This window comes from Choloepus didactylus, chromosome 5, assembly GCF_015220235.1.
Source record: "Choloepus didactylus isolate mChoDid1 chromosome 5, mChoDid1.pri, whole genome shotgun sequence".
NCBI classification, from domain to species: domain Eukaryota; kingdom Metazoa; phylum Chordata; class Mammalia; order Pilosa; family Megalonychidae; genus Choloepus; species Choloepus didactylus.
Window position 1 is genome coordinate 13561910 of NC_051311.1, and position 144179 is coordinate 13706088.

At 41.3% G+C, this 144179-nt stretch overlaps 2 long non-coding RNA genes across 2 annotated transcripts; one reads left to right on the forward strand and one right to left on the reverse strand.

Moving 5' to 3' along the window:
* Positions 1-49452: 49452 nt before the first annotated feature.
* On the reverse strand, positions 49453-101276 carry LOC119534913. Its single transcript, XR_005217130.1, has 5 exons — positions 101185-101276; positions 55466-55919; positions 52138-52206; positions 51148-51226; positions 49453-49769 (listed from the first exon to the last, which is right to left on the reverse strand). It is a non-coding gene; the product is annotated as an uncharacterized LOC119534913 (long non-coding RNA).
* On the forward strand, positions 55440-60374 carry LOC119534914. The gene is made up of 3 exons (XR_005217131.1): positions 55440-55582; positions 55745-55817; positions 59831-60374. It is a non-coding gene; the product is annotated as an uncharacterized LOC119534914 (long non-coding RNA).
* Positions 101277-144179: the final 42903 nt, after the last annotated feature.

Sequence of the window (144179 nt, forward strand, 5' to 3'; positions counted from 1 at the left end):
GCTTAAACAACACACATTTATTGGCTCACAGTTTTGAAGGCAGAAGTAGTCCAAATCAAAGTGCTTGCAAGGCCATGTTTTCTCCCCCAAGACTAGCACTCTGGGGCTGGCTTGGCAGAGTCCTTGGAGTCCCTGGCCTTGTGTCTCTGCCTCCATTCCATGGCAATATCCTCTCCTTTCTGTGTCTGCCCTTCCAGTTTGCCCTGACCTCTGGCTTCTCCTTGTGGCCTTCTCCTTACAAGCACTCCAGTAATCCAGACTAAGGCCCATCCTTATTCAGTAAGGCTATGCCTTAACCAAAAATACCATCTTCAAAAGGTCCACAGGGATACGGATTAGAATTAAGAACATGAGTTTGTTGGGACACAAATTCAATCAACCACAACCTCTTAGACAACTCTCCATCAGAGAGGCAAATCCTGTGCTGGTTTGGATATAATTATGTCCCCCCAAAAGCCATATTCTTTAATGCAATCTTGTGGGGGCAGACATTTTAGTGTTGATTAGGTTGGAATCCTTTGATTGTGTTTTCATGGAGATGTGACTCAAATGTTTGATTAAATTATTTCCATGGAGATATGGACCCCACCCATTCAGGGTGGCTCTTAATTTAATCACTGGAGTCCTATAAAAGAGCTCACAAACAGAAGGAGCTTAGAGCAGCTGAGAGGGACATTTTGGAGAGGAGCTAAGAGCTGACAGTTTTGCTGACACTTGAAGATGCTTGGAGACATTTGGAGATGCTAGCCCAGAAATTGCTCCAGAGAAGCTTAGAGAGGACCCCAGTGCTTATGTACACAGGAGCTGAAGAAGCGAAGAGAGACCCACAGATATTCTGGAGAAAGCCATTTTGAAATGCAACCCAGGATCAAAGAAACAGCAGACACCAGCCATGTGCCTTCCCAGCTGACAGAGGTGGTCCAGACACCATCAGCCATTCTTCAGAGAACGTATCATCTTGTTTTTAACTTAGTTTGAGCACTTTTATGGCCTTAAGACTGTAAATTTGTAACCAAATAAACCCCCTTTATAAAACCAATCCATTTCTGGCATTTTGTATAACAGCAGCATTAGCAAACTGGAACAGCTTTAGCTGTATTAGTTAGGGTTCTCTAGGGAAACAGAACGAGCAGGAGATATCTGTAAACATGAGATTTTATAAAAGTGTCTCACACACCTCTGGGGATGCACAAGTCCAAATTCCATAGGGCAGGCAGTGAACTGGCAACTCCAATGAAGGTCTCTGATGAACTCCCCCAAGGGAGGCTGGCTGGCTGAAGAAGTGAGGGTTCTCTCTCTTCTCCCTTAAAAGTTTTCAATTGCTTGATTTAAATCCAGCTTATTGAATTCTCTCATTGCGGAAGACATGCCCTTCATTGATGTCATCAGTCACAGCTTCAGTCAATTGACTGGTGATTTAATAAACCAGCTTTCTGGTTTATTAACCAGCCACAAATGTCCTTACAGAAATGGTTAGGCCAGTGCTTGCTTGACCAGACACCTGGGCACCATCACCTGGCCAATTTGACACATGAACCTGACCATCACAGGCCCTATGATCCAAGATACCTTTTTCTAATTCCCATAAAACAGCAACAATATCCCCTCAAGGAGCTAACTTCAGCTAGTTCCTGCAGTCGACTTGAATAAATTCATACTCAAGGCTTGCCTAACTTATGGGTTAACAATGTCGATCCCTTCAGGGTGGGGCTGGGGTTGCAGTTGTTTGAAATTTGTACAGCAGAATCACTCTACAGTTTGATACCACCACCGTTTATTCACCCAAGAAATATTTCTTGAATGCTTCTTATGTCCTAGACGCTGTTTCAGATGATGGTGATAAGCAAGACGGAAGAAGTCAACCTTCCTGGAATTTACATTCCGTACGTGAAACAGACAATAAGCAAATACACAAATAAATATATTTTTAGCAAGTCATTTATTGTCTTACATTCTGGTCTTCATCCAGTTTTGCTCTCTTTCCGGTAACTTCTCAGCCAGAGGGGTTGGTCCTAAGTTGCTGTGGATAATTCATTTGGGAACATTTGAAGGTGGAAGGTTGGTGTTTAAAGGAGTGGCCAGGGAGAGGGAGAAAAAGATGCTTTCTGATGGAGCATGAACAGGTTGTTCTACTTCTGATTTCCTTGAGCTTGCCCTTGCCCCTGCCCTGCCGTTGATCCAGAGCGAAGCCCCAAGTGTGCCAGATTCTGCACTTGCCAATTGTACTGCTGCCTATAAAATATTTACACTGACATTTCAAATATATGCATTATTTACTTTAGATTCTATAAAATATTTACATGTCACTCTAAATATACACAGTATTTATATTGTACCAAGTTTTTCCTGCTGCAAGTCAGGGAGACTTTGGAATTTTCCCCAAATCATGCAGAAGTGCTCAAGCCAGGAGAGCCCAGGGTGAGCAGAGACAGAAGCAATATCTAGTTCCAATCCAGTGCAGGTGCACCTTGGGGAGAATATATAAATGCATTTGTACGTGCGCTCACTTGTTTATTGTCTGCTTCACTTACAAGATGTAAATGCCAGCAGGTTGACTTTGTCTGTCTTGTTTATCATTATTGTCTAAAACAGCATCGAAGACACAGCCAAGAGAAAATAAGTTGTGCACTTGGTGCCCTCCTTTCATTTGTTTCCCTGCATCTAGTTCTTGGTCCAGTATTAGCACCTGGACTGAGGCCACTCTGAGTTTAAACTGCTTGCTCACTCTTGCTCTCATGTGAAGTTGCAGGTGCCATTCAGAGGGGTTCATGCCATCCAAGGCCAGTGCAAGATCCTCAGGAGCACCTCACAAAGTGCATTCATGGTTCGCGCAATGTTCTAGAATGTCTTGGCAGCCGTGACCAGGTGCCCAGGCACGTCACCAAGCTGCTTACTCTTGGGTGTCTCCCGATACCCGTTGTCCATCTCACACATGAGACAAAGTCCACAGTAGTTATGAAGCTCGATCTGCTGAAATCTACCTTCTTCTTGAGTTTCCTTATCACACTGGCATGTGCATCTCTATGCAAATGTCCTCGGCCTGCTCTTGGATCTCCTTGTTGCTTCCCGCCAGCCCTGGGACCTTGTGGGCCTCACTGTCCCCTGGCTTTGGTTCATCCCATTGCTGCCTTTAAAAGGTTCCCATGTAGTCAGACTATCAAGTGCTTGCTGTATTTTTATTAAGAAGCGTGGATTTTATTCTTTGGATAATGGGAAACCATTAAAAGTTGTCAAGCAAGGAAGTGACACAGTCCCATCTAAATTTTATAATGATGCTTCCATAAGTGGATAGACTGGGTAGAGGGCAGCAGAAAGTTATTCAATAGAGAGATGACCTGAGTTGGAGTTTCAATTATGGCAGTGACAACAAGAGGAAAATGCAGTAAAGACTTAGAAAATGTCATAGGATTTTTTCCTTAAAATTACAGGTGTTTTAAACTACATTTTTCTGTGACCAAGAATTCAAATAAAATGACAATTACTGAAAAACAATAGCATCCTACAGAAAGTGTTACCCTGCTGATGACTAGTGTATTAATTCAAACTTCATCTCTCAAGATTTCTCTTTGTAAATTTAATTCTCTATCAGGGTAAATCTGAGGTGTACACATGCAGTTTGGGTACAAATCGTCTTGAAGGTACCTGCCAACATTTGGAACAACTGTTTATCTGTTTAATGCATTGTGCACTACTGGATAAAAGTATATGGTTTAGTTATATGTAACACAACTGGTACAGTACCAGGGAAATTCAAATAGCGTGTATAAAAGGAGACAGGAAACCAGAAGCAAAATATCCATCTCTCGGAACCCTTTGTCAACAAATTAAATTCATGTGAAATAATAGATCGGGTAATAGATTACAGGCTTACAGACCCATCAGATGTGTGCAGCATCTCTGGAAGGACATTTAAAAGTTCCTCAGCACGTAATAATGGTCTGCTTAATCTCCTTCTGCTAATCTGTTTACTACTTGCTTTTTACTTTGACTCTTCAGACTTAAGTTCCAATTCAGACATTAACACTCCTTACATCTTGGGGTCTGAGCCTTTGCCATGACTTAGTTTTCCAATTCACAAATTGAAACCAGTAATCACGTTATGTAGAAATGACAGTTTTAAAACTGTCTCTATTCATATGAAATTTTAATAAAGAGAAAATTAAGACAATTTCAGTCCATTAAGCCAACTGTCACAAAAATAGAAAATGATTTTATACAAATATGAAGGAATAGTCACTTGGCTTTAATAAGTTATTTTTGCCATTGTTAACTGCTATAAATTAAGGACTTGATTTCAAAGTAGCAAAAGGGAAAAGCAGTTCTGAGACTCAGTAATTATAAATTAAAGAGAAAAAGCTAATTATTTTATGATTTCACTGATATGAAGTAATTATAATTGTCAAATACTTGGAGTTAGAGTCTAGAATATAGATTACCAGGGGAGAGGCTTAGGAAATAGGGACTTAATGGTTAACTTGTACAGATTTTTTATATAGGCTGATGGTAAGGGTTTGTAAATGAATGGTGGTGATAGTAGCACATTATTGTGAGTGTAATTAACAGCACCGAACTGTTTAGGTGAATGTGGTTAAAAGAGGAAACTTTAGGATGTATATGTAATTAGAATAAAAATTGAAGGATAAAACATAGGAATGTTTAACACAATGGACCCTGTTATAGATGAAGGACAATAGTATAGTACAAGAATGTTCTTTCATGAATTATAATAAATGTGTGACACTAATACAAGGTACTAACAATAGGGAGGTATATGGGGGGAAGCTAACAAACCTAATTTAAACTATGGAAGATAGTTAATAATACTATTTTAATAATCTTTCATCAATTATAACAAATGGAACTCCTGTTTTTAAAGAAATAGTACAATTATAAAAAACCGATATCAAAATACACCAATGCAGAGTGTTGGTGGTGGGGAGGGACACGGGAATCCTGTACTTTGTGTAGAATTATTCTAAAAACCCACAACTTCCAGAAAGAAAGAAAGAAAAGAAGGAAGGTAGGAAGAAAGGAAGAAAGGAGGAAGGGAGGGAGGGGAAAAGGAAAGAGAGAAGGAAAGAAAGAAAATCCTTCAATGATTTCCCAGTGCCCTCAGGAAAAAAAATAAAATCATGGCCATATAAACAAACAAACAAACAAATTCCCATGTAGACTGTTGATGGTTGCTTCCCAGCTGTATATCATTTGTACATCCCCTGTGCATCATGTCGCCTCTTTGAGTGCAAAGTCTGCCCCTACTCCAAGCCTGTTGCCTTCTCCAGGGTCCAGAAACATAGCCATAGCTTAATAAGTACTTTACGATGAATATAACAGCGATTGCAAAAAGTGGCCACTGCTCATGCTGACGTGTACCACTGTGTCGGTATCAGTAACCCTCCCAGCTTCAGAACCGCTTCTCACAGATGTGTAGATGAGAGAAGTCAAAGAAGAAAGGCCCTTACACCGTAGACATTATTGTTTTAATTTTCATTGACTGCATTCCATCAGGGTATTATGTCATTAGGAGAAATGTTGATGGAAGTCCCATGTCAGTGAACATAAGTCAGGATCTCTATGATTTGAATAACTTAGTCATTCTGTAGCTAACTTGCGCTGTAAAGATATGTGTTGACAATCTTGGGACCTCAATCAGCTTCCATGCCCTCTGGATTGACTTCATAGTTCAAGCCCACTTGTGCATTCAACACACATGAGCTGATTGCCCACCACGTCCCTGGCCCTCTGCTGGCTGGGGTTGTGGCAGGAGCTACAGAGATGCACAGGCCTCATGTCGTAGAGTTTCCGGTCCAATAAAGGGTCCTGACAAGGATGGTCCTGGGCAAGGCCTACCAAAGTCAAGGATAGCGACTCTCCCTTTTCTTCCTTCTCCTGCTCAGGCTAGACCTGATAACCTGCCCCACCAGCATTTGGGAGACCTGAAACATGGATTCCCACAGCTGAAAACTCTAGACTCAAGACCAGAAGCTACACCTTGCCAACATCCTAGGGAATCTCTCACCCTGGCAGTATCTTCCATTTCAGGGACCCTGAACTCAGTGAAGTTAGGGCCTTGGGTCAAATGAGAACCTGAAAAAGAGTACCTCTTCAATACTGCCATCCAAGCTTATGACTATCTAATTTGGAGGAAGCTCTCCTACTCAGCTCAGCAAATGCATGTTAAGCACCCACTATATACAGAGCACTCTGCTAGACATTGTGCTTTGTGCAGGTTGCAAGAATATCTGAAAGCAGCTAAACACAATCACTTCTCTCAAGGAGCTATTGGTCTGGGAGGGAAAATGTATATCACACGAACAATGGTTTAAAAAAAATACTGAATTCTATTAGCTGGAGATCTCAGGGGAAGGTTTCAAGATAGAGGGGTCTATGAACTAGTTTGTAAAGGGTGGGGAGGATTCTTGGCAAATCAGAGATGGGGAGTGGCTCTAAAAAGGAATTTCAGAAATTAGAACTGAGTGTTCCTAGGTGTGAATATCAGAGAATACATTACATGGCTAAAAACAGTGGATGCATTTGATCAGAGTGCCAGGTATGAGAAAAATACTGAAAGCAGGATTGAATGGGGTCTAGAAGCCAGATCTAGATGAAGAAAGGAGGCCTTATATACTAAAGGCAGGACCCTGAATTTTATTTAATGGAAAGATACTGAGTTTAGGCAGTGAGAAAAGGGCAAACCAGTGTTGCTCAGATAGTAGGTGGTAAGGTATGTAGGTAGATAGGTAGACAGATAGATAAAGGGATGGATGGATGGTTGTTGTTGGAAGGAAGGAAGAAAGAAAGAAGAAAGAAAGAAAGAAAAAGAAAGGAAGGAAGGAAGGAAGGAAGGAAGAAAGAAAGAAAGAAAGAAAGAAAGAAAGAAAGAAAGAGAAAGAAAGGAAGGAAGGAAGGAAGGAAGGAAGAAAAAAAAGAGAAAAAGAAAGAAAAAGAAAGAAAGAGAAAGAAAGATGGATAGATGGGTGGCTGGATAGATGAGTGGATGGATGGATGGATGGATGGATGCATAGATAGATGATAGATATCATCACACATGCATCAGAGTCCAGCTCAATCACCACCTTCTTCGTGAAGTCTTCCCTGAGAGCTCCTTCCCACCACCCCCTCCTGAATAGAAGCAACAGTTCCCTCCCTGGACCCTTGGGGAATCTCTGTCTTGATCATGGCACAGATGAATTTGAACCTTGAATTAAGATGTGTTTTTCTTTTCTTTATTTTCTCCATATGACTGCCTTTTCCATACCAGTCTGTAAGTCCCTCTATGCAACATAAAGACCGAGTAGTATTCACCTCCCATTCTCTTGTGGAAGCCGCTCCCAGCACTGACAGAAATCAAGGAAACAACCACTGTTGTAGCAATGACTGAACCTTTACATCTTCACCACACTGGAAATGAAGGCAGGCAGCCGAGCTTGGGAAGTTAGCTGCTACTTCTTTTCCCTCATGTCAGGCCATCCCCACACAGCCCCTTCCGAGTGAGGCTGTTGGGCTCACCTAACCCAGCTCAGCCCCCGGGGGCATTGGTGGGGGAGCGGCTAGAAGAGGTTCGGGTGCCCCCAACCTCTCCTCACCGTAACCCTTCTTTCTTGAACTCCATGGTCCCAGGTAATCCAATCGCCTCCGTCCCTGTGACTTAGCCAGGTACTGACTCACTCTGCAAGGTATTAAGTTGAGGTGTTGTTACATGTCTCTTGGGATTGGTCTTCTTAAAGAAAACTCCTAAGGACTAAAACACTTTCAAGACTCAAGAGAATAAATGGTTGGATGCCAGGCATTGTGACAACATGATGGGAAGATGTATCTGAGGACAGAGGGCCCTGCCGGAGCCCCACATAGGTGGTCTCCTCTGGGGAAGGGCCCCACCTGCCCTGAAGACCTTCATCACTCAAGTAGAACGCAGAACTTGATGCCCACTCCCAGCCCCAGGCCCTGCCCAGGCCTCCACCTACAGATCTGCTAAAGAATGGTGCATTTACTAGCTCCTGGGCTGTCTGCCTTCAGGGATGGGGGTGGGGTGCCGTGTCCAAGGCTTTTAGATTGGGGCCAGGATTGGAGAGAGGGAAGAATAAAACAAGCAGATGCTGTCAAAATAGTTTATTGGCCAGATTCATTAGGTTCAGCAGCTGCTGCAAAGAAAACAGTTTCCTAGAGAACTCCTCTTTCAAGGGAGCCTGATAGAGAGCAGAGATAAGCCTGTTCATTTAAGATATCCGGCTGCCTTGAACTGGGATTCGTTCTAAAAGGAGGCAAGTGTGTGCACAAGAAAGAGAGAGAGAGAGAGAGAGAGAAGTGGGAAGGAGACAGAGAGGGACGGTGGGAGCACTAGTGTAAAGTGCTGCAGATGCATACCTCTTTTCCCCAAGTTGCAACACCAAGAGCTCATCGAGGGGCTGTGAAGAAACAGAGCTTTTCTGTGTCAGCCTCATGCATAGTCAGCAACCTAATTCCAGAGATAAGGATCAGAAGCCCAGAGCACAGAGTCTGGAGACGGCCCAGACCGCGCCCCGCCTGGGCCCCTCACTGCACCCCCCGGGGTTGTAAGGCTGGGGTGAGGCTCTGCAGAGGGAACAGCGTTTAATATTCGCTCCGGAGACTCCAACTAAATGAACTCTTCGTAGAACAATTTTTTTTTTTTAACTCTTTACATTCTTCTAATTTTCTTTAGGAAGCCAGAGCTAAATACAAGAGTGTATAAAACAGTTTAAAGAACAGTTAAAAAATAATTACTGTTTAGAGAATAATTATAAAACAACACCCATGTTCCTACCACCCAGGTCAGGAGACAGAGGGTGGCCAGCTCCCCAGAAGGCCTCCTGAGGCTGCCCCCACTCCACCCTCCCCCCGACCCCCTCTCCACTCTGCCCCCTCCATCCTGGTCTCACAGCCCCCACCCCAGAAATGGCGCTTTCTGACTTTTCTGACTTCTGTGGCATCCTTCAAGCAGCGTTTCCAAAGTGCAGTGCGTGTGGTTGGAGGGGTGGTACTTGAAGCTATTTTAGTCGAAATGCGGGGGAACATTTTAAGTTTGAATTATTTATTCACATTAACGTATATGAGGGAAACAGTGCACCTCAAAGCAGTGATTTTTACAGATAGCAGCCTAAAGAAGGAGCTTGTTTTTCTGATGCAGTATGGTTTAAAGGAAAACATGAAGCTGATAAGTTCAGGGGGCGTGCCAATAGGGCAAAATTCCTGAAGGTTGTCTTCAGCTACTGCTCTCCGGAAGCCCATTTTAAGGTGCCTGGAAAGACCCCGTCAGAGCTGGAAGAAACTTCGGAGTCATCTAAACCAGCGCACCCCAAACTTACTGGGAAGATGCACTTGTTGTCAACACAAATGCCAGCCCCTCCGCTGACCCGCTGGACCCAAACCTCCAGGAGCAGGTCCTGGGATCTGATTACCAGTTGACGGGGTCAGCAGAGATTGGGGAGTCGGGTCGGGTCTGGTTCCCAGGCGTTCAGGGCAGACCCTGACCCTCGTTCGCTGTCAGGGGTAGGTCCCCAGACCTGGATCCGGACCCAGGGCCGGGACCCCAACTCCGTATTCCCAGTCTAGGTTCTTTTCCCTTGGGCCAGGTGAGGGGGGATCCTGTGGCCCCTTCACTCTAGAAGGAGGGAGAGGTGGGGTTGACTGAATGCGGAAACCGCGGGTATGTGGAGACTGCGGGGAGGGGGTATTTTCGTCTGAGGCTGAGAAAAGCCAGGACAAAAAGAGACATGAAACCAGGGACCTGAGGGAAGATGAGAGAGCAAAGGAATCTGGGGAAGAGGATAGCCAAGCGTCTTGGCTCTTGACCTTGGCAGTGGGGGAGGTTTGGCTCCCAGGCTGGAGGGGGGTGGGGGGTGGGGTTATCCCTCAAAACAGGGGAGTAGAGTCTCAGCCAGACGAGCTTCTGCTTTCTCAACAGGACCAGGTAACAGATGCAATTAACCTATCAGCAGATTTTAATTAAATTCCTCCTGTGTTCACCACAGAGCCCTGGGGATGGAAGGGTGGAAAAGAAAAACAGAGGACAAAGTCCTTTTTGCAAAGGGCTCACTGTCTGGGGACAAAAACTCATCAATAGGACACAGAAGTTTCTGCTCTGACCTGCGGTACAAGTGATTTCACAGCGAGATGAGCATGGCCCAGGGTGACTGGAGAAGACCCCAAGGGGGGTTAGACGTCAGTAAGGGGGAGGGAGGACCCACCATATTTATGGGTAATTGGGGACAGCCTGACTCAGTAGGTCGCCCAAAGAGGATTGGGGGTGGAGGGCATTCCAAAAACCTCAGCCCGGCCTGGGAAACCTGGAGCCCTGTGGATGCTCCATCCTCTCCTGCATCCGCAAGTGTAATGAGGAGGAGAGACATTCTTTCCTTCTCTTGCCTCCCGAACCCAACAGGAAGATGTGAAACTAGGTTTGCAGGTTGAGTGATTTCCAAGTGATCCATGTGTCACTGATCTGGGGGAGAAGCTATGGTAGGGTTTTCATCCTCGGCTGTTCCCTTGCCCTCCTTCCCCCTCCCAAAACATGCACACACAGACATATGCACACAGACACATGCAGACACGTGCACACATGGAAAGCTAAGTTCAAGCAAGTATCGAGAGACTACTCAGCAGGTGGGAAAAGTGATAAAAAGAAAGCCTGATGCTCTATACTGCAGTGGGTACATGGGTACTTGGTGAAGGATTACTATTATTATTATTATCATTATTATTATTATTATTTTGAGTGTGGAATCTGTTTTTGTCAAAAGATGTCAGCTGTTTCCAGGTTTCTCCATTGAGAGAACCATCACTTGGGAGCAAATCTTCTTTTCCAGGGAAGAATAATCTGAGTGACCTGGGTGTAAGGAGAGTTGGCCTCCGTTCCCCCGGTGAATGTTGTAACAAACTATTTATGACTTGGGAAGCTGGGAAGGAGGTGATGATTTCAGTAAAAACAATTTTAATAGAGTAATAAAGACAAAGACAGATTCTCTTAAGAACTTTGGGTCAGAAAGAAAGACAAGAGGACACTGAACTGAGGAAGACTTTTTGTTGTGTGTTGCATTTGGGTAAAATTGACTCATGTTATATGCTCATGATAAGGAGGCGGTGGAGGACATAGCTGAAACTGGACTACCTGTCGGAGCAAGGAGAGGGCTGGATACAGAGCAGAGACTGCTACAATCAGCCATGAGGGGTAGGGGAGGATGCTGGTGAGAAACTGACTCTCACAACTACAGCTGACCGTAATTACTACCAGCAACCACACACAGTTAATTTTCCCTTAGTGTTTCCTGGTCACTGTGCAGCCTTCCTGGAGAACACTGCCCCAGCCCTGCAAGGTATTGCCACCTAGCTGGCACCATAATTAAGCTTTCAAAAAGCCATTCTGCCATTCGATCCATCCAGCCGCTTCAGGATGAGGGGGAACATGGTAAGAACGGGGAATTCCATGAGCACATGCCCATTCCCTCACTTCATTTGCTGTGAAAGAGTTCCTTGATCAGAAGCAACGCTGTGTGGAATACCATGACAGTGGATAAGGCTGCTTTATAAGTCCTCAGACAGTAATTTTGGGAGAAGAATTGCATGCAGGAAAGGCGAGCCCATATCTGTAGTACATGTCTATTCCAGTTAAAATAAAACACTGTCCCTTCCATGACGGAAGTGGTCCAATGTAATCAACCTGCCACCGGGTAGCAGGCTGACCACCTTGGGGAATGGTGCCATATCGGGGACTGAGTGTGGATCTCTGCTGCTGGCAGATTGGACACTCAGCAGTGGCTGTGGCCAGGTCAGCCTTGGTGAGTGGAAGTCCATGTTGCTGAGCCCATGCATAACCTCCATCCCTACCATCACGACCACTTTGTTCCTGAGCCCCTTGGGCAATGACAGGAGTGGCTGGGGAAAGAGGCTGCCTTGTATCCATAGAACAGATCATCTTATCCACTTGATTATTACAATCATCCTCTACTGAAGTTAACTTCTGGTGAGCTTTCTTGTGGGATACAAATATCTTCATGTTATTTGCCCACTCAGCAAGTTCTATTCACATAACTTCTTCCCCAGACCTCTTTGTCACCAATTTTTCAATGATGTTCCTTCCAAGTCCCTGACCAGTCAGTCAAAGCATTGGCCGCAGACCATGAATCAATACATAAACACACCTCTGGCCATTTCTTCTTCCAAGCAAAATGAACAACCAGGTGCACGGCTCAAAGTTCCACCCACTGGAAGGATTTCCCTTCACCACTATCCGTCAGGGACAAAAGGGGCTGTAGTGCCGCTGACCACTTTCAGGCAGTACCTGCATATCATGTAGAATTATTCGTAAACTCAAGTTTTCTCTTCCTCAGTCAACTGATTATAAGGAACTCCCCAAAAGGCCATAGTTGTGGGCTGGGAAAGAGAAGGTAATGTGGCAGGTTTGGGGGCCATGGGCATTTGGGCCACTTCCTCATATAACTTACTTATGCCTGCAGAACCTGCTAGAGCTCTATCTTGTCTATATCACTTCCATTTTATGATGGAGTGCAGCTGTGCACAGTCAACTTTATGGCTTGGTGGGCCAGACAACACCCAGCTCATGATAGGCATGGTAACTTGGCACACGTGGTTAAGTGTTTAGGCCCAGAGGAAGGCTAAAAGCAGGGTAGTTATCTGCAGAAGACGGCAAGGCTTTATTTAAAACCCCAAGGGTCTGTATTGTGATTCTCCTTGCCAAAGGTTCCAGACAGCATCTCTATTTGCCACTGACACTTCCAGCATCATTGGATCAGCTTGATTATATGGCCCAAGTAGTAGAACAGCTTGCAGAGCAGCCTGAACCTGTCACAGAGCCTCGTCTTGGTCTGGTCTCTATTTGAAACTAGGAGATTTTGGGGTCACTCAGTAAATGAGTCAGAGTAGCACACCCAAATGAGAAATCTGCAAAATCCAAAAAGGACAACTAGGCCTTGTGCCCAGTTAGGAGGGGCCAGAGGCAAAAGCTTATCCTTCATCTTAGAAGGGATATCTTGATATGCCCCACACCATTGGACATGTAGAAATTTCACCAAGGAGGAAGGACTCTGAATTTTTGTTGGATTTATCTCCCATCCTCTGACACACAAATGTCTTACCAATAAGTCTAGAGGAGTTGCTACTTCTTGCTCACTAGGTCCAATCAACATGATATCATCAATAAAATGGACCAGTGTGATGTCTTGTGGGAGGAGAGACGATCAAGTTCCCTACAGACCAGAGTATGACAGGGCTGGAGAGTTGACATTCCCCTGAGGTAGGACAGTGAAGGAGTTTTGCTGCCCTTGCCAGTTGAAAGTAAACTGCTTCTGGTGGTCTTTACTAACAGCAATTGAGAAAAAAGCATTTGCCAGCTCAATAGCTGCATACAGGATACCAGGGGATGTGCTAATCTGTTCAAGCAGTGATACCACATCTGGAACAGCAGCTGCAATTGGAGTCTCCACCTGGTTAAGTTTATGATAATCCACTGTCTCTTCCAAGATGCATGTTTTCTGCACAGCACAAATAAAAGAGTTGAATGGGAATGTGGGAATCACCACCCCTGCATCCTTCAAGTCCTTGATGGTGGTTCTAATCTCTGCAATCCCTCCAGGAATCTGGTACTGCTTTTGATTTACTATTTTCGTAGGTAGGGGAAGATCTAGTGGCATCCACTTGGCCTTTCCTACCATAATAATCCTAACTCCACAAGTCAGGAACCAATGTGGGGATTCCGCCAGATGCCGAATATGTCTATTCCAATTATGCATTCCCAAACTGGGGAAATAACCACAGAATGGGGCTGGGGACCTGGGGACCCTCTGAACCCACTTTGAGATGGACCTGAGCTAAAACTCCATTGATCCCCTGACCCCCATCACACACAATGATGTTTTGGGTCTCCTGGAATTAGTCATTTCCAAGCTAGCGTCTAATAATACCTGAAATGTTTGATCATTTCCTTTTCCCCAATGCACAGTTAACTGGTAAAAGGCCATAGGTCTCTTTGGGGAAGGCTGGGAGAGGGAGAATAACACTGTAAATTGTTGGCAGTGTTGTAGGGTCCTTCCCCAAGGAGACCTGGCCTTCCCTTCATTCAAGGCATTCTCTTCTGTAAACTATCTCAAGTCTGGGAATTGATTAAGTGGCCCTGACTCTGTTTATGTAATTCAAGCTAGACTTTTGTCTAACGGCCTTTTGTCTAAAATTCTTCTGCTTATGCAGATCAAGTAAAAATTAGGACACTGCCCATCTATTTTACTTCTAGGTACCCCATGTTCTACTAGCCAAAATTATAGGTCTGTGTGAGTCAGACTACTTTGATTATTGCTTTGAGTTTGCTATCCATTATGGTAGCTGTGCCTACATTTTCTTTGTCAATTAAGTGCAGCCACTTGGCTTCTGTCAACCCAGGATATGATCATCCCATTGTCTTAAAGGATCCAAGTTAAGTGACAGCCGTTCCGACAGTAATTTCTGACCTATGGAGGACAACCACAGAGCTCTTTAGGGATGATAGAATTAGTCTCAGAAATTTATTCCCCACAGTCCTGCTGAAAAGTGTGGCCCCTAGACATTCCTGGGATGGGTGAGTAGGTCTTACATAATAAATCCATTCTAGCATTCCAATCTCTCTAAGCCTCTGGATCCCCTCCTCTACATTATACCTTTTGGTCCATGCTTCAGCCAATCACCCAAACAAACTGTTAGAGCCCTTTCTATCCCCTTGAGCTACAATGCTGAATGCAGAATTTCTGCTTACTGGTCCCATAGCAATAAATTCAGCCTGGTCCAACTTTATATTCCTTCCACCATTGTCCCACACCCTTAATATCCATCCCCATACATATTCTCCTGATTTCTATCTATAAAAGTTGGAAAAATTAGGTGATTCTTTTGGAGTGTAGCACACCTTCACATGGGTCACACTTTGTACCTCACCTTTGGGAGCCTCTTGGAACTTCAGTCTAGTTCTAGGTCTAGAAGAAGAGAGGTGGTGGTGGTGGGTCACAAGAAGAATGAGAAGTGTCTTGCAAGCCAAGTAACTTAGCGCATTCCATTGTAGTTTCACCTGGTGAAACAGGATAATCTCAGACAGAGGAATGAAGGCTGTTTCCTCAGGGGAGGTTGTCACAGGTTTATCAGGCACAGCAGGGATAATATTTCTGGGTAAAGTTGGATGGCAGATTCCTCAGGGCTGACTAAAGGTCAGGAAGCTGGCTCCTCAGGGCAGACTGGAGATCAGGCAGTAGACTCCTCAGGGCAGATCATTACAGGCTTAACTGGCAAAGTCTCAGCAGAATCTAGGGTTTCAATGTCCCCATCACCATAATTATCAACCCATATCCCCCATTCCAATTTTCAGTATCTCATCCTTTTCCAATCAATGACCTCACTTTAACAGCAAATGCCCTTCAGGGTTAGGAATTTAGTTTATGTTGTAATTCAGCCACTCATACAATGAGACTCTGGGTCTGGTGTTCAGAAATCTCAAGTCTACAGCTACATGAAATAAAATTTTCTTTCAGGGCACACATAGAGATTTTCATATCCTTCATCTGGCACTCAAGTTGGGAATTTGAAGACTTGAGCTCATTCCTTTCTTTTACAACTGTATCCAACATATTTTGGAACAACCAGTTAACATCACTATACCTTTTAACTCCACAAAATTCTGTTAAGGTGCCAAAAACACTCTCACCCAGAACCTTGCTTCTAATAAGCATTTTAGTAGCCGTATTCAGTTGTGGTGTTTTGCATGTCCCTATTACCAATTCATGTTATGGGCCATCAGTGTAATTTTGTTGGAAATTGTGTCATTAGTGCCTTTGAACCTAGTCAGATTAGAAAACCAATTTCTGAATTGGCTTTCTAGAAAGCCAGATTCTGAACCAATTTAGAAATCTCATCCTTAAGATTCTGCTTCTTAAGAGCTATTCAGGATTCTCTAGAGAAACAGAACCAACAAGAGATATCTGTAAATATTATGACTTTTTAAAGAATTGTCTCACACGATTATGGGGATGGGCAAGACAAAATTCCATAGGACAGGCCGCAAGCTGGGAACTCCAATGAAGGTTTTTGATGAATTCCCAGGAGAAGCTGGCTGGTTGAAGTAGGGATGGAAATCCTGCCTTCTGACTGCTGAAGTCATATCTTCTCCCTTTAAAGCCTTCAACTGTTTGGAGAACACTTCTCTCACTGTTGAAGGCAATCTCCTCAACTGTTGAAGGCAACCTCCTGATGTCAGATGTAATCAGACCTAGATGCTATCAACTTACTGAGATTTAAGTCCATGAAATAACCTCACAGTAACAACCAGGCCAGTGCTTGCTTGAGAAAACAACTGGACAACAAAACCTAGCCAAGTTGACACACGAATTTACCATCATAACCTTCATAGTAAATTCCCTTGTATTCGAGTTAGCCAGCATTGCTTTCTGTTGCTTATTGAGAACCCTAAGACGTACATGGATACAATCTTTGGAATCCAGAACATAAACATGTTACTCATAAATGACATGTTTGTAGTCTTTCATTTGGTGGCAGGCAGAGAGGAAATGTTTTTTGAGATTTCATCAAACAACTTTTTAGGAGGCTCTTACAAGGCTCAACCAAAGGACAGTCTTTATCATAAAATCACTGCTAGAACATCTCAAGAAAACCAATGTTGGCACAGTCAGGTGAAAATTGAAAAATGCAGAGGCAACCAAAAGGCTCACCGAGTAACAAAATCTCACACCACCACTTTGAGTAATGCTTACACTGAACTGATTGGTTGTCTGAGTTTTTGTAGACCAGCTCACACCACATCTGCAAGTACTCCAGGAGATGTCTTCCAACACCAGGAACAAGCAGATTAAAAAATGGGAACATGTCCGGGCAGGCCAGGTGGCCCACTTCCTTCAGGGATCGCATCACACTCATAAAGGCACTCTTTCAGTTTTCCATGGGATCTGTGCCCCTTAGAGCTCATTTTTATATTTGAGTGAAAAGAGGTTTGCTTCTCTTTCCTGAAGTCAAACATTTTCTGTGGCTTTTCTGCTGCTTGGGCTCCTCCTCTTACTAGTACAAAAAGCACTGACTATTTTTAAGTTATGATTGACATCCTGGATGGCTAGACTGTGAGTGAGAAGAGTGATGTACATAAAGTCAGACTTGTATTATTGATTACCTTTAAAGATTACTTTCAAAATAATTTCATCAGTCCAGATTGATTAGCGTAATAAAGTTTCTGCCAATAAAAATGGTACTGGAAAATATGCTTGCTGTAGAGTACCCCAGCCAGGATCCCGTATCCATACCCCAAAACCAACTTGGAAGGGAGGAAAACCAAGTCCTACATGGGCATGTTATATAAACAGGCATAGTCAACTTGAATTAAATTTTCCTCATGGAGTTTAAATATCCATGGACTGAGTTTATGAGCACCGGATGGGGTTTTTGAAGCCATAGCAAGATGACTCTAGAATTGCATGGAATAATTTGGAAGCCAATTTCTTGTTCAGAATGTGATATGGGAAAAGAAAGGAGCTATGAGAATCGTATTTTGGTTCACAAAAATGTCTGAACAGAAAAGAGTCTCATACTTGCTAGTCTGTAAAGGAAACCCAGGGAAACATTAAAGACTCAAGGAATCCAAAGAAACAATTAAAAAAAATTCTACATCACCCTAGGAGAACAATTCTATCCTAAGAATTTAGAAAGACATTTATTTACTTCAAAATTTAAAAAGAAAAAGACAAATGAAAAAAATCCATTTGGCTGCCTTGATCTTCATTAGTTTCCCACGAGTTTTCAGGAGCTGCGATAACAAAGCTTCTCTCTAGATTTGCGGAGATCACTTGATTTTCACAAAACTGTGAGACAGTTAAATTTTTTACATTCTCAGAGACAGACAAAAGCAAGGTAATCACAACACCGGAAATACACAAAGTAGATCATATGTTAGATGGAGTGATATTAAGTGAACAGATAGGGAAAAGAATGGAAAAAAATACAATGAAGCAGGGAAGGGGGACAGAGTGTGTCAGGAGTGAGAGTTGCAATTCTGGGTAATATGGCCACAGAAAACTTAAGAAGGTGACAGGTGACATTCCAACAATAGGAGGTGGGGGAGACCCCTGTGGCTGCCCCCAGCAAAGGAAGAGAGCACACAAAGGCCTTGAGGGGGAAGTATATCTGGACTCTTTACTGACAAAGGAGACAGAAAGGTAAAAGCCAAATGGTAAGAAGAAAACCAAGTGTATCACATTCCAGAAGCTGCAAGAATAAAATAAAAGGTGTTTTGTGCAGAAGGGATGGGTCAGCTGGGCCAGAGACCCAGGCAAGGGTGGAATTAAAATAGCCAGAGAGGCAAAGGAAAAAGTCAAGTGAAGGGATAATTCCCTAAAGGATGAATCTTCCTTAAGGAAAGGGGGGTGGAGCCCAACTCAAGTGGCTGCTCTCCCTCAGAGAATTAAGACCCCAGAGCTGGGGGTAGGGAGGGGGGCAGAAACAACTTAAACTTGGCTTTTGATTCACCCTTGGTCCCAGGCAGTAATAGAGTTTGCTGAGAATGAAAGGCATTGCACCTCTTTAAGCCGGTGAGGAGCTGCAGGCTGACGAGTGTCACCTGCTGGTCAAGAAAGGAAAAGCAGAGTCTAGAGGCCTCATAGAAAAGTCTGACAATATGCTGGGTCACCTCCTCAGGGAAACTTGATACTGATTACAACTTCCTCCTGAGACCTGGGCACATCTGGCCCAGGAAAATCTGATTTGGGTAACCAAGTAAACCAGATGCCTAGATAACAAAAAACTACAAGTCACACTAGGAAAAACAAAGATATGGCTCAGTCAAAGGAACAAACTTACACTTCAAATGAGATACAGGAATTGAAACAACTAATTAAAGATGTCCAAACAAATATGCTAAATCAATTCAAAAATCAAATCAATGAGTTGAGGGAAGATATGGCAAAAGAGATGAAAGATATGAAGAAGACATGGGGTGAATATAAGGAAGAACTTGAAAGTTTGAAAAAACAATTGTCAGAACTTATGGGAATGAAAGGCACAATAGAAGAGGTGAAAAACACAACAGAGACATACAACAGCAGATTTGAAGAGGCAGAAGAAAGGATTCAGGAACTAGAGGACAGGACATCTGAAATCCTACACACAAAAGAACAGATAGGGAAAAGAATGGAAAAATATAAGCAGTGTCTCAGGGAATTGAAAGACAACAGGAAGCCCATGAATATACATGTCATGGGTGTCCCAGAAGGAGAAGAGAAGGGGAAAAGAGGGCAGAAAGAATAATGTAGGAAATAATCACTGAAAAGTTCCCATCTCTTATGAAAGACATAAAATTACAGATTCAAGAAGCACAGCATACCTGAAACAGAATAGATCCAAATAGACCTACTCCAAGACACTTAATATTAGATTATAAAATGTCAAAGACAGAAAATTTGGAATGCAGCAAGAGAAAAGCAAATCATCACATACAAGGGAAGCTCGATAAGACTTGTGCAGATTTCTCGGTAGAAACCATGGAGATGAGAAGGCAGTGGTATGATATATTTAAGATACTAAAAGAGAAAAACTGCCAACCAAAAATTCTATATCTAGCAAACTGTCCTTCAAAAATGAGAGACAGTTTAAAATATTTTTGGACGAACAGACACTGAGAGAGTTTGTGAACAAGATACCTACTCTGCAAGAAATACTAAAGGGAGCACTACAAGCAGATAGGTTTGGAGAAGAGTGTAAAAATGAAGACTATCAGCAAGAGTAAAAAGAGAAAAAATAAAAACAAAATAAGAGATGAAATATTAAATCCAAAAGACAAAATGATAGAGAGTAGACATTATGTTGAGTGAAATTAGCCAGAAACAAAAGGACAAATACCTTATGGTCTCACTAATGTGAACTAACATTAATGAGCAAACTTGGAGAGTTAAAGTAGACAACACAGGTTATCGAGATATAGAAAGAGGGTAGAAATTGGGCATTTGATGCTGAAGGAGTACAGAATGTTCAACAGGATTGATTTTATAGATCCAGAAATGAATAGCACAATACTGTGTGATGGTAGCTCAGTATTGTAATTACTCTGAACAAAGATGACTGTGAATATGGTTAACAGTGGAAGGCTAGAGGCATGTATGACACCAGAAAGAAAGAGAGAAGATAAAGACAGAATTGTATAATTTAGCAAAACCTAGAGTGGTCAATGATGGTGATTAAATATACAAATATAAGAGTGGTTTTACATGAGGGAGAAAAATAAATGTCAACATCGCAAGGTGTTGAGAATTGCATGGTGTAGGGGGAAAATACAATCAATGCAAATTAAAGTCTATAGTTAAGAGTAACATTGTAATGTGCTTCCATTAATTGTAACAAAGGCAGTATGTGAGTGGGATTTAAGGGAAGTGGCATGGGATTCATGGTGTTGTAATTGCTGTCTGACCTTTTCATTGTATTTTATTTTTTCTTCTATTGTATTTTATTTTTTCTTCTATGTTTTTTTTTATTCTTCGTTTTTTTTTCCTTCTCTTCCTCTTTGCAGAAGAAATGGAAATGTCCTCATACAGATTGTGGTGCTGAGTGCTTAACTATGTAATTATACCAGGAATCATTGATTGTTTACTAAGGATGGATTGTATGGTGTGTGAATAAAACTGCATGAAAAATAAACAGAGGGATACAAGTGCTAGAGAAATTGTGTAGAGAAGGATGGATCTATCCACTGTTGGTGGGGAAGTAGAATGGTGCAGCCCATCTGGAGGGCAGTGTGATAGTTCCACAGAAAGCTAAGTATGGAGCTGCCATATGGTCCTGCAACCCTGTTACTGGACGAATTGACAGCAGGGACATGAATGGACATTTGCACACTGTTGTTTATGGTGGTAGTATTCATGATTTGCAATGGGTGGAGGCGGCCTAAGGGTACATTGACTGATAAATGGAATAGTGAACTGTAGTGTATACATACAATGGGATATTGAGCAGCAGCAAGAAGGAATGAAGTTGTGAGGCATGCAACTAGGTGAATGGACCTCGAGGACAGTATGTTGAGTGAAATAAGCCAGAAATGAAAAGACAAACATTATAACATCTCACTAATGTGTACTAACTATAATCTGCAAAAGCTGAGAACTGAATCTGAAATCATAGGTTATCAGGGGAAGGCTTGTTGTAAAGGTTCCTAGGTTGTAAGCTCTTACTATTCATGAGTTGTAATAGTTATTTCTAAATTCTGAGATGCTGAGCTGTTTGTGTGCAACCTGGTTGGTCCCTGGAACTTCGGGTATCTGTGTGACACCTGAGACTCAGAGCCAGATTTCAGCAGCTATGAATGTCAGCACTATCCCATACAGCAACTGTTAAAGAAGCTAAAAATAAGATCAGATTTCAATTAGAGATATGTATGAAATGGACTTGGTTAGGACTCAGGTGAATCAGACTAAAGGGTAAAGGATGATATTGGCTGTGTTTTAAAATTTCAACTTCTGTGTGAAACCAAAGGAAGAGATGTTTATTTAGTGCAAATCTATATTTTCTGTAGCACACTATTTAATTTAACTTGCATGGTCAGTTTATTCAAACACCATAATTACATGAAACTTTGAATAGGGAGTGAGATCTGATTATTTGTACAGGTTAACGTGAAGCCCTGATACATCCCAGGGTAATTTGGGCAGGGAATAAAAAGTATTTGCAAATCCCCCTTGAGGGAGTGGGGGGGGGGATGTGGAAAAATTAAACTCCCCCACCTGGGAATTCCTGATATTCTCGCTGGGGACCACCAGTTTAGGAGGTTGAGCCCTCAATCTTGGGGCTTGCCCTTATGAAGCTTGTCACTGAAAAGAAAAGTCTAAACCCACTTAAAATTGTGCCTAAGAGTAACCCTCAGAGAATGTCTTTTGTTGCTCAGATGTGGCCTTTCTCTCTAAGCCAACTTGACGGGTGGACTTGCTAACTTCCCCCATATGTGGGACATGGCTCCCAGGGATGAGCTTGGCCCTGGCATCATGGGATTGAGAAAGTCTTCCTGACCAAAAGGGGGAAGAGAAATGAAACAAAAAGTTTCAGTGGCTGAGAGATTTCAAATGGAGTCAAGAGGTCATTCTGGAGGTTATTCTTATGCATTATATGGGTATCCCTTTTAGGTTTTAATGTAGTAGAATAGCTAGAAGGAAATAATGTCAACTATTGAATTGCAAACACGTAGCCTTGATTCTTGACAACAATCATGTAACTATATAGCTTATATAATGTGACTGTATGACTGTGAAAACCTTGTGGCTCACACTCCCTTTATCCAGTGTATGGACAGATGAATAGAAAAATGGGGACAAAAGTAAATAATGGGGGGGGGGGTTGAGGGGTATGGGATGTTTTGGGTGTTCATTTTTACTTTTATTTTTATTTTTAATTTTATTTTTTTGGAGTAATGAAAAACTTCAAAAATTGATGTGGTGATGAATGCACACCTATATGATGATACTGTGAACAACTGATTGTACACTTTGGATGATTGTATGGCATGTGAATATATCTCAGTAAAATTGCATTAAAAAATCAACAATGGTTGTAATGGGAGTAGTGATGGAGAAAGTAACAGTGAGTCCAAATCTGAAAAATTTCAAAAAAATAAGAGGAAGGTAGCAGTGAACTGTGTGCTCATAGGTGAATGCAAAACATGCAGTAGGCTGTAGTTTGATGATACAGAATTCAAAGGTGAGTATTTTTAGGGAGGAGAAAAAGAGAATAGATGAGGAGTAGCAATGAGAAACAAGGGACAAGCATGCCCAACTCCAGAACCAATCTTCTGCAGACTGTGCACCACTTGGGAAAGTTGCAAGGAAAGTTATGTCCTCAGGGGAAATCCAGGTTTTAGTTGCAGCAGAAGGTTAAGTAAACTTTCGGAGGAGAGTTGGAGGATATAGGGGATGTGGCCGATGATGGATTGTGAACTCCATAGCGTATGCTCACAGATACGAGCATTCACAAACACACCACACACACTTTACTGAAGCCCTCTCTTGGGGCCAGGAACAAATACAAATCTTTTGCCTTTTCACGTTAACTGACCACCACTTTCCTTTTGCATCCTTGGTAACAGAGGCACTGGAGAGCAGGATGACACGTGGAGGTGGGGTGTGTCCTTTCCCATCTTTCTCCATTAAAGTCATTCTGTGGATGAGACCTTCAGTGTCCCTAGGTAAACTCTTAAACAGACCTCTCATTTTGCAAGCACTGTCAGTCCCGCAAACAATCTCATTTCAGTAATTAAAATGTTCAGACATGTATAATAATATAAAACCCCAAACCAGTTAAAGTGTTTTCCCCTCGCAAAGCTTGGGCTTGGCTCAGGTGGGAGTCTGCAGTGAAGGAGGTGGGAGTGGTCAGTTCCTTACCTTAATCTCTGCTCTTGATCTTTTGTTATTCTGCCTTCTCCTCACCAATCCCTCTTTCTGACCCTTTCCACAGTCGGGTCATGTTATAGGTTGAACTGTGTCCCCTAAAAAGACATGCTGAAGTCCCATCCCTAGTACCTGTGAATGTGGCCTTATTTGGAAATAGGGTCATTGCCAATGGAATTAGTTAAGATGAGGTCTTTGCAGATTGGGACCAGTGTCTTTATAAGAAGGGGAGATGAGACACAGGGGAGATGGTCATGTGACTGTGGAGGGAGACCAGAGTGCAGCAGCTGCAAGCCAAGGAATGCCAGGGATGGCCCAGCACCCCCAGAAGCTAGGAACAGGCAAGGAAGGAGTTTCTCCTACAGGTTTCAGAGGCAGCAGGGCCCTGCCAACCCTTGATCTTGGACTTCTGGCCCCTGAAGCTGCAAGGCAATGCATTTGTGTTATATTAAGCCACCCGGTTTGCAGGATTTTGTTCTAGTGGCCCTAGGACCCTAAGATGGGTCCATAAAGAGGGCATTAGGTTTAGGGCAGTGTTTGGACCCAGGCCCAATTCTTGCAGAGCACGGGCAGGAGGCTGCAGCAAGACCGAAAAACACTCCAGGACAGAAGCGGATGTGGGTTTATTGGGACTTATGAACAGGTGAAGTTTTCTGGTGGCGGCCAGCAGATGTTTAGTGCTCCACTAAGGGAACAGAAATGCAGAAGGCAATATATGATGATTTCAGAACAAAGACATTCCATACAGTAGGAGGACATCTCGTCTCTAGGATAGTCATTAAAGGGGCCTGAGACCTGATGTTTTACTGAGGTTAGTGTTTAAGATGAAGTTACAATCAATGCTCTTTTTTTACATCAGTGATTACATTCTTCCCCACTCTGGGGAGATTGTTTACTCTCTTGACCTTTGTCCTTGGCTAAAGTAGGTCTGTTACAGGCTTTTAGGAGGGGCCTGGGCATCAGGCCACCACAGGCAGTCTCTCTTGCTGGTGTCATCTGGCTTTGGGCCCACAAACCAGCAAATGTACAATGTCTACCCCTTCCTCCTACTCTGTGCTTCTGTAATTTTCCCATAGAATCTCTGGCTAGGAGCCTTCACCTGCAATTCCTGGGATGCAGGTTGGCCACTCAGCCTCTGGATTTCCACTCCTCTGCTCAGTCCTTCACCCTCCATAGAATTCTTTACTTAGGCAGAATTCCCTTCAAGAAGTCTGCAAGCTATCGTCTTCCCATGGGTTCATTGAAAAACAGGCATTTTGGTCATGCAGTTGATGAGAATAAACGTGAATGAACATGAAGCCTTCTTTCCCAGGGCTGTTGAATATTGAGAATACAGTCCCTCCCAATGACTAATGATGAGAATAAAATAGCAATCCAAATATTCCAGGGATACACACCCAATGCCATGAGCGGCCTCTTGAAGCCCCTCTATTTCTTGTCTCAGTTTGAGGAGGAAGTACCCCTTCCTTCTCCCATGTACTGAGTAGGCACATAGGCACCTGTTTTCTCTAGAAAGATCTTCCTCTCCCAGCTCTTTAATTCCCCATCTTTCATAGGCTGGAGTTTGGTTTCCACTAATGCAGTTTTGCAATCTCTTTGGATGGGGACACTCAGCACCAATTCCATTGCCAGTGCCCATTGGGGTCTGTGCAGAAGTTCATTTACTCAACTCCTTATTAAGGTGGAGTAAACAGCTAATCCACCTGTCCAGCTTGCATTCGGACTCCTCACAGCTGACTGTCAGGCCTGCCCATTCAGAAGATAATTTTTGTAACTGATGTGGCCCCAGTTCTCAAGAGCCTGCAGATTCAAGAGGGAAAACAGTAACAACCCACAGCTCACTGACTCATGCCTCCACCTGTTCAGGTAGAACACTGCCCCTGCGGAGAGTGCCCTCAAATATTTCAGTCTCCAGGAGGTCAGCTTTGGTGAAAGAGAATATGCTTGGCCTACAGGGCACCAGTTGCCCCTCAGTGGGCAGTTACCTGATGCAAATTTTCACACCCAGCACCTGTCATACCCAGGACACCTCAAGACAGCAGCATCGTGTGGGTTCTGTGACGAAGAGGGATGAATGCCTCTGTCCCCCATGGGCCTGCACCCTAACATGTGAGTCAATGCAGTGTATGGAGTCTGTGCCCCAGTGTTTCCGGGAAACTTTTGACATTTGTATCCCACCACCACCACTTGTCATAGAATTCAGGCACGTGCTCTGAATACCCCCCTCCAGTTTCCCAGCCCTCACCTTTCCTCACTGCTCTTTATTCCAGCTCCCTGCCAGCCTTCATCAACCTGGCCCCATTCCCTGCAGCAGGGCCCAGTCCCTAAGGAGGGAGGTCTGAGGCAGACAGGAATTGAGGCCACCCAGGACCAGCCAGCAGACAGCACCCCCAGCCTGCGTTCTGTGCCGGGGGCGCTCACCCAGTGCCCACCTACCCGGGCTCTGCACTCGGACGTCCGCCTGGGTGTTCCGTGGGCCTCAGCCTTGCAGGATGAGCTCAGAGGCGGGAGCTGCCAGGTGCTGAGGGCGATGTGGGGCGGCCGCTAGCGAGGGCCGGGCCCTGCCCTGGGCTCTCAACCCAGCGCTCTCGGCCGGGCATTCGGCTTCCTGCGCCAAGAACATCCGATCTCAGCGTTCTCCCGCAGGAGACATCCCGGACCTGCCACAGCCTGCAGGAGCGAAGGAAAACCACATGAAGAGAAACTCCCTTTCCCAAGGCTGCCTGGCTGAGCTGCTTGTTTGTTTAGTGTGTTGTTTTCTTTTAATGCTTTTGAGGATCAAAGCCCTTTGCTGGCCTTCTCAGTGCCATGGTGAAAAATGGTCACCAGGCAAAGGTCACTGGACCCAACTCTCGGATTTAGTGACGAGGGAGGCTATAATTTTTCTTGCTGGCAGCAAGAGGCCACTGGAGAAAATTATAAAAGAGACATTTGTGCCTCGCTAGTGGGTAGACAGAGACCAAGGAAATAGAGTGAATGGAAAGTGACGCTTACCCTACTTAGGAGTTTGAGATGTTTGCCCAAAAGAGGGCAAAACATCTTTCAGGGCCAAGGAAAATCATCAGGACAATGAATCAATGGGGCTGGAATCTTAAGCATATTCATAGAATGTTTTCCTGTATCTTAGTGCTAAAAATCACCCCTGCATTGCTGTCCTACATAGAAACACAGCAGGTTGAGCAGGGGCACTCAGCTGTCCCCCAGGCCTTCAGATGATGACCCCCGATCCTGTCGTGGTGACTTTCCATGCTGACCGTCTACACTCGCAGGACCCTGCACTGGCCTGGACGTGGGTGACTGGCCTGGGCTGGGCAGACTCTGGCTGTGAAGGACTGGACCCTGGAGACTCAAGTAGCTGTTCTCTGTTGAGGAGTCAGGGCCCAGAGTGGATGGCAGAAATATTGGCTGGACCACTGCCAAACAACTTCAAGGAGGGGATACAGCCGTGGGCGGCAGCAGAGTCCAGCCTGGCCTGCAGCTTCCAGACATGGCACCAGCGTGGATTCAGATGCAGGGGCAAAGCCAGCCAGGCCAGCAGGGCTTGCAAAAGGAGGGCCCTCCCCAAAGGAGAAGCAGTCCACATGCAAATCCAGGAGACGCAGGCTGGTGTGGGCACAGCCACCCCATGGGATTTGAGTCATGAGAGGACAAGGCACAGGTTTCACTCATGCCTCGTTTATAAGCTAGACAGCTCTGGGACCTGCAGGACTCTTGAAACTGCTTGCACCCCTGCACTGCAGCTCCCAGCCCTGGGATCAGATGACATCCAGAGAAGACGAGCCAGTGATCAAGCTGGCAGCAGGGAAGGACTTTCCAAGACGGCAGGCCAGTGCTGGAGGCTTCTGCTGTGTGCAAAGAGCAGAACAGCACTGCTTTCCCTCCGAGACTGCCCACTCCTGTGACCAGCTCAGCACCAAACCTGATGCCCCACGATGAAGCAGAGGCCATGGGGACTTGAAGTCCTCGCTGCTGCGGCTCCAACAATGCTGTGAATTGGGCTGGAAAGGGAAGGAGCCTGGGACCCAGGACAACCTCTCCCCGGCCCCTTGGCGGCATCCTCTCACCTTGCCGGGCCTCCAGGACGCCTTCAGCCCCGTGTCCAGTCCAGGGGAGACTCTGTGGCTGATAGCCGGCTGCACGCCAGCTCACACCCCTTGCCCCCTGCGTGCAAGGCCCACCCGCACATGTGAAAATGGCAGGGGTTGCTTGTTGCTTTGATTGGAGACCGTGATTTGGAGGTCAGGTATAATATCAAGTATGAAAGTGCCCACCCTGGGGAGGGACTTCCTGCTGAGAGAGTTGTTATTGATAGTAGTAACATTCGCACATGCCCTCACAGGAAATCGAGGAAATCGAGGCAGGAGTGGGTGCGTTTCACAGCTCCCCACCTCCCCGACGTGCCAGCGTCTGTCAGGGCTGTTGTGATTGAGTGGCCATAGCCCCCCACGGATGTTGGGGTTTGTTAAAGAAGCGCTATCCGAGCAGCAACAGGCCTGGATCCTGAAGGAAAGGGCACTGATTTGTGCTCTCAGTGACGCGGAACGTGTGGCTGGAAGATGTCTGTATTGCCCTAGCATCCCATTTACAGTTCAGACACCAAAAGCTCTGAGATGTGTTCAAGGTTGCAGGCCACGCCCTGGAGAAGCCCGGGCTAGGGCCGGTGGCCCACGTCTGTCTCTTTGCCTTCCCCGCCTGCCCTCCCTCCAGCCAGAGGCTCTGCCTACCGCGCAGCCAGGAGCAGACTTTTCGAAACACCCACGCGGTGGGAGAGTCATCACTTTGTACTCAGCACCTTATGTGCTGGGATGCCCCAGCTAGAGAAGGAGAATCAGTGTCTCAACTGAAAACTGGGAAAAAAAAATTTTTTTTGGTGATAGGAAGTTTACTTTTAATTCAAGGTCAGCGTTCCTTTGTCAGTCCCTATAAATTATGAAGTGACTGTCAGGGCAGGAGGGGGTGACTGGGGCCTCTGCCAGCTTCTCACGGTGGTGGTCCAGGGCTGGCACTTTCCCCCATCCCCACCCTCTCCCCATCCCAACATCTCTGAGCCTCCAGGAGCAAAGGGGTACCTGGGTGTCTCTTGCGCCACTTTTTTTTTTCTTTTTGCATCAAATACACCATTCTCACATAGGTGCTAACTCCTCCAGCTTCCTGTTTCCAGAGCCCTAGGAAGCAAAAAGGAATAGAGTTTTATGCAGAAATTGCTCTTTATATATGCAGAGCCTCGCCTAGTAATGAATGTCATTGGCTGTGTCCCATTTTCCTGATATTCTCTGAGTAAAATTCCTCACTGGCTCTGGAGCAGGACTGACCATGCTGGTGAGAAGGTATAGCCTACCATATACGAAAAAATGAATCGTCACCTCTGAGGGCTTCTTTCCAGCTTGTCACAACCCAATCCCATTTTCCCGAATGGCTTGTTAACTTTCAAAGAGTATCAGATGGACTGCGGTGCAAATAATATTTGAACAAGAGGAGGCTTATTAAGTTGCCAACTAAAGAGGCATTTTAAAGATACCCCATTACCCTGTTTAAATACCCCTAGCATTAGTGCGCTTGGAAACCTCTTCATATCAAGTAGGTATTTTAAAACAACTCAGGCTGTTCAGCAGGAGGTACCCGATTACTGCTTGACATTTAGCACTTAAAGGAATTTAGAGACTGCAGACGCCTTATCAACTCAGACAGGGGCCCTAAATTCGGGTGGGCTCCTTCTGCCTGCAAACCACAAGCTTGAGCATGGAATGAATATGGGCTCCAGTTAAGTGCTTAAAGTATTAAGAGAATCTGAAAACAAAGTGCACACCATTAGCCAAATTGAGGCCGGCTTTTGATGATCTGCTATGCGTTCTTGTGGCTCTGTCTTTGTCAACACTTTTTTAAAAGAGGGGAGAAAAAAGAGACGTGCCTGTAACTCTTCTACAGGATATAATGGAATAAGAAGGGCCAATTAATGAGTGAGGGCCAAGGAGCCTTTCTAAACATCTCATTTCCCCCCTTAAACATAATTGGTTGTGAGAGGCCACCAGAAGGAAATTTTAAAAAAAACAAAAAACCAAAAAACAGCTCTAATGCGAAGAAATTGCTGGCATGTACTCATTAGACAATCAGAAAGTACAAATAAAAAGACACTAGACAAGAAAGTGGCTTTTTTCAAGTTTAAAACCATAGAAGCCAACCTTTGATCTCCTGCAAGAATAATAGCTGGAAATTTAATTATTTTTGTCTTCAATTAACTTAGGAAATTATTTAGATGGAAGAAAAAAATTAATCTTGCATTGGGTATGACTCGATACTTTTCAAAGCACTGCTGGTTTCACCATCTTAATTTGAACCTCGAAGAGTGCCATGAACTAGGCACAGCTGTGTCCATTTTGTAGATGAGAAAATAAAGAGTTTCTGGTTCTGTGTCTTCACCCTCTGTACACTCTAAATGCCGGATTTTGAACTCGCTTCTGGAATTGAGCTAGCTAGAAGTAGAACTGGAATTAAAACACAGGTCACCTGACTTCTAATAGTTGCAAAATCTAAACCAAATGAGAACAAACGTCCCAAACATTCTGTGGGGAAGCTTTTTTCCTTGGAAAGCACAGATACCCACCCTCGCCTCCTGCCCCCCTTGACAGATGGAGACAGCATCGACTCTTAGCACTATTGCAAAGATTAATTATGACAAGGGGGTAAAGTGCCTGAAACACAGCATGGGTTTTTCCCTGGATTCCCCTCGAAGTGTGTGCCTGGGACTCTGAGACAAGCTAGTTACGCTGCCCTTGGCTCACCTGTAGGCCAGGGGAGAAAGAGCTCCTCGAGGGCAGTGCCTAGTTTCCTTGGGCCCCAAGCCCCTACAATTCACAGAAACGTCTCGTTTGGATGACGCAGCCATGCGAAAGCAAGCCTGCCTGTGCTCAGTGCTCAGGGGAAGTCAGCCACTGTATAGCCACCCCAAAGGGATAACATGAGCATTTCACTCCCAATTCTCTCCCTATATCCTCGTTAATACATAAGTAAATAATAAATAAATAAATAAATAAATAAATAAATAATTTTTTTTAATGCTTTATATTTAAGTATAAAAGGGCTTATTAAGCCACGGTACAGGGCACACTCTTTCTGGGTCCTATTCCCAAAAAGCCCCATTTTGAACATTAACTCGACAAATATTTATTGAGCAGCTATTTATGTGAGTAGCAGGGATTCTGCCAGCCATTGGGAATAAAACTTTGTGCAAGGCTGTGTTGGCAGGTCCTGTGTTCTTAGGACTTGCTTATATTCTAGGAAGGGAAACAAATGAAAAGGCAAAATAATTTCAGGCTCTGACATGCAATGAAGAAGATAAAAGAGCCAAGAGAAGGGATTAATGTGAGCATCTATTTAAGATTAGATGAGCAGTCAAAGTGCCTCTGAGGAGGGGATTCGAGCTGACCTACAGGACACTCAGCAAAACTCCCCTTTTAAACCAAGCCTGAGTCTAACAAAGAGCTGAAATAATGGGCTTCGAGAGAGTACCTTAATCCAGAAAGCATTGTGCTATCATTTCAACTGCCTGCAAACTTTTAAATACCCAAAAAATGTTTCTCCTTTAAATCATGAACTGAAGTTGTTCTGAGACGAAATTTTATAACTTGAGACAAATGTCAGTTAGGGCTCAGGGCTGCTGACCATCAAATCTTTCCAAAAAGCCACTTCTGGAAAACATAAATCATCCCATTTGCTTTAATGATAGGTGCTTACATGGCAAGCATTCATTCTTTACCTCATGCTCAGTAATTCTCAGCAGCCTCTTCACCACCTTTGCATTTTCTGCAACCCCAGCCAGGATTTAGGGACTCTGGAAAGCCCCTTGAATCACGGAGTAACCCCTTTCCTGCTTAGAAACGATTTGTCCAGGATTTCCCCAAATGGGTGAGCTATGAGAAGAAGTTCCCAGCTCCCCATGGCTCTGAGAAGGGAGCCAGAAGGAAATTCTCCAGAAGCTGCATTGCCAAATTGGGTTCCATATGCCTAGAGTGGCTGGTCATGGGGAGGCACCTACAGATAAGACCAAGGGCCAAGTTACAGCTGCAGAGGTTTCCACCAGGAACCGTGTTCTGAGAGCAGGCAGATATTTTTCTACCAATGCAGAGAGTGAAGGAGAGCGCCAATAAAAATTATATTACTAGGGCGTCTTCTTTCATTGCTATTAGTCCATTTATTCCATGGAAATTGTTACTTTTAGGGTGATTATACACACACCCTGACATAATGATGGCCATGCCTACATATGAAATATCATCACTTTGGGATGTGTGCTTTGAAGAGACCAGCCAGATTTGTGGACGGCCCGTGTATATGAAGAAACTGATATCTTTGGGGGGTTTAAATTTATTTTACTTTTCCGTAGGGAAAAGAGGAGCCTGTCTTCTCTTGGACATTGCATGAAAGGAAAGGCTACAGCTAATTTTCTTGCAGTATTAGATTATCCAGGGATTGTTTATTTTCCATTCCTTCTTGGGCAAGTCAGAAAAGATCTGCAATCATGGTTTTCATTGAATTTGTCCATTTTCAGCTCTTAGACTCTCCGTAGTCTGTGAACGGTTTATTTGCAGAAGTTTGCATGGGAAGCGGTTGGTGTATTTTGCCCTAAATGGACTTAATAACATTCCAAACAAGGATTAAGATCTTTCCCAGGACTGGTTTTTGGTATTCAGTAAAAGTGACGTAATCAATGACCTGGGCATTTGATTTCATCTTCAGCTCTCCCAGGCCCCAAATACCAATTCCAGTTCTTACCACACACATAAAGTTAAGTTTTAATAGGTTTGTCCTGGTGCCATATCTAAGACTGGAATCAAGTTCAACATTCGAAACAAAGCAACTCCCCATGACTCCTATAGAATGACTAAGGCCATTAAAAGTTGAACTAGGGCTTCTGTCGCCACGGAGGGCAGACAGGTTTGCTAGGTCTCTTATTTCAGATGACACACTTGTAGCGTGGCTGGAACACAGTTTGTTTAGCTAGAGGTGGCACCAAACTGAGTCATCCTTAGCAGCACCCCAAAACCTGAGGTTTGGGGAGGCTGGGGGCAGGGACCCTCACATGCAGCCAGACTCTCCAGTCTGGGGACATATATGCTTAAATTTCCCAAGCAAACTCCCCAAGGTGTAAAGGGGGAAAGCTCCAGGCTTACGGTGATTTCTCATAGCTACAGTGTTGCTTGGCATTGAGATTTAATCAAAGCCAAAATTACCCCCTTGCAGAGTTGGAGAAAGCCTGGGATTTGAAGGCTGGGGATTTTGGTTCTCATAGTCCTCTAGTTCTCAGCTTCTTCACTTATAAATTGCACAGGATATAAACTCCTGCCTCACAAAGATGTTGTAATTACTAGCTCAGAAGTTGTGTAACATGGTTTGTGAAGTGTTTTAGCAGTGCTGTTTGGATTACTTTTTGATCAGTTTAGAAAGATTTTAATAGAGGATTTCTTTTCCTGTATTCTCCTGTATTCTCTTCCTTCTTTGTCCTTCTTTCCTCCCTTCCTTCTTTCCTCCCTTCCTTCCTTTCTCCCTCCCTCCCTCCATTCCTTTCTTCTCTTCTTTCTCCATTTGGAAAGGAGTATTTTGGAAGGGGATTTTTACAAATACATCTTCTAGGACTGGAAAAGAGATGAATTCCTTAGAAAGTGTTATTAAATAATAATGCCTCTATATAAATACCTGCTGCTTGCTATCCACTGCACTAACCATTTCCAATTTACTCCTCCCAGTGCCCCTGTAGGATGAATACTATCTTCATCTGCATTTTACAGATGTAAAAAACTGAGGTTCAAAAGAGGCGACAAAATGTGCTGAAAGTCTCACCTTTGGTAACTGCTGGATCCAGGACTGGAAACCAGACTGGTCTGATTGCAAAGATTTTATTCTTTCCATAGCTCCAAATTCCAACTGGTAAAAGCAGATTGTCTATTCTAATCAGACTCTAAAAAAGAGAGTCAAACTTAACTGCATCTAAGAGACACTTGGGGATGCTCACTGACAGGAAGAGACCCACAACCCTGCACTGGAGACTGATGAGGACTTTTAAGACGAGGCACGGGAATTTGCATTTTAACAAATTTCCCACGTTGTTTAGATCTAATTGGTCCAAGGTTCCCAGTTTAAGAAGCAAAAGAGGGGAGCTGCTATCTGTTAACATCTCTGCTCATCGTCTCTCCATGGTGTAAAAATTGAACAAATTCAAAGTAACAGCTTGCTCTCTGTGGATGACGCTGGAGCTAAGGAAAGACAAGCCAGCTTCTGTAAGCTCCGAACAGTTGAAAACACACCCTACGGGAGCCGCTGAAATCACAGCCCTGTCCTCTCTGCTTCGCAGCAGGCATTGCGCTCGGGAAGTCATTTCCAGAGTAATTACCTGAAGGTGTAAATAACTTGAATAACTACTAACACCCAATAAATGCCCGATAGGTAAGTGATGGACCGAAGTAAAGAACTAGATTTTCTTTGGACTTAATTACTCTTGAAATTTCTTTAACTTCAGAGTTTTTTTGGATTATTCTCTTTTTGGGGGGAGAATTTCTGGAAGAATGTTGAGTCTCTCGAACTCCTGCTGCATCTCTGCTCACGAACGACACTCATGTTCCCATCACCAGAAAACTTGGGATGATTCCGCTTTCACCTGCAGATCAATGACATCATGAGACCCTCCTGCAGGGAGGGCTTCAGCCGACCCACCTGGGCTCACCTACAACCGCCCCGTGTCATTCTCTCCAAAGAGTCACTGTTTCAAAACATCAGAGCTAAGGGCACCTGCTTCTGGTTGCCTATTGCAGGCTCTTAGGCCAGCGGTTCTCAAATTTGGCTGCATCAGAATCTCCTGGGGTGGGGGGAGCTGGTTCAAACATAGGCTTCTGGGGTGCACCCGGGAGAATCTGATTCAGCAGGTCTGAGGTGGACCCAAGAATGTGCGTTTCTTGCATGTTCCCAGCTGGTGCTGATGTGCAGGTCTGGGGCCAGCACTGGGAGATATGTCCTCCCAGGCGTTGGTCCTGCTCCCCGAAGGAAGGCCCTTAGACCTCCACAGCTGTGAGGAAATGTGTCCTCACCTCAGTTTTGCTTTGAGTAGAAAGACTTTTCTATCCAATTACCTTCTGTTATTGTTTCCATCGAAGGCATCTAAGAATTTGTGGTAATGTTTCTAAATATGCTTGGGTGCAGTTATTTTTAGGAAATCAAGTTTAAATCAGTGGAAGGAAATTTGGTCCCTGAAAGGCACCCCTTGTGGGTCACACGCTGCCCATCGTGGGAGGGGTGTCGGCTGTCGGTCGGGTCTTCCCCCATAACTGGTTGCTAGAGCAGCGTGAAAGAATTGTATCCCTTTAATTCACACGTGAGGAGGTCTCAATTAATCAGACATGTACACTTTGGAATTTAGTTCCAGAGGGGCTTCTCCATGAGTGTATTTTTATATGATGATGCTTAAAACAAAAACCTTTAACTGAATTTTGATAAATCATTTAATATTTCCTTATTACTCAAGTTATGCTAATGAGTCTACAAATTCAGAGACCTCTTTTCTTTGTTTTTGTGTTTGAAGGGCTTTTCTGGCCATTATTAGGTCTTCTGGACTCCGAAACTTCTCAAAAAAGGATGGTGTGAACTTTGCCAGTAACTCCAGTTGTTTCTTTTAAACAATCTGAGATACATATAATAGGGTTTGAAGATTTTACAATTCTAGATTTTTAGAAAATGGTTGCCTACTGGCATACTAGAAGGATAGCTATTCCCCACCCCAAGGCTCAATGGGAGGTAGTAGCTCGCTTGGCCCTGAGCATAAAAAACATTTTTGCTATTGTCACCCTTTCACTGGAAGAAAGCAGAATGAAAACTGTATTTCAGACTGTGGCCAGATATTCTATAGAAAGGTGGTTATTCCAATACTTTGAGTCAGCTCTTTGAATAGCCATAAGGTGGCCATTGGAGGAACAGATGGTTCTGTTTGAAAACTGCATCAAAAGGCCCCATTTCTTACACACTCATAGGCATTTGGGCAAGATTTAGATTCCAGAAAATCAACAAATGGGAATCAGCAACCCCTGCCTCGTAATGTAAAGCTCTCTCCTCAAGGCAGAGTGGAACATTATGTATGTAGGAAAGTGTTTCTCTTTCTTCATTAGCAGCCAGATGGCCTTGTCCCATAGAATTAATATTTGTTCTCAAGTTGGGTGTGAAGGCATGTGTGTTTGTTCCCAGAGTGTGATGGTCAGGATTCCTTTGTTGGCAGGTGACCGAAACCATTCTCCTCCATTGAAACTGGATTGAAAAAAAAAAAATAAGGGTAAATTATAATACAGAAGTATCTGGCTTCCAGCAAGGCTTGTTCCAGTGCTCAAATAACGTCGCCAGCACAGTGTTTCTTTCTCTTTGCTTCTGGTTCCATCTCCCTAGTGGGAAAGTGCTCAGCACCCCTCTGAGAAACAGGTGAGGCCAAACCCCCACCTTCGGCCCATCACTAAGGCCAGAGGAGCCTGATCGTGTGCTCCCCCAGCACCGGGGCTGAGAGGAGGTGGAGGCGAATCCCCAAGTGAAAATCTGAGCTATCCCTGGGAGAAGAGAAAAGGGTAGTGGAAGGCAGACAAAGAAACAAAAATACCTGTTATAAATAGATAGCAATGGATGATCAAAAAGAATGAAGCAATGGGGAGAACTCAAAGGGCCTGGATTTGAAGAAGCAAAAATGACCTGGACTCTTAAGTCTGAAAAGCCTCCGTTCCTCTAGTATCACCATGGACTGGCGTACGTGGGTGATTTGTTCTAGAGATTTCACTGCTGGATGGAGGGGAATGGATAAGATGTGATGGTCACCTTGCATGGCACCGCCTGTTTACAGTTAGCCTTGCTAAGCTCATTTCCCCCTGCTTTTCCTCTCTTGGGCAACAGGATAACATTCCTTGTTTCCTTCATATCATTTTCTTAGGGAATATCAAATTTGTGTTTTACTTCCTTGGCTGCATTTCCAGCAGTGAGATCCTCCTACTTAGCCTTGTGACCTTAAGAAAGTCCTTTAAACTCTCTGCACCTCAGATTGCTTTTCTGTAAAAGGAGGGAGTTGGTAAAATGGACTGAAAGTCTCCTCCTAAATAAATAAATATAGTGGGAATCCAAGCCTTTTCCTTTTCCTAAATGCGTCCCCTCTTGGGATTCAAACATGACTAACCACATCTGGGAAAAGTGGAAAACAAGCCTTGGAGAATCCTAAGGGAAGAAGGAGCCAGATATAAGAATCGCAGTCCCTATCACCCGGACTTCATTGCAGGCCCCATCCTCCCAGGGATTTAGGTGAGAACCCGTTGACTAGGAGAGCTGTAAATAAACCTCAAAGAAGGTGTTCCACTAAATCTCTGGGAAAATGTATAACTCATATGGGGTAGGGAGACTTTCTTTCCCTTCTCCCATGGTAGCTCCAAAGCATGTACTCCAACTAAATATGAAAGCCGTGTCACCTAAAATTTGCAGGCAGCTTCTGCCAATTGACTTTCAAGATGTTGCCTTCTGGTTAACGATAGTAGACTGAAAATACACACTGAACTCTGCTGCTTCCCAGTATACCACTAGAATGACTGAAGGGGATTTTTTTTAAAGGTTCGCAAGGGAAAAAAAGAACGGAAAAAGACGATAGCAACTGAATTTTGCAAGCTGGAAGGTAGAGGATGCCTGGTAACTGACATGGAAGACCAAGAACCTCAAACACTGGTCATCCGACTACAAAACTTACTCTGCCACAGGAAGTTCCCTTCCCACTTAATACATCACGAGCACCCTCCCATTTATCATGTTGTGTCTAGAAACATGATTTTTATTTAGCCTTCTCTTTTATCCTTTGGATATACTGTAATTTATCTAACTAGTCCTCTACTTTTAGCCATTCCATTTTTTTAAAATGTTACAAATAACATGGCACTGAACACCCTAGCACATAAAGATTGTGCATGATTCTCTAATTATTTCCTTAGGATAAAATCCTTTAAGTGTTCTTATTTCAAAGACTATAAACACATTAAGGCTTTGACAGATATTGCCAAAATGCCCTAGGGTAGAGTTTGTACATATGTAAATGCCCATTTCATCACACTCTTTCCAACATGAGGATCATAATTCTTTTCAGTCTTTGGCAATCTGATATGGGAAAAAGGGTGTCACTCTTTAACTTGCATTCCATTGATTGATAACAAGGTTAAAAGCATTAAATATGTCTATCAGATTTTTTTTTTTTTTTTGAGAATTGTGTACACCATTTGCCCATTTGTTCCTTGGGCTGTTTATCTTATTTTCACTAATTTGCTTTAACTCTTTATACCATAAAAATGTCTTTTCTTTACATGTAAAACGTGCTATTTCCCCTCATTTGTCACTTATCTATACAGTCCCTTTTAATTCCAAGAATCTCTGTGCATATATATGTATCTTTTCTAAAATGTAATAAAATTCATTCTCATTTTATTTGGATAGAAGTAACTCTGTTGAGTGTGAGAAGAAACATTTATCTACGAGAAGGCAGCAGGAGCATTCTAGAATCTGGAATGGAGACATGCATAAAGGAGCAATGTAAAGGTCTGGAAGACAGAAACCTTTATACTGTTTCAAAGACAGAAAAGAGATAAGAACGTGAATAACTGAAGGAGGTAGACAAGGAAACAGAGACAAGCAGATGATGTTTGGCCACCATGAGCAAACTTGTCAAAACTTTGTATCTGTCTGGTAAGAAAACTGAGGCAATGAATTAAAATATAAAGTCCCAAGAAAAAAAAAATTTACTATGGTAGTTTTCTTATCTATTTTTTTTTTCCTTTGTATTTTTGCCTGTTAACAACAGAAGCAGTTCTCTTTTAAAGGGAGTTTCCTCCCTCTTTTAGGCCCACCTAAAATGCTTGGTCAATTTATAAATTTATATATATAACCCTGTGACACATACAACAACAAGCCCCAGATATGCCCCCTCTGTATCAGTTTGTCTGCCCAGGTGAGGAACCAGGTTTTCAACCACGGAAGTCATTTGGATTGACACATGTCAGCAGCTGAAGCAGTTGTGTTGTTTTGCTTTATCAAGACAATGTGAAAATTAGCTTAGAAGATCAGAATCCACATAGAGGCCCTTTACCAGGTAACTACAGGTATAAAGGTGTAGCTCAGCAAAGCTTACTATTCATCTCTGCAGAAAGAATAGGAAAAGGCCTGCCCTAGACCTGGGCCGTGTTCGTTTCTTCTGCCAGCCCCCAATATTTCTCCATCCATCTGCCTTTGTGTTTGTCCTGTGCTGATCTGCTCCTACCCAACCGTCCCACCTCGATGTCTCTTCCTTCAATTTCAAATGGTACGTTAATCGCATAGGTTTTAGTTCCAACCAGTAAAATTCTAAATATTGTATGCCATTTAACTCAGTCTCCACTGATTTCACTCTGAAGATTTCCAATTACTACTAAAATGCTGCAAATCTGGAGATGCCCTTTATTCCAAAGCAAATGCATTCTGCCTTCTTTGTACCAAATAATGATAAGAGTGTTTACATCTTTCTGAGCTTTGGAGGGAAAATATCAAATTTTAGTCTGACCCTCTCCCCACTAAATACATAAAACTGATTTACTTGGTTATTTTCCAAGCCCCACATTTCAGAGTTCTCCCACCTCCCTAGCTGCAGCAAGTAGAAGCAAAGGCATCTTTCTTGCTGTTCAGAGGTTTTACTTTTTAACTGCTCAAGTGCCACTGTGGGGGTAACACCCAAGGCTTCATATGACAAGGGATGTTTGCTTTACTTGATTTACAGATTCCTAACTTACCAAGGTGACACATTATTTTTTCAAAATTAATTTTATCCTTCAGGGGAAAGAATGTTTAGGCATACATAAATCTGTGACACAGATCTATGAGATGCTCTAATATGCAGATGAAAGAAGAGAAAGGGAGCTGAGGGCCAGAAACAGCTGGCGCAGAGTCAGACACGTAACAACCTGTGGAGTTTGGACTCAGTGATGAGCTGAGCACTGGTTGAGAACAGTGTTTACAGTTACGAAGCCTTCCCAGAATGATGGTTTGTTTTACTGCCCAATATTTTGTGGACCTGATCAGTTTCTTAACCATGTTATTATAAAGTATTTTAAATTCAAACTATGGGAAAGAGTGGAAGAGGCTTTTTATAAATCAATGGGAAAATTAGATTCACTTCACCAAAATTCAGCATACAGTAATCAGTATTTGGGGGGGAGCATATTTACTCCATAAAACGAGAGCATAGTGTGAACTGGACTCAAGCTGTAATCAGATCTTAATCTAGAGATGCCAGGCTATGGGAAATCTAAAGTAGAAGCAGATTTTAATCCACCTGTAATTTTTTTTGTTGTTGTTTGTTTTTTTTTTTTTATGGTCCACTTTTATTTATCATCACCTCTGCTGCTGAGGTCTACACTCCTGGTTCTCTCCCCATTGGGCATGCCACCATTTCTTTCATACTAAAGAGCCTCTATTTTGTTCACCATCTCCTAAGTGCTCAGGTCCATCAGAGGAGGCTCACCTTCCTCGGCCCTGGAGGGTGAATTGTGACCGATCTCAGTGAATCACAGTGTCTGTCCTCATCCCTCTTGATACCGAGGTGTTTCCAAAGGGGACGTCTGCAGAAGGGCATTTGAGAACAGACTTCCAAGAGGCACTGTTGGGGTTTGTGTGCCCTGGAACCAGGAAGCGACCTTGTAGACTTGGGCTGCCAAGCCAGGGACCTGGACAACATGCTAAGGATGCAGAAGGAGAGAAGAGACTGGGTCCTTGAAGATGGTGTTGGGACATCTACACTCCCGATGATGTGAAAAACGAAACGGCCTCATTATTTGAGATACTTTACATTGGGTTTTCTACTACTTTCTGATGCACACACTCTTCTGCTCTGGTTGATGTTTGGTTTGACACCTTTGGTGTTTGACCTACGCAGCCCACAAAAGGCCTGCTCTAGTCTTAATCCACGTCCCTGTGAACTCACTTGTAAATAGGGCCTATGAAGATGTTAGTAGTTGAGGCGAGGTCAAACTGAATGAGGGCGGGCCTTCATCTAATAGGACCGGAGTCCTCATAAGCAAAGGAAATTGGACCCGGAAGTGGAAATCAGCATCAGCGGAAACCAGGGGAACAAACACAAGGAGAAAGGGAAAGCCCCAGCGACGGAGGCCAGGAGAAAGCAAGCCCTGCCATTACGTCGATGTTGGCCATCTAACTTCCCAAACTGTGCGACAATAAATTCCTGTTGTTTACGTTAATCCTGTGAGTGGTATTTATCACAGCAGCCCTGGCAAACAAAGACAGAAGCTGCCAGTAGATGGACTCCTCTACTACTACATATGTTCATTTTGTAGCAGAAAATGTTATTTGAATGTATCCTGTAACATGAGGAGATTTCTCAGTGATCCAATTAGCAAGAACAACAACAAAAATCGTAACTCAGCACCTATCCATAGTATCAGATGTTCTCTCGGTTTCAAAAGAGTGAAATTTATTCTCTTCTGCATATTGAGTCCAAAATTTAAATTTAAAATTTTGTTTCTCTCTTTGAACTTGTTAGCACATTGTGACCTAGCAATGCCAATTCAGCTTCTTAAAAATTAAGGAGCTATTAGCAACATCTTATATAATCATCAAATATTTAAGGACTATTTCTTAAATAAGATTTCCTTATTAGCAAAGGGAATCCTCATGTGGAATTTGATCCATCACGTTTGTATGAACAACCAAAGAACTTTCATATGAAATAATATCAAAGTGACCAATATGAAATTGATTTTATAGGTTAAAAAGAGTTGAAGCCCATCAATTTCATGTAACTTACTCTCTGTGTCACTACAAATCACCATGAAAATTCAAAGTGTAAAGACCATGCCTTAATAAAACTGATCATTTCTATGCCGTTTATCAATAGACTTTTAAAGGATGCTATTAACAAATGACTAAACACATTTCATTAAGTTTTCATGAAGACCCATATTTCTGTTTGTTTTTTTCTGACATTGCTTGGATCTGTCAATATGAATGCTGCCACATTTATTGCTTGAATGTGATTATGTTTTTAAAATAATATAAACTTAAAAACACCTCCTGTTGCATATATGTCACACATTTTCCAATGTAATAATTCTTTCTCATATTTGCCTGACTGGCCATGTCACAAAACAAGTAAAATGTAGCAATGACCCCAACCTTCCTTCTCTCAAATAGCTGAATTGTAAAGATGACCCAATATCTCAGCCTTTGAGTAAATTCATCAAGGTTGACACATGCTCACATTCAGATTCTTCTCTGAACTGTATTTTCAGATAGGGGTATGAATTGCCTAGTTATTAGAGTCTGAACAAAGTTCAATCCTATTTCCCCAGGTGAAAGGTTTCTCTCTCAGCAACTTACATGATGCTAGGGAGCATTTACGTCATCGGGTTTGAATTTGGCTTGCTGGAAGATCTTTGAAGCTATTCTCAAGCAGGCAGCAAGTTCTTGGAGACCAGCTCCTGAGGCTCTTTTGTTCACCACCGCATCAAAACAGAAATGGGCAACTCTAGGCTCTGCATTAAAATCACTGATTCAGGCCAACCCATTTTCTTTGTACTAACTTGAAACCTGTGAAATTGCTGTTTTTGTTGCTCAAAAATTGAATACTGGCAATTTCATTTGGTTCAGCCTAATAAATGACAAAGGGAGGCCCGGAAAGTTTAGGGTTGCAAGCTGGCAAAGCTGCAATTAGGATATATGCTCTTTTGGTGTCATCTACTTACCAAAAAATGACAGTTTGCCACTGTTGCTGTGGAGTGTTGTGGTTAAGAATCAATGTGCTGTTTGTCATGTATGTGATTGAATGTAACACGTCATTATGGAAAGTCAATAATCAAACGCCCCTTTTAACAGGCTGCTGGACTTTCAGGGGCATGCCAGGCACAACTCTTTTGCTCAGGCTGGCTGATACCAGGTGGGGTCTGGAGGTGACCCTGCAGAGCCAACATCTGGCTGTGAAATGCCATCTGCAGCATCACCACTGACATGCTTAGAATCATAGATACCTTGGAGTTTCTCTGTCCTCCTGAAGACAAGGAAATTGAACTTGGAGGGAGTAAGCAGTTTGCTCAAGGTCATGCAACTGCTCAAGGTCAACAGCTTGCTGGGGTACCCAGGAACTCAGATTCTTCACAAAGAGGCATGGAGACATTCTGGCCAGCAGGATCTGCCCATTTCAGAAACAGCCAGCCTGCTGGAGTATTTGACCTGAGCCCTTTCTCTCCAGGGCATGTTCTCTGCAGGGAAGTGTTGCCTCCGTGATCAGAAGGCCTCGTTCTGACAGTCTGAGCAGTTCTCCAGTTTGCTTGCCCTGGCCCTCAAGCTTCTGTAGATCTCATGTGGATTCCTGGTTCACATTGGCCCAGAATCTGGGTCTCCCAGCTCACCCTGCCTTCTGAGATGTGAGTCCACAGCTTATTTTCCACCTGCTGGCATCTGTCCACTGCCTTTGCTTGACTTCCATTCTTTGTTTTTGCCCAGATTCTAACTCATCACCTGCTGAGCACTTCAGACTCCCTGTGTCCTGTGCCCAGGTCCATGGCAACCCAAACTCCAGTGAAACACCCAGTGCACCCTTACAGGAATGCTTTCCTTGGAACTCACCTTGACTTCTCCTCCTCGCATGTAAACAGCCCACAGAGACACGTGATGTGACATGGGATTGTTTGGTGATAACTAACACCATGCCCTAGTTCACAAAGCACCTATATTACATTTGGAGCATCCTGGAATTCTAGCGTCAGAGGGGTATTCCAGAGTTGGTTCCCTAAAGCTGGTGTGTATACCAGTGGCGATTTGCAGTCATTTAGGGGGAAATAATTCTGTTTATTTGCTCTACCCTGAAAGTCTGATTCAGTAGCTCTATAGATTGCAATAATCTGTGTTTTACCAGTACCCCCATGTGATTTTGATGCATGGCCAGGTTTAAGGAACCAAAGACACAGTCTATCTTCAACTTTGAAGTATGATTAGATAACTTCCAATTAAGCATCTATGGAAGGAAACCTACTATTTTGAAGGGCCACTCTGTGTTGAAGTATCTTTATCCTTGGGAAGTTTGTTCTGGTCTGAGCCAAAACCAAATTTGGGCTATTAGCTTATAAATAGAATTCAAATTAAAATAAGATTAGACAATTGGACATTTCTGGGCTCTTGTTAGTACCTTGGAAATTCTCAACAAATATCAGTGATCCAATTCCTGGTGTAAAACTCATAATTGCATTTTATTATTTTGTGACATTCTAACATTATAATTGATCAAAGGATGAGCCCATAATTTAATTATTTGCATCCAGTGGGAATACTCTTGATGGTTAAAAATGAGAAATGAGGAAATTTGTTCTTATTTTTGAGACTTATATTTTTACTCCTTCTTCTCTTTCTGTCTTAAGACTCAGGGCTTTGGAGAGCTCAGTTGTTTCATCTACAATTGGAATGACCACTGTTTTCACCAAAGCTGAAAACTGGTTGGCTTTTTCATCAGAAGAAACACTAAACTGGTTGCATTTTAATCACATCCCAAAGAGATCCTATTGAAAGACTCTCAGCCCTGGCAGGGGAGTATCATATAACTTGGAGATCATATTGGGATAGGAAATTCAGATAAACATGCTCAATCATATAAAATTAGACTTTTCATAGCAAAAAGCATTGAGACAAGGCCAACTCTTTTCAGACATTGTGAGGCTTTTAACATCTTCATTTGTATAAACAGCAGGGTAAAAAACAAATGGAAAAAGTACACACAAATGACCCAATAGATGTGGAACCAACTTAATTTTCTTCTATTAAAGTTATTACGGGGGAATAGTAGTCCTTAGAATTATACCAGTGAAGAGCAGGTGTTGAAACAAACCTTTAATATTGCAAAATCAGACAATTTGCAGTGACAAGGCCAGTGATCCTGCAGGGGCTAAGCTGTTTTCTTTCTGCAGCCTCTATTAACTCTTTCCTTCTACACCAGGAAACTCCCGACCATCTGCAGTGAGCACTGTGGTCAGTGGAGTTCAATGTCAAGTGCACATGTAAATGACCTCTGGCTTTCTAGAGTGCATGTGTCTCAATTCTACCCCGGGAAAAGCTGACTCAAGCCCCTGGAAGGGGTTCCACAATGAGGAAGGGGGACTGTCTTATCAAAACAGCCAGGTGATTTTAACCAATGCCCAATGTGACAAAACATTGCTGAAACCCAGCATCACCAAGATTTGTCTAAATCGGATCACCCAGGCTGCTTGTTAAAAATTCAAATTTGCACACTCTACACCCAAACTACTAAATGAGACTTTTCAAGAAACAGGCCTGGGAATCTGTCTTTGTGTGTCTGTGTGAATAAACACACCATATGATGGGTGAGTCTTACTATCTGGGAAGTTTGGATAATTTCCCAAGGACACTTTCTAGGCAATGAGTGGGTTTGCAGCTCGGAAGAATCAACATCACCTGGGGACTTGTTAGAATGCAGACTCTCATTCTAACACATGTATTTTTCCTACAGGGAGCAGTAGACGTTTCATGGAGGGTCTGGTTTAATCACAAATTGAAGGACGAGTAGGATCTAAACAGGTGGAGATGGGGAAAGCACATGGGCCAAATATGAAAACAAATAAGCTGGAAGCAGCACAGTTCTTCAGCATCCAACTCTTGAGAGTTTTGCTGTGTGTATGTGTGCACACATACATTTGTATACATATAGACACATACATATATGTGCAGGCATACACATACATCTATATTCACATATACATTGAAGAAGCTTAACATGTAATAAGGGGAAAATAGACAAGATCCTTTTCTGGCCTTCCCAGGACAGCTGGAAATGGTGTACTTTCGAGCCTGTCTTCTTCCTCTCCCAGTGAAATGTGAATAAAGTTAAATTGTCAAAACCTCCACCTTCCTTTCTCCAGCATAATGGCCAGCAGCTACCTGGCAATTAAACGCTGCACCAGACGAACCTGTTTCTACTCGAGGTTTCTGAGGAGGAGACGAGGGTTTATACAAAAATAAACGCATTCACTTCAGTCACCAGGAACAGGCTGAATAGAAAAGATCTCCCTGTCGGGTGTACCCGAGGAGAGAGGGCATGGCCCTAAAAGGGGGGTGGGGGTGGGAGGAGCCTCTTGTCCCCAAGCAGGAGCAAAAAAGCTTTAAGGAGCCAAGAAGTCACCCAATTCCCCAGCACCTACCGCAGCCCCAAATGTGGATAAAACCAAAGAGGAACAAGCTTTGTCACAAGATACGGGAGCTTCAGGATACTTCAGAATCCTTCAGCAGCACTTTCTGAAGCAGTCTGGACTGGGGCCCTGAAATTTCCTGTGTCGTTTGGAATCAGGAAGGGCAAAGAGTTTCAAAAGCAAAGGAAAGAAGTTTTAAGTAGGTCACCGGCGTCCTGGGCCTTGGATCAGGTGGGGCAGGAGCCCAGGCCGCTCACAAGTGATGTGGATCATGTGCCTTTTGGTCCTGTGGCTGGAACTGAGGCAGGTTGTATCCCCAGTACCCCAGCGGACAGGGGCTCTGTCCGAGGCCTCGCAGGGGACCTACCCTCCCAGCAAAGGAGGGGTCACATAGGGCTAAATGGCCAGTTTCCAATCGAACTGCCAGGAACCGTAGACATTCTCCTTGAATCTTTCAGTCGTCTACAGCTCCCATTAGGCTCTGGGTTGTGGCGCAGGGTACTGGGACAGTGTGGCCATACTGGACAGCTTGTGTTCCTCGGAAGGAGGGGCACATTTCTTCTCATCAAGAATTAGCACCTCTGTGATTTAATTGCTACATCTCACATATTATATTTACTATAATTTTCCTGAGAGTTATTTAACTATTTAAGTTTCCACCTTCCAGACATTCAGTCCACATTTATCAAGCGCTTCCAATAGGGCTGGCCCCGTTGCCCTCTAGAGAAAGTTTGAAGGAAAGGAGCTGAAGTAGCTTTGGAGATGCAAAATCTTCCTTGCAGGGAGTGACACGCAGACACAGATGGAATCAAAATGGAGAAATGCGTAGTACACCTTCCCAGAATCCTAAGTCATAACGTGCTTTGTTTTTTGGAGTTCGTAATGCTGAACATCAGATATAATGACATTCTGATATTAATACAAAAATATATCCAAAAAATTATCAATTTGGATACTTGGTGCCTTTTTTTTTGTCCTGACATTAGGAAATAGAAACTTGACAGTGATTCAACCTCAAAAACTTTTGAAGGCTTTTGCATAAAAGCATCTTTATAGTATTAAAAAAAGGTGTGTATTTCATATTTACTATTAAACCATCTGCATCCTTTCCATGCATTGCACAATTCATCCTCATTGTTGCTATACAGCAATAATCCTTCTTTCTCAAGCAACTGAAGTAATTGCTTTGAAAGCATTCATAGGGTGCTTTGTGAATATATAAATCAAGCAGTAAAGTAAGAGTGGGACAGAAGGAACAAATTAACTCAACAGGGACATGTATATTAATTAGGATTTGTAAATCACCCATAGGGAAGAAATGTTTTTAATACTAAAGGTTCCTTTATAGTAACATTTATTCTTTGGACATAAAATGTGCTGCCACTTTCAAATAATATATTTGTTTTCTATGTTTAAAGGAGAAGCACAATGTTTGTCAACAAATGGTGTTTACAAGGGCACCAAATCACCTTTCAATAAAAAATTCTTACCTCATACAGTTTCTAAACAGGTTTGGGTCTTGGTTGTTTGTTTTGGAAGCTGTCTCAAATGCCCTTGGAGTTAAGCCAAAGGCCTACAAAGCAGAGATGAAGGAGGAAAAGCAAGGAGGAGGCAGATCAGTTTAGAGCTCATCAGTTTTGATCAGTTTAGATCAATTTAGATCAGTTTAGATCAGCTGATCAGTTCAGATCACTTTAGAGCATCCCTGAGCTTTCTCCCTGGTTCCTGTAACTCCAGGTTTCTCCTCCCCAGCTCCCCAGCCACACCACAGTGGCCTTCCTGCTTGGCGATCACCTACCCATCACTCTGGCTCCTAATTGTCCTAAAAGAAGAGGGCCAGATCCAAAATGGTCTCCCCTGGTGATGTTAACTGGAACAAGAGTCCAGTAGCCCAGTTATTCTCCTGATGACAGAGTTGCCCAAAGCCACAGCAGGAAACATGCCCTGGTCCTCCTGAGTCCATTCCAGCTGCGCTATGAGGACACCTCACCGGTCACCCATCTCGAACCCAAACATCCTCTTTCCTTCTCCACTTCATAGCCCCCTTCCCCGCTCTAGTAGCTGTCACCATCTAACACACCAAAGGGCTTACACATTGCTCTTGCCTATTGTCGTGTCTACCTGCTAGAATAGAAGCTCCACAAGGGAGGGAGATGTTTTTGTGTTATTCACTTCCGTATCCTCATCACTCAGAACACTCTCAATAAATGAAGAAGTAGCTGACTGGGTCATTCTTATTGGACTTAATCCTCTGAAAGAATGTTCTGTGAGTGGAGGTATGAGCCGTGTTCTTTGGGCAGACCCAGGAGTAGGAGCACCCTGCAGGGCCCCCACCTCCAATAACCTGATGTAATAGGTTGAATGAAGCCTGGCCTTCTAGGAAAACTCATTTCTAAACCTTAGGGACCAAGCCACATAGCATAAGAGAAGCAAGACACAGTATAATCCATCCTGAACGTATAGCCAAGCCACACTCTGCTGGCCAGAAGAGGACAGAAAGAGTTGTCCATTTGTGTTTTAAGATACCTTAACCACTTCAGCAGGTTAACAGAGAAAAGAAGACACAGTGCTTGCCCATCTGGGAAATGCTGACAAAGCTTCCCAATATTATTCGCTTACATAAAACTGATCTATCTTTATCAGTAAAAACAAAAGTTACTAGAAAAATGAAGAAAACACAAAAGCATGGAGGAACAAAAATCACCCGTCATCTCATATTAGAGAGAAAAACTCTTAAAATATTGATGTAGTAACAACTAATCAAGTGTGTGCTTAATCTAATAAGTATCATATTGAATGTTATTTTTGGTTTTTCACTTGATATAGAAAGGATCAGGAAAATGTTGATATTATTTTTGATGATGAAATTGGTCAAGGGTCAAAAAGGTAATCATATCTAGGGCTGGAAAAAGAGTGACAACAAGGATGTTGTAAGAAGTATAAATTGTTTAAGAGTTTCTGGAAGGTGAGCCTTAAACCTGTTTATAGTATTTGACTTAGCAATATAACTTCCTGAAATGGGTCCTAGGAAATCAATCAGATAAGAAGACAAGACATTTTACGTATACATACATACAAGGATGTTCACTGAAGCTTTATTTATAATAGTAAAATGAGAATCAACTGAGTGGGTTAAATTACGGGACTTCCAGATAATGTGCAGCCATGACAAATGAGGCTCTGGATTCCAGTGTGTGCCGTCACCGCCCCTGGGCCCTCTACCTGATCCACTTGTCTTCCTTTGACACTAACTACTCCAATGTACTCCATCACTGACCCATTTATTCTGCACACTCTTTCCTGTTTGTGTCTCCCCACTAGAATGTAAGCTCAAAGAGAACAGGGCTAAACACCATTCTTCTTTGATATATTCCTAAGTGCAGAAGAGTTCTTGGCACATAGTAGATGTTCAATAAATATTTATTGTGGGAGAACAACCTAGTACTGGGATTTCTGGAAAAGAGATATAAATGTGTTCAAAACCCTATAAAGTTGCCTCCATAAATATACATATATATATATAAATTCACACTTTAAAAATGATCTTTTAAGCACCACAAAACATGGTCAGTGATGGTAATTTATCTATCATAAATGCTGGAACACTTTCTCTTCCCACAATCTTTCTTCACCTGTAAGAACTTAAAACCGTTACAACAAAACACACACACACACACACACATACAAACTCCTAAGATTTTCCTTTAAAAATGCAACTCTACAACATAATCTAAAAATGATAGTAAAGAGTTTTATTATTACAAATGCTGACTTTTAAAATATTCATTATGTTTTAAGAAAGTCTGACATAGAAACAATGCACTAAACAAACCAAATAAAACTACTAGCAACATCAGCGTGCAGGGGATAATATTTGTATGTTGCAGAGTCATAATCTGTCCCTTGATCCCTTGTCATTAATGATAAAATATCCTGTTCTTCATCACCACTGAGGAAGTCCCCAACCAGTGGAGGGTCTTCCGTGGGGGGGTGAGTGGTAGACCAGGAGGAAGAATCATTCTGAGCCAAGCGGTAAGTCAGAACAGGGAGGTCAGGTCGAAGGCTGGGGAGCAGAGGCCACAGGCTTAGGACAGCTAAGAATCCAGGAGGCAGAAAGTTCAGGGGCCATGGGTGGCATTCCAGCCTGAGGAAGACACAGAACCCAAAGGTTGGATCCCGCTCCAGGGCAGGCGTGAACATCCTCCAGGTTTGAAGTTTGGAATTGCAATAGTCTTGGGATTGATTTCTCAGGCTCCTCAGGCAGGGTCCATAACACAAGAAACACTGTGTTATGTTCATTGAGCTTTTATCTTATGGTGTAATAGGTGCTGCACAGGGGCTTTACAAGAGCAACCTCATTTAATATTTACAACAGTCCTATATGAGGTGGCCATTATGCTTGCCCCCTAATTATTGGAAAAGAAAAATAAAATTCAGAAAGGTTAATTAACTTGCCCAAAGTAACACAGCTGGTACCAGGACTTGGAGTCAGTTCTGCCTTATCCACTATACTATTGTTTAGTGAATCCAACTTAACAGAGAACCCAGATCTGATGATTATTTCCTACTCCTCATTCAAAAAGGACATTAGGAACAAGGGTCCATTACTTCTTCCATGTAGGAGGGAGAAATTTACATTTATATTCTCACCTTTGGAGACTTGTCTTTAAAAACTTTTTGAAACTCTCCCAAAATTTCAATGAAATTGCAAAACACTTAAAAATAGGTTGGCTCCCACCATGGGGACAGTCAGTGGCAAAGTGGTTTCACCATCTCTGGTTAGTTTATTGTTCTGTCAGTTTTTTTGTGTGTTCCCAAAGAAAAGATTTCTTTTTCAAATGTAACTTGGCATCTCACATTCTGTGTAGCCAAAGTGTAATGCTATTCTCCTAGTCGCTAGTGAACTGAAAGGGTTCTAAAAAAAGAACCGAATTGCACAGACATACACTGATAAGGTTTGGGATCAAATACAGCTCTCAGAATCACTCCCAGTGATGCCTGAAAGCAGGGACTTTGTTTTCCCCCATGAGCAGTCCAGTAAAAGTAACACGACTACACAGATAAAGCCTGGTCCCGTGCCCAGGCTGGCTTCCGAAGTCAATGAAACGGGCGTGCTGGCTCTTTGGCACTGGTGTGAAAGAGAAAGCTCAACCTAGATTACCAGGAAATTATTCCCGAAGCTTGCCCACATGCACTCTGGGGCCAACTGATGCAGCTAACAAAGGGGGTTTGTTAAGCTGGGACCTGTGCCACCCAGTCCGGTTTTAGAATAATTTTTAACAGCACATTGGGATGGGGTGTCCTGGGGAGGGGCAGGGGCAGAGAATGAATGGAGACTATTCTTCATGCAGCTGTACATCACAGTCTGAATCATTTAAGACTTAGCCATATCATCATATATTTCTTTATCTTGGGTTTTCCATCACACTTATTGCTGTCACACTGAGGTCCTTTGACAATAGAGTATTGCGAGACCTTGTGTATGAACACGGCTTTGTTCTGGCTGGAAAAGATACACTAACCTGAGTCCAATTGATTGTTCTTTCCCATGGCCCAGGACCTTCTAATTCGTTGATAGCAACAGATCATCCCCCTTTGTTCCTAAAAGCAAAAATGGGGGGGGTGTTTTCACCAGCTGCTCCTACTTTCTCAATCCTCCTAGAAAAATCTGAGTCAGTTGTATTTGGATGCACAACTCTGGAAGCTGTTTGAAGACTTCTCTGTTACAAGAATCTTCAAATATCTGTACAGAGCTGGTGGTTTGGGGTCGTTGGCTTTCCTTTTCCCAAGCAAGCCCTTAGAAAGAAATCTTCCCTAGCTGACACAACTCTCCATATCCCATATTACTCCCTGCCCCTCCTCATCCCAGAGAAATAGTTCTGGAAAAGGTCCTTAAAGACAAGTGTGACCAGATGTCCCTGTTTGCCAAGAACACATGTTGTTCTGTTGTAATTATTAACAGCACCTCCTTTCACTCTCAAATGTGTCTGAGTTAGAAGATAAATTATTCTGTCCCTCCACCAATGACCTCCTGATTGCCAAAACTAAGAGTCATTTGTGTTTTCATACAAGTTGTCCTCCCTACAGCATTTGACAGCTGTTATTATCCCACAAGAACCACGCCCTCCTCCCCCTTGGCTTCCAGGGCACCACTCTCTCCTGGGTCTCTGTTCCATCTAAGCTTTCTTTGTGAGCTTCTCTTCCTTTGCACACCCCTTAAATGTTGGTGTTCCCTAAGATTTCATATGAGACCCTCTGGTCACTTTGTGGGATCATCTGGGGCAAGCACACATCCCTTTGTCTTTCGTCACAATCCACAGTCTGATGACCCTTGACTTTCTCTCCAGCTCTCACCATTCTCCTAGGCCCCAGAGCCATGGCCTTTCCACCTGAGCATCCCACAGGCATCTCAAGACCATAGGGTCCAAAACTGAGCACTTTATCTTTCCTCCAAATCTGCTCTTCCTCCTTTTTGCCAACCATGGTGAATGGTACGTGTTCTGCAACCTCACCTTAGCTCTGACTTCATCATGTCCAGGCCAGCACAGCCCCATCAGCCACACACCAGACTGCTCTCAGATCTATGGGGATAAATGATTATTGTTTTAAGCCACTGAGTTCGGGAGTAATGTTTTTGAGGTAATAACCCACCAATGCAGAAATTCTTTCTGGGGGTGTGTGCTCCCATAAGAAAAACTTACAGTATGTCATATGAGCTGGGTGGCAGGAGGTGAAGAAATGGACAAGGAGGCTTATTATATGTGGTGGCCAAGCAGATGGCAAGACTGCTCCCCATGGTAATGATAGACAAGGGACCTCGTGAGCTTATAGACTTGGGCGAGATTTTCAGACAGAGGGTTGAAAGCACAAGATCATTACTTTGAGCTACATATGAATAAGGGTCTGTAAGAAAGAACTGTCAACCTGGATTAAAATAGACAGATTTAATTTATAAAGACCTCCAGGGCCCTAACCTTCTACCGGAAAGATAGCAGTCTTAAAAAACTGCTCAGCACCACAAACGGCATATTCCCTATGTCCTCTTCAGAAATGGTCAAGAAAGATGATGGAACTGAAAGGACATCCAAGAATGGGGAACCAAGAGCAATGAAGAGCAATTGTCAGAGAAGACAATCTCATGGGGAACCTAAGTGTAATCAAGGAACTTTTCCTACAGAGGGTAGAGGGATCTGGCAACATCTTCCCAGTGAGATCCCAAAATTACTATAGGCTAGTTTGAGGTGTCTCTCCTTCTTCCCCTCTTCTAATGGGAGTGTTATGTTATCTTTTCCCTGTTGGCACCATTGCATGTTGGACATGTATGGGGCAGAGAGCTTGTCTATTTCATTCATAGGCCTCTGGATAAGAAGAGCCATCTCTGGATCAGATATAACTCATAAAATCTTGACACTGAGTCTGATGCCAGTATTTGACAAGAGCTGGGGGGTATTGGGATGGTAGGAAGTGTATTTTGTTTATGGGATGGAACTAAATAATTGTGGTCCAATGAGGGACAATTGCAGATTGGATTACTGGCCCCAGCTCTTCATCTCTCCTTGCATCCACACCACTGCCACAGTCTCATTGGGGGAGAGGAGTGTACTTCCCTGCCCCTTGGCTTTGTACTTTGGCCATTGGAAGTGGATGGAGCGGACAACATGACCATTCTGAGACTAGTTGTAAGAGGCTTTGTCTGTTTCTGCTTGCCCTCTGGCACTTCTGCCATGTGACAAACATGCCCTGTCTAGGTTGCTAGTCTGAGCCAGATGAGAGACACATGAAACAGGGTGATTTCAGCCAAGCCATGGGGAAGCAGGGGTGTCTCAGCTGCCACCAAATGAAGCAGAGCCATCTAGCCAAGCCAAGCCTAGATCAGCCAAGCCACAGCCAATCTTTACATTCCTAAGAATAAATAATTGCTGTTTTCAGACACTGTGTTGTAAGGTGGTTTGTGATACAACACAAATCAGGGCAATAGCTAATTGATTCTCACTACCATCCATTCAGTCTCCAGGGGATCCCCCAACCCCACTCTCCCACTTTCTTACTTTAAAAATGAAATACTGCTGATACTATATCTCCTCCTCTGTATATTCACTGTCCTTGTCTTTGTATCATTGCTCACCTGTTTAATGCAAAATCTCCTGAATTTTCTTATATTCCTCTAATCCATCCTCTTCATTGCCACCAGGGCAACTTTTCTATAATGCTAAACTGATTTCAGTTCTGTTTAAAATCCTCTGAATTCTTCCCATTATGTAGCAGGGATCACATTACAGGAAGCTTATGTGTCAAATCTTGTTCACAGATTCTTTCTGTTCGCTGCAGGCAGTGCTTTTGCAATATTTGAATGTGAGTACCTGGGGATGGGCGCAGGCTCTCTCATTTGCCATTCTTGCCTCCACTCCCTGATGTTTTACATTTGGCCCACTTCACCCGCTTAGTAACATGCCTAGTCCCTGCAGGTATTTGCGTAAGTGACTCCTGATTTATAGGATGAAGCACAAAGTTCTTAGCACAGCATCTACATGCCTTTCTGGTCTACCCCCAACTACCTTTCCACCTTGAGCTCATGGATGGAGCCATCCTAAACCCCTTGCTGAATCTGGATGGACTAATTCGTCCCACACTTCGGTGCCTTTGCTTGTGTGTCTATCTTTGCTTTGAAAGCCCTTTCCTCCTTCCCCAGACTACCTAGTGAGTTCTTATTTCACTTTCAAAGCTCATTCAAGTCTTTTTGCGTCAGGCAACCAATCAGATTTCTCCTGATCTTTTAGGGGAATTAGTTGCTAGTTCTGCTTTTACTCTGACCCTAGAAAAGATCTCAATGTGCTCAGGTTCCTCCCAACCTTCTGTCAGGATCACTTGTCCTCTCAATTCTTCCATGAGACAAAGGATGAGACTAAGGTGAGATCCACATACTTCCTTCAGAGAATATTTGCCATTAACATGCCAGGAATCTATTTTTGACTTAAGCTCTTGCTCAGCTGGTCCACCAAATTTGCAGAGTGCTGAGTCCCCTAATGCATACTGAGGGTATTTTCTTTTTTTAATTAAAAAATATAAGCTCTTTCTTCCAAGGGAGAGTCATCTACTTTAGGAAATTAGACTCATTGTAAACCAACTGAAGTGCACTTTTACAAAGATAACAAACAGAGGTGTCTTCAACTGTAGTCTCCCTGGGACCTGCCAATGAATCTTGAAACCATTTCCATTGCGACATTTAAGAAAAATGATACACTTGTCAAAATTATCTGTTTACCCGATGACACAACTGTCAGAATTTCAAAAACGTAGGTGATTCTATCAGATCCATGTGCAGATTCACTGCTGTGATGTCGGAAGTGGTTAATAAGTTCCTGTTTGTGTTGAATGTCTAAATGAGTGTAATAAAAAAATTCCAGCTGGAAAGAGTCTCAGAACCACTCTTCCACCCAAGTGCGTGGACATAGCCTACCTCATCTCAAAAAGCGAAAGGGTGAAAGAGAGTTCACTCAGCGACCTATTTACAAAGATGAGGACAGGATTAAGAGAAACTAAGAAAGCAAGAAGAAGAATTGGTTAAGGACCCACGGTGGGGATGGGGTGGGGGTGGGGCAACAGCAGGAAGATAGTATCATCCCTAGACCTGAAGAAGCAAAGCCAGGAGCAGTTCCCAGAGCTGTAGCTTAGAGATGGCTCCCAACAGGAATCGTGGCCTTCAGCAGAGGAACAGGAAAGTACAGCCCCTGCCACCAGGGCCTCAGTGTGTGTGGGGGGGGAGTAGGGCTGTTAATAGAAACTCTGATCTCTTCTTCCTCCCCCACTCTGATCCCGGTGCCTCCCAGGGGCAAACTTAACCAGAAGCCAGAGGGCAACGAAGCCTGGTGATGCAATCCTCCAAGGTCAGCCTCCCGGGCCAAAGAATGGGGTGCAGACCGGTGGCGAGTGGATCTGAGCTGCAGACAGAGAAATCCGGTACGCACACTTTAATCCAAAAGGATTGTTTCTCTTTCGACTGTCAGGCTCAATTGCTCTGTCCCTGCTGAAAGGCGGAAATGAACTAGGTTAAAGATTCATAGATTGGGAGAACTGAAAGAGTGCTTCGGGGTCATCTAAACCAGTCCTCTCATTTTACAGATTGATGAAACGGAGGTCCTCAGAGATTAAGTGACATGCTTGAGAGCACCTTCCAGTTAATAACTGAATGCAGGTAAATCCCAAGTTCATTTCCCGGTCCAGCGCTGGCTGCCCCTCCACACAGCCCTGTGAGTCTCTAGTAATTGGTTTCATCCGGAAGTGTGAATGGGAGCACCTACAAAAATACAAAGTTTTAGGAATTTTAGAGCGGAAACTCTCAAAGGACCTCAAAAGGCTTGGGCCACCAACAATGTTTGAAAGACTCAGTTTTCCTGTCATTGACCAAACTAATAAGTCAGATTAATTCTTAAGCTTTCACTTTTCATAATTAAAATGTGAGTTAATGAATCCTGGAAGAAAAACATTATCATTTTTCCAACAATTAGCCTCTGGAGGAGCCAAGCATTTCTCTCTCGTTTTTTAACTCGAGTGTATATTAGCCCCATTTTAGGTACTAAGAAACTGAGATACAAGAGCATAAAGGATTCATCTATTCCAAAAGAGCAGAACACAGCTCCTACAATTTCTAGGCCATTCATTCATTCCTGTTTTACTGAGAACCTTCAATTTACCAGACTTCATGCTAGATGCAGGGGACAATTAAACGAAGGAAACCCATTTTTTGTTCTCAAAGAACTTGTAGAACAGAAAGGGAGGGAAATAGAGCAACAATTACTGACTTGGCTGGTGGGGGCACTGATACAGATGCTTTGATAAGGTAGTAGGGAGGGAAATGTGGGTGTCACCATGGGGTTGCCCTGCTCCCCCGAAGCAGTGTTTCTTAACCCCTTATGGGCAGAGTCTCCTCTGAGCCACTGAGGAAATCTAGAACCTTCTTCTTGGAGACGTGCATACTTGCACATGTACCCCAAATTTGCATCCATTGGCAGGGAGTTCATGAACCCCAGCTTGCAACTAAACCCTTCCTCTGAGCACCTAGAAAAGGAACAAACTTACAGTTTTTTTTAATTGGTCTTGTTTTGTTTTGTTCCCCTCCTGTCCTCAATAAGCAACAAGGTGATGGCTATGGAATTTTATTTTGAGGATCATGGTACATAACCTATTACTCACTATTTTCAGATTGCACTGATAGGAAAATGAGTCAAGGTATTGTATGGAAGGAATCTGACTTTCTGGAACATCCTGTTTTCCTTGACTGAGCCATATCCTCATTGGCCAATATTCAAATACAGTCTCAAACCAATCCCTATCTGGATAATACAGTAGCTTCTAAGGTTATTCCCCTTCATGCCCACAGATAGGTAGGGAAATAAAATGCATTGATTCTTTCAGCAAATATTAATTTAGAGCTTACCATGTACAGGAATTTGTGCTAAGTGCTAGGGCTATAGTGCAGCATAAGACATAACCCCTGGACTAAAAGGAAACAGGCAAACAAACCAGCAATTACCTAAGTTGAATGAATGGATGTATTGAGAACACACATAAGGAAGATGAAGCTATTAAACAAGAAATTAGTTTTTCCACTGAGATGACTGTTTATTTTCCCTACACGTAAGGAAGTTCATAAAGTCGACCTGAAATTAAGCTACTCTTGGGATGTACTGGATCATGCAGTGGTGGGAAAAGAGTGGGCTCTGGAATCAGACCACCTGAGCCTAGATCCCAGCTCGACCCCTGTGTGACCTCGCACAAGTCACTTAACCATTCTATGCCTCAGTACCCTCATCTGGAAAATGAAAATAATAATAGCTTGGCATAGCTACATAAAAGTGGAAAGTTCGTTCAGTTATCAAATAGTGGTTGGTTTGGTTTGTGCCAAAAAAAATCCAGATAATTGGCTGAAATGTGTATCCCATCCTGAGGTTGGCATTCCTTAACCGGCCTTAGTAGGATTGCACAGTCAAAGACATCTTCAAATATCTGATAGGTTAAAGATCTCTTTCCAAAAATGCACATATGCAAACCTACACTTTTGGAGGTCCCCTACTAATATTTGGCCTTTGAGAGAATTTTGTTTGGTTTATTTATCTCAGTAACTGTAATGCAACTATATTTATTACTTCTTCTCATGGATATTATAATTCTCTATGCATCTCTCAAAAAATTATGTGAGTGTCAGAACTTTAAAAAGTATAGTACTAGGGCACGTTGGGGAAGGTGGAGAAGTACTTGAAATGTCGTCTATACAGAAAGCTTCCAAAACTAGGTCACAAAGGAAAGTAAAAAGTACTTTATCCATTAGGATACCTCAATTTTCAAAAATATTCATGTGTACCCTCCCAAACATTATTACTCTTATACTGAATTCATTTACAAAGGTTTGATTTTTCACTGGTGTATTTGAGTTACATATATTTGAGTATTTAATATTAGATCATTTCAAGATGGTACTAAGTTTTTATTTCAGTTTGACAGACTAAAAACAACTTAATCAGAATCACTAGAAAAATTCATGAAGTCATTTCTCAGTCCGTAAAGAACAGCAGTAAATTCCTGTGCTGTGGGACGTTCTTGAATGATAATGCCCTAATTTACCATATTGAAACTCTTCACGGCTTGATAAGATGCAGATGATATTGACTTCTGACCAAATATACTAACAATGACTTTAATAAAATGAGTAAAAAAAGGAACCAGCTTTATAACTTGTATCTTGAGTAAATTAATTCAAGCATCATGCACATCACATGTTTTTGTATGGCTTATCTTTTCCTTTCAAGGTCTCAATTGAAAAGTATTACTCAGATCATAGATCAGAGAACAATTCCTTTGGAATTAATTCAACATTATTCATGCAGTTCTATAAACTGTAGGGCTCACTCAAGAATAGTCACATATCCAACATCGTGGTTACAACATGATTCTTTTAGCCATCCAGTGTAATATTACAGGTGGGATGCCTATATTTTGAGAGTGGACAGAGCCGTTTTTCCTTGTGTGATAACACACTTAAATCTATTTGAAAGCACATTAAAAGCAAATGCTCCTTTGAAAACTTTTATCATCAGTTTGTTCCAGATGGAAAGTGAACTATAAAGCCCACACATCATACTTAAGGAGTATCTTATAAAACATCATTTTGCCCCATCCCTATTTTTCCTAACTGTTCATTAGTAGTGCCTAATTTTATTGACTGGGTTGATCCTCTCCACCCCAGCTCAGGGAAGAGTGAGATGGGAATTCATATTTAATAGCTGGACCTCATCTAGAATTTTCCTTCTAAAGATTGGTACAACTTCAGCTGATTATAAACACAGGTTCAGGGCTCCCAAACTTAGTCTGTTGATTTAAATAGACTTTAAAAAGTTGTCTAAAGGAGTCCACCACTCAACACCTGAATTTTCTCATGAAAATCTGAATTTATGGTTTGCTACAAAGGAGAGCTTGTACTCATAAGACAGTGTCACTGAACAAAGCAAACTAGTGATCTTACTAGGATTTTGGAAAACATGGAGTCCAGGGACCAGATGACTTGCAAAAGTGCAGTTGTTTGGGAGTTGGTTGATCTGTAACTGTGCAAGCTTGTTTGATGGACTGAGGCTGTCTGATTAGCTGACTTTCAGAAGTGTGAGAACTGAGGGGAAGTTAAACTGGGAAGTGTTTAAAACCAGTTTTGGAGGTTACTTATCCATGACTTGGGACTATGACCAAACAACAACCTTTTCCATTCTTGAGTTTGGAGAATATAAACTCTGTAGTCTCACATTTTAGGTTTCACTTAAAATATTGCAAGGTATTTTCACAACAGTCCTTTGTCTGCCAAGAATTTTTTAAACATTTTATATGGAAATATTAAAATGCAACAAAAGGAGAGAGAGAGAGAGAAAATAGAGAAATGGAGTAATGAATCCCTGTATACCTATTGCCTAGTTTCAACAAATATCTACATTCTGTCTTCCTTGCTTCATCTGCACTCTGCCCCAACTTTATTGCTGGAGTTTTAGAAATTAAGTCCAAGGTATTAGGTCATTCCCATAAATATTTCAGTACGTATCTTTAACAGACAAGGGTTTTAAAAATATAATATCATTGTCACACTCCACAAAATTAATAGTTCCTTAATATCATTTTAATAATGTCATGTTCGAATTTCCCTGATTGTCTAAAAATGTCTTCCTACAGTTGATTTGTTCAACGGTTGCAACAATTGTATGACAAATACTGCATCCAGATTCCAAAAAAAGATGGCTTTCCCAAGAGCGTCTGCTCAACAGTGATGCCACAGAATATTAACAGGTGTTTCTCAGGAAGAAAGAAGGGGAAGGGTCCTCCAGTCAATTTAATTTATGTAACACTGTATGACCAACTTTCAACAGATTTCTTTAACGCAGGATTCTTGGAGATTTCATCTGCTGTTGTGCAACTGTGAATATCCAGGAGGATGGCATCGTGTGCAACTTTTCCTAAACTGACTAGCTCAAAGAAGCTCTTTTTTGAAAGAATACCTTGAGAGACGAATTTTATTCATTCAACAAATATTTATTAAGCACTGCTGTGTGCTAATATTGTGCAGGCATCAGGGATTTGGTGGTGTACAGGGTACATGCTGTCCTTGTTGTCATGCAACTTACAGTCTAGGAAAGAAGACACCCAATAAATTGGTGTTTAGAAAGTTGTTCAGTGTAATAAAAGGTAAAATATAGGCTGCTGTAGAAGAACATTTGACAGAGAGAATGGTGTTTAGTAAAATACACTTTGAGAAAAAGCCTGATTTGTTTTCATGAATAAGGTTTATCTTTAGATGGTTAATTGCAAAAAAAAAAAAAAAAAAGAAGAAGGAGGAGGAGGAGAAGCATACCCCACGGTCCCACAGTTGGTGCTGGGTGCTTCTTTTTTTTTAATCATACTTTCTATTGTAGAATATAACATATATACACAGAAGGGATAGCTTTCTAAGCGCAATTTAATAAGTAGTTAGCAAATTTCAAAGAATATTATAGGTTACAGTTTGTGAAATATATATACAAAAAAGTAATAGCTCTCAAAATATGATTTAACAAGTAGTTACGTTAGTTATATAGGAAATTTCCAAAGTTGTTATGAGTTATAATACCATGGTTTCAGCTATGCATTGCTTCAGAATGCACACTATGCCTGGATGTCCCCATTTTAGTGGTGTTTAGATCAGGGGTTCAGGTGTCAGCCGATCCTTCTATTATAAAATTGCCCATCAGTATTTCACTTAATGGTGAAATGGCAGCCATTGCTGATTATTGACTAGATCTGTTATTTCATTAGGGTTGCAAAATAGTGATTTTTCTAATTCTATCATTCCTTCTGCATTCATTAGCAGTAATTCTACTCCAAAGAAGAAATTTCTTCCAGAAACTGTTTCATTATATTGAAATATAGTCCTCAGAGGAAAGGCAAGATAAATATTTCATTCTTTTCCTGTATGAATTTTAAGAATGGGTTGCATGAATTTTAAGAATAAAAGTGATCAATGAGTTTTCTTTCAGAGTATTATTATGGCAAATAGATTTTTATATGGTTGATGTGTTTCAATTCTTTCTGATGCTCAAATTGCATGATCTTTGATCACTGAGGGGCCCTTCAAGTTGGCTCCTATTTCCTTCTTTTTTTGCCTGTGTCATTTTGACAAGATTCCAGTAGATTTTGATGACTAACATCAGAGGTACCAGGTTCGAGTTGTACATTTTTCTGCACTAGACCTGGAATTCTTTTATTTTTTAAGAGAAATTTACATTTACTTTTCTGTGAAGAGTCTGTTTATATCTTTTGTCATTTTTCTAATGGGTTGTTGGTCTTCTTACCACTTTTTAGAAATTCTTTATATATTAGGGATATCAACCCTTTTCTGTAATATAAGTTGCAAATATTTTTCCCAGTTGATCTTTGTCTTTTTACCTCACCATGTGGTTTTGTTGACCTGCTGCTTCATTTATTTGTTATTTTGCTATGCAAAAGTTATTTTTTTACTTTACTGTGGTCAAATGTATTCATCTTTTTTCTTATTGCTGTTTGATGTTGAGTATAGTTAGAAGATTTTCTCCACTCAGAGATTGTAAAAGAATTTCTTGAAACTCTTCCAAAAAATTGAAGAGCGAATACTCCCTAACTCATTCTATGAAGCCATCATCACTCTAATACCAAAGCCAGATAAATATACAAGAAAATTACAGACTGATTTCTTTAATGAATATAGGTGCAAAAATCCTCAACAAAATATTAGCAAACTGAGTCCAACAGCACATGAAAAGTACTGTACACCAAGATAAGTGAGATTTATTCCCAGGTATGCAAGGGTGGTTTAACATAGGAAAATCAATTAATGTAATACACCACATTAACAAAACAAAGTAGGGGGGGAGCACGAACACCTCAATTGATGCAGAAAATACATTTGACAAACTCCACTACCCCTTCTTGATAAAAGCACTTGGAAAACTGGAAAGAGAAGGAAACTTCCTCAATCTGATACAGGGCATATATGAAAAGCCCAGCTGAAAGTCTGAAAGCGTTCCCTCTGAGATCAGGAACAAGACAAGGATGCCCACAGTCATCACTGTTCAACATTGTACTGTAAGTTCTTGCAAGAGCAACTAGGCAAAAAAAAAAAGTAAAAGACATCCCATCCAAATTGGAAAGGAAGAAGTAAAACTTTCACCATTTGCAGATGACATGATCCTATATATATAGAAAGTCCAAAAAATTTACAACAAAGCTACTAGAGCTAATAGAGGTGGGATACAAGATCAAAACACAAAAATCAGAAGTGTTTCTATATACTAGTAATAAACAATCTGAGGAGGAAATCAAGAAAAAATTCCATTTACAATAGCAACTAAAAGAATCAAATATCTAGGAATAAATTTAACCAAGGATATAAAGGACCCACACACAAAAAGCTATAAGAAATTGCTAAAAGAAATCAAAGAAGACTTAAATAAATGGAAGAACATTCCATGTTCATGGATTGGAAGACTAAATATCATTAAGATTTCAATTCTGCCCAAATTGATTTACAGCTTCAATGCAATCTCAATCAAAATTCCAACAGCCTACTTTGCCAGAAATAGAAAAACCAATTATAAATGTATTTGGAAGGGACGGGGCCCTGAAAGCCAAAAACATCTGGAAAAAAAAAAGAAAGAAGTGAGAGGACACAAACTTCATGACTTCAAAGCATACTACAAAGTTACGGTGATCAAAATGACATGGTACTGGTATAAAGATAGATATATTGACCAATGGAATTGAATTGAGAGTTCAGAAATAGCCCTCACATCTATGGTCAATTGATTTTTGATGAAGCTGCAAAATCTACTCAACTAGACTTCTTAGCTGCATTTAATGAGATTGCATAAAATAATGTTCTTGTCCATGGGAAAAGTATATGTGAATTATATTGTTTGTTCAAAGATATGTGCAACTTGCTCTCATATGTTCAGAGGACAGAGCAATAGATGATGCGTATTAGGGAGGGAGGGAGAGAGGGAGAGAGGGAGGGAAAGAAAGAGACAGTGGTGTGACAGGATCTTAAAGGTGATGGATCGGGGTATCAGGGGAGGGGGTCGGGGTATTATGGAATTCTATGTATGGGGTTTGTACTGTTTTTGCAACTGTTCCTGTATGATTGAAATTATTTCAAAATAAAATTTATTATTAAAAAAAAGAGAGCACTCAAGACAAGAAAAAAGAAGAAAAAAAAATCTGCTCAACTAGGACAGAACACTCTCTTCAACAAATGGTGCCAGCAGAACCGGATATCAGTATCCAAAAGAATGAAAGAGGACCATTATCTAATACCTTATGCAAAAACTAACTCAAAATTGATAGAAGACCTAAATATAAGAGCTAGGACCATAAAACTCCTAGAAGAAAATTTAGGAAAGTATCCTCAAGTTCTTGTGGTAGGCAATGGTTTCTTAGACTTTACACTGAAAGCACAAGCAATGAAAGAAAAAATAGATAAATGGGACCTCCTCAAAATTAAATACTTTTGTGCTTTAAAAGAATTTGTCAAGAAAATGAAAAGGAACCTACTCGATGGGAGGAAACATTTAGAAACTACATATCTGATTAGGGTTTAATATCCAGAATTTATTAAGAAATTCTTCAACTCAACAATAAAAAGACAACCCAATTTAAAAATGGGCAAGACTTGAATACACAATTTTTTCAAAAGAGGAAATGCAAATGGCTAAAAAGCACATGGAAAGATGCTCAGCATCACTAACTATTAGGTAAATGCAAATCAAAACTAGAATAAGATATCATTTCACACCTACCAGAGTGGCCACTTTTAAAAAAATGGAAAACTATAAATTTGGGGAGGATGTGGATAAATAGAAACACTCATTCACTGCTGGTGGGAATGAAAAATGGTGCAGCCACTGCAGAAGACAGTTTGGCAGTTCCTCAGGGAGCTAACTATAGAATTGCCATGGGATCTGGCATTCCCACTACTAGGTATATACCCAGAAGAACTGAACCCAGGAATGTGAATAGACATTTGCACACCAATGTTCACAGTGGCACTGTTCACAATCGCTAAAAGATGGAAGCAACCCAAGTGCCATCAACCCATGAATGGATAAACAAAATATGGTGTATACATACAATGGAATATAATTCAGCTGTAAGAAAGAATGAAGAGGAGGCGGGGCAAGATGACGGACTGGTGAGCTGTATGTTTTAGTTACTCCTCCAGGAAAGTAGGTAGAAAGCCAGGAACTGTGTGGACTGGACACCACAGAGCAATCTGACTTTGGGCATACTTCATACAACACTCATGAAAACGTGGAACTGCTGAGATCAGCGAAATCTATAAGTTTTTGTGGCCAGGGGACCCGCGCCCCTCCCTGCCAGGCTCAGTCCCGTGGGAGGAGGGGCTGTCAGCTCCAGGAAGGAGAAGGGAGAACTGCAGTGGCAGCCCTTATCGGAAACTCATTCTACTGATCCAAACTCCAACCATAGACAGACTGAGACCAGACACCAGAGAATCTGAGAGCAGCCAGCCCAGCAGAGAGGAGACAGGCATAGAAAAAAAAACAACACGAAGAACTCCAAAATAAAAGCGGAGGATTTTTGGAGTTCTGGTGAACATAGAAAGGGGAAGGGCAGAGCTCAGGCCCTGAGGCACATATGCAAATCCCGAAGAAAAGCTGATCTCTCTGCCCTGTGGACCTTTCCTTAATGGCCCTGGTTGCTTTGTCTCTTAGCATTTCAATAACCCATTAGATCTCTGAGGAGGGCCCTTTTTTTTTTTTTAATCCTTTTTTCTTTTTCTAAAACAATTACTCTAAGAAGCCCAATACAGAAAACTTCAAAGACTTGCAATTTGGGCAGGTCAAGTCAAGAGCAGAACTAAGAGAGCTCTGAGACAAAAGGCAATAATCCAGTGGCTAAGAAAATTCACTAAACACCACAACTTCCCAAGAAAAGGGGGGTGTCCGCTCACAGCCATTCATCCTGGTGGACAGGAAACACTCCTGCCCATCGCCAGCCACATAGCCCAGAGCTGCCTCAGACAACCCAGTGTGACTGAAGTGCTTCAAATAACAGGCACACACCACAAAACTGGGCGTGGACATTAGCCTTCCCTGCAACCTCAGCTGATTGTCCCAGAGTTCAGAAGGTGGAGCAGTGTGAATTAACAAAGCCCCATTCAGCCATCATTTGAGCAGACTGGGAGCCTCCCTACACAGCCCAGAAGCCCAGAACTGCCCTGGGGGGACGGCACTCACCTGTGACATAGCACAGTCATCCCTCAACAGAGGACCCAGGGTGCACAGCCTGGAAGAGGGGCCCACTCGCAAGTCTCAGGAGCCATACGCCAATACAAAGGACTTGTGGGTCAGTGGCAGAGACAAACTGTGGCAGGACTGAACTGAAGGATTAGACTATTGCAGCAGCTTTAAAACTCTAGGATCACCAGGGAGATTTGATTGTTAGGGCCACCCCCCCTCCCTGACTGCCCAGAAACACGCCCCATATACAGGGCAGGCAACACCAACTACATACGCAAGCTTGGTACACCAATTGGACCCCACAAGACTCACTCCCCCACTCACCAAAAAGGCTAAGCAGGGGAGAACTGGCTTGTGGAGAACAGGTGGCTCGTGGACACCATCTGCTGGTTAGTTAGAGAAAGTGTACTCCACGAAGCTGTAGATCTGATAAATTAGAGATAAGGACTTCAATTAGTCTACAAATCCTAAAAGAACCCTATCAAGTTCAGCAAATGCCACGAGGCCAAAAACAACAGAAAATTATAAAGCATATGAAAAAACCAGACAATATGGATAACCCAAGCCCAAGCACCCAAATCAAAAGACCAGAAGAGACACAGCACCTAGAGCAGCTACTCAAAGAACTAAAGATGAACAATGAGACCATAGTATGGGATACAAAGGAAATCAAGAAGACCCTAGAAGAGCATAAAGAAGACATTGCAAGACTAAATAAAAAAATGGATGATCTTATGGAAATTAAAGAAACTGTTGACCAAATTAAAAAGATTCTGGACACTTATAGTACAAGACTAGAGGAAGTTGAACAACGAATCAGTGACCTGGAAGATGACAGAATGGAAAATGAAAGCATAAAAGAAAGAATGGGGAAAAAAATTGAAAAAATCGAAATGGACCTTAGGGATATGATAGATAATATGAAACGTCCGAATATAAGACTCATTGGTGTCCCAGAAGGGGAAGAAAAGGGTAAAGGTCTAGGAAGAGTATTCAAAGAAATTGTTGGGGAAAACTTCCCAAATCTTCTAAACAACATAAATACACAAATCATAAATGCTCAGCGAACTCCAAATAGAATAAATCCAAATAAACCCACTCCGAGACATATACTGATCACACTGTCAAACACAGAAGAGAAGGAGCAAGTTCTGAAAGCAGCAAGAGAAAAGCAATTCACCACATACAAAGGAAACAGCATAAGACTAAGTAGTGACTACTCAGCAGCCACCATGGAGGCGAGAAGGCAGTGGCACGATATATTTAAAATTCTGAGTGAGAAAAATTTCCAGCCAAGAATACTTTATCCAGCAAAGCTCTCCTTCAAATTTGAGGGAGAGCTTAAATTTTTCACAGACAAACAAATGATGAGAGAATTTGCTAACAAGAGACCTGCCCTACTGGAGATACTAAAGGGAGCCCTACAGACAGAGAAACAAAGAAAGGACAGAGAGACTTGGAGAAAGGTTCAGTACTAAAGAGATTCGGTATGGGTACAATAAAGGATATTAATAGACAGAGGGGAAAAATACGACAAACATAAACCAAAGGATAAGATGGCTGATTCAAGAAATGCCTTCACGGTTATAACGTTGAATGTAAATGGATTAAACTCACCAATTAAAAGATATAGATTCGCAGAATGGATCAAAAAAAATGAACCATCAATATGTTGCATACAAGAGACTCATCTTAGACACAGGGACACAAAGAAACTGAAAGTGAAAGGATGGAAAAAAATATTTCATGCAAGCTACAGCCAAAAGAAAGCAGGTGTAGCAATATTAATCTCAGATAAAATAGACTTCAAATGCAGGGATGTTTTGAGAGACAAAGAAGGCCACTACATACTAATAAAAGGGGCAATTCAGCAAGAAGAAATAACAATCGTAAATGTCTATGCACCCAATCAAGGTGCCACAAAATACATGAGAGAAACACTGGCAAAACTAAAGGAAGCAATGGATGTTTCCACAATAATTGTGGGAGACTTCAACACATCACTCTCTCCTATAGATAGATCAACCAGACAGAAGACCAATAAGGAAATTGAAAACCTAAACAATCTGATAAATGAATTAGATTTAACAGACATATACAGGACATTACATCCCAAATCACCAGGATACACATACTTTTCTAGTGCTCATGGAACTTTCTCCAGAATAGATCATATGCTGGGACATAAAACAAGCCTCAATAAATTTAAAAAGATTGAAATTATTCAAAGCACATTCTCTGACCACAATGGAATACAATTAGAAGTCAATAACCATCAGAGACTTAGAAAATTCACAAATACCTGGAGGTTAAACAACACACTCCTAAACAATCAGTGGGTTAACGGAGAAATAGCAAGAGAAATTGCTAAATATATAGAGACGAATGAAAATGAGAACACAACATACCAAAACCTATGGGATGCAGCAAAAGCAGTGCTAAGGGGGAAATTTATAGCACTAAATGCATATATTAAAAAGGAAGAAAGAGCCAAAATCAAAGAACTAATGGATCAACTGAAGAAGCTAGAAAATGAACAGCAAACCAATCCTAAACCAAGTAGAAGAAAAGAAATAACAAGGATTAAAGCAGAAATAAATGACATAGAGAACAAAAAAACAATAGAAAGGATAAATATCACCAAAAGTTGGTTCTTTGAGAAGATCAACAAGATTGACAAGCCCCTAGCTAGACTGACAAAATCAAAAAGAGAGAAGACCCATATAAACAAAATAATGAATGAAAAAGGTGACATAACTGCAGATCCTGAAGAAATTAAAACAATTATAAGAGGATATTACGAACAACTGTATGGCAACAAACTGGATAATGTAGAAGAAATGGACAATTTCCCTGAAACATATGAACAACCTAGACTGACCAGAGAAGAAATAGAAGACCTCAACCAACCCATCACAAGCAAAGAGATCCAATCAGTCATCAAAAATCTTCCCACAAATAAATGCCCAGGGCCAGATGGCTTCACAGGGGAATTCTACCAAACTTTCCAGAAAGAACTGACACCAATCTTACTCAAACTCTTTCAAAACATTGAAGAAAATGGAACACTACCTAACTCATTTTATGAAGCTAACATCAATCTAATACCAAAACCAGGCAAAGATGCTACAAAAAAGGAAAACTACCTGCCAATCTCCCTAATGAATATGGATGCAAAAATCCTCAACAAAATACTTGCAAATCGAATCCACAGACACATTAAAAAAATCATACACCATGACCAAGTGGGGTTCATTCCAGGCATGCAAGGATGGTTCAACATAAGAAAATCAATGTATTACAACACATTAACAAGTCAAAAGGGAAAAATCAATTGATCATCTCAATAGATGCTGAAAAAGCATTTGACAAAATCCAACATCCCTTTTTGATAAAAACACTTCAAAAGGTAGGAATTGAAGGAAACTTCCTCAACATGATAAAGAGCATATATGAAAAACCCACAGCCAGCATAGTACTCAATGGTGAGAGACTGAAAGCCTTCCCTCTAAGATCAGGAACAAGACAAGGATGCCCGCTGTCACCACTGTTATTCAACATTGTGCTGGAAGTGCTAGCCAGGGCAATCCGGCAAGACAAAGAAATAAAAGGCATCCAAATTGGAAAAGAAGAAGTAAAACTCTCATTGTTTGCAGATGATATGATCTTATATCTAGAAAACCCTGAGAAATCGACGATACAGCTACTAGAGCTAATAAACAAATTTAGCAAAGTAGCGGGATACAAGATTAATGCACATAAGTCAGTAATGTTTCTATATGATAGAAATGAACAAACTGAAGAGACACTCAAGAAAAAGATACCATTTTCAATAGCAACTAAAAAAATCAAGTTTAGGAATCAACTTAACCAAAGATGTAAAAGACCTATACAAAGAAAACTACATAACTCTACTAAAAGAAATAGAAGAGGACCTTAAAAGATGGAAAAATATTCCATGTTCATGGATAGGAAGGCTAAATGTCATTAAGATGTCAATTCTACCCAAACTCATCTACAGATTCAATGCAATCCCAATCAAAATTCCAACAACCTACTTTGCAGACTTGGAAAAGCTGGTTATCAAATTTATTTGGAAAGGGAAGATGCCTCGAATTGCTAAAGACACTCTAAAAAAGAAAAACGAAGTGGGAGGACTTACACTCCCTGACTTTGAAGCTTATTATACAGCCACAGTTGCCAAAACAGCATGGTACTGGCACAAAGATAGACATGTAGATCAATGAAATCGAATTGAGAATTCAGAGATAGACCCTCAGATCTATGGCCGACTGATCTTTGATAAGGCCCCCAAAGTCACTGAACTGAGTCATAATGGTCTTTTCAACAAATGGGGCTGGGAGAGTTGGATATCCATATCCAAAAGAATGAAAGAGGACACCTACCTCACACCCTACACAAAAATTAACTCAAAATGGACCAAAGATCTCAATATAAAAGAAAGTACCATAAAACTCCTAGAAGATAATGTAGGAAAACATCTTCAAGACCTTGTATTAGGCGGCCACTTCCTAGACTTTACACCCAAAGCACAAGCAACAAAAGAGAAAATAGATAAATGGGAACTCCTCAAGCTTAGAAGTTTCTGCACCTCAAAGGAATTTCTCAAAAAGGTAAAGAGGCAGCCAACTCAATGGGAAAAAATTTTTGGAAACCATGTATCTGACAAAAGAATGATATCTTGCATATATAAAGAAATCCTACAACTCAATGACAATAGTACAGCCAGCCCAATTATAAAATGGGCAAAAGATATGAAAAGACATTTCTTTGAAGAGGAAATACAAATGGCTAAGAAACACATGAAAAAATGTTCAGCTTCACTAGCTATTAGAGAGATACAAATTAAGACCACAATGAGATACCATCTAACACCGGTTAGAATGGCTGCCATTAAACAAACAGGAAACTACAAATGATGGAGAGGATGTGGAGAAATTGGGACTCTTATTCATTGTTGGTGGGACTGTATAATGGTTCAGCCACTCTGGAAGTCATTCTGGCAGTTCCTTAGAAAACTAGATATAGAGTTACCATTCGATCCAGCGATTGCACTTCTCGGTATATACCCGGAAGATCGGAAAGCAGTGACACGAACAGATATCTGCACGCCAATGTTCATAGCAGCATTATTCACAATTGCCAAGAGATGGAAACAACCCAAATGTCCTTCAACAGACGAGTGGATAAATAAAATGTGGTATATACACACGATGGAATACTACGCGGCAGTAAGAAGGAACGATCTCGTGAAACATATGACAACATGGATGAACCTTGAAGACATAATGCTGAGCGAAATAAGCCAGGCACAAAAAGAGAAATATTATATGCTACCACTAATGTGAACTTTGAAAAATGTAAAACAAATGGTTTATAATGTAGAATGTAGGGGAACTAGCAGTAGAGAGCAATTAAGGAAGGGGGAACAATAATCCAAGGAGAACAGATAAGCTATTTAATGTTCTGGGGATTCCCAGGAATGACTATGGTCTGTTAATTTCTGATGGATATAGTAGGAACAAGTTCACAGAAATGTTGCTATATTATGTAACTTTCTTGGGGTAAAGTAGGAACATGTTGGAAGTTAAGCAGTTACCTTAGGTTAGTTGTCTTTTTCTTACTCCCTTGTTATGGTCCCTTTGAAATGTTCTTTTATTGTATGTTTGTTTTCTTTTTAACTTTTTTTTCATACAGTTGATTTAAAAAAGAAGGGAAAGTTAAAAAAAAAAAAAAGAAAAACAAGGAAAAAAAAGATGTAGTGCCCCCTTGAGGAGCCTGTGGAGAATGCAGGGGTATTGGCCTACCCCACCTCCATGGTTGCTAACATGAGCACAGACATAGGGGACTGGTGGTTTGATGGGTTGAGCCCTCTACCATAAGTTTTACCCTTGGGAAGACGGTTGCTGCAAAGGAGGGGCTAGGCCTCCCTATGGTTGTGCCTAAGAGCCTCCTCCCGAATGCCTCTTTGTTGCTTAGATGTGGCCCTCTCTCTCTGGCTAAGCCAACTTGAAAGGTGAAATCACTGCCCTCCCCTCTACGTGGGATCAGACACCCAGGGGAGTGAATCTCCCTGGCAATGTGGAATATGACTCCCGGGGAGGAATGTAGACCTGGCATCGTGGGACAGAGAACATCTTCTTGACCAAAAGGGGGATGTGAAAGGAAATGAAATAAGCTTCAGTGGCAGAGAGATTCCAAAAGGAGCCGAGAGGTCACTCTGGTGGGCACTCTTACGCACACTTTAGACAACCCTTTTTAGGTTCTAAAGAATTGGGGTAGCTGATGGTGGATACCTGAAACTATCAAAGTACAACCCAGAACCCATGAATCTCGAAGACAGTTGTATAAAAATGTAGCTTATGAGGGGTGACAATGGGATTGGGAAAGCCATAAGGACCACACTCCACTTTGTCTAGTTTATGGATGGATGAGTAGAAAAATAGGGGAAGGAAACAAACAGACAAAGGTACCCAGTGTTCTTTTTTACTTCAATTGCTCTTTTTCACTCTAATTATTATTCTTGTTATTTTTGTGTGTGTGCTAATGAAGGTGTCAGGAATTGATTTAGGTGATGAATGTACAACTATGTAATGGTACTGTAAACAATCGAAAGTACGATTTGTTTTGTATGACTGCGTGGTATGTGAATCTATGTCAATAAAATGAAGATTAAGAAAAAAAAAAAAAGAACATCAAAAAAAAAAAAAAAAGAAGGAATGAAGACCTGATATATGTGACAACATGGATGTACCTTGAGGACATTGTGTTGAGTGAAATAAGCCAGACCCAAAAGGACAAATATTGTATGAGCTCACTAATATGATCTAATTATAATAAGCATACACATAGAGTTAAAAATCTAAAATACAGGTTACCAGGACATTGAATGAGGGTAGAAAATGGAGAACTGCTGCTTAATTTGTACAGAATCAATATCTTAATATTCTTTCATCGGTTGTAACAAATGTACCACACCAATGTTTAGTGTCAACAATAAGGGGGTAAAAGGGATATGCAGTTTTCTTTTTGGAGTAATGAAAATGTTCTAAAATTGATTATGGTGATGAATACATCAAGCCATTGATTTTACACTTTAGATGTATTTGATGGTGTGTGAATATATGTCAATAAAACTACTTAAAAAAAAAAGAGTTCCCCCATGTTTCTTCCTTTACTCAAGTGCTTTCATTTTTATGTTTAGATCTCTAATCCATTAGGAATTTATCTTGGTTTTTGGTATGAGGAAAGGTTTAAATTTTATATTTTTCCATATAGCTATCCAGTTATCCATGTATTAAAAAGTCTTTCTTTTCCCTCCACTGATTTGAGAGTCTACCTTTATCATATACTAAATTTCCATATGCATTTGTATCTACTTCTAGATTTTCTGCCTGGTTCCATCTGCCTGCCTATCTTTTCAAACATCAATACCAACTGTTATAATTATAGTGACTTTAAAAATATATTCTCATATTGTGTAAGGCTAGGCCTCCTTTTTTTTCTTCTTTATTTATTCTCTGAAATGGGCTTTAAAAATCACCTTGTCTAGCTCCAGGGAAAAAAAAATGAAATTTTCCTTTGGATCACATGAAATATACAAATTAATACAGGAAGAATTGACATCTTCTGGGTCTTGCTATGTCTTACCATTTATTCAAGTTTACTTTTACAGCTTTCAGGAGTGTTTTATACTTTTCCTCAAATAAATTTTGCCAATTTCTTGTTCAGTTATGTATTTTGTGGTTTTGCTATGTTAAATGGGGTCTCTTTTCTACTATTTTTGATCTAGTTATTGTTCCTATTTTTAAATATGAATGACTTTGATTTCTGTAAGTGAATTTTATATCCTGACTACTAAAATTTTTAGTTTTTCCATTGATTCTTTTGGTTTTTCCATGTCATGTCATCTGCAAAGAGGAATAGTTTTACCTCTTCTTTTCTTTTTCTAATTGCTTTCTCTTGTCCAATTGCATTTGCTGCTGCCTCCAACTCAGGGTTAAACAGCAATGGAGAGAGTGACTATTCTTGTTTTATATCTGACTTAGTGGGAAAGTCCCCAGTGTTTCCCCACTAAGTAAGTTGCAGGCTTTGGGCCAAAGTATATATATTGTAGGAAAATTTTCCCAATCCCTATTTTACAATTTGTTAATATGGATGGTTGATGAATTTTATCAAATGCCTTTTTTAACGTTATTGGAGATGCTCATAATTTTTTCATTAGCTGTGTTCTTATGATGAATTATATGAATTCACACTAGGATTTTTGAGTCTTCTAGCAACAATCATCTCTGAACATAAATCCCCTTGTCTTCATCTGGCAGAAAGAGAAAGAAAGAGAGAGGAGGAGGCATTTTTGAGCTGCTTAATATCAGTAATCACCCTGACTCTCTGCTGAATTCCTGGCTTTTGTCCTAGACATGTAAGAAAAGAGAGAATTGTCTGGCTAAATGTGCCTCTATTTTTATGACTCTTTGTAAAACACCATATTCCCCACCACTGCCTCACTCTCCCTTTGGCAGGCGCCCAATTGGATGCAACTTTTGAAAGGCATCCCATCACAGGAGACCTGTAACAAGCTACAGTGCCCCTTTCTGCTGCTTGGTCAGTGTTTCAGAGTGTGTTAAGCCCATTTCTCATTGGATAGCACAATCCAGAATGCACATGCACATCCAAATTAAATGCAGACATGTTTCAGTTTGGGAGCACAATTCAGTTCCAAAGGTGAGAGGTCAGCGTTATTAACCAAGCCACCCACTATCCCAGAAAGATGATGGGAATTAAAACCAGACTTTCCTGTTGACAGTGGCAGTTGTGCTCTGAGATAAGGACCTCCTATTATCTTCTCAGTCCCTAATGTCACATTCAAGGAGAACTGGGCCTAATATGGTGTCCCAAGTTCTTTCCCAGGTGAGAAAATGAAAATAAAAGGCTGAGTATTCAGATGTCCAAGAGGATTCCATTTCTTCCTTGTTAGAGGGAGAAACTTCTGTGGGGATTCTAGAAGGAGTCAGTGGTGTTCCCATGGGCACACAGAGGATGCAGTGTGGGAAAGCACAGCTACCAGACCAGCAGAGGACACCAGGGCTCCTTCCTAAGGGAGCAGCAGCCGTGGGCTTGCAATCCCCAGGGAAAGCAGCAGAGCAGCTTGCAGAATCCCCAAGGATTTTATTCCACTGGAGCTGGGTTTCTGGTTGTGATGTTTTAAGCATGGCCCTGTGGGGACTGGAATGAAAGAAGAGGCCCACATCCCCCTTGGTCTGGAGAAGCAGATACATGGTTAGATCGTGTACCCAGAACCAGACAGCTGGGTTCGAGGTCCCGGCTCTGCCACCCCCTTGCTTTGTAGCCCTCTGCAAGTTACCTAAGTGTCCTGGGCCTCTGTTTTCTCATCTATAAAAGGGGAATAACCACAGTACTTCCTAATGCCATGAAGATAATGTAAGAGAGTTAATATGCACAAAGCACAAGGCCTGGCATAGGGCAAAGCTAAATAAGCAAATACCTCACACTGGGACCACTGAGGAAGGGTTTGCTCTCCAGGCAAAAGGGAATTTTTTTTTGTTACTTTTTCAACTTTTAGCATTTAATTTCTCAAATCATATTTTTGGGAAAAAGCAGAATAAAACTGATACCAAATCTTTAAATTGATAATAGAGGAGGAGAGAAACAGGTCAATGCTGAATTAAGGAAATGTAGGAAAAGCCCTGAGGATTATATTCGCGCTTCCTCACACACATAATGGGGGGCAGAGAAGGGAGTAAGGCTGAGGATATTGGGGGACCAGAACACTGGCCCTCAAACGAGCAGACGTGCAGAGGGTCGCCCACTTTCCTATCGTGTTCGCGGCTGCACTCCCAGTGCTCTCCACCATGCCCGGTACAGTGTGCAGTAAATTCAGTGGAATGAATGACTGGACTTTGGGCAGTTCCACCTCCTCTTGGGACTGGTCTCCACTTCAAAAGGAGGTGATGAGCTCACGGTGAGCCTGGTGAGGAGGGATGGAGCTGTCACAGGCCCCTTCCTGTCCCCAACCTCCAGCGTCTTCTCCACTAGATTTTGCAATAGGCTCCAAACTGCTCTCTCTGTATCCTTGTCTTGGTCCCTCCAGTACATTCTCCACCAAGCAGGCCCAGGAAATCTGTTAAAAATGCACATCTGATCACATCACATCACTGCTAAAAGCTTTAGTGGCTCCCAATGTCATTAGCATTAAAATTCCAAATCTTTAAGAATTTCTGGACAGCCATCTGGGATGGAGAGAGGAAAGCCCTGTCTACCTGTCCTACAGTCTGAGCTCCACCCAAACTTTGGGCTTCCCCAGGGTGCTTCATTTGGCCTGGAACACCTTTCCCTCCCTCCATCCTGGCTGCTTCCAGTGGGTTTAGATGCCTCTTCATTGGGAAGCTTACCATGATCCCCCGTCCCCATCCTGCCTCCCTTCCTCGGTTCACTCCCCTATTTTATGCTCTCAAAGGGCTCTCTACATATGATCACACTTCCCGCATGGTAAGTTATGATTTGTGCAATAACTCATGTAACGTGGCTTCACCTCCTGGTGTCAGCTCCCTGCGGGCAAGATCCAGCCCTGTCTAGTTTCGTGGCGTATCTTCAGCACTTAGCACTGAGCAAGCCATATGGCAAGCACTCAACCAACATTTGCCAAATGAACACTGAAGTCATGGATGAAAGTGTAGATCCAGTAACCCAAAAGTTCAAGATGTGAAACGCCAAGTCTTTAGTCTGCTGATTAACTCAGCCTTCTGGTAAACATAAACAATAAGGTGATGCCTGCCTATTTCTTCATTCATGTTTGAGAAGGAAGTTTTGCTGTGGGGTCCTTAGAAACTTTTTCCACCACTTGGCAACAGTTTGTGGGTTCACGACAGGGAACTGTCATTGACGGTGCAGCAAACTGGATAGCCATTCTCCACGCTTGCATGATTACGTTGTTCAAAAGGTATAAGGAGAATTTGGCTTGATAATTATGGTATTGTTTTTCTATATAAAATGTATACTCACGAAAAGGAGATGATGGCCAGAGTCAATGTTGTTTTTTTCAGTCTACTTGCAAGCAGAAGGCCCAGGTGTGTTAGAAAGCTGGGGTCACTTATGCCAACCATGGAGAATAAGTCTTCAAAGCTTCAGTAAAGAACCCCATATGCTGCCTGGCACTGGCTGTGTTTGTAGAATGCACAACAGGGAGCATTTAGGTACATGCCAGCCAAGGGTTGGCCTCAGGAGGCAGCTGAAGAGGCAGCAAGGGCTCCCTTCTGTCCTCCCACGGTGGCCAAGGCCTCAGGTAAAGGCTCGGCATAGACCACCCCTATGTAGGCCAAGAGGAAAGTGCACGCCTCCCAGCCAGCTGGACCGAGCAATCCATCCGTCCGGCATTCGTGGGTTGATTTTTAATTGCGTGGTAACAAAGCAAAACTTCAAATCAACACTGCCTCTGTGACTTGGTTTCACCAGGCTTTCCCTGGCCAGAAGCTGATCCCAGTCTCATCTGTGTTATGCCTCTGTCTCTGCATGTGAAAAATGAGGGCTGGAGGAGGTCACACAACCACCTCCCTAACTACCGCATTCAGGCAGCACAGGCACCCTGAGAGTAGAGACAGAGCGTTGAAGTCGCTGATTAACACAGTTGGCAGTGAAAGCACTGCATTCCGGGAAGGGGAGAAGGCTGCAGTCCCTTTGCACATCAACAGAGTGTTGGGTGTTCAGTTTCACCATCTGGGCTCTCACTGTCACTTCACTCTTGATGCTGTCACGTGAGTGGTTTTCGTGTTTACTCCCCTGCAAGCTCATTTGCTCCTGCCAAGAAGTTTTTAAACTGTTCATACCAGACCTCAATGAGAATACATCTCACCATTCTAGGATCTTAGAAAACATTCTTCCCAAGGTATAGGTATATATTTATGGATAGGAAATGCTTGTTTACACCAAATTTGAATACCAAGAAAGTTCAAACGAGCAGATGGAATTTTCTGATTTCTGCTTTTATGAAAACAAAAGAGAAACAATAAATTAACCACTTGCTAAGGGGGGTTGAATTCTACTCAGAGACCCTGAAAGCTGGAATTGGGGAGAAGAAGTACAGACTTCCCAGTCCCAGGCCCACGTGCTTTCTTCTTCAATGGAAATTTAAGGCCTTCGGTATTAGATAGGAAAACAATATTTTCTGGTAGATGTTAAAAGGGATTTCATTTACTTGTAATTCTCTGAAAATTGCTAAGTGCTATATAGTATGTTTAGGAATTCTCAATTAAAAAAAATGTTAGAATAACCAGAATATCTCATTATCTGACAATTTTAGATAAATGAGTTTGTTAGTACAGAGCAGGCTATGCACAGAGCAAAGACTGAGAAAAACTATTGATTTATTTTAGACAGAAGAGCTATATCCCAAAGTATGATGTATATCGAATCAATTTGTAATTTCAGCCATCAGATACCTTCAAATTCTTACAGAGGTAGACAAGCTTAGTTCTTACATTTCCTCAATAAAATGATCTTCGATGTTCCAAAATGAGGTTTCTACAAATCTAATATATTGCTCCTGAAATAGCCTATTAAAAATGATGACTTGTTCCAATCCATCGTGCTTTCTGAGCAGGGTCTGTGATTGTGATCAGTGGAACAAAGGTCAATACGAATGAATGGCATCTGTTTTCAAGGCGTCTATGAGAAAGTTTTCGAAAACAGATAAGAATTTAATATAGGAAATTTTTGTCTGCCTAATCAAATGTAGATGCCCCAATACTGCCTGGAATTTGTACTGCAGATTGTAATCTGCAGGTGGTTTATAAATGAGTCATGGGTCTTGGAAAGGAGTTCCTGATGCAGGAAATCTTTTTTTTTTTCCTCCCTCTCTCTCTCTCTCTCTTTTTCCTGATGGCTCAAATACTCTTAGCAAAGACCTGCTTCTATCCTCACAATCTAAGGGGTTCAGCAGGGCTTGACCAGGCACTTCTGTTTCAAGTGGCATTGGTGGGGGGCGCACAGTGGTACGTAGTGGAGGGTCCCTGGGTTAGAGGGGCCAATGTGGCTCCTTGGCAGGGAAGTCAGGAAGGCTAGGCCAGCTGGGGCCCCTCCCTTTCCAAATGGGGTGAAGCACCTCCACATGGGCTTGCAACAGTGTGGATGGACTGCTTACATGGCAGCTCATGGCTGCAAGAGCAAGCATTTCAATAAACAACAGAAAGGGGAAGCTGCCAGTCCTTTTTGTCACTTCCACTGTGTTCTCTCTGTCACAGTAGTCACAGAGCCTTCCAGATTCAAGGGGAAGGAGTACAAGCTCCACCTCTCATTAGGAGAAGTGTCGAGGAATTCACAGCCATCTTGATCTTGTGCTAGGTGGATTAGATGAATTAGAGTTTGAGGAATTCTTCAGGAACCAATGTACAGCATCCAAAGGGGCCTTAGAGCGGTAACATCTCCAAGTTAATAGTTTTTCATTCTCCCTCTGCTTACAACATGATTATTCAAAAACCTCTTTTATTGGCAGGGGAAACTGGACCAAAATTGGACCCAAAAATGCAATCTATGATAAGAAACCCTGATACTCTTCATTATTTGAAGCTAAGAACTTACATAGATATTTCTCTCTTCTTTTTTTATATTCAATTTTTTTGAGATTTATTCACATACCATAAAATCATCCAAAGCATACAATCAATTGTGCACATCACCATCATATTGTTGCTCATTCATCACCCCCATCTATTTTTTTGAACATTTTCCTTGTACCTGAAAAAGTGAAAATAAGGATAGGAAAAAATAAGAATAAAAAAAGAACACCCACATCATGTCCCCCCCTCCCACCCTATTTTTCCTTTAGTTTTTTGTCCCTACTTTTCTACTTATCTGCCCATACACTAGGTAAAGGGAACCGTGATCCACAAGGCTTTCCCAATCACATTGTCACCCCTTGTAAGCCACATTGTTATGCACACGTCTTCAAGAGTCAAGGCTACTGGGTTGAAATTTGTTAGTTTCAGGTATTTACTTCTAGCTATTCCAATACATTAAAACCTAAAAAGGGTTATCTATTAGTGCATAAGAATGTCCACCAGAGTGACCTCTCGACTCCATTTGGAATCTCTCAGCCACTGAAACTTTATTTTGGTCAAGATGTTCTCAATCCTATGATGTTGGGTCCAGATTCATCCCCAGGAGTCATATCCCACATTGCCAAAGAGATTTACATCCCTGGGAGTCAGCTCCCATGTAGGGGGAGGGCAGTGATTTCACCCGCCAAGTTGGCTTAGCTAGATTTCTCTCATCTTTGAATATGACTTCCCTAGTTGTGGTAAACATGCTCACAAAATTCACTGAAAAAATCCAATTTTAAAACCGACTTTAGTTCACCTATGGTGCCAATTGCCTTTAAGCTGGAGCCAGTTCTCCATTTCGTGTACAAAGGGAAAGGAATTAATCCATAATTTGTAGCTCTCCCACCCACCTTTGGAAGGCCCCCTGGTATGTTATTGTTCTATCCACTACATTGCCAGGACATGAAATGGTGAATTAGGACTCACATTTCAATTTAACTTTGCTACTTCCTAACCCCTCTCTTTCCACTTTGACACTCTTCCAATGTTTGTGACTATAATATAGGGGGGTGCAAGTCTTTGAGAATTGCCTTTTATTAATTCCAGAATAAATCCAGGGATAGAAAGAAAAATTCCCATAAAATAATCACAGGAGATGACAAGCCACATTTCCATTCTACGTCATAAACTTAGCAAGACCCTTAAGTCAAAGGTCTCCTGGTTCAGACGTCTGTCTCCAGCACACTGTCTTCTGAGACTGTACAGGACTTAAGTCCCCAGAAGACCCATGAATTAATAATATTGTGACAGGATTCTTCTCCTGTAGTAACTTTCTAATGGCTTTAAGTATTTTCAGATCATTAAATTCTTGACAAAAAAATTGGGACAGGGGAAAAGAAGGAACAAAGAAAGTAACTTTTAGCCAAAAATTATTAGAATCCTTTGTCATTTGGATATAAATCAAGATTACCCATCCCTGGAAGGAGAATGTAAAGTCAAGGGAAAAAATATTACTTGGTTTACAAAAATTTGATGAACGCTCAACATTTTAGGAACGTATCTACTGCAAAAGCAAGGTATGCATTTATTGTGAGCATGCATGTGTGTATGTGTGTGTTTCTTTACGTTTAGATTTCTGCAAAGGATCCATCAGAGTTGGATGTGGTTAATCACTAGTTTCCTGGGTGGACAATGAATCATGAAGGAAAAATCTATATTCTGTGCTCTTCTCCTAAAGACAAGAAATCTGCAGTGACCACCACAATCTAAGTGGTAGAGAGGCTGTATTTTAGTCACAGGATATGCAATATTCATGAGATGTAGTGATGACAAACTCAAAGGTAACATGGAAATTGTGTTGCATTAGTCCTTGCCAAGCGATCAGATTGCAAAGAAACCCAGATTTGAGTCAGAATCACAAAATTCTCGTGATCACAGTAGTGAAGATTCTAATTCATACTCCAACCTACCCACTCCTCTCCCTCCATGTGGACAGGTCACGATGAATAGACCAAGGTGGGGAGCTCAAGCTTTGCTTTGATCTGGCAGTGCTTAAAATCTTTCTGGTTAAGAAAAAACTAGATGCTGGAGAATGAGAAAGCAATGAATTACTTTCTAGCTAACTCTCTCCCTGTCCTCTTGGTCGCTTTATCCCATCTATGTTTTCACAGTATCGTGGCTAACTGTGGGTACACTGTGTTCCTTCTCTGGGAGGGGCTCAATCAAGGTTATGGCTCGCTATGTTTTTCTAAGCACATCACACTAAAAGCATCTCTTGATCACTTTCACCATTGTTGAAAGCTCTCCTTCTTTACTTTTTTCCATTGGCTTCATGATGCTTTGCTCTACTGGTTTCTTCCTACCACTCTGCCACTCCTTATATAGGCATACTTTGTTTTATTGTGCTTTGCTTTATTGCACTTCACACATACTGCGTTTTTTGTTTTGTTTTGTTTTGTTTACAAATTGAAGGCTTGTGGCTACCCTGCATCTATTGGAGCCATTTTTCCAACAGCATGTGCTCACTTCGTATCTCTGTGTCACATTTTGGTAATTCTCACAATATTTCAAAGTTTTTCATCATTATTATACCTGTTATGGTTATCTGTGATCAATGCTCTTTGACGTTACTATTGCAATTGTTTGGGGGCACCACCAACCATGCCCATAAAAGATGGAGAACTTCATTGAGAAATGTGTGTGTGCTCTGACTGCTCCACCCACTGGCCTTTCCCTCCCATCCCCAACCCTTCATCTCTCTCCCTCTCCTCAGGCCCCCCTATTTCCTGAGGCACAACCATATTGAAATTAGGCCAACTGATAACCTACAATGGCCTCTTAGTGTTCAGATGTAAGAATGAGTCTTCTTAAGGCTTTAGTTTCCATAGGTAGTTATTCGTCGGATGGATCTGGGCAAAGTAAAATGTGTCCTGAGGAAGCTGAACTCACCTGGCATCCTTTTCTCCTTGCTTCTCCTCCAGCTCCAAGTACATGTGCATGAGGTGGGGGTGGGGTGAACGTGTCTTCAGCATAAAAGCATTTTCCAAAGAGCATCTTTCGGTGCTAGAAGCAGCATCCAAAAAGCTGCAGATTTTCCTTATTGCCTAATTTTTCTCAGTTTTCCAGCCAGCCGTTCCTTACAATACTTATTTTCTAAATGAGTTAAAATGTCAGTTTGTCACCTGAGTCATAGGGTATTGACTAAACTTCTGGAGTATTTGCCCAGAGACTCTGCTCCTTCCTGACAAAGCAGGAGAGCTGAAATCTTAGCAGTGAAGCACTCAAAGGATAAAATGAAGTAAAAATGTCACGACAAACCAAAGTGAGCCCCAGGGGATGCTTTGTCATCTGAAGAACACAGGGAGAGAATTCCATCATATTAGCAAATTACTGTTTTGTTTTTACTTAAAGGAAAAGAAAAAAAAATGTGTTCTGGCTGTGAATGAGTCACAAATATTAAGCTGAACCAGATTCCCAGTTTCCAATATCTTTTCATTCAATAGTTTTGCCCCAAATAGAGCTCTTTGCTTTTACATGAATGTCAGCCAAGATTTAAACTCTTCCTTCTAAGAAATCTCACTCTAGATGGTATAACCTTTCCATTCTAGTTCAAGAAAGAGAAAGCCTGTGAAAAAGACTGAGAAAGCATGGGAGGGGGAGGGGGTGGCGGAGGAGATTTCCTACAAAATGTGGCCTCTGTGAAGGTGCACGGACTCATTTGCATTTATATTGAGTGAAGTTCAACTGGACGTTATATTTTCTGAATTTTCATTTTGATCTGGGAAACTTGAACCCTGATATGTATGTATGTATTTATCTTTCTCTTTCCCTCTCTCCTCTTCTTTCTTTTCTTAAGGAAAGCAATCAGTCCCTCTGCTCACCACTGTCAGCCCCCAAATCCTCTCAACCAGGACAGACTAAGGGTATAGCCAGAAATTGAAACACGTTGGCTAAGAAACTTGCTGCAAAATGTCAAAAATGTTTCTAGCCTAAAGCAGGTTCTCTTGTATGTCTGGACAAGGTTCAGGAATTCAGCATGAATGTCTCCCCATCTGTGTTGTACAAGCACCTATTACACCAAGAAATGTATCTGTGAAGTGGAAGTGGAAACATGAGACGTAGATTTGGGCGTACATTTCTCCCTGAGGCGCCTTAAATTGAATTTGAGGTAGTATTAGGAGAAAGCAATGAAGGGGGAGGAGGGGCAGGGGGTGCCACCCAGGGCTTCTGAGATGGGTGTCGGCCTGGTTAGTGACTCACCTTTTTTAGAGTTTGCAAGTTGTGCTGGTTTGCTAAAGCTACCAGAATGCAATATACCAGAAATGGACTGGCTTTTACAATGGGAGTTTATTGTTCACAGATTTAAAATTCTAAGTCCATGAAAATGTCCCGATTAAGGCATCAATAGGACACTATCTTCTCTGAAGAAAGGCCGATGGCATCTGGGGATGGCCTCTGTCACATGGGAAAGCACATGGCTGCAGTCTGCTGGGCCTCTCCCAGGGTTAGCTTCTGATTTCCGCTGATTTCTCCAAAATGTCTCTGGGCTTCTGTCTTAGCTTCTCTCTCTCAGCTCCCGTGTGCCTTGCTTGCTTCTCCCAGGGCATTTCTCTCTAAGCGTTTGGGGGTCCTCTCTTAGCTTCTCCCAGGCAGACTCTAGATTTCATATTAACTTCTCTCCTCAATCTGGTTTCAATGGCTGCCTCCAAAATCTCTCTGGGCGTTTTCTCTCTAAGCATCTCTGAGCTCTATTCCAAATGTCTCTGCCTTTTATCCTCTCAAAGAGGATGCCAGTAAACTAATGAAGACCCACCTTGAATGGGAGGGTCACATCTCATCTCCATGGAAACAACCTAATCAAAGGATCCCACCCACAATAGGTCTGCCCCCGCAACATGGGATTAAAAGAACATAGTCTTTTATGGGGTACACAAAGATTCAAACCAGCACACTGGTCTTTAAGCAAAAACCTTCGGAGGAGAAGGAGTTGTGGTGGGAGTAGGGCACAATGGCTTACCCAGCAGATGGCGCTAGGCTTTTCTTGTTGCCCCCCCTTGAGTGCATGGGATGATCAAACAAATGCCTTGAATTCTTTTCCCTGCTCCATTAAGGGCTACATGAAGGTAAAACCCCACAGTCATTTAAGGAAAGGGAAGGAATTCTCACTCTTAGACACTCACTAAATTCCAGAGAGGGTTAAAGTGCTCTACAGAGATTAAATCCTCCCCAAAAGCCTCCAAGGTGGGGATTACCTAAGTTTTACAGCTGAGGAACCCCAGGCTTGGGGAGGCTAAGTACACTGCCCAAGGTCACACATTTGTTTGTGCAGAATCAAGGTTGGAAGCGAAGCTTGCCTGGCCTGGAGCTTGCAGTCCTTCCCTTCTCTGCCTACCCCTCTGTCGTCACACTTCCTGAACAGCAAACACCTCATCCTGCCACTGGGAAGCCCTGAGTGGTTCTGTGCAAAAGGTTTTCTAAAACAACCCTATGAGGTAGGTACACTTTTTGTCCTCATTTTACAGATAGGGAACCTGAGGTGTCGAGAAGCTTGTCTGAGTCCCACAGCTCACGGGGGTGGTTATGGGTCCTTAGGGGCCCATGCTGGAGCCACACTTCTTGTACGTCTTTGCCTCACTGGTGACAAAGAGCTCAGGTCTGGAGCAGTTGTGAGTGCCACATCACCATCTCCTCTAGTTGTAAGGACTGCTAGGACAGATTCTCTTACCCAGCTATCTTTAGACAACTCCTCAAACTGATTTCCCTTTGCCAGACTTGTTTCCTAGAAGTGCAAGGGAACTAAAGAAGGGCCTATCAGTCAAAAACTAAAACAAAAGCCATATACAGTTGTTGGGGGTTGAATTGTGTACCCCAAAAGTATGTTGAAGTCTTAATCTTTGGTACCTGTGAATGTGACTTTATTTGGAAATAGAGTCTTTGAAGATGTAATTGAGTGATGATGAGATCATCTTGGATTAGGATGGCTCCTAAATCCAAGGACCCAACTCCTTATAGAAAGTTCATGTGAAGACATGGGAAAATAGGGAAGAAGGCGATGTGATGACGGATGCAGAGATTGGAGTGATGTGTCTACAAGCCAAGAAATGCCAAGGATGGCCAGCAGCCACCAGACACCAAGCAGAGGCCAGGAAGGATCCCACTCCCCACCCCCCACCCCCCACCGTCACCCACCCCCCGTTCCAGCCTTCATCAGGAGTGTGGCCCTGTCCTGGCCCCCAAATCTGTGAGAAGGCACATTTCTATGGCTTCAAGCCATGCAGTTTGTGGGGATTTGTTAGGACAGCCCTGGGAAACTAAGAGAACAGTGGACTTCAGTTTTTTAAAAATTTGTCTTTGCATTTATTTTCCCCTTTGATCCAAAGAGCTCTTCTAGTTTCTTCCATTTCCAAGCTGCTCACACAGCCTTCCCTTTGTTTTCCAGGAGCTTCCCAATATGCTTCTAATAAATTCCTTTTCTGTTTAACTGCCAGAGTTGGTTCTTATTGTTGGCCAACAAAGATCACTGATACTCTATATATTGGATATATAAAAGTATACCATAACTTACTCTTATCCAAGACCCATTAAAGTATAAAATAAATAATCCAAGTCCCACAATTTTTTTGAGAAAAGGAAAAGGAAGAGAACCAAGGAGAGGTGGTTGTTTTTGTTTTTGTTTTTTAACTTTTTTTGTTTGTTTATTTTTATACAACTTGGATACAGAGAACAACTGTACATTTCTCAGTCTGACCTAAATTCAAAATTGTGTCTTAATGACCCTATGTGTACCTCTTATCATACCACATGACCAAACCTTTGTCTAGAAATATATGGCCATTATGCTAGGAAGGTTTGTGCAGATTAACTCAAGCCTCTATACTTCCTTAACTCCATGACTGGACAAAATATTTAATTTTCATAACAATTACTGTGAAGTAAAATTCTGAAGTGACTCAAATCAAAGAAAGATTATATTGCATTTAAAATTTTAAATGAAATCTATTGCTACAATAATGTTGGATGACAAACACCCCAAAACTCAGTAGTGGAAAATAATAAGCATTCATTTAGCTCATGAGCCTATGGGTCAGCTGGGCTGTTTTTCTGGTCATGGCTGGCCTTACACACACACTGGCAGTCAGCCCAGGTTGGCAAAGTGGCTCTGCTGATCTTGGCTGGGCTCTCCCGTACGTCTGGGAGATGAGCTGTCAGCTGGTCTCGGTTGACCCCAGTTGGGGCAGATGGAGTGATTTGTCTCATTCTCCAACATGGTAGCATGAGCATGTTATCATGATGAAGGTGGAGGACAAAAGAAGCAGAAATGTGTAAGTGCCTTTTCATGACTCCTCTTGCCTCAAGCCTGCTAATATTCCTCTGGCCAAAACAAGTTACGTGGTTGAACTCAGAACCCAGGGCCAGAGAAATATCTTCTACCTCTTGATGGGAAGAACTTCAAAGGCACATTGCAAGGGGCATGGATGCAGGATGAACTGGCACCATTAATTCAATCATCTACCACCAATAGAGTATAATATTCTGTGACATATAACCTTATATTATATAATTTTGGAAAGCAGTAGGCAGCCGTACTCTCTGTTTATAGAACAATATTACTACTTATAAAAAATAATTCCATTCCAAAAATATGAAATTAAGTATCTACTATGTGCTTGGCAGTATGAAAGGGCCTAAGGATTATCTTGAAAGGATATGATATAGAAAAAAGAAATAAAAGTCTCAATTCCTTGAATATTACATTGCTTCCAACTTTATCAGGCTTGCTGAAACACAGCTTATTTAAAATGGTCTGTTCTTTCAGAGACAGGCTCTAAAGTCATGATCAGTTTCAGTGTCTCACAAAAGGGGGTTTGATGGTTTGGCATTTATTGCATGAGGACAGAATGTTCCTCTGGGACCTGCTGCTGATCATAAAGCCCTGGGTGGTGGGCACTGCTGTTGGGCCTATCATGGACAGAGAGCAGACGTGGATGATACCCTTGGTGTTTCAACAAGCTCATCTGATTCCTCAGACGTGTCAGTTGTAGACAGCTCTTCAGCAGCAAACATGGCCCCAGAGACCTTCAGATGCGGCAGGCAGATAAAGGGCACAGACCACTCCAGAGTCTTCCCACACAACTAGCCAGGCCCTAAAGGACAACAGAGGCAAGGCTGAGGTCCATTGTGGAAATGGGGTTCAGTTGTATGTGTGTGTTCACGGGCACACACACACATACATCTAGGGAAGGGGTTAGGGGAAACAGCAAATGAAAAGGAGAAGGAAACATTTAAAGTATTTTTAAAAGCAAATGAAATTGGGACACTGCATTCACCACCATGTCCCAAGAAAACCCTCCTTCTGAGTTTCTGGATGAGTGACTGTAGTCTTAGGAAAGGGGAATTGTCTTAAATGCACGGCAGAGTGGACAATAGTGGCAAATGAGATCTTTCAAGAACTTTGAGGCCCCCTGAACACATTGTTTTATGATGATGATTCATTTGCAGGCCTTCGTAAAGAGCAACAAAAAAGCTTTTCCAAGTGGAGCATGCATGTTATGATTACCTAGTAAGTGTCAGGAGTATGCATTTTCACTGCCAAAAACCAATAACAACAACAACAAGAAGGAGTCAAATTCATAAAAAATAGCAGCTTACAATTTAGAAATTCCCAAAGACCTCAGCACTTTTACTTCTGACCATCACATACGTTACCCAAACTCTATGGGGACTTTTCTGAGTTATTTGTAGTTTTTGCTGCGTGAAGTAATGAAATGAGAGCTGGATGCAAAGTCAAAATTGAGGCTCTCAGCTCTGCTCTGACACACATTGGGAGCACTTTGGGTGCATCCAAACTCCTCTCTGGGACCCACTTCTCTGTCTATACAACCCCCTCAGGCAAATTTTCTTTGTTAATGTCCTAGCAGTTTTCACCAGAAGTCTTTAGAGCCAACCAAATGTAATTAAGCATATTTTTCCAACATAGAATGTTGCAACAGAAGAGCAAGTGGTAGAACCATTTTCCCCAAACCATTTAACAGCCTCCAGGGAGACATGGCTTCCCTTCAAAGTAAACTATATTTCAATTCATACAATGCTTTTATTACCCAGATTGGACAAAGTAATTGACTGCTTTGGAACCGACTCCTTCATTGTCTCCATAACAATCAGCTAATGAAACACTGCATATAAAATGACAACCTGGAAAGATTCAGGTAAGATTTCTTGTACCTGCTATAAAACCATCTTGCCTTTCCCAATCACTCTTTGACTACCCAAGAGAAGATCACTACATTTAAATCTATCCTATAACTTGGCATGTATACCAGCTTGCAAATATACAATGAGGTTCACCCTAATGAAGCAAAGTAGGGGTGATATTTTTAGACTGCTATATAGGTGCATTCCAGAGCGTAGTCCACAATGGGGTAGAGAATAAGCATAATTATAACTCAAGCACATTGCATTTCTTTAATATTGGATTTATAAATGAGGGAGTGGAGCACTTTTTCTTTTTCCTTGAATTTTCAGCTTTGCTTCCATTCATTTTCACTCCCATGATCATCAACTGAAAACCTTCACTTACTGGTGTAATTTACCACATGAGGAAGGCTGGTGAGACATTGACCCTACTGTTAGGACATATACAACATGGAGAAGTAAATAAGATACAAACACAAAAGTGCAACTATTTATCATCATGTGCCAAAGCAGTCTATTAAAAGAGTGAGATTCATCAGAATCTGCCTTCTCCGGGTTAGACCGACCAGGATGAGCCCCTGGAGGAGAAGCTGTTAGGGCTGAGGAATGAGTAGAATCTAAGAGGTGTCAGTAAAGCCCTAGAAGGGAAATGAAATGTGCGACGGTCATTTCCGATGTTCATTGGAGACAGCTGTATGTCATGGGACAAAGAGGCAGAGTGAGCAGAGACAGAGAACTGCATGGCCAAGGCCTGGCTCCCAAACCCTAAGTCCCTCTCTCTTTGATTTCCTAAAAATTTTCCTGGGTTATACCCAATGATGTAAAAGAAGTGGCCCCTTCACTCATTAAATTATGACTTGTAACTCATTCTTGCTTAGTTAGCTTAAGTTTTGGTAGCAAACGTTCAATCTCTGTTAGCAGTACATTCCATACCAAATCCAGAGAAAGTGAAAAAAAAACAACTCAATATCCTTTCACTGGGGAAAAGATGACAAAGTCCTTTAGTAAACTTGAAAAATCTCTAGGGAAATAAAATTTGCATCATATCAAAAAGAAAAAAAAATTAAAGGGAAAGCAAATCTTTAATGTTTTTATAATCTAAATTGCTAAAGTGTTTAATAAAAACAAATTATTCTAAAAGGAAACTTATTCAACTTGATACAGAACATATACAGAAAAAGCTGAAGTCAACATACTTAATGGTAAAAGACTGAAAATGTTCTCCCTAACATCAGAAACAAGGCAAGGAATGTTCACTCTTACCACTTTGATTCAACACCGTGCTGGACAGTCCTGCCATTCCGTAAGGCAAGAAAAGGAAATAAAGGCATACAAATAAGAAAGGAAAAAATAAAACTGTAACTAATTAGCAAAAGACATGAATGTCTACATAGAAAATCCCAAGAAATCTACAATAAAAACTCTTATAACTAAGAAATGAGCCAATTATATTAGGTTACTTTCTTGGGGTAGAGTAGGAACATGTTGGAAGTAAAGTAGTTACCTTAGGTTAGTTGTCTTTTTCTTACTCCCTTGTTATGGTCTCTTTGAAATGTTCTTTTATTGTATTTTTTTTAAATTTTTTTTTTTTAATTTTTTTAGTTTTCATACAGTTGGTTTAGGAGGGAAAAAAAAAACAAGGAAAAAAATATGCAGAGCCCCCTTGAGGAGCTGGTGGAGAATGCAGGGGTATTGGCCTGCCCCACCGCCGTGGTTGCTAACAGGCCCACAGACATAGGGGATTGGTGGTTTGGTGCATTGAGCCCTCTACCACAGGACTTTCCCTTGGGAAGACTGTTGCTGCAACGGAGAGGCTAGGCCTCCCTATAATTGTGCCTAAGAGCCTCCTCCTGAATGCTTCTTTGTTGCTCAGATGTGGCCCTCTCTCTCTCTAGCTAAGCCAACTTGAAAGGTGAAATCACTGCCCTCCCCCCTACGTGGGATCAGACACCCAGGGGAGTGAATCTCCCTGGCAACGTGGAATATGACTCCCGGGGAGGAATGTAGACCCAGCATCGTGGGATGGAGAACATCTTCTTGACCAAAAGGGGGATGTGAAAGGAAATGAAATAAGCTTCAGTGGCAGAGAGATTCCAAAAGGAGCCAAGAGGTCACTCTGGTGGGCACTCTTACGCACAATATAGACAACCCTTTTTAGGTTCTAATGAATTGAGGTAGCTGGTGGTAGATACCTGAAACTATCAAACTACAACCCAGAACCCATGAATCTTGAAGACAATTGTATAAAAATGTGGCTTATGAGGGGGGACAGTGGGATTGGAGGGGCCATGGGGATCACACTCCCCTTTGTCTAGTTTATAAATGGATGAGTGGAAAGGTGGGGGAAGGAAACAAACAAATAAACAAACAGACAAGGGCACCCAGTGTTCTTTTTTACTTTAGTTGCTCTTTTTCACTTTAATTATTATTCTGGTTATTTTTGTGTGTGTGGTAATGAGGGTGTCGGGGATTCATTTTGGTGATGAATGCACAACTATGTAATGGTACTGTCAACAATCAACTGTACGGTTTGTTTTGTAAAAAAAAAAAAAAAACGTTGTTAGATTCTGCCAAACAATTGCTAGTTAAATGAACTAATGCACATAAAAGTCCTAGGACAATGCTTGAAATATGGGAAAGTCTCAATAATTTTAAGAACTATTATTTTTAATATTATTATTCCTTTCAAAAAAGGCTTTGAATCTGTCTTTATTTTTTTCTTTCAATCCATGTTCTTTCTGGCTGATACAGCTAAAAAAAGAATCTATTTCAAGATGAAATTAAGATCAGACAATGAAATTGTTTTTTAATGATGCTTGGGAGAGCAGGGATTACTTTCCTTCTGGTTTATATTCGACCAAAAGTTTATTGGAAATGTCTCACATGCTGTAAAGTTCATAGCTCAATTACTGAGAGACCTATAGCTATGTAAAATCCACTCAACAGAATAGCTTCCCCTACTCCATTCAAAGTTACTGTACACAATATGTCAGTGTTGGGGGGAGATTGCAAAACAAAATTAAATTAAAGCAAGCCAAAAAAAAAGAAAGAAAGAAAGAAATGAGCCAAAAGATACAAGATAAACATACAAAAATCAACTGTATTTCTATATTCTAGCAGTGAACACATGGGCAATGGAATTAAAAATACAGTACCATTTACAATTGCTCAAAGAAATAGTTGAGAATAAATCTAGCAAAACATGTACAGGACTTGTATGCTAAAAATGACGCAATGTTGATGAAGATATCAAAGGAGATCTAATAAAATGGAGAGCCATGCCATGTTCGTAGAGTAGAAGACTCAACATAGAAAAGATGTCAATTCTTCCCAAACTGATACACAGGTTTAATGCAATTCCTATGAAAATCCAAGCAAGGTATTTTGTAGATATGGGCAAGATTATTCTAAAATTTATATGGTAAGGCAAAGGAACTAGAATAGCTAAAGCAATTTTTGATAAAGGATAAAGTAGGAGAAACCAGTCTACACAATCTGAAGACTTATTATATAGCTACAGTATTTAAGAGTGTGCACTATTGGTGGAGAGATGGACATAAAAACTGTGCTGGTTTGAATGTATTATGTCCCCCAGAAAAAGTCATATCCTTTGATGCAATCTTGTGGGGCAGACATTTTAGTGCTGATTGGATTGGAATCCTTTGGGTGTTTCTGTGGAAATGCACTCCACCCAAATGTAGTTGATAACTATGATGAGATAATTTCCACGGAGGCATGGTCCCACCCATTCAGGGTGGGCCTTGATCAGTGGAGCCATATAAATGAGCTGACAAGCAGAAGAAACTCAGTGCAGCTGCAGCTGTAAGTGATGTTTTGAAGAGGAGCTACCGCTAAAAGGGACATTTTGAAGAAAGCACAGAAGCTCCAGATGAAAGACATTTTGAAGACGGCCATTGAAAGCAGACTCTTGCTCCAAAGAAGATAAGAGAGGACAAATGCCCCAAGTGAAACTGAGAGTGACATTCTTGAGGAACTGCAGCCTAGAGAGGAACATCCTGGGAGAAAGCCATTTTGAAACCAGAATTTTGGAGCAGATGCTGGCCATGTGCCTTCCCAGCTAACAGAGGTTTTCCAGACACCATTGGTCATCCTCCAGTGAAGGTACCTGATTGCTGGTGTGTTACCTTGGATACTTTATGCTCTTAAGACTGTAATTGTGTAACCAAATAAACCCCTTTTATAAAAGCCAGTCCATTTCTGGTGTTTTGCATTCCGGCAGCATTAGCAAACTAGAACATAAACCAAGGGAACAAAATAGAGAATCCAGAAACAGAGCCACACAAATATGCCCAACTGATTTTTTACAGAGTTGCAAAAGCAATTCAGTGGGGGAAAGACAGTCTTTTCAACAAATAGTTCTGGTACAATTAGACATCCATAGACCCCACAAAAATGAACCTCAACCTAATTCTCAAACCTTATACAAAACTTAACTCCAAATGGACCATGAACTTAAATCTAAAATTTAAAACTATAAAACTTTTAGAAAAAAATCTTCAAGGGCTGCTCAAAGAGATCTTAGATTTGATATCAAAAACACAGTCCATAAAATGAAAAGTTGATTAATTGGACTTTATCAAAAAAATTTTCATTTGCTTGGTGAAAGACTGCTTAAGAAGACACAAAATTAAATTACAGGCTTATAGAAAGTTCTTGCAAATCACATATTCAATAAAGGACTTGTATCTACAATATATAAAGAATTCTCAAAACTCAAAAGTAAAAGGCATGCACAGATATTCCACTGAAGATATATCGATGGAAAATAGCTACAAATAAGATGCTCAACATCATTAGCCATTAGGAAAATCAAGTTAAAACCACAATGAGATACCACTACACATGCATCAGAATGGCTAACAAAATATTGTGACACTGCAAAATGCTGATAACCAGATTACTTCATACATTACTGATGGGAATCTCAATAAAGAGATAGACATTTTAAAAAGGAACCAAACAAAAATACAGGAGTTGAAAACCACAATAACTGAAATGAAAAATTCCCTAGAGGGTTTCAACAGCAGATTGGAGCTGGCAAAACTCAAAGACAAGACAATTGGAATAATTCAAACTGAGAAGTAGAAAGAAAAAAGAAATCTAAAAAGCAAACAGAGGAGAGATCGGGCAAGATGGCGGCATAGAGAGGAGTGGAAGCTAAGTAGTTCCCCTGGAACAACTACAAAAAAACAGAAACAACTAGTAAATAATCCAGAATAACTGCGGGGGGATGCGGTCGCTGTTGACTCTTCTGGGGGGGGGGGGTGGTGGCCGGTTGCTAAATCCTATGCTCTCGGGATTGCTCGGAGGGTACCGGCGGCGGGGGCTCTTTCCCGGAGGCGAGGGCGAGGCGGGGGACTGGGCCCGGTCCCCGGCAGTGGCGTGCAAGGTGTGGAGGGCGGCGAGAAGAAACAGGCGGGACACGTTTCTTTGAGGGTGAGGAAGCCAAGAGAGTTTATTAGGGGAGAGTACAAGCTTATATCGGGCGGTTTAGAGGGCGGGGTAGCTGTAGGGGTTAAAGGCTTGGATTGGTTCTGAGAGGGGGCGGAGGTTGTTTGAAAAGGGGCGGGAGCTGCTCCGGTAACGAAGAGGGTGGAGGGTGCGGGTAAGGCACGGGGGGGGTTTTCTCCGGCAAGCCCTCCCCAACGGTTGTACTTTGGGGTGAGGAAATGGGGCCTGCATTCGGCTCCACTTTCTCAGGCCCGGGGGGCCGTGGAGGGCGCTACCACCCGTGCCCCACTACCTTTCCTAGGGGCTGATCAGTTCCCCTGGCCCAGGCCCGCCAAGTCGGAACTCGATAACAGTGTCCCGCAGGGGGACAAACGAGACCATCCATTCATCATACACCAACCTGAATTGGGAGGAATGCCCGAGAACACAGCATAAAATCTGTAAGTAAAACCTGCGGAACCAGGTTGGGAGACCCCCTCCCCCATAGCCCGAGCTGCGGAGCCGCGTGGTACCACAGAGAAGCTCTCTCCCAGCAAGTGAATACAGCTCAGCTGAGCTCCAACTGGGGTTTTAAGTAGCGAGTGTGAACTGCTCACTACAGGTACGCAGCCCCAAAAAACAGACAGAGGCTTTGGGTGATGACTGACCTTGGAGACCCGGAGGGTCGCCTTGGACTGGGTCTGAAGGGGACTATCTGTTTCTTTTTTGGCTCAGTGGAGAAAGCCCCAGTCATTTTCAGTTTCCAGGGCTGTGACTCTGGGAAGGGTGGAAACACCACAAGCAGAGAGCGAGACCATTGAAATGCTAATGACCTCCACCTGAGGGGTCTGTCTTCTCTAGGAGGAAAGGGGTGGGGCCCTTTCCATTCAGAACCAGACCCCAGAGCCTGGGGGAACACGGCCATACCTCCTCACACCACACCAGTCAAGAATTATAGGCGTCACCTGCTGGGCAGAAAAGCACAGTGACCCGAGGCATCAAAGGGTGGAGCAATTTTCCAGGACACACCCGCAGGGAAACCAGATACTGAATATTTCTTCCTTCTGGGACCTGAGCCTGTTCTGGTCTGGGAAAACCTGATTTGGATAACCAAGGAAACCATGCCTAGACAACAGAAAATTACAACCTACACTAAGAAAAACAAAGTTATGGCCCAGTCAAAGGAACAAACGTACACTTCAACTGAGATACAGGAATTTAAACGACTAATGCTAAATCAATTCAAAAAGTTTAGAGAAGATATTGCAAAAGAGATAGAGGCTGTAAAGGAAGCACTGGACATGTATACGGCAGAAATCAAAAGTTCAAAAAACCTACTAGTAGAATCTATGGAAATGAAAGGCACAACACAAGAGATGAAAGACGCAATGGAAACATACAACAGCAGATCTCAAGAGGCAGAAGAAAACACTCAGGAACTGGAGAACAAAACACCTGAAAGCCTACACACAAAGGAGCAGATGGAGAAAAGAATGAAAAAATATGAGCAACGTCTCCGGGAACTCAAGGATGAAACAAAGTACAATAATGTACGTATCATTGGTGTCCCAGAAGGAGAAGAGAAGGGAAAGGGGGCAGAAGCAATAATAGAGGAAATAATTAATGAAAATTTCCCATCTCTTATGAAAGACATAAAATTACAGATCCAAGAAGTGCAGCGTACTCCAAACAGAAGAGATCTGAATAGGCCTACGCCAAGACACTTAATAATCAGATTATCAAATGTCAAAGACAAAGAGAGAATCCTGAAAGCAGCAAGAGAAAAGCAATCCATTGCATACAAAGGAAGCTTAATAAGACTATGTGCAGATCTCTCAGCAGAAACCATGGAGGCAAGAAGGAAGTAGTGTGATATATTTAAGATACTGAAAGAGAAAAACCACCAACCAAGAATCCTGTATCCAGCAAAGCTGTCCTTCAAATATGAGGGAGAGCTCAAAATATTTTCTGACAAACAGACAATGAGAGACTTTGTGAACAAGACACCTGCCCTACAGGAAATACTAAAGGGAGCACTACAGGGTGATAGAAGACAGGAGTGTGTGGTTTGGAACACAATTTTGGGAGATGGTAGCACAACAATGTAAGTACACTGAACAAAGGTAACTATGAATACGGTTGAGAGAGGAAGATGAGGAGCATGTGAGACACCACAAGAAAGGAGGAAAGATAACGACTGGGACTGTGCAACTTGGTGAAATCTAGAGTATTCAACAATTGTGATAAAATGTACAAATATGTTCTTTTACGAGGGAGAACAAGCAAATGTCAACCTTGCAAGGTGTTAAAAATGGGGAGGCATTGGGGGAGGGATGCAATCAGCATAAACTAGAGACTGTAACTAATAGAATCATTGTATTATGCTTCCTTTAATGTAACAAAGGTGATATACCAAGGTGAATGCAGATAAGAGGGGGGATAGGGGAGGCATGTTAGACACTTGACATTGGTGGTATTGTCTGATTCTTTATTCTACTTTGATTTAAGGTTATTTTTCCTTTTGCTGCTTCCTAGCTGTCATTTTTTTGTTTCCTCTTTCTTTTGCCTCTCTACCTTCTTTGACTCTCCCTCCTAACTTGTGGAAGAAATGTAGATGCTCTTGCTTAGTATGAGCAGAATGTTCAATTAGGATGAACTTAAATGTTTGGAAATGAACAGGGGTGTTGGCAGCAAGATGTGAGAATAACTAACAGTGCCGAATGGTGTGTGAATGAGGTGGAAAGGAGAAGCTCAGAGTCATATATGTCACCAGAAGGAAAGTTGGAGGTCAAAAGATGGAAATGTATAAAACTGAATCCTATGGTGGGCAATGTCCATGATCAACTATACAAATACTAGAAATCACTTCATGAACCAGAACAAATGTATGACAATACAATTAGAAGTTAATAATAGAGGGGCATATAGGGAAGAACTATATACCTATTACAAACTATATACTACAGTTACTAGTATTTCAACATTTTTTTCATAAACAGTAACAAACGTACTATATCAATACTAGGAGTTAACAATTGACGGGGGTTGGTTAGGGATAGGGGAGGTTTAGAGTTTCCTTTTCTTTTTTTCTTTTTTCATCTTTCACTTTATTTCTTGTCTGGAGTAATGAAAAGTTTCTAAAAATTGAACAAAAATTAAGTGTGATGGATGCACAGCTGTATGAGGGTACCCGGGGGCAAGTGATTGTACACTTTGGATCTTTGGATAATTGTATGGTATCTGAACAATCTCAATAAAAATGAAAAAAAAAAAAAAAAAAAAGCAAACAGAGCCTAAGATGCCTGCATAACACCACCTAATGTTCCAATATGGGCATTATGGGAGTCCAAGAAGGAGAAGAATGAGAGAAAAGAGCTGAAGGAATATTCAAACATATAGTAAACTTTCTGAATTTAACAAAAGACATGAATGTGTGCATCCAAGAAACCCAGTAAAGATCAAACAGGATAAACTCAAAGAAAACTATGTCCAGACCCATTGTATTCAACCTGTCAAATGCCAAAGAAGAGTGCTCTATACTCTGCAAGAGAAAAGCGATGTTTTATGTACAGGGAGATCCATTAAGATTAAGTGGCAATGTTTCATTAGAATCATGGTGGCAAGACAGCAGTGGGATGAAACATTTAAAGTACTGAAGGGAAACAATTGCCAAACAAGGATTTTATAGCTGGCAAGACTATCTCTCAAAAATGAGGGAGAGATTAAGACATTCCCAGATAAACAAAAGTTGAGGGAGCTCATGACCACTAGACCCGCCCTACGAGCAATGATAAAAGGAGTTCATTAGATGGAAAGAGAAGGACACCAGACAGTGGATCAAAGCTGCATAAAGAAATAAAAACCTCCAATAAAGGTAACCATATAGGTACTTATATGTGCCAGTACTATTGCATTGTGTTTTTTGGTATATAACTCCACTTTTTGTTTCTTTCAGATTCTAAAATGCAAAGGCATAAAAACTAATAATAATTCTATTATTGTGGACATGCAATGTACAAAGATACAAATTTGTAACAAGTACAACAAAAAACTGGGGGTCAGAGGAGTATAGAACAGTGAATAGTATGCTATTGAAGTTAAATTGGTATCAAATCAAAGGTGATTGCTGTAGATTTAGGATGTTAAATTTTAGCCCCATGTAAGCACAAAGAAAATAAATGAAAAATATATCCAGAAAGAAAAAAGAGACTCAAAATGGAACAATCCAAAAACTCAATAAGTATGAAAGTAGGCGTTAATGGAAGAATTGAGGGACAGAAAAAGCATAAGACTTACAAAGACCAAATAGCAAAATGGCAGAAGAAAAGTCCTGCATTACTAGTAGTTAACTTTAAATATAAATGGATTAAGCTCCCCAGTCAAAGGAAGATTGGCAGAATAGATAAAAAAAATAGCATGACCCAATTATATGCTTTTTACAGAGACTCACCTTAAATTCAAAGATGTAAGCAGGTTGAAAGTGAAAGGATGAAAACATATATACCATGTAAATAGTAACCAAATGATAACTGGGGTAGTTATGCTAATATCAGATAAAACAAATTTTAAGTCAAAAATGTTTTTAAAAAAATAAAGACAAAGAGCATCATTATATACTAACGAAAGGAACAATTCCACAAGAAGACATAACAATTATAAATATATATGTCCCTAACAGCAGAGCCATAAAATATATGAAGCAAATACTGACAGATTTGAAGGGAGAAATAGATGGTTCTAGTTTAATAGTAGGAGGCATTAATACTGCACTTTCAATAATGGATAGAACATCTAGACAGAAGATCAATAAGAAAATAGAAGACCTGAATGATACTCTAAACCAACCAGACCTAAAAGACATATATAGAACACTTTGCCCAATAGCAACAGAATATACATTCTTCTCTAGTGCACATGGACCATTCTCCATAGACTATATATTAGGTCACAAAACAGGTCTCAATAAATTCACAAATATTGAAATCATGCAATGCATCTTTTCTAACCACAATGGAATAAGATGAGAAATCAATAACAGAGAAAGAAGTGGAAATTTCACAAATATGTGGAAATTAAACAAAGTACTCTTAAACAACCAATGGGTCAAAGAAGAAATCACAAGAGAAATTAGGAATTATCTTGAGGTGAATGAAAATGACAAGACAACATATCAAAACTTATGGGCTGCAGCAAAGGTGATGCTGAGAGATCTAAATGCTCACATTAAAAAAAAAAACGAAACATCTCAAATCAGATACCTAATCTCACAACTGGAGGATTTTTTATTTCAGTTTTACTGAGATATATTCACATATCATATAATTATCCATGGTTTACAATCAACTGTTCACAGTACCATCATACAGTTGTGACGTCATCACCCCAATCTATTTTTTAACATTTTCTTTACACCAGAAAGAATAAAAATAAGAATAAAAAACAAAAGTAGAAAAGAACTCCCAAATCATCCCCCCCATCCCTCCCCAATCTTCATTTAGTCCCTGTTCCCATTTTTCTACTCATCCATTCATACACTGGGTAAAGGGAGTGTGATCCACAAGGTTTTCACCATTACACTGTCACCCCTTGTAAGTTATACAGTTGTATTCTAGAGTCAAGGACACTGTTTTGGAGTTTGATAGCTTCAGGTATTTCCTTCTAGCTATCCCAATTCACTAAAACCTAGAAAGGGATAGCTATATAGTGCATAAGAATGCCCATCAGTGACTTTTTGACTCCATTTGAAATCTCTCAGCCATTGAAACTTTATTTTGTTTCATTACACTTACAACTGGATGATTTTGAAAAGAAGTGTATATTAAACCCAAAGCAAGCAGGAGTAAGGAAATAGAGAATAATGATTAAAAAAAAGAGAGAGAATCAAGGAAACCAAAACTTGGTTCTTTGAAAAGATCAATAAAGTTGACAAACCCTTAGGTACACTGACAAAGAAAAACAGAAAGAGGGTGTGAATATCTAAAATCAGAAATGAAAAGGGGGACATTACAACCAACCTTGCTGAAATAAAAAGGACTATACAAGGATACTGTGAACAACTATATGCCAACAAATTAGATAACCTAGATGAAATGAAAAAATTCTTAGAAACACACAAACTACCTACACTGACTCAAGAAGAAATAGAAGATATCAACAGACCACTAACAAGTAAAGCATTTCAATCAGTGATCAAAAATCTCAAAATCAAAGAAAATTCCAGGACCACATGGCTTCACTGGTGAACTTTACCAAACATTCCAAGAAGAATTAACACCTGTCCCGTTCAAACCCTTTCAAAAAGTTGAAGAAGAGAGAATACTCCCTAACTTTCTCTATGTGGCCAGCATCACCCTAATACTAAAGCAAAATAATTAATGATGTAACAAAAGAAAATTACAGTCCAATATCCCTTACGAAAATAGATGCAAAAATCCTCAATAAAATACTAGCAAAGCAAATCCAACAGCACATTAAAAGAATTATAGACCATAATCAAGTGGGATTTATCCCAGGTAGGCAAGTGTGGTTCAACATACAAATATCAATTAACATAACATAACACGCTTACAGAATGAAGGGAAAGAAACCACATGATTACTTCAACTGACACATAAAAGGCATTTGAGAAAATTCAGTAGGAAATTTCCTCAATCTGATATAGGGCATATATGAAAAACAGCTAACATCATAGCAGTGATGAGAAAGACTGAATGCTTTCCCTCTAAGATCAGGAATAAGACAAGGATGCCCACTGTCACCACTATTGTTCAACATAGTGCTGGAAATTCTAGCCAGAGCAGTTAAGCAAGAAAAACAAATAAAAAACATCCAAACTTAAAGGAAGAAGTAAAACTTTCTGTTTGATCCTATATACAGAAAACCATGAAAACCATGAAAATCCACATCAAAGCTACTAGAACTAATAAACAAATTCAGAAAAGTGGCAGGGTACAAGGTCAACATGCAAAAATCAATAGTGTTTCATAGGCTGCTCAAGCAAATACCATGAAATGGGTCAGGTTAAACAATGGGAATTTATATGCTCACAGTTTTGAGGTTAAAAGAAAGTCCCAATCAAGGTTTCATCAAGGTGATGCTTTTTTCCTTAAGGCTTCAGTCCTGGGGCTGGCTGCCTGCAATCCTTGGTTCTTAGCTAGTCACAGAGCAAGGCACTTGGCTGTGTTTTTGGGTCTCTCTCTTCTTTTCTGGGTTCCATCGAATTTGAGCTTCTGACTGCTCCCTGTGTCTTTCTTTCTATGTCTGAATTTCATTACACTTACAAAGGACTCATGTAATAGGATTAAGACCCATCCTAACTGAAGTAATCTCGTCAAAATGTCCTACTTAACAATGGGATCGCACCCCAGGAATGGAATAAATTTAAGAACATGTTTTGCTAGAGCACATACAGCTTCAAACCACCACATTCCACCCTCTGGACCACAAAAAGACATGTTCTTTCTATATGCAAAATACATTCATTCCATCACAATATCACAAAAGCCTTAAAGTCATTTCAGAAAGAATGCTTGGTACAAAGTCTCACCAAAATTGGTTATGGATATGGTCTGTCCTGTGGCACAATTTCTCTCCATCCGTGGACCTGTGAAACATAGAGAACAAGTTATTTGCTTCCAACATATGACGGAAGGGTAGGCCTAAGACAGACATTCCCATTACCATAGGGAGAAGATGGAAGGAAAACAGGGGTCCCAGGTCCCAAACAATTTCAAAAATCAGCACAGCACACTCCAAAAAATTTCAAGGTCTGAGAGTCACCTATGGAATGATGTTTTGTCCTCCAGCTCTGAAGAGAGAGCAGCCCCACCCCTTCCAAGTGCTTGTGCAGTGGCCATGCTCTCCCCAAACAATGGGGTGAAGGCTCCATCCTCCCCAAGCATCAGGATGGTGGCCAGACTCAGCAAATGCTGGGGCACAGGCTCCACCCTCTCTGCCTACTGGGGTGACAGCACTCTTCCTGAACAGTGGGGTGGGGGGCACACCCTCTCCAAGTGCCATGAGAGACTCACGCTTTCCACACACATGGGCGGGCCCACTCTCTTGGCCTGAGATGTTTTCAGTCCAGACCTCAATTTCCATGGTTCTGCCCTTGAAGTGATTTTTCCTTCAATTTGTTCCTTCTCTGTCCTTTTAATCCAGGTGAGCAGTGGTTCCTTTCATACAAATTACATAAAACACCTGTTGGTTTTGCATGTATTTCACAGGGGTCTAAACCATCAGACAAAAGAATTTTCCACAGATCCTTCCTGGATAACTGCATTTCCAATCCGGACTTCCACAGAGATGGCTAACTGGTTTCATGTTTAGTTCAACCCTCACATGGAGCACTATATTCTGGGGACTCACTTTCCAGAAGCTCAGAATTTTCCAAACCATCAATTTCTGGTTTCTTTGTGCCCAGGAGTTCAGTTCTCAGCTCTGTGTTTCTTGCTGTATTTTACTGTAAGCTGCAAGGAGAAGCCAGGCTACATCCTTCACTTGTAGTCTGGAGGTCTCCTCAGCTAAGCATATCAGCTCATCACTTTCAAATTCTGTCTTCCATCTGACACCAGGACACAATTGTGCCAAATTCTCTGCCACTTTAAAACAGAAATAGTCTTTCCACATCCCTCATTTCTGTCAAAGGCCTCATTGGAAGAAACTTTATCATTCATATTTTCACCAACAGTCTCTTCAAAACAAGTTAGGCCTTTTTTTTAAGCACCTCACAATTATTCAAGTCTCTACTCATTACCCAATTCCAAAGCTGTTTCCACATTTTTGGTGTTTGCAATAGCAACACCCCACTCTCCTGGAACAAAATCTGTTTTAGTTTCCTAGGCTGCTCAAGCAAATACCATGAAATGGGTCAGGTCAAACAATGGGAATTTATTTGCTCACTGTTTTGAGGCTGAAGGAAAGTCCTGATCAAAGTGTCATGAAGGTGATGGTTTCTTCCCAAAGACTAGTGTTCTGGGGCTGGCTGCTAAGGATCCTTTGCTGTTGGTTTGTCACAAGGCAGGGCACATGGTAACATCTCCAGTTCTCTCTGTTCTCTTCCAGGTTCCATTGAATTTCTGCTTCTGGATGTTCCCTGGGTCTTTCTCTCTGTGTCTAAATTTCATTCTGCTTTAAAGGACTCCAGTAATAGGATTACGACCCACACTGATTGAGGTGGAACACACCTTAACAGAAATAATCTCATCAAAAGGTCCTACTCACAATGGGTTCACACCCATAGGAATGGATTAAATGTAAGAACAAGTTTTTCTGAGGTACATACAGCTTAAAACCTCCACAACTAGTAATGAACAACCTGAAGAGGAAATCAAGAAAAAAAATCCATTTTTAATAGCAACTGAAAGAATCAAATATCTAGGAATACATTTAACCAAGGATATAAAGGACTTGCACAAGGAAAACTAAAAACATTCCTGTAGGAAGTCAAAGACATAAATAAATGGAAGGACGTTCTGTGTTCATGTATTGGAAGACCACATATTGTTAAGATGTCCATTCTACCCAAAGTGATGTACAGATTCAATGCAATCCCAATAAAAATTCCAGCAGCATTCTTTACAGAAATCGAGAAGGCAATAATCAAATTGATATGAAGGGTAAGCAACCCTGAGTAGCCAAAACTATCTTGAAAATGAATAATGAAGTTGTAGGACTCACATTTCCTGAGTATAAAATGTATTACAAAGCTACAGTATTATAAACAGCATGGTACTAGCACAAGGACAGACATATACACCAATAGAATTAAATTAAGGGTTCAGACATAGAACCTCACATCTATGGCCAATTGATTTTTGACAAGGGTGCCAAGTCCATTCAATGAGCAATGAATAGTGTCTTCAACAAATGGTGCTGTGAAAAATGAATATTCATAAGCAAAAAAAAAGTAGGTGATCCCCTACCTCACACTATATATAAAAATTAACTCAAAATGGATCAAAGACTTAAATGAAAAAACAAAACTATAAAACTCTTAGAAGAAAACATAGGAAAGCATCATCAGGATCTTGTGTTAGGCAATGGTTTTTTAAACTTTACACTCGAAGCACAACCAACCAAAGAAAATACAGATAAATGGGATTTGCTCAAAAGTAAAAACTTTTGTGCACCAAAGGACTTCATTGTGACACTAAAAAGAGGTAACCTACACAATGGGAGAAAATATTTGGAAACCACATATCTGATAAAGGTTTAGTATTCAGAATATGTAAAGAAATCCTACAACTCAACAACAAAAAGACAAATAACCCAATTAGAAAATGGACGAAAGACTTGAATAGACATTTCTCCAAAGAAGACATACAACTGGTCAAAAGCACATGAAATGAAAAGATGCTAAACATCATTAGCCATTAGGAAAATATAAAGTAAAACCACAATGAAATACCATTTCAAACCCACTAGAATTACTTCTATTCAAAAAATGGAAAATAACTAAAGTGTTAGAAAATGTATAGAGAAATAAGAACATTTATTCATTGTTGGTGGTAAGGTAAAATGGTGCAATCGCTGTGGAAAATGGTTTGCTGGTTCCTCAGCAAGTAAAGAATCACCATATGACCCTGCAATCCCACTACTAGGTATATTGCTAAAAGAAATGAAAACAGGGACTCAAATAGATATTTGCACACCAATATTCGTAGCAGCATTATTCACAATTACCGAAAGATGAAAGCAATGGATGAACAAACTGTGGTATATACATACAAGGGAATATTATCCACCCATAGAAAGGAATGAAGTTCTGATACATGTGACAACATGGATGAACCTTGAAGACATCGTGTTGAGTGAAATAAGACAGGCACCATTGGACAAATATTGCATGATCTCCATGATATGAAATAATTAGAATAAATAAATTCATAGTGTCAGAAATGGAATACAGGTTACCAGGGGCTGAACTGGGGGTAAGGAATGGGAAGTTAATGCTTAATTGGCACAGAATTTCTGTTTGGGGTGAAGGAAAGTTTTGGTAATGCATAGTGGTAATAGTAGCACAACATTGTGACTGTAATTAACAGCACTGAGTTATATACCTGAATGTGGTTAAAAGGGGAAATTTTAGGTTGTATGTATATTAATAGAAAACATTTTTTAAAAAAACATGGGACTGTACAACACAGTGAACCCTAATGCAACCTATCGACTATAGTTAATAGTACAATTACAATAATAGTACAATTTTCACTGGATTTCGTACTAACACAAAGTGTCAATAATGGAGGGACAGGGCATCTGGAAACTCTATTTTCTATATGATTTTTCAGTAAATCTACCACTTCTCTAATGAAAAATTATTTTCTAAAACTAGGTAAGCACTAAGAGAAAACCCATAAATATTAAGCAGTGTGCTCTTGGCATAATATTTTATAGTAATTCTTCATTTTTTGTATGTGGGAATTTACATACCACAGTTTTATACCAGAATCCTTGCCAAAGTTTCTTTCTTGTTGGAGGGCCAATGTTTCTGGTTGGAGTTGCACAACAAAATATGCATTGTTTCCATAGGAATTTAAAACCAGAAATAATTAGGTAAAACAGTGGTATAATGGAAAAAATACAGCATTTATAATTCATTATTGCATTGTTGCTAAGTTTCACAACTTTTCAGGATTTGAAGAACTATACTAATTTAGCTGCTGTAAATTAGCAGGAGGTTCTATTACTCATTCATAAGCATTCTTATATGGTTTGTGATTATCACAGTAGCAGAGAACTTTGACCCAAGACACTGTCAATTTTCACACTCTTGCTATTAAAAGGGAAACATCATGAATATGCATGACTTAATGTACAACATTCACTGCCTAATTCAAAAGCTGCACAAAGACTCACTCTCCACTCGTATCCTCCTGCACTGACAGACTTCCATTCAACAAACCTCTCTTCCTACTTCCTGCTCTGCTGCTGATTTGTACGAAGTACTAATTTCTCTGAATCTTGTTTGCTATTTCCATATTTAATTTGCTATTTACTATCCTCCCTGGAGTAGATTTGGTGGTTAACAAAATGCTTGCAAAGCACTTTCAGGTGTTCAAAGGAAAGGAGATAAGGTAACTTCCTTTAGCCATAATAGCAACAAATAAGTTAAAATTTTAAAAATATATATATTATTCAAAAACAGATGACATTTAAAAGTTCTCTAAGGCATTGAAATGTAAAAGGTCTTTTGAATTGATGAGTTATTTGTTTAAGAAAGATTAAGTTTAGATTACCTTACTGTATTTTGGTTTTCTGAAAATTGGTTACCTAAATATGGTGTATAGTTTAGTTGCATGGCCCACAGAACAGCGGCATCAGCATTTTCTAGGAGCTCATTAGAAAAGAAAATTCTTGGGTGGACTTACCAGATCAGATTCAGACCAACTGAATAAGAATTTCCAGTGTCCCGAGAATCTAGGGTTCATCAAGCCCTCCAGGTGGTCCAAATGCATGCTAAAGTTTGAGAATTACCACTAATATTAAATCATTCTGCTCAAAGTTAGTGTACACATGGATCATCTGGAGACCATGTTAAAATACAGATTTGGTTCAGTGGGTCTAAGGTGGGGCTCCTAGGCGTTGCAATGTTCCTGGTCCATGGACCCCACTTGGAGTATCAAGGATGTGATGACTTCCCATTTCACCTAGAACAAAACCATACTCCTTATTGTGACTGGCAAGGCTCTGCAAGACCAGGAGCCACCCATCCCGCTGACTTCAATTTGTACCTCCTTCCCTCTCCCGGTGCCTTATCCTTCTGCCCTCCTCTCTCTTTCTCAAACATGGTGAGCTTCTTGCTTCTCCATGCCTTGAGACTTGGCACTTGCCCCTTCTGCCTCTCTCCCAGCTCCTTGACCAGCTGGCTCCTTGTCATCTTTGAGGCCTCCGTTCAAATGTTGTCTTCTCAGAAAGAACGCCACTGCCCTGTCGAAAGGAGCACATCTCCTGCCCCCTCCCTTCCCATCGCAGCCTTCCATGGCCTTCATCTCAATCAGAAACTATTTTGTCCATTTATAAATTGTTTATGATGTGTCTCCTCCACAAGAATGCAGACTCCACGGTGGAAAGAACTCGTCCCTCTTGTTCTCCTAATAGCATTTGCTGATGGAATCAATAAATTATGTGAGGTAACTAACTCTCCATAAGGTCCAAATATTGTAATAGTGGGAACACTCCATCCCCCCACCTGAAGGTAAATTCAGGCATTGACTTCACTCGCTGGGTGTTCACTGGAGACCTTGACCTTCCCAGCCACTGGTGTTGGAGCCCCTGGTGTTCTCCAGTAGCCCGTTCCCCTTGTCTGTGCCCCAAGCCAGTCCTGGGCAGGGGAGGAATCACCTCACAGCTTCAAGGCATCAATCTGTGGGGCCCGAAATCACTTTTGAAACTGGGCAGAGCTGAGTGCTGTGCACGCCTGCAGCTCTTGAGCTCAGCCTTCCTCCTACCCCACTGTTGTCACAGGGCCTCGGCACCCCAAGGGAGCACCAGGTCCTGCTGCCACGAAGCCAGGTCCTGAATTCTAGCTGAGGGCCTGAGGCCCTGACACAGCTGCACGTGCCAGTGGCCTGCCCTGGGTGCTGGGTGCGGCCTCCTCTGGCTCCTGCCTCAGCAATGGTTTGTGGTCCTGCAGTGAACGGATGAAAGTGTGGAACAGAATGTTTACCTGGACACAAAATACCATCATGGTGTGCAGGGCTGGCTCCCGGGGCTCTCAGGAGCCGATGGCAGCTCCCAGGCATTCGCTGTGGGTGCACTTATTTGCCGAGAACTGCTCTAAATCAGGACTTTGTTTCCAGAGGGCCCACTGTTAAACATTTACCGGAATCCCGCCGGCTGAAGTCCACCTACATGGGAAAAGCCTCTGCTCTCCACAGCTCTCCCGCTGCCTTCCTGTGCCATCTGGTGAGGTGTTTCATGCAGTGCCTGTAACTGATTCAGCGTTGCCCACAAAATAGGTATGTCTCCATCCTAAGCCCTGGAAACCCCTGAGGATTACCTTACATGGCAAAAGATGTGATCAAGTTAAGGACTTTGAAAGGAGAGGTATATTGTTTAGTTTCTCTGGCTGCTCAAGTAAATACCATGAAATGGACTGGGTTAAACAATGGGGATTTATTTGATCACGGTTTTGAGGCTAAAAGAAAGTCCAAATCAAGGCAATGCTTTCTTCCTGAAGACCAGTATTCTGGGGCTGGCTGCTGGTGATCCTTGGCCCTTAGCTTGTCACATGGCCGTGCACATGGCAGCCCCTCCTGGTCTCTCCCTTCTCTTCCAGGTTTCCTTGACGTTCAGCTTCTGGCTGCTCCCTGTGGCTTTCCCTCTGTCTGATATTCATTCCACTTACGAAGGGCTCCAATAATAAGATTAAGACATGTCTTGTTTGAGGTGGGCTACACCTTAACTGAAAGAACCTCATCAGTAGGTCCTGCTTACAATGGGTTCCCATCCACAGGAATAGATTACGTTTAAGAACATGTTTTTCTAGGGTACATACATCTCCAAAACACCACATATGTCTTGGGTTGTCAGCAGGGCCCGAAATGCAATGACAAGTGTCCCTGTAAGGGGAGGCAGAAGAGGAGGGGGCCATGGGGCCTTGGGTGCAGACAGCACAGTGATGCTGCCACAAGCCAAGGAACTCTGGCTTTCCAGGAGCCAGAAGAGCCCAGGCATGAGCCTCTTAGAGCCTGCAGAGGAGCAGGGCCTGGCCCACGTCTCGGTTTCAGATGTCCAGCCCCCAGAATGTGGGAGAATAAAATCTTGTTGTTTAAAGCCACTCAGTTTGTGCTAACTTGTTACAGCAGCCCAGGAAACTGAGACGGTGGCCTCCAACCACCCCTCACAAACCATCCCAAGTCAGCTGAGTCTCTGATTCTCATTTCTGTGACCAGGTTATTTAATCCTAGACTCCTCCTCCCATACCCTGCCCTACACACACCCACGAATGTACACTCAAGCATGCACACACATGCACAGTGAGGTCTCATTGGCTTTAAGTCTTTAAAGAATATTCCAAGAATATTCTAGATCTCACAAGAGTGCTGGGTACTGACAGGTGCTTTGAGAGACACAAAGACAAGCAAGACTGCAATTCTTAAGCACGACACAGTATGCTTTTAAAGTTACAAAAATAAAACACTTAAAATGTTTATTCTCATTCTCCCTGAATTTCTTCCAGATTCTTCTCTAAGTTTTCACAAAACAAAGATAACCACAATTTATATCACTGATCTCATCAAAGATGCTGGCACAAATATGGGAGAGGTTTCCCAGAAGAGAGAACAACACAGCCCTGTGTGGGGAGGGTCAGCCCGAGTGCACGATCGCGATTGTGTGCAATTAATCACACACGCCTACAGATGCTCTTTCTTCTGGCCCAGCCTGGTATTTAAATCTGTTGTTATCAACCAGGGCAGAGGGAGAGGATTATCAGCAGCACCTAAGGGTCTTTGCCAAACTCGAGGCGAGCAGCAGCTCCAGCTCCCAGGGGCTACGCCCCTTCTTGAAACACTGCTGCTTTCAATGTTGTGTTGTTTGTTTTACACCTGCTTGTACCTTATTTCCACAACTGGATTGTAAGTTCCTTAAAGACAGACACAGTGGCTTGCACATGTTTTGTCCTCCTTTCAGGAGACTCAAGCAGTTCTGACGTTAAAATAAAAATGTTATTTATTCACAACATATCATCTCCATAAAATCTTTCAGAAACCTCTTATAGAACAACAATCAGATGCAGCCCTCTTCCCCAATCTATTGCCACCCCCTTTCAATATGAACAAGTTAGGGTGCTCACTGCCTAGACACCCTTGAAGATGGAGAAAGAGATTAAGTGAGAGGAAGGGGTAGCAACAAACAAGGTAAGATTTAACAAAGGTCTATGAATATTGAAAGCTTATATAATTATATATATTTTTTAGATGCTGGGTGTTGGAATGGCCGGAAGGAGGTAAATGACATGATGGGACTGTAACCAATAACATTCTTTGAAATTTGTTCTATAGCTACTCATTGAATTGTGCTTTGAAAGTCTTCACCTTTCTGTATATCCCCTATATTTCATAATAAGGAAAGAACCAAAACTGTGGAACTGTAACTCATAACAATTTTTGAAATTACCTAAATAACTACTTGTTGAGCTGTACATCGAAAGTTGACACCTTTCTGTATGCATGTTATATTTTGCATTAATGGAAATAGCTGAAGTTGTGGAACTGTGACCCACACCATTCTTTGAAATTTGCTCTCTAAATAACTTGTTTAATTTAACTAACTTGTTAAGTCATACTTTGAAAGTTATCACTGTTATTTATATATGTTAAAGTTCACAATAAAAAAATGCATTTAGAAAAACAGAATTAAGTGGTAGTCCAGTGGTAGAAACAAAGTTTAATAGAAGTCCCCGGAATAAAGATTTAAAATAATGATTAAAAAAAAGCTCTTATAAGTAATTGAAAAAAAAAAAAAATACATTCCTCTCCCCGCAAAGAGACAAAGAATAAAGGAGCAGTTCAGAAAAGATGACCAACAAATGGCCAGTAAACATTTGAAAATAGGTTTGGCCCTACAACTCATCAAAAAGATACAGATTTGAGGAACAATGCTGTTTTTAGCGACATAACTGATTAAAAATTTTTAAAATGACTCTATCCTTTGTAGGTGATTTGGGGGGAAATGGGTGTTCTCCTACATTCTTGGGAGAAGTGTACATCGTTGTGGATTGGTTACAAATGACAAACTGGAAATAGCATGACTGTGTGACAAGAAGAAATTGATTAATTGGATTACAGTGATGCATAGAATGGAGTATAATGAAACCATTAAAAATAATACCATGGAAAGATATTTCATGACATGGAAAATAATTCATGAAATGTGCTAGAAATTGTGGAATTAGAGAAAAAATAAACATATATATGGAAATATTATCATTAACATTGTTTTCGTGATAAGAAAAAATGGCAAATGTTTAGGTTTTGAGGTTTAGAATGAAAATAGCTTATTAAATGTGTGGATTGCTAGTGAGGTTTATTTGGGAAACAAATGAATTAGAAATAGCTCTTCAAAAATGAGCAAAGATACCTGTTTGTGTCAAAAAGGCAGAAAAAATATATCAACTACTAGAAAATCCAAATGTATGTCTCTCCATATAGGCAAGTTCTCAGTCATGGCTATGGGGCAGTAATCAAAAGAACCCACTGGAAACTGGAGAGGCTACCCAGTGTTTGAGCCTTGGATTTAGCTGTGGGAAACATCCTATAGGGTGTTGAATAAGGGGTTCTAGGAAGGGGACGTGGAAATGTGGCCTGGAAGGCTTGGCGGTGGTGCTGGGTAGGGAATGGTGGAAACAGATCAGAGGAGTCTTCCATCTCCACTGGGAAAATCAGAGTATAAACTAACCTGGAAAGCTCTCTCTGAGCCCTTCTGAGACCCTCAGGCCCCAGGGCGTCCAGCTTCACCGAGGACCACAAGGACTCAACACGTCTCATCTCCAGCCACTGGACACCAATTCTGTTTGAGCTCTACAGTGCCTCACTCTTGATTTAGCAACCAGAATCCCAACTTGGGATTTTTTTTTTCCATGGCCCAGTAACATGAGAATTGCCCTGCCTTCCTCTCCACCAAAAGCCCCTTCCTCTACCACGCCCTTAAATTCAACTGGACTCTTAACACTTAGGACATTTCTCCATAGAACTTATAAAACTGAGTCTCCCCATGAAAACCTGGTCAACCATTTTACCTACTTCACCACCTATGTAACCAACCAGATGGCTCAATTTAATTAACCCAAAGGGCTAAATTGAATTATGTGTGACAGACAAGACATGCTCGCATTGCTCCCCAAAGTCCTGCATGATGGCCTAGACTCACAAGCCCAGCACCTGAAATGAAGCTGAAAAGAAGATTAAGAGAAAACATAGGGAGCAGCTCCAATCTCTTGTAGTATATTGCGCCGGTTTGGATGTATTATATCCCCCAAAATGCCATGTTCTTTGATGCAATCTTGTGGGGGCAGATATATTAGTGTTGATTAGGTTGGAACCTATTGATTGAGTATTTCCATGGAGATGTGACTCAATCAACTGTGGGCAAGACCTTTGATTGGATAATTTCCATGGATGTGTTACCTGAATGGGTGGGTCTGAGTTAAATTGCTGGAGCTGTATAAAAGAGCTGACAAACAGAAGGAACTCAGAGCAGCTTAGAGAGACATTTTGAAGATGGCCATTGAAAGCAGACTTTTGCTGACACTTTGCTCTGAGAAGTTAAGAGAGGACAAAACACCAAGAGCAACATTTTGGTGAATGCCATTTTGAAACACAACCTGGGAGCAAGCAGACACCAGCTACATGTCTTCCCAGCTAACAGAGGTTTCCTGGATGCCAGTGGTCTTTCTCCAGTGAAGGTACCTTATTGTTGATGCCTCACCCTGGACACTCGATGGCCTTAAGGCTGTAACTCTGTAACCAAATAACCCCCCTTTATAAAAGTCAATCCAGGGATGGAAGAAGATGGCAGCATAGAGAGGAGTGGAAGCTACTTTATCCCCCCTGGAACAACTAACAAGCAACCAGGAACAACTGGTAAATAATCTGGAATAACTGCAGGGGGACAAACATGACTGTCCACTCATCATACAACAACCTGAATTAGGAGGAATGCCCAAGATTGCAGCATAAAATCTGTCAGTAAAAACTGCAGATCCAAGCTGGGAGCCCCCTCCCCCATGGTCCAAACTGCAAAGCCTTGTGGTGCTAAAGAGCAGCACTCTCCAAGCAAGCTAATATAGCTCAGTTGAGCTCCAACTGACATTTTAATTAACAAATGTGGATTGCTCAATACAAGTTATGAATCCCCAACAACCAGACAGAGGCTTTGGTGACAACTGACCTTGGAGAGCCGGAGGGTGGCCATGGACTGGCCATGAAGGGGGCTTTCTGTCCCTTTTTTGGCTCAGTGGAGAAAGCCTCAGCCATTTTCAGTTCCCAGCACTCTGACTCAGACAAGGGTGGAGATAGCATAGGCAGAGAGACTATTCAAATGCTAATGACATCTCCCTAGGAGGGCTATTTTCCCTAAGAGAAAGAAGGTGGTGCGAAGCTCTACTACCCACCTTCCATTCAGACCCAGACCCCAAAGCCTGGGGGAAAACAGCCACGGGCCACACCTCCTTACACCAGTCTGGAGCTACAGGCTGACAGGGTGCCACCTGCTGGGCAGAAAAGCACAGTGACTTGAGGCCTCACAGGGTGTATCAATCTTCTAAGACACACCCTCAGGGAGACATGATATTATTGCCTCTTTCTGAGACCTGAGCCTGTTCTGGTCTGGGAAAACCTGATTGGAGTAACCAAGAAAATCAGATGCCTAGAGAACAGAAAACTACAACATACACTAAGAAAAATGAAGTTATGGCCCAGTCAAAGGAACAAACTTAACACTTCAACTGAGATACAGGAATTGAAACAACTAATACTAAATCAATTCAAAAATTTTAGGGAAGACATGGCAAAAGAGATGAGGGGTATAATGAAAACACTGGTGTACATAAGGTAGAAATCAAAAGTTCAAAAAAACAACTGGCAGAATCTATGGAAATGAAAGGCACAACACAAGAGATGAAAGAAACAATGGAAACATAAAACAGCAGCTCTCAAGAGGCAGAAGAAAACACTCAGGAACTGGAGAATGATGCACCTGAAAACCTACACACAAAAGAACAGATAGAGAAAAGAATGGAAAAATATGAGTAATGTCTCCAAGAGCTTAAGGGCAAAACAAAATGCAGGAATGTATGTGTCATTGATGTCCTGGAAGGAGAAGAGAAGGGAAAAGGGGCAGAAGCAATAATAGAGGAAATAATCAAAGAAAATTTCCCAACTCTTATGAAAGACATAAAATTACAGATCCAAGAAGTGCAGCGTACTCCAAACAGAATAGATCTGAATAGGCCTATGCCAAGATACTTAATAATCAGAGTATCAAACATCAAAGATAAAGAGAGAATCCTGAAAGCAGCAAGAGAGAAATGATCTATCACATACAAAGGAAGCTTGATAAGACTATGTGTGGATTTCTTGGTAGAAACCATGGAGGCAAGAAGGAAGTGGGATGATATATTTAAGATACTGAAAGAGAAAAACCACCAACCAAGAATCCTATATCCAGCAAAACTGTCCTTCAAATATGAGAGAGAGCTTAAAATATTCTCTGACAAACAGACAATAACAGAGTTTGTGAACAAGATACTTGCTCTACAGGAAACACTAAAGGAAGCACTGCAGACAGAAAGGCAAAGACAGGAGTGAAAGGTTTGGAAAACAATTTAGGGAGATAGTAGCACAGCAATGTAAGTACACTGAACAAAAATGACTGTGAGTATGGTTGAAAGAGGAAGATTAGGAGCATGTGAGACACCAGAACAAAAGAAGAAGGATAGAGAATGGGACTGTGTAACTCAGGAAAACCTAGGGTGCTCAATGACTGTAATAAAAGATACAAATATATTTTTACATGAGGCAGAACAAATGAATGTCAATATTGCAAGATGTTAAAAATAGGGTAGTATTGGGGGGAAAATACAATAAATGCAAACTAGAGACTATAATTAACACAAACATTGTATTATGCTTCCTTTAATATAACAAAGGCAATATACCAAAGCTAAATGCATATGGGGGGGGGCATAGGAGGAGGGACTACTGGCATTGTTGTCTGACTCTTTATTCTACTTTAGTTTAATGCTATTGTTCTAGTTTGCTAATGCTGCAGAACGCAAAACACCAGAGATGGATTGGCTTTTATAAAAAGGGGGTTTATTTGGCTATACAGTTACAGTCTTAAGGCCATAAAGTGTCCAAGGTAACACATCAGTAATCGGGTACCTTCATTGGACGATGACCAATGGCATCTAGAAAACTTCTGTTAGCTGGGAAGCCATGTGGCTGGCGTCTGCTCCAAAGTTCTGGTTTCAAAATGGCTTTCTCCCAGGATGTTCCTCTCTAGCAAGCTTGCTCCTCTTCAAAATGTCACTCACAGCTGCACTCCGTCCAGTCTCTTTGAGTCAGCATGTTTTATATGGCTCCACTGATCAAGGCCCACCCTGAATGGGTGGGGCCGTGCCTCCATGGAAATATCCCATCAGTTACCATCTACAGTTGGGCAGGGCGCATCTCCATGCAAACAACCTAATTCAAATGTTCCAACTTAATCCCCACTATTCTGTCTGCCCCACAAGATTGCATCAAAGAATATGGCTTTTTCTGGGGGACATAATACATTCAAACTGGCACATTCCACCCTCTGGACCCCAGAAAAACATATTCTTTCCAAATACAAAATACATTCATCCCACAATACCACAGAAACTTAAATCATTTCAGTAACAATAGTTAAGTACAAGATCCCATCAAAATCAAATATAGGCATGGTCAGTCCTAAAGCATACTTTTCCTTTAGCTTTGGATCTGTGGACTTAGAACAAGTTATATGCTTCCAATATACAAAGGAAAGACATTCATAGGATAAACATTTCCATTGCCATAAGGAGAAACAGTAAGGAAAACAGGGTTAACAGGACCAAAACAGTTCCTAAAACCCGCAGGACAAACTCCATTAGATTTCAAAGTCTGAGAGTCATTTGCAGAACAATGTTGCATCCTTGGGGCTTGAGAGAGTGGGAGCCTAACCCTTCCTAAGTGCCTTTGTGGCAGCCGTTTTCTCGCCAAATGCTTGGGTGAGTGCTCCAACATTTCCACACATTGGGGAGACCACCTTCTCGGCCCCACCCTCCTCAAACGTCGGGGCAGCTCCTGGATTCCCTTCCATCTCCGGGGCACACGCTCAACCCCTTCAGAACAGTGTGGTGGCAGCCAGGCTCTCCCCAATTCCCTGGGAATGTGCTCCAACCTCTTTGGGACCTGAGGTGGCAAAACTCTTCCAGAGCATCTAGGCGGAAAGCCCACCCTCGACCTCCAGGGCAAACTCACCCTTTCCATGCATGTGGGCTGCTCTGCTCTCCCAGCCTGAGACCTCCTGACTCCAGACCTCAACCTCCATGGCTCTGTCTTTGAAGAAATTTTTTCTTCAGTTTGTTCCTTGTCTGTCTCCTCCAGTCCAGACTAGCAATGGCTCTGTCTATAAAGATCTCGCAAAAATTCTGTTGGCTTTGCATGAAGCACACAGGGGTCAAAGCCATCAGACAATAGGACTTTCCACAAATCCTTTCTGCTTAACTCCTTTTCCAATCTTGGCTTGTACTGAAATGGCGGCTGGGTTCCATATTTGGTTATATCCTCATGTTGGGCTGTAGCTTCTGGGATTCCACCCCCTGGGAGCTCATAATTTTCCAAGCCATCAGCTTCTGGTTTCTTTGAACCCAAGAGTTCAGTTCTAAGTTTATCTCTCTCCGCTCACATTTTACTATAAGCTGCAAGGAGAAGCCAGGATACATCTTCCACACGTAGTCTAGAGATCTCCTCAGCTAAGTATTCCAGGTTGTTGCTTCCAGATTCTTCCTTCCATCTGACACCAGGACTCAATTTTGCCAAATTCTCTGCCACTTTAAAACAAGGATCGCCTTTCTTCCAGTTTACAACAACACACAGTCATCATTTCTGCTCAAGTCCTCATCAGAAGTATCTTTAGAGTCCATATTTCCATAAACAGTCTCTTTAAAGCAGTTTTGGCTTTTTCTATCAAGCTCCTCACAATTCTTCCAGAATCTTCCCCTTATCCATTTAAAAAGCCGTTCCAACATGTTTGGCATTTGCAAACTCAGCAGCAAAAGCACCCCACTTCTCCTGGTACCAAAATCTGTTCTAGTTTGCTAATGCTGCAGAATGCAAAACACCAGAGATGGATTGGCTTTTATAAAAAGGGGGTTTATTTGGCTATACAGTTACAGTCTTAAGGCCATAAAGTGTCCAAGGTAACACATCAGTAATCAGGTACCTTCATTGGACGATGACCAATGGCATCTAGAAAACTTCTGTTAGGTGGGAAGCCATGTGACTGGCATCTGCTCCAAAGTTCTGGTTTCAAAATGGCTTTCTCCCAGGATGTTCCTCTCTAGCAAGCTTGCTCCTCTTCAAAATGTCACTCACAGCTGCACTCCGTCCAGTCTCTTTGAGTCAGCATGTTTTATATGGCTCCACTGATCAAGGCCCACCCTGAATGGGTGGGGCCGTGCCTCCATGGAAATATCCCATCAGTTATCATCTACAGTTGGGCAGGGCGCATCTCCATGCAAACAACCTAATTCAAATGTTCCAACTTAATCCCCACTATTCTGTCTGCCCCACAAGATTGCATCAAAGAATATGGCTTTTTCTGGGGGACATAATACATTCAAACTGGCACAGCTATCTTTCCTTTTGTTGCTTTCTAGCTGTCATGTTTTTTTTTCTCTCTTTCTTTTTTCTTTTTCTTTTGTCTCTGTACCTTCTTTGACTCTTCCTCCTTCTTTGTGGAAGAAATGAAGATGTCCTTATATAGATAGTGGTGATGGTGCTGAATACATAAAAACGTGACTATACAGGGAACCAATGATTGTTTAGTTAGGATGGAATGTATGGTGTGTGAACAAAACCATCTTAAAAAAAATGGGTTGATGACGAAAACTTGAGAGCACTATACTGAGTGAAATAAGACAGACACATAAGGACAAATATTGCAGGATCTTACTGATATGAACTAATTATAATATGTAAACTTATAGACATGAAATATGTTACCAGGATATAGAACAAGGCTAAAGAATGGGGAGCGGTTGTTTGTTATGACCAGATGTCCAACTAGGGTGACAGAGGTGATGGCAGCACATTGTGAGAATAACTAACAGTGCTGAAAGGTGTGAGAAGGTGGTAGAAAGGGGAAGCTTAGAGTCACATATGTCACCAGCGTTGGAGGTTAAAGGATGGGAATGTATAGAACAGTGAATCTTGTGGTGGACAATGTCCATGATTAACTGTGCAAATATTAGAAATCCCTCTCATGAACTAGAACAAATGTATGACACTATAACTAGAAGTTAATAATAGAGGGGCATATAGGAAAAAATATATACCTATTGCAAACTATATACTACAGTTAGTAGTATTTCGGCATTCTTTCGTCAACAGTAACAAATGTACTATACCAAGGCTGTGAGTCAATGATGGGGGAAGGTGGTTAGGGGTATAGGAGGATTGGAGTTTCCATTTTTTGTCTATTTCTTTTCTGGAAAATGAAAATGTTTTAGGGATTGGGGAAGGAAATGATTTGTGGTGATGAATGCACAGTTGTATGATGGTACCATGGGCAATTGATTGTACATTTTGGACCTTTGGATAGTTGTATGGTATGTGAACAATCTCAATAAAAAATTTAAAAAAATTAAAAAGAAAAAAAAGCCAATCCATTTCTGGTGTTTTGCAAAATGGCAGCATTAGCAAACCAGAACACATATGTTGTACTTCTCCTAGATATGGAAGCAGCCAGTAATCAGAAGAAAAAATAACACTGTTGAGATACACAGAAATATCAAAGTCTCAAGCTCTGGAAGATGAGCTTCACCAATTACTCCCAAGATTGGCCTCGTCCTTCTGGTATACCCAAAGGCATGATGCAGCCTCTTACTCCACCCACGGTGAGCATTCTAGTTTCAAAGGTGGCCCCAGCTCTGAGGGTTAGAAAGGATTTCCCTCTTTTAATTAACTTCGGCCTTTCTGAATCTGACCCTTTGATTCCAGTTCTGCCCTTAGGAAAACCGAAAGGTAGAAAAGTTAATTTCCATTTATGCTATTAATGTTAATGTCAGTGTGGCTTTAGGAATACAAAAAGGTAAGGAAAGCCTTCAAGAAGTACTAAAGCGATCGTAGGAGGGTCTGTTGAAAATCCTTATGAAGCTTATTTACTGTTTTGGGTCACAAGTTCAGAGAAGAGAGAAAACTGGGAGTACCCACAGTGAGATGTGAGCACTGGCTGCAGGGACTGGAAAGCTCAGCAACAAGCCAAGCATGTTGTGTGGCTGTTCTCGGCAGCCATTCCTCAAGAGGTGAAGGCCCATAAAGAATCAGTTTGTACAAATACCATTTTCAGGTTTTTCCTCTCAAACAGTAGAAAAATTATGGCTCATAAATGTTAGGGTGGTTAATGAACTATTAAAGGTAAATATATATGTTACCACATCGCATTTATTGCCTCAAATTTATTTCTAACAATAAAATGAAGACATGCAGATTACCCCTCTACATTCGACTTATTCTTACACTTGTCATGGGCGTGGAGGAGAAACAGCAGAGAAAGCCCCATAAAAGCTAGAGAAAGCTGCATTTCTGCCCAGAGAGGACACAGCCATTGTCCGGTGACAGGCAAAAGGATTTGGCTGCTGCTTTCTTTGTCAGCTCCCCCTTGGTGACTTTTGATCTGAAGGTCAATGAGATTGTTTCTTTTTTTCTGACTAGTCTCCAAAACAAAACAGAACAAAACTACGTAAGAGCCAAATAATCCCTAGCCACAAACTCTTTATTTCTGGAGCTTATTGCTTGGATTCCTTAAAAGGCTCAAGAAAGGAAGAAAGACAAACAAAAGGAACTAGATGGAAGGTAGAGACTGGCTTCTTCAGGGTCTGTCTTCAAGGTCCCAAAAGTGACTAATGGAGAATTCACATCTTCACTGAAAGGGAAAGGCTCACAGGTTCTCAGAATATAGATGTGTCAACGACACTCTACCAGCACTCACGTTTTTGTCATAACCCATGTAAACCATAAATAAATTTCTTCTAATGCCATGTTTTGTGGTAAAATCATTTATCCAGCCTCAGCAGGGGGATGAAGACTTTGGGGCTGGAAAGTTGTTTGCTCTTAACTCAGGGACACCATTATTAAATTTGCCAACTCTGCAGCTAAGTGTTTGTATGCAAATATCCGCTCAATTACAGTCTCCTTTTCTTTTTCCCTTGGGCAGCTTTGCAAGCTCTTTAAGGATGCAGGCCTTGACCATATATGCCTGTGTGACTAGCGCCCAACACGGTGCTTTCCAGAGTGGACATCAATAAATATTTGTGGAGTGAACAAATTGTTGAGGAACGGAGCATTTGCACAATGCACGTTATTTGGGGTTGGGGTTGGCGGGGCGGGGAATTTGCAAAGTCTTTCGAATTAAATGTGTACTTTCAAATTCTTCTTGGGTAAACAAAGACTTAGGGGGCTACAGGGTTGCCAAGAAGCCCAACCCCCAAGAACACACTTCTCATACGTTATAAACTGTTCTGCCCTCCTTACTTTGAAAGGAAATCTTACTGGAGATTAAATGAGAAGATGATTCAGATTTTTCTCCATCTCTCTGTGGAGAAGTCCTTCGACCGCTATAAAGCTAACATCAGTACACTTCGGTGGCTCAATCCATGTCCTCATGAAACGAAATGTCATGTCAAAGCAAATATTTTTGGAAATTTTCGATGGCTTAATCTGTAGACAAGATGGGCCCTGAAGATACAGAAATGAATGACCTGGCAAGAGCGGTATCATCATGGGACAGCTGTTGACAATTCCTGAAAATGCACCCATACAGAAGATGTCTGAATGTCTCTTTCCTTCATGCCATTTATCCCAGGGACATTGTTTCAGTCAATCCTTTTTAGAGTCAGAGAACAAACAGGTATGGAAACACTGCAAGAAAAGATCAGTGAAGCACAGTGTATCAAAGTAGTACGGACAGAGGAATCATGTTTGGGAAGAAAGAATCATAGTCTGCAGGAAGATGACCTCAATCTAGTGTCATAGACAGGTGGACACAAACCACAGTAGGTCTGTGGGAAGGCTCTTCTAAAGTGGATCCAGCTTAGCAAGGGACACAAGCAGAATGAGCAAGCCAAAGTGGACACAAATTTACCTCTTACACAAATAAAATAAGCATCCCCATTCTCAAGCATGCCTCTTAAAATCTTCCCAGATATGGATGCACCATGGAAATAAAGAAAAGTAAAAGAAACCATAACATAAATGACAGATGAAAGTCACCCCTAAAGAAGCAAGTATCTTTGAGAATAAATGAGAGAAGAGTATAAAAAAATGTAGTAGTGCATGAAATGGAGCAGTAAAAGCCAAACACAGAATAATGACTTTTAAGAGCTTGCTAAGATCTTCAGTAATTTTACTCTTTCTATGTAGGATCTTGGACCAGAAGCTGGTAAGTGCTTTATGGAGCTTCAACTGAAGAATTCCCTCAGACTTCTAAAGCAGAGTCCCCAGCGACCACTTGTGAGACATCCTTTACCAAACTGTCCATGAAAAGCATGTGCAACTGACAAGTACAAAGGGAAGGGAAGTAAAGGCATTTTTAAGAAATGGAAATGTGTTTATCTGCCAATTCATATTTCAACAAATCTCTTATACTTAGAAGTAAGATGTGTCAATAGGAAGGGAGCCACTTTTATATCTGACCACATTAAAGCCAGCAATGTATTTAGAATCTTAGGCTTTAGAAAAAAAAAAACAACTTAGAAAGCAGCTGGGACATTGTTGGAAAGTATTTTCAAATTCTGAAGAGTACAGAATGCCTTTGGATGTGGTTCCACAGACCAAATCCGTCCCTCCACTCAGTGGCAAGGCTTTTGTCATGTGCTGTTTCTGTCACTTCTTATTTTACCCCAACTTTGGATTTCTCTGCCTTATGAAGCAGCATGTGAAAGCAACCCATTTATGCTAGCAAACTCACTAAATTAAGGAATAAATCAACATGTGCAAAGGTAGAGAAGCTGGCCTCAGTTTCTGTGTAACTATTGCTTTCCTATGTCCATGAATATGATAAAAACCAAGCAACATAAGAAGCAGAAACTGGCAACCACGGTCGTATTAGCTCTAACAAAAGCAGAAGAGAACATTTTTCCATAACTCTATTTGTTGAGATTTCCTTTTCCTTGATTACCACTGTACTTTTCAAACCCTTTGGAAAATCAAAGTTTTCTACAACTGCTTGATATAGAAGGAACCTATATCCCAAAACCGTGGTAACTTTCTTTAAAGGTAATTCAATGTTTGTTTCAAATTGGTATGTGTTAATGTGCTTGTGTGCCGGGAGGGGAAGGAGGCAGTAGGAATGGAATGATTGAAGAAGCACAGGGAAGTTTTGATAAATCAGCCTTCCAGAGGAGGTAGAAGTGACAGAGCCTGGAAACACAAGTGGCAGCTCCAATCCAAATAGGCCCTCACCACATCATTGCCTCTCACTACAGACTCTGTAGGTTTCTCCTCCAGCACTTTTGAAAGGCTAGATATGCAGTTACTCGTCTAGCTGAACTCCTGCAAGACCACAGGAGGACTACCCATAACTGGACTATGAGCCACAGAAATATATCTCACTAACTCCAAACAAAATGCATCCCCAGCTCAATCTTCCCTTAGCCAGTTCCAAACTAGGCCACGTCCATGCCACCTGATACAAGAAGAAATATGACAGGGAAACGGTCAAAGTAGAAGACAGTGGTCCTAACCAATTGTTTAAAATACCCTACTTTTGCAAATTTTATAAAACTATGTGACCATAGGAACACATTACTAGGGCCTTCGAAGGGGCCCATGTTAATGAGCAGACCCTGAAGCAGAAACTTCATTAGCTTCATGGCAAATGTGCTTGTGGTTCCTTCCCTGGTGCTTTCATTGAACTCTAGGTACACCTCTCTTATGGGCCAATCATTTTATAATTAGAATCACATATTTTGTGTATCTGTTAACTCACTGTGTCTCTTTCCTCACCATGCTGTGACTTTTTGAATGCTGGAAGCATATCTGTCCATATTGGTAGCTCCAGCATCTAGCACAACACCAGGTGCATAGTGCTTAATCAATAAAAAGTTTCTGAATGAATGCATGAATAACAAAGAATAAGGAAGGAGCTGGTAAAAGTGTGAGGTCAGAGAATCCCCATTCTGGACACCAGGGGGCACTGTTTGGTGGTGGCATATGGTGGCTAGTTTGGGTGGGGTTAGAGATGGTTAGAGAAATAGCATGCAATTGGTAGTTCTTTTAAAAGATATCTGAAATCAAGTTTTTGTAACTCTTGAGATGCAAGAAAGACAAGATAGGCCTCGTACAGTCAAGCAAAGTGAGTCAAGAAATGGACATTGAAAAAGAAAAGCCATCTTTCCTTTGGAGAATCACTGAATTGGCAAAGCACCTCCATTTCCAGCTTTTCTATGACCTGAGCCTTTGATGACAGCTAACATTGAGAGTATTCTGGAAACACCACGCCCAGTTCTGCTCTTTATATTTATAGAGCTTTTAGCACAAAGGCATTTTCTTCAAAGCACTTTAAGAGCTGGGCACACCCTGTCACACACATGAGCACCATGAAAGGAACTGCAGCTCCACAGCAGCCCGAGGCCTGAGCTGGCAAGCAGGAATGCTCTGGAATACACTCCCTAGCCACAGGCAAGCAGCCCAGCTTAAAACTGGTGGGAAGTATGACACCAGGTAGGGCCAGCCAAATCCTGCTGAGGGGCCCTGACCCATACTTCTGGAAGAAAAGCTAGATGCGATAAACAGGGACCATGTGCCTGGCACCTTATTAAGCATTTGACATGTTTTCTCTAATTTATCCCTAACATTCTCCCCATTGAAAAATGAAGAAACTGAGGCTAGCAGAGGCAAAGTGCCTTGGGGCATCAACCAGCAAGAGTCAACATTAAAAGCCATGTACCATTCTGCTGTGGTTATAGTACATGACCTAGATATATCAGACGAGATGCAAAATTTTAAATCAAATGAGCCTGAGAAGGTTTTGGGTTGACCCGTGTTGCTTGATTTTGAGACCACCATGATGGTCTTAACATATTTAAAAAGCAGGCCAGGAGTGGGGGATGATGGCATAGTAGGAAGCTCCTGGAATCACTTCCTCCACCACAACTATTAAACAGGCAGGAACTGTGTGATTTGGCTATTTTAAAACTATGATGTCTTGTAGCATACTGTGCAGCCTCCAAGGAAGAGTGGCAGGAAGGGACTGGTAAATCATGGTAAATCAGTGAATTGCACAATCTGGGCAGAGGCTACCATTACCTGTCTCTCAGCCACATGGCAGGCAGCAGTGAGATACTCAACCCCAGCTCCTGGTGCAGCTTGCAGGTACCAGGATGGGATGTAAAGACCCAGTTCCTCAAGATCCGGGGCTGTGCTGCCTGATAGCTGATCACAGCTTTTGATTGGCTACTTCAGATCGCTGGGGTACCCAGCTCTGAGAGCAGCCATCATTCCAATCCACCCTGGGCAAAAGTGACAGAGGAGCTTAAAACTGCAGAAAACAGTTAAAGGGAGCATTTCCTGGGCAAGTAACAAATCAACAAAATGCAGCTTCCAAGAGCCTTAGAAGAAGCTCCTGGCACCCTTATTGGTTCCTCTCTCAGCCTCCCCAGAGAAGTATGGGGCCAGCCAGCATGCCCTTTGTGGCTCCCCAGCCTCCTTCCAGCTGGGAAAAACTGACATAGAAAACTTCTCCCTAGTTTGCACCCATCTCCCAGAATTTGCCCTTCAGGCAAAAGCAGCTTGAGAAAATGAAGTGGTATAGGAAACTAATGAGTTGTGCAATTGGGGCAAAGGCTCACCTGCTTGAAGTCCTAGAGTAGGGCACCCAGGAGAGGGAGAGGTCTGCTTCCCTGGGGAGGTGAAGGGGCATCCAAATTCCTATAAACAAAGGAACTTCTAAGGCCTAGGCAACTCCTATGGCAAGCACAAGCCAAGGGCAAGACACAGGCCCAGTAAAGAAAAGGAGGACCCCACACTTTGCATTCACCTTGGGCTGACCTTCTTGATAGAAGGGCTGAACACTGAAGGAGAACATCGGTCAAGGCAAGGCCAAATTGCAAAGGCTGTGATAGAAGTGTTAGCTCCCAGTACTCAAGAAAATCTCCGTCATATAATTAGTTGGATACAAACTCAAGAAACAGACAGCTCAGGAACTAAACACCCAAGTTAACATTTTAAAATATTAAAAAGTACAGTGTACAGCAAATGACTATAAGACAAAGAAACCAGAAATGATGGCCACCCAAGGGAGAGGATAAAAATCCAGAGATCATCAACAAATACCTGGTTGTGGGTGTACCAGAAAAAGACTTTAATAAAATGATCTTCAGTATGCTGAAGGCAATTAAGGAAAACACAGAGGAAGAACTAAAAGATATCAGGAAAACAATGAGTGAATAATATGAGAATCTCAGTGAAGACACAGAAATTTTTAAAAGAAATCAAACAGAAATAATGCAGTTGAAGATCACAATGACTGAAATGAAAAATTCCCTAGAGGGTTTCAGTAGCAGAATGGATCTGGCGGAAGAGGTAATCAGTGAACTCAAAGACAAGACAGCTGGAAAGAGTCAGACTGAGGATCAGAAAGAAAAAAGAATTAGAAAAAGTGAAAATAGCCTAAGATACCTGTGGGATACCATCAAGCATACCAATATATGCACTATGGGAATCCCAGAAGAAGAAGAAAGAAAGAAAGTGACAGAAATAAAATGCAAAAAAAAAAAAAAAAAAAAAAAAAAAGTGGCAGAGAACTACAAAAATTTAACAAAAGACACAGATATGTGCATTCAATATAATTTGGGGATTATTGAATCCCCAAAGAGGATAAACTCAAAGAGAACTGTGCCCAGACACATAGTAATCAAACTGTCAAATGGCAAGACAGAGGCTTCTGAAAACTGCAAGAGAAAAGCAGTGTGCTATGTACAAGGGAGAACCCAATAAAATTAAGTGCTGGTTTCTCATCAAAAATGAGAGAGGCAAGAAGACAGCAGAATGAAATAAAGTGTTGAATGAAAACAACTGCCAACCAAGAATTTTAAATCTGGCTACACTTTCTTTCAAAAATGAGAGAGAGGTTAAGACATTCCCAGATAAACAAAAGCTGAAGGAGTTCATTACCACTAAACCTGTCCTACAAGCAATGCTAAAGGGAGGTCTTCAGACTGAAAGGAAAGGACACTAGACAGTAATCAAAATGGCATAAAGAAATAAAGACCTACTGGAAAAGTAACCATTTGGGTAATTATAAATGCCAATACTATTGTATTTATTATTTGGTATGTAACTCCTCTTCTTCTTACAAGTGCTAAAATGTAATGCATTAAAAGTAATTATAAATCTATGATTTTGGACTTACAATGTACAACTGTATAATTTGTAAAGAAGAAAAAATTACAAAAGAAGGTGAGAGAATGGAAGGATATAGGAATGGTGTATCTGTGTGCTATTGAAGTTAACTTAGTGTCCAATTTAAAATGATTGTCATATATTTAGGATGTTGAATTTTAACCCCGTAATAACCACAAAGGAAAATGTATTTAAAAAACATATCCAGAAAGAAACGAGAAGGGATCAATATGGTACAATACAAAAAAATCAAAATAAATATGAAAGTAGCCATTAATGGAATAATTGAAGGGCTAAAAACATATAAGATCTTAAAAAATAGATAGCAAAATGGGAGAAGAAAGCCCTGCATTACAAGTAGTTACTTTATGTAAATGAATTAAACTCTCCAATCAAAAGGTAGAGATTGGCAGAATGGATAAAAAAGCAGGACCCAACTATATGCTGTTTACAAGACACTCAACTTAAATTCAGACTTAAACAGGTTGAAAATAAAAAGAAGGAAAAAATATTTCATATAAATAGTAACTAAAAGAGCCAAGGTATCTAAACTAATAACAGATAAAACAGACTTTAAGTCAAAAACTGTTATGAGGGACAAAGAAGGTCATTAGATACTGATAAAGAGATCAATTCAACAAGAAGACAATTTATAAATATATATGTACCTGACAACACAGCCCCAAAATGTATGAAGCAAATATTGACAGATTTCAAGGAAGAAATAGATAATGCTATATTAATAGTAGGGAGACTTTAATACACCACTTTCAATAATGAATGGAACATCTAAAAAGAAGATCAATAAAGAAATACAAGACTTGAACAATACTCTAAACCAACAAGACCAAAAGACATATATAGAACACTTAATATGTTCTCCTCTACTGCACATGTATCACTCTCCAGGATAGAACGTATGTTAGGTCAACAAGTCTCAACAAATTCAACAACATTGAAATCATACAATGTATCTTCTCCAACCACAATGGAATGAAAATAGAACTCAAAAACAGAGGGAAAACTGTAACATTCATGAATATGTGGAAATTAAGCAGCATACTCAAGCAACCAATGGGTCAAAGAAAAACTCAGAAGGGAAATTAGGGAATATCTTGAAGCTAAAGAAAATGCCAACATGCCAAAATCTGTGGGATACAGTGTTCTGGTTTGCTAATGCTGCTATTATGCAAAACACCAGAAATAGATTGGCATTTATAAAGGGGGTTTATTTGGTTACAAAGCTGCAGTCTGAAGGCCATGAACATGTCCAAATTAAGGCATCAACACAAGTATGTCTTCACCGAAGGAAGGCTAATGGCATCCAGAAAACTTCTGTTAGCTGGGAAGGCACGTGGCTGGAGTCTGCTGATCCCAGATTGTGTTCCAGTTCCTATCTCAGCTCCTGTGCATTCTTCAAATTGTTGCTCTTGAGGTGTTTTGCCCTCTCTTAGCTTCTCTGGAGCAAACTCTGGGCTAGCGTAAGTCTGCTTTCAATGGCTGTCTCCAAAATGTCACTCATAGCTGCTCTGAGGTCCTTCTGTTTGTGAGCTCTTTTTATAGGGCTCCAGTGATTAAATCAAAGACCCACACTGAATGGGCAGGGCCACATTTCCATAGAAACATTCAATCAAGAGGTCACACCCTAATCGAGGTGTCACTCACAGCTGGGTGTGTCACATCTCCATGGAAACATTCAATCAAAAGTTTCCAACTTCATCAACACTAATACATCTGCCCCCACAAGACTGCATTAAAGAACATGGCGTTTTGGGGGACATGCAGCAAAGGCAGTGTTGATCTAGAAAAAGAAGAATAAACTAAACCCAAAGTCAGCGGAAAGAAGGAAATAAAGATTAGAGTGGATATAAATGAAAAGAATTTTTTAAAAATAGAATCAACAAAACAAATTGGTTCTTTGAAAAGATAAATCAAAATGATGAACATTTAGCTATACTGACAAAGAAAAAAAAAAGAGAGAAAACACAAATAATTAAAAACCAGAAATGAAAACAGGGACATTATTGCTGACCTCACAGAACTATAAAGGATTATAAGATGATACTATGAACAACTGTATACCAACAAATTAGATAACCTAGGTGAAATGGACAGATTCTTAGAAACACAAAAACTGCCTACACTGACTCAAGAAGAAATAGAAGATCTCAATAATCAATAACTTGTAAAGGGATTGAATCAGTAATCAAAAACTTCCCAACAAGGAAAACATCAGGATCAGATGGCTTCACAGGAGAGCTTTACCAAACACTCCAAGAATTAAAACCAATTCTGCTCAAACTCTTTCAAAAAATTGAAGAGGAGGGAATGCTCCCTAACTCATTCTTCAAAGACCAGTCTTACCTTCATACCAAAGTCAAAGTCAGATAAAGATACCACAAGAGAAGAAAATTACAGAACAATATTTCTTATGAATACAGATGCAAAAATCCTCAACAAAATACTAGCAAACTGAATCCAACAGCACATAAAAAGAATTGTATCACAAGATAACTGGTATTTATCCCAGGTATGCAAGGGTGGTTCAACATAGGAAAATCAATTAATGTAATACACCATATTAACAGAATGAAGGTGAGAAAACACATAATCACCTCAATTATTGCAGAAAAGGCATTTGGCAAGATCCAGCACCTCTTCTTGATAGAAACAATTGGAAAACTAGGAAGAGAAGGAAATTTCCTCATTCTGATATAGGGCATATATGAAAAACCCAGCTGAAAAACTGAAAGTGTTCCATCTAAGATCAGGAACAAAAAAAAGATGCCCACAGTCATCATTGTTCTTCAGTGTTGTACTGTAAGTTCTTACCAGAGCAACTAGGCAAGAAAAAGGAAGTAAAACTTTCACTGTTCATGGATGACATGATCTTATATATAGAAAGTCCTGAAAATCCACAACAAAGCTACTAGAGCTAAAAAAATAAATATAGCAAAGTGTGGCAGAGTACAAGATTAATACTTCTAGGTATATAACCAAAAGAATTGAAATCAGGGACTCAAAATATTTGCCCACCAATGTTCATAGCAGCATTATTCACAATTGCCAAAAGATGGAGGCAATCCAAGTGTTTATTAACCGATGAATGGATAAACTGAATGCGGTATATACACACAATGGAATATTATTCACCTGAAAAAAAGGAGTGAAGTTCTGATACATGGGACAACATGGATGAACCATGAAGACTTCATGTTGAGTGAATAAGTCAGACACAAAAGGACAAATATTTTATGATATTCCTGATATGAAATAATTTGAATAAGCAAATTCATAGAGTCAGAAACTAGAATATGGGTTACCAGGGGCTTGGGTGGGATGAGGAAATGGGGAGTTAATGCTTAAATGGTACAATGTTTCTATTTTGGATATTGGGAAAGTTTTGGTAATAGATGGTGGTGATGGCAGCACAACACTGTGAACATAATTAACAACACTGAAATATATATTTAAAAGTAGTTAAAAGGGAGAAATTTTAAGTTGTATATGTTTCTAGAATAAAAATTGAAAAGAAATATCCACAGGTCTGCACAATACAAAAACAATGAACTCTAAAGTAAACCATGGGCTCTAGTTAATAGTACAATTATAAAAATGTTCTTTCATCAACTGCAGCAAATGCACCAACACTAATGCAAGGTCTTAATAATAGGGTAGTACATGGGAACTCTGTATTTCATGCATAATTTTTTTTTGTAAACCTACAACTACTCTAATAAAAACAAAAAGGCAGGTCAAGGAAAAGAGGGCCATCTAAGCCCATGATTTAATCAGTCAACACCTCTGGAGTTCCCAAGAAAGCAGACACCTGTTTAAGCTACAGTGGCAATTATGCATGCAATCTTCTGTCACAGCCACCCATGGCAAGAGGGGTTACGATGACCTTGTTGTCATTTACTTCTGCCTTGAGAACCCCCATTGAGAAGCAAAGGCAAATGAACTTCTGATAGACCAGCCCAACTAACCAGTCCTAATTACAAGTGTATGGAAGCCAGAAAACCTTTTAAAGACCTTATGACTCAGAGGAAGTCAGTTTGCCTCTCACAGTCTCCCTTTTTTAATGCAATTTTATTGAGATATATTCACATACCAGATAATCATCCAAAGTGTACAATCAATGGTTCATGGTATCATCATATAGTTGTACATTTGTCACCACAATCAATTTTTGAATATTTTCATTAATCAAAAAAATAAGAAAAATAAAAATTAAAAGGAACACCCTATCCCATACTCCCCCCCCCCCACATTATTCATTTACTTTTTCTCCCCCTTTTTTCTACTCATCTATCCTTATACTGGATAAAGGAAATGTGAGCCACAAGTTTTTCACAATTAGTCATGATGTAAAAGCTATTTAGTTATACAGTCATCTTCAAGAATCAAGGCTACTGTATCTAGTCCAACAGTTTCAGGTATTTCCCTCTATATATTCTAATAACTAAAAACTAAAAAGGGATACCTATATAATACATAAGAATAACCTCCAGAATGACCTCTAGGCTCCATTTGAAATCTCTCAGCCACTGAAACTTTATTTTGTTCCATTTCTTTTCCCCCTTTTGGTCCAGAAGTCTTTCTCAAACCCATGTTGCCAGGCCAGGCTCATCTCCAGGAGTCATGTCCCATATTGCCAGGGAGATTTATACCCCTGGGAGTCATGAACCATGTAGGGAAAGGACAGTGAGTTTACCTGCAGAGTTGGCTTAGAGAAAAAGGCCACATCTGAGCAACAAAAGAGGTTCTCTGGGAGAGACTCTTAGACATAATTATAAGTAGACTTAGCTTCTCCTTTGTAGGAATAAGTTTCATCAGGACAAGCCCCAAGACTGAGGGCTTGGCCTATTAAACTGGTAGTCCCCAATGCATGTGAGAATATCAGGACTTCCCCGGGTGGGGAAGCTTAATATTTCCACATTTTTCCCCAGCTCCTCAAGGGGACTTTGCAAATATCTCACAGTCTCTTAGTCTGGAAACAAGGGTACTCAATCTCATGGCCTCTGTGATACTACACTGAGCACCCTCCCCTTCATTTATAGTCTCCAAGAAATATTCAACTAATCATGGAGAACTCAGTCACTTTGCTCCAATAAAGTCTCCTGAAATTCCTCCTCTTAGAAAGAGTACAGATTGAAGTTCCAGCTCTGCCTCCTACTGCAAGTTTCTTCACTTCCTCTTCTGTTGTAAAGTAGACATACTATCACTTACCTCCCTGGTAGTTACGCAAATGTGTAGAACAAACCACCACGTAAAATGTTAGCTCCATCACATAATAATAATGATGATGATAATGATGTTATTAAGTCTCAGATTTCAGTACTGTTGGTAACACGGGGGTCTCCTGGGCTAGATCTCTAGTCCTGAATCAACTGACTTACCCTTATTTAGCACCTAATGTGTACTGACTTTGTCTGAAGAACTTATGGCTTAGTCAAAGATGCATAGGAATAGGTTAGTGTTACAACAGCTTTCAGTCGATAGAATGAAAAAGAGTTCCATAAAGGGGGAGACCAGGTAAATAAAATAAAAGGACAGCTTCATTACAGAAATAGGACTTTTGCTGGGCTTCTAAGAGTAGATTTAACTAGGATAAACTAGCCTGATAAGAGAAGAGTACATACTGACAATTATTGGTTGGGCTCAGGTTGACGAGTTCTTGCTTCAGATGACGGAGATTTTTGTTCAGAATGTAATATCCACAGTTAAGTGCTTATGAGGCCTTGACCACCACTGATCTGTAGCATTTGCTGATTTCCATGGTGTCAACACTCCCATGATAGCTGATTTAAAGCTAGCAAGAAGACAGAAAGCAGAGTTAGAAAGAGAAGCCCAGAAGCACACTGGATGGTAATGCTTCTACCATACAGATCCAATAGATTCAAATAACCTCAAGAGTGTAAATAATGACAGAATGGAATAAAATTAGAAGCAATGACTTGTGAGTATTTATTACTTTTGTTTTTCCTTTTTTAATTCATATTTATTCAGTTATATTCACATACCATGCAGTCATACAAAACAAAGCATACATTCACTTGTTTACAGTACCATTATATAGTCATGCATTCATCACCAAAATTAATTTTTGACATTTTCATTACCACACACACAAAAATAATAAGAATAAAAATTAAAGTGAAAAAGAACAATCAAAGTAAAAAAGAACACTGGGGACCTTTTTCTCCTTTTTTTTTTTTTCTTCCCCCATTTTTCTACTCATCTATCCATAAATGAGATGAAAGGGAGTGTGGTCCATATGGCTCTCCCAATCACATTGTCACCCCTCATAAGCAACATTTCTATACAATCGTCTTCAAGATTCATGGGTTCTGGGTTGTAGTTTGATAGTTTCAGGTATTTACTGCTAGCTATTCCAATTCATTAGAACCTAAAAAGGGTTGTCTAAATTGTGCATAAGAGTGCCCACCAAAGTGACCTCTCAGCTGCTTTGGAATCTCTCTGCCACTTAAGTTTATTTCATTTCCTTTCACATCCCCCTTTTGGTCAAGAAGTTGTTCTCCATCCCACAATGCCAGATCTAGATTCCTCTCCGGGAGTCATATTCCACATTGCCAGGGAGATTCACTCCTCTGGGTGTGTGATCCCACATAGTGGGGAGGGCAGTGACTTCACCCACCAAGCTGGCTTAGCTAGAGAGAGAGGGCCACATCTGAGCAACAAAGAGGCATTCGGGAGGAGGCTCTTAGGCACAATCATAGGGAGGCCTAGCCTCTTCTTTGCAGCAACAGTCTTCCCAAGGGCAAGTCCCGTGTAGAGGGCTCAGCCCATCAAACTACCAGTACCCATGTCTGTGAGCACATCAGCAACCATGGAGGTGGGGGAGCACAACACCCCTGCATTTTCCACCAGCTCCTCAAGGGGGCTCTGCATATTTTTTTCATTTTTTTTTCAATTAACTTTTTTTCTTAAATCAACTATATCAAAAAAAATTTTTTTTAAAAACGTACAATAAAAAAAACATTTCAAACAAACCATAACAAGGGAGTCCAACGTGTTCCTACTCTACCCCAAGAAAACAACCCAATATAGCAACATTTCTGTGACCTTGTTCCCACCACACCCACCAGAAATTAACAAGCCATAGTCATTCCTGGGCATTCCTAGAACGTTAAACTCTGTTTATCTGTTCTTGTTGGGTTATCGTTCTGTTCTTATCTGTTCTTACTGGGTTATCATTCCCCCTTCATCAATTGCTCTCTATAGCTAGTTCCCCTACATTCTACATTATAAACCATCTATTTTAGGAGTGTATTGTTTAACCTCCAGGTGTTTGTGAATTTTCTAAGTCTCTCATGGTTATTGACTTCTAATCATATTCCACTGTGGTCAGAGAATGGGCTTTGAATAATTTCAATTTTTTTAAATTTATTGAGGCTTGTTTTATGTCCCAGCATATGGTCTATTCTGGAGAAAGTTCTGTGAGCACTAGAGAAGAATGTGTATCCTGGTGATTTGGGATGTAATGTTCTATATATATCTGTTAAATCAAATTCATTTATCTGACTGTTTAGGTTTTCAATTTCCTTATTGATCTTCTGTCCGGTTGATCTATCTATAGGAGAGAGTGATGTGTTGAAGTCTCCCACAATTATTGTGGAAACATCAATTGCTTCCTTTAGTTTTGCCAGTGTTTGTCTCATGTATTTTGTGGCACCATGATTGGGTGCATAAACATTTATGATTGCTATTTCTTCTTGTTGAATTGCCCCTTTTATTAGTTCATAGTGGCTTTCTTTGTCTCTCATAACATCCTTGCATTTAAAGTCTATTTTATCTGAGATTAATATTGCTACTCCTGCTTTCTTTTGGCTGTAGCTTGCATGAAATATTTTTTCCATCCTTTCACTTTCAATTTATTTGTGTCCCTGTATTTAAGATGAGTCTCTTGTATACAACATATTGATGTTTCATATTGTTTGATCCATTCTGCCAATCTATATCTTTTAATCGGGGATTTTAATCCATTTACATTCAATGTTATTACTGTGAAGGCACTTCTTGAATCAGCCATCCTATCCTTTGGTTTATGTTTGTCAGATATATTTTTTCCCTCTCTCTCTTATTGTCCTTCAATGAACCAATACTGAATCTCTTTAGTACTGAACCTTTCTCCATATCTCTCTCGCCTTTCTTTGTTTCTCTGTCTGTAGGGCTCCCTTTAGTATCTGAAGTAGGGCAGGTCTTTTATTAGCAAAATTTCTCAGGATTTGCTTGTCTGTAAAAAATTTAAGCTCTCCCTCAAATTTGAAGGAGAGCTTTGTTGGATAAATTATTCTTGGTTGGAAATTTTTCTCTCTCAGAATTTTAAATATGTCATGCCACTGCCTTCTCGCCTCCATGGTCGCTGCTGTGTAGTCACTACTCAGTCTTATGTTGTTTCCTTTGCATGTAGTGAATTGCTTTTCTCTTGCTGCTTTCAGAACTTGCTCCTTCTCCTCAGTATTTGACAGTCTGATCAGACTATGTCTTGGAATGGGTTTATTTGGATTTATTCTATTTGGAGTTCACTGGGCATTTATGTTTTGTGTATTTATATTGTGTAGAAGGTTTGGGAATTTTTCCCCAACAATTTCTTTGAATACTCTTTCTAGACCTTTACCCTTCTCTTCCCCTTCTGGGACACCAATGAGTCTTAAGTTTGGACATCTTATTTTATCTATCATATCCCTGAGGTCCATTTCAATTTTTTTTATTTTTTCCCCATTCTTTCTCTTGTTCTTTCATTTTTCATTCTGTGGCCTTCGAGGTCACTGATTCATTGTTCAGCTTCCTCTAGTCTTGTACTATGAGCATCCAGAATCTTTTTAATTTGGTCAACAGTTTCTTTTATTTCCATAAGATCATCTATTTTTTTATTTACTCTTGCAATTTCTTCTTTATGCTCTTCTAGGGTCTTCTTCTTGTCCTTTATATCCTGTGCCATGCTCTCATTGTTTGTCTATAGTTCTTTGATTAATTGCTCCATGTATTGTGTTTCCTCTTATATTTTGATTTGGGTGTTGGGGTTTGGGTTATCTATATCATCTGGTTTTTTCATATGCTGTAAAATTTTCTCTTGTTTTTGGCCTCTTGCCATTTGCTTTACTTGATAGGGTTCTTTTAGGATATGTAGGATTATTCAAGGACAAATCTCTAATTTGTCAGATCTACAGCTTGGTAGCATACACTTTCTCTAGCTAACCAGCAGATGGTGTCCCCGAGTCACCTAGTCCCCTCAAGTCAGATCTCCCCAACTTTGTCTTTGTGGTATGTGGGGGTCTGATTATTGTGAGGTCCAATTTGTGCACCAAGTTTGGATGTGTCGTTGGTGCTGTCTGCCCTGAATGTGGGGCATGTGTCTGAGCAGTTAGGGAGGGAGAGCAGCTTTAACAATCAAACTTCCCAGGTGTTCCTGGAGATTTAAGGCTGTTGCAAGAGTCTAAACCTTCATTTCAGTCTTGCCACAGATTGTCTCTGCTGCTGACCCACAAGTCCTTGGTATTGGCGTATGGTCCCTGGAATTTCTGAGTGAGTCCATCTTCCAAGCCATGCCCTTCTAGGGCCTCTGCTGAGGGAAGATTGTGCTATGCCACAAGTGCTCACCATCCCTCAAGGGAAGTTCTGGGCCACCGGGCTGTGGAGGTGCATTCCCAGCCTGCTGTAAGGATGGCTGTATGGGGCACATTAATTTCCCCCTTTTTGCACAGCTCCACCTTCCCAGCTCCGGGACAATTAGCTGTGGGTGTACGAAAGGCTAATGTTCATGCCCGATATTGTGGTGTGTGCGCACGATGCTAGAAACACTTCCCATCCACTGGGTTTTTTGGCGTAGCTCTGGGCTGTGGCTCTGGCACCGGGCAGGAGCATTCCCAGCCCGCTGGGAAGATGGCTGCAAGAGGTGTGGTTATGTTCCCCTTTTGGCTCTTGCTTGCCTCGCTTGGAGACAATTAGCAGCCGGTGCGCAAAAGGCTATCTTCCACGCCAGATATTGAGGCCTTCTCATAGCCCGTTCCTGCTGCGCTTCACTGTGTGGTTCTCGCTGCCGTATCTGCAGCCACTTTTGGATTTTTTAAAAAAGAACTAGTCCGCCTCCCAATGCCAACCCATGGTTTCCCCACACCGCAGCATGGCTGCCAGACATTCAGCAGACTTAAACTCACTCGTTTCAGAACGCAGACTCCCAGTTTCATCAAGTGCATGGTCCCTGTGGATTTAGTAGATATTGTCCAGCTGGTGCATTGCTGGAACTGGTGTTCTGGGTCACTTTCTGGTTTTTATCTAGTATTTTTCATGGAGGTGTTTTTTTGCTCTGTGTCTGCTAGCTGGCATCTTAGGTTCTCGCCTGTTTTTAATATAATTTAATTATAAAGCTTATATTATATAGTTTCATAATAATGGCTATGTTGAACAATGGACTTGCAAAATTCCTGAAAATTTAAAAATTAGCTCTTGCAAGCCAGTACCAGCTAGCTCCGGCACCCCTCTGAGGCCATTGCAATACGGATCAATCTGACCTGTAGTCATTCTGACTCAGCAGATTCAATTTTGTACTCAACAGACCTTACTGAAAATAATTACAGATGGGTCAACCTTGGCAGAATGGGGAAAAGAGAAGCTAAAATGGCAACCTGAGATTGGAAAACATGGATGGCTTCCTCCCCCTTCCTCACTCTTCCCAAAGCCTCCTCCTCAAAATCCATTTGTGTGAGAGATGGATGGTGGGAAGGAGACAGCGGTCCAGTCCTGGCCTGCTGGACAGAGCACTTAAATGATTAGGGGCCATCAGCCTCCCTGGCTGGAGTCAGCGGAGTGTCCTTCAGGCTCAGGGCTGGGAGCAGTACAGGCTCGGGCAGCCCCACGGCCCCCAGATGAGACATCTCCTATTCACAACCACAAAGGACTCCTGAGTTGATCAATAACAGCTCTCCTCCTTGTTTAAAAGCTAAAGAAATGGAATGGTGCATATGCGATCACTAGAATTTAATTATATATCACATTGATTTTTAATTAGAAGTCTAGTGAGGGCCTCATCTATCTAAACTGGTGAGTGGGTTTTACTCGGTCCATCAAGTCGTTTGAAGAGGGTTGCTCCTTCTGCCCTTTAACACTCATGATAAGGAGGAAACCTGCCCCTGAGGCTGATGACCCTTGAAACCAGCTAGTATTTCCCCCAAATTTTTACTTTTTTAAATTCTGTACTTCAGCATGCAAGACACACACCCAGAGAAACAATGGAGATGGGCTTGTACATTGTTGTTTATAATTAATTCCAATTAACACTGGGAAAGTTCCTTTGGCTCCAGTCCTTGCTCTAATCTCTTTGAGACCTAAGTCCAAAGACAAAATCTGGTTCTAAAATCAGATCCAGCATGCCAGCCTACCCATTGACTCCTGTTTTCAAGCAGGGAAGCTTCAAAGCTCCCAGTGTGCCTTCACGCAGCTTCTCAAGGCTTCAAGGCAAGAGCTTGGCAAGCTGGAAGGAGACTACAGACCCAGGAACAAAATTTAGTCCTCAGAAAAGGCCCGTTGGTGCTGATGTTTGTATAGAGAGCCTCAGGGACTCTAGGTTTTGTCCCTAGCATCCCTCTTCAAGGCCCCTGTTCAAGGTTTCTCTGGTTCAAGGGTTCTTGGGGCCCTCACTGTGTGAGGAACAGAAGACTCCCAAAGTTATGCCACTCAGTATCGTGGCCAAGGTAACCAGCCTCACGGTGTAGCCCATAATCTCCCCAAATAACAGACACGAGATCCCCCCAACTTACAGAGCACTCACTATTTACATGGAATGTTCATCCACAGATCAGTGTATTTTACAGATGGGAAACTGAGGTTCAACCAAGCTCACGCAGACAGCAAAGCTGCTCTTTTCACTCTTCTCAACTACCTCCCCCGGCAGTGCGGGTCGCCCACCCCGTTCACACCTCCAAGGACAGCAGCAGCAACAGAGCTGGCCCTGGAAAGAACTGGGGAGCCACCTCCAAAGTTCCTTCTTCCTAAACCATCCCCATCCCCTAAAGCCGAGTTCATCACACTGCCCCACGAAGACAAAACGCTGTATTCACTTGAGCAAACTGGCCCTGCCTCCACTCGTTGACTCATGCCAATGCTCAGCCCAGAATTTCCTTCTTTCTCCTCTCCACTCATTCATTCAATCCAACACTTATTCATTGAGCTTCTACTGTATATGCCAGGCACCATGCTGGATGCTAGAAATCTCCAAGTGAACCATTAGGACAAGCTTTGTCTTCAGACTAGGAATGGAACAGCCAGGTAAGTGGACTGTTTAAAATGATGCATGCAGGTTTATAATAGAGAAAAGCAAAGGGAGATGCTGAATCATACAGGAGGGTATCAGTCAGGGTTCTCCAGAGAAAAAGAAACTAGTATACACATTCACATATTTATTTTAAGGAATTGGCTCATGCGATTGTGGGATGGGCAAGTCTGAAATCCATAGGGCAGGCCGGCAGATTAAAAATTCAGAGAGGCATCAACACAGCGGTCTTGAGGCAAAATTTCTTCTTCTCTAGGAAACCTCAGGTTTTTGCTCTTACATTCTTACCTCATTGGATGAGGCTCACCCACTTTATCAAGGGGAGTCTCCTTTACTTAACGTCAGCTGATTGCATACCGTACAACACCTTTCTCAGCTGCTGTTTAACCAAACAGCTGGACACCATAGCCTGGCCAAGTTGAAATGTAGAATTAACCAGTCTTGGGTGGGAGTGATGGTCATGGGTTTCCTAAAAGATGTCCATTCTTCAGGAGCCCAGCCCAAATCCCATCTCCATCTATTGCCAGGTCCTATTTTCCACATCTCATTTAACATCTCCTGCCCCCACGCCAAGCTGAGTATTTTTCTCATGCACATGTCTTAGCACCACGGTCAGAATAAGTTCCAGGCAGTCAGAAACACTATAATTCAGAATCCTTCTAAGTACACAGAGTACTACTTCATACCCAGGAGACCAAATGGAGGGTTTAAGTATAATTAACACACATTCTCCAGACTAAATCCTGGTCTTGGAAGCCCTAGTACAGATCATCATATAAAACAAGCACTCAGTCTGGCCTAAGAAATACAATGGCTAAACTGGTGTCTTCATTATTTGGAAATAACTACCCTTCAAAGTGATGCTGAACACATCTGCTTCCCTGAACTCTGAGTACCAGGAAATAGTGGTGTGTGCTCAGCTGAAGAGTGGCTCCCAAGACATCTACATCTGAGTCCTGGAGATTAACCTGGATTATGGGGAGGGCCCTAAATGCAATCACAGGTGTCCTTATAGAGAAGGCAGAGGGAGATTTCAGATGGAAGAGGAGAAGATGGAGTGACCCCAGAGGCAGAACTTGGAGCGATGCAGCCACGTGGAAGGAGCACCTGCAGCCCTCAGAAGCTGGAGAAGGCAAAGAATGGGTTCTCCCCTGGAGCCTCCAGAGGGAGCAGCCCCTGTGGGTGCCTTGATTTTGGCCCAGTGAAGCTGATTTGGGACTTCTGAACTCTAGAACTGTGAAAGAAAAATTTCTGTTGCTTGAAGCCATGGGGTCTGCGCTGATTTGCTACAGTCTTGGAACTACAGCGACGGCAGAGGTGTGAGCTTGCACTGGAGGGCTTCGGGGCTGTCCTGCCCTGCACTGGGGAGAAACGAGTTCTGCCGTCTTCATGGGTCGCAAAGCACAGTGCGGTTTTGCCAAAGGGAACAGCAAGGCTTTGGGCTGTGCTAAACTCTTTTCTTCCTTACTCTCTTCTGCATGTTTTCTGGAGTCTTTGAAATAGCAGAGTTTCCAAGTTTTTTCACTGTGTTTGGAGACAATTAAGCTAGTCAAAAAATGAGCCTGAGCCTCCTTCCCAGGGCTAAAGGAAACCCAAGCTCAGTGGAGGACAGCCAGGCAGCAGAAGGTGTAGAAATTTTTCAGTGTCCCCTTTCTTCTTCATATCTCCATTCCCACTTTGCCTGGCTTGGATGTTGTCTGAGAAGGGTCCCCGGGTACAATGCCAGGCTTCTTCATTGTTGCATTTGTTGGTCAGTTGCTACAGGCTAATGCAGTGGAAGGAGCTAGAGAAGAAGGAAATGTTGATAAAAATTCGGCAGAGTCTATGCAGTACAATGATTAGGATATAGGAGGATCTAAAGTTTTTTATACCCTGGGACAAAATTAGTCTTAGTCCAATTTCTCTTGAAGTTGGGTCCCTAATTTCTGGCTGGAGGTGATTGGACGTTCACTCTTGTGTTGCTGAAGAAACACTTATAACAAATGGGCCAAAAATTGAAATAGAAAATGTTTCTTCTCTCGGGAACATGGGACCACTGTAATATAGTGCTCTGCTAGGTTTATAATGAGACCAAAAAAAAAGCCCTTAAGTGTTACAAAAATAAGGAATAAAAGGGCAGTGATTTCAATTAATCCCATTGATTTCCTAATTCATCAGTCTTATTCTCAAAGTATCTGTTTAAAAAGGAGATGTGAGACTGAGGATGTTTATCCAAGTCCTCATCAAGGTGGACTATGTGCATATTCTCTATGCATCTGTGTAATCCACCCCCATAAAATGCAGACACAGTGAATGCAGCTCTTGGGGAAACTTCCCAGGCACATATTTAATAAATGGGCATATCATGCTTTAGGGGGTAAGGGTGTAGAGGAACTGCAGCAGGAAGGTGTTAGGTAAAACTCAAAGGCTGCTGTTCTTTAGTGCTTGCTTCCTCCTGGGATGTCTGGGCAACGGGTTATGGAAGGGGGAGCGGAAGTGGTATCCTTGGTTATTCAGCTGCATCGAGGCTTTGCAGCACAAAGCCATCAGTTTGCACCAACCCAATGTTTTTGAAAATAGTAAAAATATGCATTAGGGAGTTCAACACTGGTATTACAAGATGGGGAGATTCTATTCAGATGAAATATACCATCAGATTCCTGTCAGAAGCCTTTGATATGCACAGTATTATTAAGGCTACATAAGATGATCTTAGTGAGCTTTATTTTTTTTATTGAGATATATTCACATACCATGCAGTCATACAAAGTGTGCAATCAATTGTTCACAGTGCCACCATATAGTTGTGCATCCATCACCAAAATTAATTTTTGAACATTTTCATTACCACACACACAAAAATAATAAGAATAAAAATTAAAGTGAAAAAGAACAATTAAAGTAAAAAACATCACTGGGTGTTTTTGTTTTCTGTTTTTTGTTTGTTTGTTTTGCCCCGTTTTTCTACTCATCTATCCATACACTGGACATTTTTACACAAAGTTATCTTTTTTAACTCTCTTCTCCTACAAGAACATTTTATTTTCTGTGTGCCTACTTTTCTTTTCTTTAATACAATTTTATTGAGATTTATTCACACACCATTCAAACCATCCAAGGTATGCAATCACTGGCTCACAGCATCATCACTTAGTTGTGCATACATCACCATGATCAATTTTAGAACATTTGCATTATTCTGGAAAAGAATAAAAATAAAGAAAACCCAAATCCTCCCATACCCCTTATCCCCCACCCCCCATCATTGACCCATAGGATTGGTGTTGTACATTTGTTACTGTTGATGAAAGAATATTAAGATGTTACTGTTAACTCTAGACCATAGTTTGCAATAGCTACATTTTTCCCTTACAGCACTCTATTATTAACTCTTTGTAATAGTTTTGTACATTTGTTCTAGCTTACAAAAGAACTTTTTTATATTTTTACAGTTAATCACAGTCATTGTCCACCACAGGATTCACCGTGTTATACATTCCCATATTTTAAACTACAACTTTCCTTCTGGTGACATACATTACTCTAAATTTCCCCTTTCAACCACATTCACACATGATTCAATACTGTTAATTATTCTCACAATAATGTGCTACCATCACCTCTATCCATTTCCAAAAACTGAAGTTCAACCTAGTTAAACTTTCTATACACATCAAGCAACTGCTCCCCATTCATTAGCCTCATCCTGTAAACCTACATTCTATATTTTATGTCTATGAGTTTACATATTATAATTAGTTCATATCAGTGAGATCATATAATATTTGTCCTTTTATGTCTGACTTATTTCACTTAACATAATGTCCTCAAGTTTCATCCATGTTGTTGCTTGCTTCTAGACTTCATTCCTTCTTACTGTTGAATAATATTTCATCATATGTATACATCACATTTTCTCTAACCATTCATCTGTTGATATATACTTGGGTTGTTTTGTGTGCCTACTTTTTACACTAAACACCTTTAAAATTAATCAGCTTCCAAGTAAAAACAGCAAATGGCTTTATCACTGTGATTTTTTTTTGCACATGAGCTGTTCTCCCCACTTTTCCTCTGGTAGTGGAGTATCTGAACCTGGATTTCAATATACAGCTCTTTCTCTGAGTCCTGGAATCCCTCTTAGAACATTTCTTTTCTAGATACCCCAGTTTTCTTAAAGGAGTGCAAAGGAATTGAAACTTCTCCCTCCTGAGGTAAAAAATTTTGCAAAAATGTATAGAGTTTTCTATAAAAAACACCTGGAAAGATTGTTAACATATTTCAAGGCCTTTTTCCTCTCTCAAGGTTCATAAATGTTTAGCTTGCTTTCATTTTACTAACTTTTTTATCTTCAATTAAGATGTAAGAAAGAAAATACCATCATTTCACAACTATGGTACTACCCTGGGTGTTTATGATAGATAAACTGTCAAGAATCTGGAAAGAAAACAGTAACTGTAGATCCTCACAGATGTAGGAAATCAAGAGAGCTCCGAGGCTACAGACTAAAAGGGAAACATCAAGTAGATACCAAAACCCATTAAACTTTGGTAATTTTGATTTATCGAACGATTTAGGCAATTGTCAATATTAGCAGTGACACCTTCTCTCTAGCCTAGGCCTAAATTGAATTTTCAAATGGGCACTCTACTGCCCATTTGTTCTCTATCTTGAAAGACAGGAAACAAAATTTAGATATCACCCACATCGATGTCAACCCTCATGCTTGTGGGTTTTCTTTTTTCAAATTCCTAAGCAGATCTCTACCCCAGACACCTTTTTGTGAGAAGTCAGCTAGAGAGTTGAACCTGCAACCAGGTAGCTCTACCTCAGGGAGGAGAGATGTTGGGGGATGTTAGGAAACCTTTCATAACCTCGTCCGGGACATACACGATTGGCAGTGGAGCAGGTCAGTTGTAACTCCAATACATCATTTGAAGCAGGTTTAACAGACAGGTGCCTCATTTGTAACAACACCAAATAATAAATAATTTTAATTTTGAAAGAGCTTGCTCTCCTGGGAGCCTTGCAAGCATTACTGTTGTTTTGTTTGCAACTTTTGAAATTTATCTTTTTAAAAGGTGCACATCGATCTTATGGCTATTTCCTTCAGTACAATTGACATGAGACACAATTTAATAATTTTGTTGATTTTCCAAAAACAAGGAAAAACCATTCATCATATGGTAAGTATTAAAGTCGTTGGGTCCATAAAAGGAATCTGGCCAACTTATAAAAAATCTTTTTTTTGTTTTTCCAGAACAGCTATTTTAAACCACAAGTCCCAGCTAAGAAACTTCCTGGCATCATTAAAACATTAATTAATAATCAAGAAGACAGGAAGAGTTACATATGATATTTGCTGTTAAATGTAATACAATTCCCTGACTTCATAATCAAAACTTTTCAAACATGAATATTAAAACTAACAAAGAAAATCTGATCCCTTTCTCCATCTACAAACAGATTAACTTTCCTTTTGATTCATGCTACTGACTTCTATCTTTGGCAACAATATAAAAATGATTTTGAGGTAATGGTGAGGAAATGCTTTATAAACTTTCTTTTAATGAGGAACATGAATTTTACAATGAATACAGCGTGTATGTTTATAAATGTGGGCAGCTCTCAAATACAAACAAAACCACCATTAAAATTGCTGTCAATCATAGAGGAATTTCAAATAACTCAATGTTTTGCCACACCTTACTTTGATCAGAAAGAAGCAAATCACAAGAAAACGTTTCACAACTGAGTTTTTTAAAAACTACATAAAATATGTGCACTTACTATTTGTCTCATCTCCAGTCCCTATATCTGGAGACCTATGGACGAAAAGCAGTCTTCAAGGACTTGTAAGTGGTTCAGTCATAAAATAGATTCAGAAATATTTACTATACTCATAATCACTTTTCCATCCTGGGTTTTGGTGGATGATTATGGTTCATGTAATTTTACTATTTTCAACAAACTGTTAAATGTGATTTATTTGTATATTTTTCATAAGACTTTCCATTTAAATAAATTGACAACTTATTTTAAACCCTTTTGTCAGATTATGAAACTTGGTGTTTAGTTAGGAAAATATGTTCCTTGCAACAATACTGTTTGTAATAATCAGGAAAGGATAAGTTT